Source organism: Triticum aestivum, chromosome 7A (genome assembly GCF_018294505.1).
Source record: "Triticum aestivum cultivar Chinese Spring chromosome 7A, IWGSC CS RefSeq v2.1, whole genome shotgun sequence".
NCBI classification, from domain to species: domain Eukaryota; kingdom Viridiplantae; phylum Streptophyta; class Magnoliopsida; order Poales; family Poaceae; genus Triticum; species Triticum aestivum.
In genome coordinates, this window is record NC_057812.1 from 658,181,749 (window position 1) to 658,305,411 (window position 123,663).

The 123,663-nt window shown below is 48.3% G+C and overlaps 1 pseudogene; it reads right to left on the reverse strand.

The window, feature by feature from the left end:
- Positions 1 to 14,070: 14,070 nt before the first annotated feature.
- LOC123153669 (probable auxin efflux carrier component 9) lies at positions 14,071 to 120,073 on the reverse strand (annotated as a pseudogene).
- Positions 120,074 to 123,663: the final 3,590 nt, after the last annotated feature.

The window sequence follows — 123,663 nt, forward strand, 5'->3', positions numbered from 1 at the left end:
AGTCAATAATCTAGATTACACTGTAATGATTCTAACACCCATGGAGCCTTGGTGCCGATCATGTTTTGCTCGTGGAAGAGGCTTAGTCAATGGGTCTGCAACATTCAGATCCGTATGTATCTTGAAAATCTCTATGTCTCCCACCTGGACTAGATCCCAGATGGAATTGAAGCGTCTCTTGATGTGCTTGGTTCTCTTGTGAAATCTGGATTCCTTTGCCAAGGCAATTGCACCAGTATTGTCACAAAAGATTTTCATTGGACCCGATGCACTAGGTATGACACCTAGATCGGATATGAACTCCTTCATCCAGACTCCTTCATTTGCTGCTTCTGAAGCAGCTATGTACTCCGCTTCACATGTAGATCCCGCTACGACGCTTTGTTTAGAACTGCACCAACTGACAGCTCCACCGTTTAATGTAAACACGTATCCAGTTTGCGATTTAGAATCGTCCGGATCAGTGTCAAAGCTTGCATCAATGTAACCTTTTACGACGAGCTCTTTGTCACCTTCATATACGAGAAGCATATCCTTAGTCCTTTTCAGGTATTTCAGGATGTTCTTGACCGCTGTCCAGTGATCCACTGTTGGATTACTTTGGTACCTCCCTGCTAGACTTATAGCAAGGCACACATCAGGTCTGGTACACAGCATTGCATACATGATAGATCCTATTACTGATGCATAGGGAACATCTTTCATATTCTCTCTATCTTCTGCAGTGGTCGGGCATTGAGTCTTACTCAATTTCACACCTTGTAACACAGGCAAGAATCCTTTCTTTGCTTGATCCATTTCGAACTTCTTCAAAATTTTGTCAAGGTATGTTGTTTGTGAAAGTCCAATTAAGCGTCTTGATCTATCTCTATAGATCTTTATGCCTAATATGTAAGCAGCTTCACCGAGGTCTTTCATTGAAAAACTCTTATTCAAGTATCCCTTTATGCTATCCAGAAATTCTATATTATTTCCAATTAACAATATGTCATCCACATATAATATCAGAAATGCTACAGAGCTCCCACTCACTTTCTTGTAAATACAGGCTTCTCCGAAAGTCTGTATAAAACCAAATGCTTTGATCACACTATCAAAATGTTTATTCCAACTCCGAGAGGCTTGCGCCAGTCCATAAATGGATCGCTGGAGCTTGCACACTTTGTTAGCTCCCTTTGGATCGACAAAACCTTCTGGTTGCATCATATACAACTCTTCTTCCAGAAATCCATTCAGGAATGCAGTTTTGACATCCATCTGCCAAATTTCATAATCATAAAATGCGGCAATTGCTAACATGATTCGGACAGACTTAAGCATCGCTACGGGTGAGAAGGTCTCATCGTAGTCAATCCCTTGAACTTGCCGAAAACCTTTTGCGACAAGTCGAGCTTTGTAGACAGTAACATTACCGTCAGCGTCAGTCTTCTTCTTGAAGATCCATTTATTCTCAATTGCTTGCCGATCATCGGGCAAGTCAACCAAAGTCCATACTTTGTTCTCATACATGGATCCCATCTCAGATTTCATGGCTTCAAGCCACTTTGCGGAATCTGGGCTCACCATCGCTTCTTCATAGTTCGTAGGTTCATCATGATCTAATAACATGACTTCCAGAAAATGATTACCGTACCACTCTGGTGCGGATCTTACTCTGGTTGATCTACGAGGTTCAGTAGTATCTTGTTCTGAAGTTTCATGATCATCATCATTAGCTTCCTCACTGACTGGTGTAGGTGTCGCAGAAACAGTTTTCTGTGATGTACTACTTTCCAATAAGGGAGCAGGTATAGTTACCTCGTCAAGTTCTACTTTCCTCCCACTCACTTATTTCGAGAGAAACTCCTTCTCTAGAAAGTTTCCGAATTTGGCAACAAAAGTCTTGCCTTCGGATCTGTGATAGAAGGTGTATCCAATAGTTTCCTTTGGATATCCTATGAAGACACATTTCTCCGATTTGGGTTCGAGCTTATCAGGTTGAAGTTTTTTCACATAAGCATCGCAGCCCCAAACTTTCAGAAACGACAACTTTGGTTTCTTGCCAAACCACAGTTCATAAGGCGTCGTCTCAACGGATTTTGATGGTGCCCTATTTAACGTGAATGCGGCCGTCTCTAGAGCGTATCCCCAAAATGATAGCGGTAAATCAGTAAGAGACATCATAGATCGCACCATATCTAGTAAAGTACGATTACGACGTTCGGACACACCATTACGCTGTGGTGTTCCGGGTGGCGTGAGTTGCGAAACTATTCCACAATTTTTCAAATGTACACCAAACTCGTAACTCAAATATTCTCCTCCACGATCAAATCGTAGAAACTTTATTTTCTTGTTACGATGATTTTCAACTTCACTCTGAAATTCTTTAAACTTTTCAAATGTTTCAGACTTATGTTTCATTAAGTAGATATACCCATATCTGCTTAAATCATCTGTGAAGGTGAGAAAATAACGATATCCGCCACGAGCCTCAATATTCATCGGACCACATACATCTGTATGTATGATTTCCAACAAATCTGTTGCTCTCTCCATAGTACCGGAGAACGGTGTTTTGGTCATCTTGCCCATGAGGCACGGTTCGCAAGTACCAAGTGATTCATAATCAAGTGGTTCCAAAAGTCCATCAGAATGGAGTTTCTTCATGCGCTTTACACCGATATGACCTAAACGGCAGTGCCACAAATAAGTTGCACTCTCATTATCAACTCTGCATCTTTTGGCTTCAACATTATGAATATGTGTGTTACTACTATCGAGATTCAACAAGAATAGACCACTCTTCAAGGGTGCATGACCATAAAAGATATTACTCATATAAATAGAACAACCATTATTCTCTGATTTAAATGAATAACCGTCTCGCATCAAACAAGATCCAGATATAATGTTCATGCTTAACGCTGGCACCAAATAACAATTATTTAGGTCTAATACTAATCCCGAAGGTAGATGTAGAGGTAGCGTGCCGACTGCGATCACATCGACTTTGGAACCGTTTCCCACGCGCATCGTCACCTCGTCCTTAACCAATCTTCGCTTGATCCGTAGTCCCTGTTTCGAGTTGCAAATATTAGCAACAGAACCAGTATCAAATACCCAGGTGCTACTGCGAGCATTAGTAAGGTACACATCAATAACATGTATATCACATATACCTTTGTTCACCTTGCCATCCTTCTTATCCGCCAAATACTTGGGGCAGTTCCGCTTCCAGTGACCAGTCTGCTTGCAATAGAAGCACTCAGTTTCAGGCTTAGGTCCAGGTTTGGGTTTCTTCTCTTGAGTAGCAACTTGCTTGCTGTTCTTCTTGAAGTTCCCCTTCTTCTTCCCTTTGCCCTTTTTCTTGAAACTAGTGGTCTTGCTGACCATCAACACTTGATGCTCCTTCTTGATTTCTAACTCCGCAGCTTTCAGCATCGCGAAGAGCTCGGGAATAGTCTTCTTCATCCCTTGCATATTATAGTTCATCACGAAGCTCTTGTAGCTTGGTGGCAGTGATTGAAGAATTCTGTCAATGACGCTATCATCTGGAAGATTAACTCCCAATTGAATCAAGTGATTATTATACCCAGACATTTTGAGTATATGCTCACTGACAGAACTGTTCTCCTCCATCTTGCAGCTATAGAACTTATTGGAGACTTCATATCTCTCAATCTGGGCATTTGCTTGAAATATTAACTTCAACTCCTGAAACATCGCATATGCTCCATGACGTTCAAAACGTCATTGAAGTCCCGATTCTAAGCCGTAAAGCATGACACACTGAACTATCGAGTAGTCATCAGCTTTGCTCTGCCAGACGTTCATAACATTTGGCGTTGCTCCTGCAGCAGGCCTGGCACCCAGCGGTGCTTCCAGGACGTAATTCTTCTGTGCAGCAATGAGGATAATCCTCAAGTTACGGACCCAGTCCGTGTAATTGCTACCATCATCTTTCAACTTTGCTTTCTCAAGGAACACATTAAAATTCAACGGAACAACAGCACGAGCCATCTATCTACAATCAAACATAAACAAGCAAGATACTAATCAGGTACTAAGTTTCATGATAAATTTAAGTTCAGTTAATCAAGTTAAAGAACTCCCACTTAGATAGACATCCCTCTAATCCTCTAAGTGATTACGTGATCCAAATCAACTAAACCATAACTGATCATCACGTGAGATGGAGTAGTTTTCAATGGTGAACATCGTTATGTTGATCATATCTACTATATGATTCATGCTCGACCTTTCGGTCTCCGTGTTCCGAGGCCATATCTGTATATGCTTGGCTCGTCAAGTATAACCTGAGTATTCCGCGTGTGCAACTGTTTTGCACCCGTTGTATTTGAACATAGAACCTATCACACCCGATCATGACGTGGTGTCTCAGGACGAAGAACTTTCGCAACGGTGCATACTCAGGGAGAACACTTCTTGATAATTAGTGAGAGATCATCTTATAATGCTACCGTCAATCAAAGCAAGATAAGATGCATAAAAGGATAAACATCACATACAATCAATATAACTGATATGATATGGCCATCATCATCTTGTGCTTGTGATCTCCATCTCCGAAGCACCGTCGTGATCGCCATCGTCACCGGCGTGACACCTTGATCTCCATCATAGCATCATTGTCGTCTCGCCAAGCTTATGCTTCCACGACTATCACTACCGCTTAGTAATAAAGTAAAGCATTACATCGCGATTTCATTGCATACAATAAAACGACAACCATAAGGCTCCTGCCAGTTGCCGATAACTCGGTTACAAAACATGATCATCTCATACAATAAAATTCAGCATCATGTCTTGACCATATCACATCACAACATGCCCTGCAAAAACAAGTTAGACGTCCTCTACTTTGTTGTTGCAAGTTTTACGTGGCTGCTACGGGCTTAAGCAAGAACCAATCTCACCTACACATCAAAACCACAACGATAGTTTGTCAAATAGACTCCGTTTTAACCTTCGCAAGGACCGGGCGTAGCCATACTTGGTTCAACTAAAGTTGGAGAGACAGTCGCCCGCAAGCCACCTATGTGCAAAGCACGTCGGGGGAACCGGTCTCGCGTAAGCGTACGCGTAATGTTGGTCCGGGTCGTCTCGTCCAACAATGCCGCCAAACCAAAGTATGACATGCTGGTAGGCAGTGTGACTTATATCGCCCACAACTCACTTGTTTTCTACTCGTGCATATAACATCAACATAAATAACCTAGGCTCGGATGCCACTGTTTGGTTTCGTAGTAATTTCAAAAAAATTCCTACGCTCACACAAGATCATGTGATGCATAGCAACGAGATGGGAGAGTGTTGTCTACGTACCCACGCAGACCGACTGCGGAAGCGTTGCCGCAATGTAGAGGAAGTAGTCGTACGTCTTCACGATCCAACCGATCAAGTACCGAAACTACGGCACCTCCGAGTTCGAGCACACGTTCAGCTCGATGACGATCCCCGGACTCCGATCCAGCAAAGTGTCGGGGAAGAGTTCCGTCAGCATGACGGCATGGTGACGATCTTGATGCACTACAGCAGCAGGGCTTCGCCTAAACTCCGCTACAGTATTATCGAGGACTATGGTGGCTGGGGGCACCGCACACAGCTAAGGAATAGATTACGTGGATCAACTTGTGTGTTCTAGGGTGCCTCTACCTCAGTATATAAAGGACCAAAGGGGGGAAGGCTGGCCGGCCACAAGGGATGCGCCAGGAGAGTCCTACTCCCTCTGGGAGTAGGATTCCCCCCCCCCCCCAATCCTAGTTGGAATAGGATTCGCGGAGGGAGAAAAGAGAGAGAGGGGGCCGGCCACCTCTCCTAGTCCTAATAGGACTAGGGGAAGGGGGAGGCGTGCAGCCCATGTAGGGCAGCCTCTTCTCTTTTCCACTAAGGCCCATCATGGCCCATTTAGCTCCTGGGGGGTTCCGGTAACCTTCCCGGTACTCCGGTAAAATCCCGATTTCACCCGGAACACTTCCGATATCCAAACATAGGCTTCCAATATATCAATCTTTACGTCTCGACCATTTCGAGACTCCTCGTCATGTCCGTGATCACATCCGGGACTCCGAACAACCTTCGGTACATCAAAATGCATAAACTCATAATGTAACTGTCATCGTAACCTTAAGCGTGCGGACCCTACGGGTTCGAGAACAATGTAGACATGACCGAGACATGTCTCCGGTCAATAACCAATAGCGGGACCTGGATGCCCATATTGGCTCCTACATATTCTACGAAGATCTTTATCGGTCAGACCGCATAACAACATACGTTGTTCCCTTTGTCATCGGTATGTTACTTGCCCGAGATTCGATCGTCGGTATCCAATACCTAGTTCAATCTCGTTACCGGCAAGTCTCTTTACTCGTTCTGTAATACATCATCCCGCAACTAACTCATTAGTTGCAATGCTTGCAAGGCTTATGTGATGTGCATTACCGAGAGGGCCCAGAGATACCTCTCCGACAATCGGAGTGACAAAACCTAATCTCGAAATACGCCAACCCAACATGTACCTTTGGAGACACCTGTAGTACTCCTTTATAATCACCCAGTTACGTTGTGACGTTTGGTAGTACCCAAAGTGTTCCTCCGGTAAACGGGAGTTGCATAATCTCATAGTTATAGGAACATGTATAAGTTATGAAGAAAGCAATAGCAACATACTAAACGATCGGGTGCTAAGCTAATGGAATGGGTCATGTCAATCAGATCATTCAACTAATGATGTGACCTCGTTAATCAAATAACAACTCATTATTCATGGTTAGGAAACATAACCATCTTTGATTAACGAGCTAGTCAAGTAGAGGCATTCTAGTGACACTTTGTTTGTCTATGTATTCACACATGTATTATGTTTCCGGTTAATACAATTCTAGCATGAATAATAAACATTTATCATGATTATAAGGAAATAAATAATAACTTTATTATTGCCTCTAGAGCATATTTCCTTCAAACACCACCATCTGACCCCATCTTATTGTCTTCATAGAAATTCCTCCAACCTCTCCCATACATTGTGCTCTTTGTATGACCCTTCTAACACTTTATGGTGTACGCCCGTTGGTTTGCCACAAATGTCACCTTCTCTCCCGTCATGTTGTTGAAACGGACCCTTTCATTACATGGCACAACCTGTTTTGGTTTGAACACAAAAATAATAATAATAAAGTCAGGAGTGGTGTCATGACAAAAGTTAGGAGTGGAGTCATGACAAAAAACAAAAAAGTTAGGAGTGAGTTACCCCTCCATTTTTGAACTCCTCCCATGCAAACATGCTGAAACCGCTTTCCTTGGTCTCATAGTTGCAATGGTTCAAACAAACTCCACAAACCTTCTGTGCACATAAAAAAAGAAGCAAAAAAAAACTAAAAATTAGAATGTATAAATCGCTAAAAATAACTAAGGAAAGAATAATATAAAAAACATATAGATTTCAGCATGTATTCATGTAGCTTTATGACTGTGTGAAGCCCAAAGACCCTGCTTACCAGATGGTACAAGCACATTTACTTACATATACAAGAAAAGTACTACTGCTGCCCCCTAAAATTAATTTAATATCGCAAATGGTGACAATGTACTAAAGGGCATGTGCCACCAAAATCTCCCTGGTGTCTCAATACTCAACAGAAAACACAAAGCAGCATATCAAAAGGTTGTCTAAAAAAACTAGCAGATGGTATATCCTATAAAAACACTCTTTCTTGTCTCTGTTTAACATGACTTGATTAATTTTTGCTATCATGCTAGCAAAGTGTACTGTTCCCACTAAAGTGTTCAGGAAAAAAGTCATAGCATGAACAAACAAGTGCTGACTAGTACTTTTGCAGAATGCTAAACCAGAAATATTCTCAGCTAAAGAATCCTAAAAAAAACAGAACAACTTCTCTAAAAAGTACCTACAAGCATAAAAATTGGTGGTGCTGCTAGTACTACTTCTAGTAAAATACAAAGGAGGAAACCTTCATGTCACTCTATTATAGCTACTTGGCTTTAGGACTAGTTCTAAGAAAAAAAATTATTAACTCAATATAGCCTCCTAAGAAGAAAGTTATTAAAAACAAAATAAAAAATAAAAAAGTGCCACACTGGTAAATGGGTTGCGATTAAAAATCTGGAAAAAGAATCTGAGAAAGGCAACACCACATACACTGCTAGTAAAAAATGGGTCCAGTGAAAAAGAATACATCATGCTCTACTATCCCAGGTGATGATTTCCAACATTCTACTGGGACACAAAAAAGATTCAGTAACAAAAACTGAAACTCCTAGTGGAAAAAATAGTTTCAGTAACCATACCAACACCTGCACAATAAAAAGCTATAAAAAAACAAAAATGCCTATAGATTACTGTAATCAGACATCTGTCCATGGAAAAAAAACGAATCTACATTATATGGATACATGCAAACCTATATATACCACTAAAATTCAGCATACATCTTGATACACACGAACACAGAAAAATGAAAATCTGATTAAAAAAAGCTAAACACTGGGGGTGATTCTCTGCTTGAAACTACTAAACCAATGTACTTGATACAAAACAAAAAACCTGGAACTCATTTAGATCTACGGTGTGGCGTGCAAACGAAAAAAACAATCCACACAACCCCACTCAGATCTATGGTGTTGCTCGCAAACAAAACAAAAAGGAAGCAAGCTTGTGGATGACTCACTTGGCCAGCAGCATCGGCCATCTTTTCCGTTGGAGAACACCTGCAGGAGCACCGAGCACTTCTTTGAATTTGGGAGAGGGAGAATGAAGAGAGTGGAAAGGATAGAGATGAAATGACTGCAGCTAACTGCCCCTACCCTCCTCTTATCCCTTATTTACCACGGTGGCCTCTTCCCCTTCCCCGTCAGCGGCCCGAGAAAGGAAAAACAAAGATAGAACAAACAAACAAACAAACAAGCCCACCCTGAACAAAGTGCCCCAGCCCACAAAACGCTCACGCGCGGTCACGCATCGACGGAAAAAATTAAACGGGCCGATCCGCGCCTTACAGGGGCCGAAAAGGGAAAAAGCGCCCCAGCGCGAATCTTTACGCGAACGCAGATCGGACGGCTGGCCAGTCGACTGAGATTTCGCGAAGTCTCAATTGACTGATTTTTAGCAAACCCCATTCACATATTCTACATGGTATCAGTTTCCAGATTCTAACCCTAGTTTCCACCGCCGTCGCCGCCACCGCCGCGCGTCTCCTCCGCGCCGCCGCTGCCGCTCGCGCGCCTCCCGCGCCGTCCACCGCTCCTCCTTCTCACTGCGGCGTGCTACCCTAGCCGCCGCGCTCGATCTCCCCGCTCGCTCAAGACCCTCGCGTAGCGTGTGTCTTTCCAAGTGTTCCGTCGGGGACTCGATCTGTATACGAAGCTAGCTAGACACCGAGCAAAATCCATCCAGATGCCTGCCTGCTTGCTTAGCACGTTAGCTTCGTACGTCAAGCGCTTCCATCGTCGCGTCGCTCCACGCCGCAGCCAAGTCGCCGAGCCGCCCGCCCGCCCGCTTGCCGAGTCCACCCGCGTCGCTGCTGCGCCACAGCCAAATCGCCGACCTGCCAGCTCGCTACCTACCCGCTTGCATCGCCTGCCAAGCTGCCGCGCGTATCGCATCGTCGGATCAGCGATGGCGTCAACTGGCCCGTTCGCCGCCGTCTCTGCCGTCCCGCCGCCGGCGCTCTACGGCACGGCCCAGCCAGCCCATCCTGACTTGTCACACATCTCGGCTCCGCTGCCCCCCCCCCCCTGTACGTCGCCGCCCCACCACCGGTGCTCTCCGGTCAGTCCGTTGTCACCCCGCCGCCGGCGCCGACTCTGCCCGTTGACCCCTTGCTGTTGTGCGGGGCGTTCGACGCACCCGTGTACGGGGCTCCCGGGTACTGGTGAGGGTCGTCAGCAGGCCTTCACTTGCCGGCTGGGCAACAGACAGACGGCGCCCAGTACCTGCAGCATCTGTCAGCGGGCTAGCAGTTTTTTCCAGCGGGCCATCCGGTCTACTCGGTACCGCGTCGCAGCCAGGGCTGCTTCTCATACCGTCTGGAGAGTATCCATCGCCGCTGCCGAGCGATGGCTACGGCCTCCCCATGGCGTCTCCGCCCCCCTCGCCGGCCCTGCCGTCGGCGCCCTGGGACGCGGTGCTCTTTCCAGCACTGCATGCCGCTCCTACGCCGAACAACTACACCGGAGGTGATGATTGATACATGGACACCGGGGCTACGGCTCACATGTTTGCTCATCCTGATAATCTTGCCTCCTTCACTCCCGTCACCACCGACTGTCGCATCATTGTCGGCGATGGTTCCACACTCCCTATCACACATGTCGGGCACACTTCCTTTCCTTCTAATTCCATATCTATTACTTTGTCTAACATACTTGTGTCACCTCATCTTATTAAGAACCTTGTTTCCGTTCGTCGTTTAACTCGTGAAAATCCTGTTACTGTTGAATTTGACGGGCTTGAATTTTGTGTCAAGGACGCTCGAACCAGGATGGTACTTCATCGATGTGACAGCCTCGACGAGCTCTATCCGGTGCATTCGCCGTCCACCTCCACCACCGCACCAGTTGCTCTCTCCGCCGGCATCGATCTCTGGCACGCTCGTTTGGGTCATCCCAACCCCGTCACACTTCGTCATATCAGTTTCAGTTGCCATAAGATAAAGGATCACACCTGTCATGCCTGTCGCGTGGCAAACATGTTCGCCTCCTATTTAATAACTCCACCACCATAATTTCTTTTCCTTTTCAGTTGATTCATAGCGATGTGTGGACCTCTCCGCTTCCTAGTAATTCGGGCTATTTATACTATTTGGTTATCCTTAATGATTATTCTCATTATGTGTGGACTTTTTTTTCCGCAGAAAGTCGGATGCACTCTCCACTTTGACGGCCTTTTACTCCTATGTCAACACGCAGTTTGGGCGTCCCATCCTTACTCTTCAGACTGACAATGGAAAAGAGTTTGATAATCTTGCTTTCCGCACTTTTTTATCGCACCACGGCACAGTTTTTCGCCTCACATGCCCGTATACTTCCCAGCAGAATGGTCGAGCCGAACGCGTCCTTCGCACTCTGAACGACTGTGTTCGCACGCTCCTGTTCCATGCTAATGTGCCGCCTCGTTTCTGGCCGGACGTACTCGCTACAGCTTCTCTTCTCCTTAACCTTCGCCCTTGCCACCCACGGTGGAACTATGCACCTCACCATCTTCTTTTCGGCACGCCCCCATCGTATGATGGTTTGCGTATTTTTGGGTGCCTTTGCTATCCTAGCACTGCCGACTCCGCTCCTCACAAACTCGCACCTCGTTCTGTCGCTTGCATCTTTATTGGCTACCCCTCTAACTCAAAGGGATATCGGTGCTACGGTCCCATCTCCCACTGTGTGTTCACTTCCCGGCACGTTTACTTTGATGAGCATGTGTTTCCGTTTCACCAGGTACCCCCGGCTGTTCCTCCCGCCACCGGTGATGCGGGCTCCTCGACGCCTCTCCCAGAGCGCCCGCGCGCCTCTCTTGGCCCGCCCCTGGCTTTGAGGCGCGCCCCCCGCATCCGGTGCCCACTCCAGCCGCGGCGCTGGCACCCCCGGCGCCCCCGACGTTGGCGCCTGCGGCCCCCTCGGCGCCCCCGGCTTCCCCGGTCCCCTCGGCGCCCGTGGCCCCCCCTCCCTCCCGGCGCCCGCGCCTCCCTCGGCGCCCCGGCGCCTGTGGCCGGTCCGGTCACCCGCGCCCGTATGGGCATTTTTCGCCCGAGCTCGCGCTACGCCTCGGATGACTACGTCCATGCGGCGTCCACCTCTGAGCCATCGCCGTTGCCGTCCTCCGTTCGAGCCGCTCTTCGTGACCCGCTCTGGATGGCTGTGATGCGAGAGGAGTTTGACGCCCTGTTGCGCAACCAGACGTGGCAGCTTGTTCCCCGTCCCCGGCACGCCAATGTGATTACCGGGAAGTGGGTCTTTGAACACAAGCTCCGTCCTAATGGTACCCTTGATCTCTACAAAGCGCGCTGGGTCATTCGTGGCTTCCGACAGCGTGCTGGCATCGACTTCACCGACACCTTCGCTCCGGTATTCAAGCCCGACACGATACACACGGTTCTCCACCTTGCGGTCTCCCGTGCTTGGCCGGTGCACCAGATGGACGTCTCCAACGCCTTCCTCCATGGTCACCTCGAGGAGCAGGTCTTCTGCCAGCAGCCCACCGGGTTTGTTGACCCGGCGCTTCCCGACCACGTGTGCCTGCTTTCGCGGTCCTTGTATGGACTCAAGCAGGCTCCGCACGCTTGGTACCAGCGCATCGCAGCGTTTCTCCACCAGCTTGGGTTCCGCTCTACCCGCTCGGACGCCTCGCTCTTTGTCTATCATCAGGGCTCTGACACGGCCTACTTGCTGCTCTATGTCGACGACATCATCCTGACGGCATGTACGACTGGTCTCCTCAGTCAGCTCACGGCTCGTCTTCGCGCTGAGTTCGCCATCAAGGACTTGGGTCCTTTGCACTACTTCCTCGGTGTCGAGGTGGTCCGGATGGTTTCTTCCTTCATCAGCGGAAGTACGCTCACGAGCTCCTGGAGCGCCGACATGCTTAACTGCAAGCCCGCCGCTACGTCTGTTGATACGAAGGCCAAGCTTTCTGCCACAGATGGTTCTCCTGCTTCGGATGCAGCTTTCTATCGGTCTATGGTTGGTGCTCTCCAGTACCCCACTCTGACTCGACCGGAGATCCAGTATGTCGTGCAGCAGGTGTGTCTTCATATGCATGCTCCTCGAGACGTTCACTGGGCTGCCGTCAAGCGGATTCTCCGCTATATCTGTGGCACTATGGATCTTGGCGTCACGCTTCACGCCTCCGCCAACATCGCCCTCACCACCTACTCCGATGCAGACTGGGCGGGTTGCCCTGACACTCGTCGCTCCACTTTGGGCTATTGTGTCTACCTTGGACCCTCACTTATCTCGTGGTCGTCCAAGCAACAGCCTACGATCTCTCGCTCCAGTGCTGAGGCTGAGTATCGTGCGGTGGTCAACGCTGTCGCCGAGTGTTCGTGGCTTCGCCAGCTGCTTCAGGAGCTCTCTTGTCTTGTTGACCGTGCCACGGTGGTCTACTGCGACAATGTCTCGGCGGTCTACCTCTCCGCTAACCCAGTGCATCATCGACGGACCAAGCATATTGAGTTGGATATTCATTTTGTTCGGGAACAGGTGGCCCTTGGCCATATTCGTGTTTTACATGTCCTTACTTCCCAACAATTTGCCGATATTATGACCAAGGGCTTGCCTACGGCGTCATTTGAGGAGTTCCGGTCCAGTCTTTGCGTCAGCCGCCGTGCCGCTTCGACTGCGGGGGGGGGGGGGGGGGGTTGAGTATATGTGTTATGTGCATATTGTGTATTGCGCCCGCCTCCTAGTTCCTTGTATAGTTGAGGTCCGTGGTCCAGCTTTGTACATCATATATACGTGCCTATGCACGAAGAGCAATACATCGTGCAATTCACATATTCTACAGGATGAGTCTAAATTAGTGTTTTTTTTGGACTGTTCTAAATTAGTTTCTCTTGAAAGGTTGTGGCGTCTTATTTTATAGTTTAGCTAGTTATATACGTACCGTCTTATAGAATTGAGAACGATGAACTAGTGTCTCATGTTGAACGAAACAAGGCCCTCGAGCAAGCAATATCGCAGGTTACAGTCCATATTAATAAATTAAAGTTTCATCCAGAGCTTTTGATTTGGGAATTAAGAAATTACATTACTTCTGAAAGTTGTTTTTACTGAATTTCAAAAGTTGCCTTGTTTCATAGTTCGAAATTTCTATATTACCACCCTTTCTAATCAAAAAAGGGACAAACATCACAATCACATTATTTAGTGATAGTAGATTTAGTGACAGTAGACTAATCATATGCGGACAACATCATCATCTATTGTTGCATCCTTCTGGTCCACCATGTCATGCAATTAATCCATTTGATCTCTTCAAATGTGGTGCATGTCATGCCTTCTATGTAGCACATGGAGTTTCATGCTTTGGTTACATCGATCTTGATACCTCGATCACAGCTGCAATAGAATGTAGTACACAATGGTGACAGGAAACAAGATAAATATCCCGAGGATTACCCTAGAAAGCACAAAACCAAATGTAGTTGCTTAGATGAAAATCATATAAACGAGGAAAGGACATCTGGGGTAAAGAAACAAACCCAGTGCTTATGATATCTGCATGGACCTTGTACTGTTTAGCATACACAAATGAAATCACGGTCAAAGGGAGTGCCGCCTGTGTGCACGCGTGTGAGAAACCTTGGTTAGAAAACAGAATTTTCCTATATACATCATGCACAAAAATTAAACAAGGATAAATATTTTGTGTGTACACAACTAATTTCCTTTTCTAGTCCAATACAATCCGTGTTATAACTGTCCAATATCTTGATTGGCTGTCATATTCGCTCCTTCTATCGTGTACTTAGACACTAACAAGTTTCACGAAATATGGGTTCCAACAGACTGCAAAGGTGATCAGACGGAAATATGGGTTCCAACCAATTGCAGTGGTGATCGGACGCTCTCTTAGTAGTCCAAATAGGATGTTTTTTTTACATCTTTCGAGATAGGATGCATAAGAGCATGTCCAGTTGAGGTCCCCAAATCCTCCTCATATGTTCGGGTGGACAACCCAAACGATAAAAGCCTCTTCAACGGAGACCCTGAAACTCCACCCATAAATATTTGGACTATCCGACACACTTCAAACCCAACCCATATGAGCCGTTCGAACACACCCACCATGACAACCCAAATTCTACCTAGCCCACTTAAGCCCCACATCTAGTCACCCTTTCCTCCTCTCCATCTGTCTCTTCTTTCTCTCGTTTCTCTCTTTCCCTATCCCCATTGCGTCCGACTCCACACAGGACTGCCACCGGAGCTCGCGCAAAGCCTCCTGGTATTTAGGCCTTGAGCTGCTTCCACCTAGGAAGGCGGAGGAGAGAGGCCCTGGCAAGAGCACAACACACTCGCTCCTTCTCCCAGACGACACACACCCTTCCCGAGCGAGGCCACTCATGCAACTCAACACGGTGATGTGGCGTGCATGTATCGTGTGAAAGGACGCCCGTGTCGCGCAAGAGGAGTGCCGACCTCATCCGCAATGTCATGCAGGAGGGAGCGTCCGCCGTGGGCGCATCGACCGCCCCACGGTGTCAAGCTAGAGGAGAGTTAGAGCATCTCCAGCCGCGCCCTCAACAGACCCCCAGGCCACTTTTTCGGCGCCGGCGTCGAAAAAACGCCCCAGTCGCGCCCATAGGACGCCGAAATCCGCCGGTTCGGCCCGTTTTTGGGCCCGTCGATCGTAGGCCGAACCCGGTGCACTGGGGGCGCTCGGGGGCTCCGGCGCAAGGGAAAAGCACGGCTGGCCCACACCGTCAGGCGAAAAGTCAAGTTTTTCTTCCCCGACTCGCCTCCCCCCCCCCCCCCCCCCCCCGCGCGCTCGGCCGCCAATAGCTGTATCCTGGCACCGCCCGCCGCCCTTCACCGCTAGATAGCCAATCCCTGCCGGAAAAAGAGCAGAGGTTCGTCGAGGCAGCCCCTCCACCAGCAGCAGGGCGTTTTTCCCGCTGTTTCCGGCCGCGGAGGGGCAGTTTACCGGCGGGTACGCGCCCATCGGGCGCAAGCTGTTCGGCAATTTGCATGCCCCGGCAATGGACTCGGACGACGAGGAAACACTTGCTGCGCTGCTAGAGGAGCAAGCCGAGGCCGATGTCCAGGAAGATGAACATCTCATGGTGCTCGCCGCCCTCGCCCAACTGCTAGCGAGCAATGAAAAGTCGCGGCGAGGTGGCTCGGCGCCGGGGCGGATGAAAGCAAAGAACTGGCATCGTCTCGAAGGCTACTGCATGCTCTACTCTAACTACTTCGCCGATGCTCCACTGCACGGTAACAAAACATTTTGGCGCCATTATCGGATGAGCCGAAAGCTCTTTCTTAGGATTGTGAATTCCATCCGGGAGTTCGACAGCTACTTCAAGTGCAAGATGGATTGCACCGACAAATTTGGATTCACCTCGATTCAGAAGTGCACGACAGCGATGAGGATGCTTGCATACGGAGCTCCCGGTGATTCACTCGACGACTATGGGCGCATGGCCGAGTCCACCACCATTGAGTGTTTCTACAAGTTTTATCAGGCAGTGGTGGCAGTGTTTGGACCGCAGTACTTCCGAACACCCAATGCGGAAGACATTGCTCGGATCCTATCACATAATGCAGCAAGAGGATTTCCTGGGATGCTTGGAAGCATCGGCTGCATGCATTGGAAATGGAAGAACTGGCCATTTGCTTGGCAGGGGATGTACAAAGGCACCAAAGGCGGTTGCAGTGTGGTACTTGAGGCGGTGGCCACACAAGACCTCTGGATTTGGCACTCCTTCTTTGGTATGCCAGGAACTCACAATGACATCAACGTTCTGAAGTGCTCCCCTATCTTTGCCAAGCTTGTTGAAGGTCATTCTCCTCCGCTGAACTTCGAGGTCAATGGGCGGCACTACAACAAGGGGTACTACCTAGCTGATGGCATCTATCCAAGATGGTCTACATTTGTGAAGACTATCTCAAACGCTATGCCAGGAGGCAAGAAAGTCCCACTTTGCCAAGGTGCAGGAGGCTTGCCGGAAGGATGTCGAGCGGGCATTTGGTGTGCTCCAATCTCGATTTGCTGTTGTCCAGTACCCTGCTCAGATCTGGTCGAAAGATCAAATGTGGGAGATCATGACTTGTTGTGTCATCTTGCACAACATGATCATCGAGAGTGAGCAGGAAGAGTCAGTGTTTGACACTGAACCATACTATAGGCAGGATCCTCTAGCCAAAGTTGATCACTAGCTACCGGCAACCTGGACGGCCTACCTCAGTATGCGTCAGGAGATCCGAGACCCACATGTGCATCATCACCTGCAGCAGGATCTGCTGGAGCACCTATGGAGGCTCAAGGGCGACGCTGGGCATGACGTGTGATGAAACATGAGTTTTTTTGTTGAACTATATAATTTATATTGAACTATTTGTTCTTGCACTATTTTATTGAACTATTTGATTTTCTATGATGAACTATGTGATAAAAAATATTTATATTAAGAATTCAACGCCGAACCACGCCGAATATAGGCCGATTCTCGTCCATATGGGGTCTTTATTTGCCGAAAGTGGGCCAATATCGACTCCTGGGGGTGACGGCTGGACGCCCAACCGCCCCCAGCGCCGATTGTACCGCCGGCTCGCCCCCAGGCGACGATTCTTATGCCTCCTGGGGGGCAGGGGGGCCAATGCTCTTAGCCGCGTCCATAGTGTTGCATGCTCTGATCACGTGTTTGTTGCATGTGTGTGCTCTGGTCATGTGTTTGCTGCGTGTTGGCATGCTGTTGGAGGAGCCGCGCGCTTTGTTGCATGTTTCCCTGCTGCAGGAGGAGGCTCCTTCCTAGTCGTGTGCATTCTCTCCTCGGCGTGTGTGTGCCCCTACTTGTGTGCATGCTCTCCCTCGACATGTGTGGGTACGTGGCCGCGCGTGGGTGCATGTGTGTGTGTGCACGCTCTCTGGTGTGTCCTCTCCGTGCTAGGCTGCCGGTGTTCTATGAAATATCTGAAATGGAGGGGGAAGGCAATTTTGGGGAGTGACATCGTGTATTCGGACAAAAGGGGAAGAGGAGCGAACACACACGAAGCTGTCTAGAGTCCGGAAGTATCCACACATAAATGGAAGGCCAAATTTGCACAAGAGATTCTCTAAGCAAGTATATAAGCATTCTTTGTGTTAGGTCTATTTAAGGTTGTGAGGTATGTCGATGGAGGCGGAAGAAGACTTTGGTTCTCTGAATGATTGAAATGTAATGGCCTTAGTCCTTTTCGTTAATATTGGCTTGGCAAGTTGGTACGGTGGTACATGACTTCAAACAGGTTGATGGTGTTGCTTCATGTGAAATTGTATGTTTAGCTTTCTATCTAGCACAGCGGTGTTCACATGATGATCCTTATTGAAGGCACTATCCTAAGATGTAAAAAGTCTAGGTCATATCTTGCACGTTGCATAAAGACAAATAGAAGAAGAAAAATAGCCTGACAGGGTGATGTCCTCACCTGTATAACGGCAATACGTAATAGGATACCGTGCATGCCAATGGCGAACGACGCGAGCAGCATCGCCATCGGGCCTATCAGAAACTTGAGGATCACTGAAACCAAAGCGATCTCATAGCCGCATGGAATAAACCGTGGCTGTCGCGCCATGAACGTCCCTGAAATACGGATTTTTGTTAACAAAGGGTGGCCAGGATGATCAAATACATGGGTCGTTGAAATCCATATCTAAGCAAGGGTTGGACGAACCTGATGAAAACATGCTTAGGCCAACTGTTCTTGTCTGTATGGTGAACAAAGAGTCAACGATGATTTTCGGCATCTTGATTCTACACCTGCAAAAATAAGTAGCCGCAGCCGCATTGCCGCAATTAACAGATGAGGAGAAACTGTATATATTTACATCTATCTATATTTTAAAAGTGAATACATCATAGAAAAGGAGGGAAATGAAAGTTTAAATATCCAAAAACATTTAAATAGTTCTGAAGTTTTATATTGAAAGTGAGTTGATCAATCAGCAAGCCCAACGTTAACGACATTCCTGCAAAAAAATAATTGTGGCTCAGGCACGCCTTTCTCAAAACATAACTTGGCTCAAATAATGACCATGGTATAGTAGTGTTAGTTGATGATATTTTTCGCATACTGACATGCATAGTATTATGTCAGCACCCTGATTGAACGTAATGCAGAGCCATCTATCAAGTTCAGTCAATGAAAAAGGCGGGAATACAGTGATTCAACTCACTTTCATGCTCTGATCGCGTGTTTGTTGCATGTGTGTGCTCTGGTCACGTGTTTGCTGCGTGTTGGCATGCTGTTGGAGGAGGCGCGCGCTTTGTTGCATGTTTCCCTGCTGCAGGAGGAGGCTCCTTCCTAGTCGTGTGCATTCTCTCCTCGGCGTGTGTGTGCCCCTACTTGTGTGCATGCTCTCCCTCGGCATGTGTGGGTACGTGGCCGCGCGTGGGTGCATGTGTGTGTGTGCACGCTCTCTGGTGTGTCCTCTCCGTGCTAGGCTGCCGGTGTTCTATGAAATATCTGAAATGGAGGGGGAAGGCAATTTTGGGGAGTGACATCGTGTATTCGGACAAAAGGGGAAGAGGAGCGAACACACACGAAGCTGTCTAGAGTCCAGAAGTATCCACACATAAATGGAAGGCCAAATTTGCACAAGAGATTCTCTAAGCAAGTATATAAGCATTCTTTGTGTTATGTTTATTTAAGGTTGTGAGGTATGTCGATGGAGGCGGAAGAAGACTTTGGTTCTCTGAATGATTGAAATGTAATGGCCTTAGTCCTTTTCGTTAATATTGGCTTGGCAAGTTGGTACGGTGGTACATGACTTCAAACAGGTTGATGGTGTTGCTTCATGTGAAAATTGTATGTTTAGCTTTCTATCTAGCACAGCGGTGTTCACATGATGATCCTTATTGAAGGCACTATCCTAAGATGTAAAAAGTCTAGGTCATATCTTCCACGTTGCATAAAGACAAATAGAAGAAGAAAAATAGCATGACAGGGTGATGTCCTCACCTGTATAACGGCAATACGTAATAGGATACCGTGCATGCCAATGGCAAACGATGCGAGCAGCATCGCCATCGGGCCTATCAGAAACTTGAGGATAATTGAAACCGAAGCGATCGCATAGCCGCATGGAATAAACCGTGGCTGTCGCACCATGAACATCCCTGAAATACGGATTTTTGTTAACAAAGGGTGGCCAGGATGATCAAATACATGGGTCGTTGAAATCCATATCTAAGCAAGGGTTGGACGAACCTGATGAAAACATGCTTAGGCCAACTGTTCTTGTCTGTATGGTGAACAAAGAGTCAGCGATGATTTTCGGCATCTTGATTCTACACCTGCAAAAATAAGTAGCCGCAGCCGCATTGCGGCAATTAACAGATGAGGAGAAACTGTATATATTTACATCTATCTATATTTTAAAAGTGAATACATCATAGAAAAGGAGGGAAATGAAAGTTTAAATATCCAAAAACATTTAAATAGTTCTGAAGTTTTATATTGAAAGTGAGTTGATCAATCAGCAAGCCCAACGTTAACGACATTCCTGCAAAAAAATAATTGTGGCTCAGGCACGCCTTTCTCAAAACATAACTTGGCTCAAATAATGACCATGGTATAGTAGTGTTAGTTGATGATATTTTTCGTATACTGACATGCATAGTATTATGTCAGCACCCTGATTGAACGTAATGCAGAGCCATCTATCAAGTTCAGTCAATGGAAAAGGCGGGAATACAGTGATTCAACTCGTGGGCCTTCAGGTTGGCCCACTCGCGTACGTAGACTTCCGCAGTGGCTTGCAAGCCCGAACTGTGCTTGGTAAGGGTGTAATGACTTCCTTTCTTGTGTGGGTAGCTGGGCGGATCAGCAAACTTTTTCCCTTTCTCTCTCTCAAATCTTAGATCGAGTTGAATTCGAGAAGTGAGATCCTTGCATATTATTAAGAGCTAGCAATCCAAATTTTGATTTCTATGCTAGCCCGATATCCTGTACAAGCAATCGGTTTTCTCCTGATCATATGACTTAATTTGTGCATAGCAATATAACATGTAGCAGCTCGTGCGTCGTTATATAATAAACATAAACAAAATCGATCAAAAGCAAAAATAAAAATAAAAATGTGGTCGCCTATCTATCAGACACATGTTGTTTTTGTGTGGCAGTCAATTTCTCTTAGCCGTTGGATGTGACCTAAACGGCTGGATGACATTCTTCTTCCTCACACGTCTATTCATCGTGTTCCCAAACCTCCCATGACAAACGGACAGTGGTGCTATCACACGTGCCTCGGCACCGTGTCCTGCCCATGGCCATCTAGCTAAACTCCCGAAGCACCGGATTTTCTATGGCGAGCTCACCCCCTCACTCACCCAATCAGCCCTCGGAACCCCATACAGTTGCAACATCGTTGTCGTGTCGTCGCTCGCTCTGAGTCGCACATTATTGAAGCCTCATTGGCGCTCACCACAGCTCCACCATCTTCAAACTTAGGGCTACACGAGAATCGGTTGAAGGAAAGGAAAGATTTAGTTGCCACTGAAATACTCAAATGTGAGAAAGAATAGGCATCTTCTTTCTCCTCCCCCTCTCTCGGTTGGCCTCTTTGCCTCCCCAAACTTATCTTCTTTGTCACATGTAGCACACACGGTCTCCATCTTGAAATTAAGGGTGAAGACACGGTGACAAGGGGGGGGGGGGGGGGGGGGGGGGGGAGCACACACCGCTCTCAATGAACCCCCGATTCTATTCCGCGCCTTAAGTGATGTTTATAAGCTGTTTCGCCCACTGGGCCACACCCTCTCCGCCTTAGTACAAACCGCAGTAACCAAGTGTGCACCTTAGCTGTTGTGCTTAGTTTACTTCTTTCTTCTCCTTCATATATACCACTAAAAAACACTATGGTTTCCCTGTTTGATTTTTTTTGTTTTGTTGGCTGGTTTCTTCAGCTTTTTTCCTTTTCTCTTTCTCTTTCTTTTGAGATTTTCTTTTCCTTTTAAAATTCACATTTTTTTTTAAATCCAGACCTTTTAAATTCGCTAACTTATTTTCACATTCGTGAGCTTTTTTGGGGAATTCGTGAATTTTTGCAAATCCATGAACTCTTTTCAAATTTTAAGAACATTTTTCAAATCCATGACTATTTTGAAATTTGCGAACTTTTGTTTCCAATTAGATATCTTTTTTCAAAATCCGCATTCTATTAAAAATCAATGAACTTTTTTCAAATTCTATAACATTTTTAATTGATACACCGAACTATTTTGCCTTATATGCTGAACAAATATTTAAATACATATTAAACATATTGGTAATATACACTAAAAATATGTAAATAAACATTGAACATTTTTTGATATACGCTAAACAATTTTAAAATACACAACGAGCCTTTAAAAAATATGTTGAATATTTTCTTAATATAGGGTGAACATTTCCTTAAATATATGATGAAAAATTTTGTATATAAATATGCAATGAACTTTGTTATACACGAAAAGAGAAAGAAAATAAAAATAAAAATGAAGAAAGAAAAATAAAAATAAATAGAAGAAACAGCAGGGTGAGCGTGGGCTAGCCCAAACTAGGGCATCGGGAGGCCAGGCTTCAGCAAAGCCACGATTTAAAAAAAAAATAGTTTGGATTGCTTACCACATGAGTCATGTCGTAGCAAAGCCATGTTGTTTTGACACGTGCAAGCGTTGAATTGGATCTGCGTTCTGTGAATCTGCTTTAATCTGATCTTCAATCGATCTGCTCATTTGCTAGGGTTCTTGTCACCCATAGTTCGGTTGGATTGCTTACCACATGAGTCATGTCGTAGTGAAGCCATGTTGTTTTGACACGCGCGACCGTTGAATTGGACCCGAGTTATGTGAATTTGCTTTAATCCGATCTTCAGTTGATCTGCTCATTTGTTAGGGTTCTTACCACCCCTAGTTCGGTTGGTGCTATGGGCTCCTGTTTGCTAGCCGCCGGGCGCTAAGAGAATACTCATAACACAAGGTGGACCCACGTGTTGACGTATAAATGTATTGTCTGGTCTCTTTCATAAGATTGGTTTTCTGAACAATTAAATTGCAACACACTTTCGGTCCACGTTTAGGCCTAAGAGAGCCGCATGTGAAGGAAATTCTTGACGTATGTTGCCTAGTCTCTTTCATCAGATCGATTTTTTGATTGCATTGGCTAGAGCATACACTTATACACCAGGTTCTTTCCACCGGGGCCGCTCTGTCAGTTTGTCAAGTGTTTTGCGTGTCATCTAAGACCCGGTTTCAAAGGTACAACGATATATACTACCCTTACTGTGCTACTACCTCCGTCTCGGTGAATAAGTCATTCGCGTAGTTCTAGGTCGACGATTTAATTATCTAAATATGTATTATATGTGACAAACAATATATATTTAGAAACCACATCCGTGTAGAAATCCAGTGATATACTTTTCATGACATATAACACATATTTAATTCCTCAAATCGATGACGTAGAACTACGCGAATGACTTATTCACCTAGACAGAGGTAGTAGTACTTTTCTTAGCGGAGTACAACCTAATAGCCTAATTAATCCAGCTTCTAAGATAATAGATTAATTTATAATCTATAATACTTAAATAGTTCATCCTACTATTTTAATTTTCTTGACATGCAAGCTATCCACATCATCATCAGTGCCATGTTAGCTTCAGCATTTAGGCTGGTCATAGTGGGGAGTAACTTAGACTAGTAACATACATATGTTACTAGTCTATGTTACTACCTTCATAGTGGGTAGTGTCATAGGTGTGGTAACATAGTTGCCTTCATTTATTACTTTGTAGACTCATTATGCATTGGAAACCGCTATGTGATGGTAACATATTATGTTACTCTATTTGCCTTTCTCCTCATTAACTACTTGCCACATCATTATTTTTGCTTATGTGACATCTATGTTACTACCTATGTTACTCCCACTATGACCAGCCTTAGTTAGAGGATTACATGTGGAACCAACCACACTAGAAAACAGACATTTTAGCTTCAGTTAATGCGGGTAGGACCGGCGAGAGAGGCTGCCCACGCGTCTATTTCCGTCTGTGGCGATTCCCATCGCATCCTTCCCAACAGAGCGCCTCACCAGTTCCCCACGGCAGCGGATTCCCCTTCCTCTTCGTCTTCTCCAATCTCCATCAAATCCCACTACACAATTACTCTGTCGATTCAGTTGCTCTTACAATCTGGTAGTATTTCTCCCCGGAGCGCTTGCGATTTGTTAAGGTAAGCGATGGTGAGGGCGTGCCCCCTTGCAACGAGATCCACAGGCGGTCGTCCCAGCCCTGCCTCCGGCTCCCCGACGTAGGGGCCCCCGCCCTGGAAGAAGAGGGCCTCGCGGCGGATGCCACTGCACCGACATCGACCCCAACCACTCTCGGCGTTTACCTTGCCGTCGTGTGTCGGGTGCCTCGACAGAAGGCCAGGAAGGCTCCCCGTGGTGCGGCCAACCCTTCTCGGTGCCGCTCAACTTCCCCACCACGCATCCGCTGGGCTCTCGCCTGGATGGACGCTCTTCCGGGCAACTCAACCATGGAGTGTACGTCGCGCCGGGGAGGTCTCCAGCTGGTGGACGTTTTTCTTTTCGGCCTCGAAGGGCTGGGCTAGTGGTGACATCGGGTAGGGCCTCCATTGATAGCCATGACTTGCAGGAGTGCTAGATCGACGTCCTCCCGCAGGTGCCGCCTCGACTGATTCAGAGACGACATTGATTGCAGCAATGGTGGCCCTTCCTGGCAAGTGACATTCTACTGCAGCAATGGTGCCTTTTTTGTTTTGGGGCAAGCTGACCTCATGCATCTGCGCAGGAAGTTTGGCTCCTTTCTAGCGATGGATTTGCAAGGTTCAGTACCTGTTCTTCAGTACGAATTTGGTATTCTGTCTTGAAAAAAAAAATCTTATTCAGAAGAGATCAGACGAACCGTACAGGCGTACACACCCACTGCTTTACGCCTTCTGCCTTCTATATTTAACATCCTACTTTTGAAGAAACAACAACCTCTCTCATCTATAACTTTTGTTGTAGGTATTCAGTAATTGATGTTTGGCGCTCCCTCTCCTAATAATATCCGAGATGGTGCTTCACTTCGTCTTCCCATGATCTCAGGTGGTGTGTGCTAGACGACAACCAAGTAGTCATCTTGGTCGGCCCGATCACTGCATATGCATACTCTGCAGATTTTTGTCTCCTACTGGTATATTCTTCCCAAGTTCCTCTCCATTACTAATTCTGCATTTTTGTTTGCTTCATTCAAATCTGAATTAATATTTCTTTGATTGGATATGTAAACTTGCATTCTATACAAGCACCCTGTGTACTGTGTGTTTGGGGGTACATTTCTAGAGATCGTCATTGTTGTTAGAGATTTCACCAGAATACAATACATTTGGTTGCTGACGGATATCTTTTCAACATCATTGGCCTGCTTAATACGTGATATCTTTAGTGTGAGCTTTACTTATATGAATTTTGTTTTTTCATGAATGGCAAATTCGATAATGAAACATCTCTTTTTCATCAGGTCACCTGTAGAATATTATAACCGTTTCACATGCCCTCTCTTTGCATACTTTGAGGGCATGACCATTTGAATTATCGTGTAGTTTCTTTTCAGCAGTAGTATGTACAATTTCAATAATCTCAGTTTTGCTTAAAATAAGTTCAAAACTATATCCAATAAACCGTGAGAGCATAATGCTGCAGGCTTTGCCCAGTGTTGTCAGTTCCTTTTCGTGTCTACTATTTGTTTCCTTGACTACAAATTCAGAGTTCATTTGAAAATTCTCGTGACTGGTCTTTGTGTAAGAGCTAACATCACCACATCTGTCGCCAACAACACACACCACTTACAGTCTCCTTCAAGCATGGCATCAATGGCATGCCTGCCTGATCCCACAACCGTTGTTTGCTCTCCGATGACTTCTAATTAATCCGAAAATCAGTTTTTGTTCCCTGCTCATGCTACAACTTGGACCATGGCATCTGCTGACATGAATGTACTCCGATTTTGGTTCTCAAGAATTTACTAATTGATGCTTATTCTATACATTTCTATTTTAAAAATTGTTGATTCAAGCTTTATAGGTTTCCTGATGATGTGTGGCAAGAAGTCTGCAATGAACCAAATTTGGAATTCTTGAGAAGGTACATAAGTTTCTCTCCTTATTAATATTTATAATATTTGTCACCTAGCTGTAGCTATTTTTTCTTGCTCTAACCAGTTATACGTCTGCAATGATTTGTCCAAGTTAATTCCCTCTATCTTATTCCGTCAACTAGATCATACAGGGGTTCAAACAGGTTTATGAAATGGCTATTTTTATACTGCTAGTAACTCAAGTTTATTACCTATTGTAGTACAGTTATGTTATAGCAGGTATAAGTAGAAGTTGTTTGATTTCAGGTGACGATTCCCCTTTCCCCAACACTTACTGATAGTATATTGCTTTTTTGTTGTTCCATATCACAGTATTGAGACTGAATTGGAGAGAGAGAACAAACTTGATACACTTGGTAATGTTGGTCATCCGAAGGCTTCAGGAATACTCCCTCAGTTCCATAATTATATATGTATTATTGGACGGAGGGAGTATCATTTAGTGACTGGCAAAATCTATTGATGCGTGTACATACTATCAACAAATGTCACTTACTCATTTTATTGTCATGTAATACTAGGACTTGTGAATGTGCTGTATCTAAATGTGATCTATTTTGCACCAACATCTACATACATCTAAATGGCTGAGAGGATGTAATGTAACTGAAACCTTTAGCCTAACTTGAAGCATGGCCATAAAAGATCAATTTTTATTAGCCACTTTTTTTGCGGGTGAGCCACATTTTTTGGATGAACTGAATTATTCTCAATTTTTGAAACACCATTTGATGCACTGATAATACAACATGGTGCTTCTGCTTTATTACCTTATTTTCTTTCACATGTATATCATGTAGTTGGCATTTATTCCTTACAAATTATTTGTTCAAACTTCCTGCAGCAACGAGCGGGGCACCATCTAGTTTACTAGGTAGATGCATCTTTGAAAATACCAAATAAACTTTGCTAGGTAGATTAAATTTCTTAGTATCATGATCAATCTATCTTCAGGGCACTTTTGAAGATGATGAAAACCATTTCCCGCTGACGCACCGCGCTAAACTACTGCCGAGTGGAGTATGAATGAACTCTGAAAGGAAGGGACTTACTTGAATGCGATTAGAGCCCAAAAGAGGCCAAGGAAGGCAGCATATGTGTTTGGGATCTTGAGAACCTTTTTCCCTGTCACAAAAGCGACATGGCTCATCGATGGAGGTGCCGGCAGCGCCAGATCCTCTGCCTGCGCGACCTCGGCATCTGCACCATGAGTCGGAGTCACCTCTCCCACGACCGCCGTCGACGTTGTCTGGCTGGCCACGGCCATGCCTGGTTGTGCGGCCGCGACCTCCGTGCTCCCAACGTTCTCCGGCGACGCTGGGGCGGGGCCGACCTTGTTGCTGCCATCCATGGCCGCCATGTACTCGTACATGAAGATGATGACGTTGTACCAAACGCAGAGCTGCATCACGACGATCTGTTTCATGAGGTCCTTGGACGTGGGCCCGTACAGGGCGCCGAGGATCGGCACGCCCATGATGATGGTGCTGGGCAGCTGCGTCATGGAGAAGGCGGTCACCACCCACTGCAGCGGCGAGGCCGCAACCTTGCCGTTGCCGGCGGATGTCCCGCGGCGGCGGAGGGATGACCACGCCGCCCACGCCACGAGGCCGAGCAGCATGACCCCTTTCTGTAGCGTGTCGGCGGCCACGAGGCGGGCGTTCATGGCCTAGGGGTCGTTGGTGGAGACCATGTCGAAGATGAGCGCCGGCAGGGCGTAGGTGGCCACGAAGCGGTTGATCCCCGCGCACTGCTCCTCGGAGAAGGCCTTGAGCCACCGCACCGACGCGTAGCCCAGCGCCGCCGCCGTGTACAGCGGCGCCATCGCCTCCACCACTTGGTACACCGCCGAGCCCGTGATCTTGATCGCTCCGCTGCCCTATATATGCTAGCTTGATAGATCGATGACGCTGTGCAACTTGAAGGCTCTGTTGATACGTAGCTTGCTCTTTTGTGCGTTTTGGAGAGTTTGGGGCTTGAAGGCTCGTGTGTAACTCTATATACACAGTCATGTCTGCGCCTGGCAGGGCAGCGTGTGCCGCCGGCCGTCGCACGTCGAGGGTTGACGCGGATGCCGACTCCACGACGTTAGCTTACTCCAGTAAAAGGCTAGTCTGACTATGAGAGTGCATTTTCTACCATACACAATATATACCGTGCATTGATCTGCCGCTTAATTATTTTAATGTCCTTAAAAAATATTTTTTTTACAAATACGTTCGAAGGCGTATCATTTTATTGATAAAAGAGTTGGAGAATACAAAGTTTGGTGTCGTAGAGGCCATGCGCAGAGAGGCGGCATTTGGGAAACCGTCGACCCGGAGAGGGGGTTGCTCAGCTCCAATACATAGGAATCAGGCTATATGAAGGAGCAATCCTATCTAGCCCTAAAGAAATCCAATGTACTAACCTGCTGTACGTCTCACTTTTTTCCACCTTTCTGTCACACGGTCAGTTTGTGTGTGTCAACCTTTTTTAATTGTGTCCTTCGTTTGAGTGGATGGATAGTTACAGGGACAGTGGTATCTCTAGCCTACCAGAATTCAAGTCTTGGTGCTTGCATTATTTTAGGATTTCCGGCAATGTGCTTTCAGTGGGAGAGACGTTCCCGTCGACGACGAGGCGCCTACGGCGACTTCGTAATGTTGACATATAATGTGCTGCCTAGTCTCTTCCATCAAATCGGTCTTTTGGTTGTTGGCTAGAGCATGCACTTCTACATGGTATCGGAGCCAAGAGGTCTCAAGTTTTGGTTGCATTGGCTAGAGCATGCACTTCTACACGTAAATCTCAACCTGATATGCCGACTCAGTCTCTCGAAGGTGTTCATAGGAGTAGGGTGTGCATGTGTGCGTTCATAGGGATGAGTGTATGCACGTATATATGAGCGCTTGCGTTTGTACTGTGTTAAAAAGACTCTAACATATTTTCTCTTTGTGTTTAATGATTTAGATGCTTGATATCTTCTGAAATAAAAGTTTGTGTTATATTCTATTTGGACAAATGCGTTTATATCGATGAGATATTTTAAACAAAACCTATAGAAAACTTGATGAAACTTGGTACTTGCAGTAGTTTATTTTACAGTTTCGTAAGGTCTCTCCACAATTACTTTTTTTGCGGGGAACCACGTTTCATATTTGAACTTTATAATTTGTAAAAATATATTCAAGAGTGATCTTATTTCAATGTTCTCTTCACAATGAACATAAATATACAAATGTATCATAAATCAAACTTCGGTTCAAAATATAAAATAAATTTAAATTTTAGAATCATATGGAAAAAAACGTGAGTGAGTGTAGTATAGTACGTAGTCGTCTCTACTTTTGTGAGTGAGAGGAGATATATTGCAGGTAATAACTACAAGGAAAAGTTGTCAGGAGAAACAGTGACTGATTGATATGGCATAAGGCCCCTTCCAATGCTCCACCTTGTACATGTGGAAAGGCTGCCATGTAGGCAAAAATATGACGTGGCAAGATAATTAAGAGAAAAGAGATGAGTGTGGCAACCTCGGAAAAAAAACAATGCCAAGCGCGTGAACCTAGGCAAAACACTTAAATGAAAGAAGCTCATCAATGCATGAAGATCTTTAATTGCTAAATTATTAAATGAAGGATGCTTAGCTACACTAAATTAAGCGCCTTTGCATTGGGGGATTTAGTTGCTAAACTCTTTAAAATATGCTTAGCACCTCATCTTAACACCAGTGCATTGGAAGGGGTCTAAATTAATAGAACAAAGGGTCATAAATTGAGATTAACTAAGCAACATAACGACCAGATGCATGCATGGGCCCGAATCTCAAAGATAACCTATGGTTGATACATGCACGGTATATACCATGCATAGGATAATGTCTTTTCTCAGTCTACTAGACTACTACTAAATAACTACGATTTTGCTAAAGCACATTTAGATATACCCTAATTAAGTATTGCACATCTAAGTTCTTGTTCGCACACCAACACTTCGTCGTGTACCTTCAAAATTGAGGGTGATGCACCACAGCTCACGCCGAAGAAGCCTCGTCTAAAGCGCGGTACGCAGGACAACCAGCAAGAACTTTTGAGCACCCGAAACCCCACACGCCCGGAAAGGACCTTGTGTGGACGCGTGGTGGCTACGAGCAGCCCTAGGTATGTTCGCCCACCCATAGATCCTTGAGGATCGCTGCGTTGAACATGAAAAACGAACGAACAATGAAAGAGACACAACAATGGAGAGATGCAAAATTAGGATAAAAACTAGATGGGTTTTGCGATTGTGGGTTGTCCAATAGGCCATCACCTCTCATCTATTTATAAGGCGGCTGGACTTCCCGTACAAGAAAAGAACTTCAAATTTAATCGAACTCAGATTTAGGCAAGTTTGAGACAACAGTTTGGTTTTTGGGCCCGATAGGCCATAAACGACCTTGGATGAATATGAGCCAAAACTAAATTAAACTGTTTCGATAAGGCGAACAACTTTCGTGTTGAACGCTTTTCGTTTCGAGGCCATCTTGAGGGCCAAATCGCTCGCGCGACCCATCAGACATCACCCACACGGGTGTCTGATGCACGGGGTCATTTTTACTCATGGCTAGTCCAATGTACATCGGCTCAAACTTTTGCATACATCTCGGATTGAGATGATTTATATATCAAAATTGATTAGCTCGATGAGATGAAGACAATTCATGTAGAACACTCCTTCATCTAAGGTCGTCTTGGAGACGTAATCGGCCAAAAAGTATTCTGAACACAAATTTTGGGCACTTCGAGTAATTTCGGCCCTCGAGATGAGACCAGATAGTGATGACCCATCAAAGTTATTCATTTCAAGCACAAGCTGATTTTTGATATTGGACACTTTATGTCAATTATCCTATGTCATGATTTTACACGAAGATTGATGCAATTTTTTTGTTATATTTGATTGAGTCACCTTCAATTGCAATATTTAAAGCACATCTAGATATGTAGTAGACAGAACAAAATTTATGCAATGTGACATGGTACTACTAGGAACAATTCTACAGTACAGGCATGTTACGGATCCTATCTCCAATACTCTCGTGATTTTCTACTGGATGAACCCTTAAGTCTAGCAAAGCTCGTACTACTATTAATATAGTACTAGTCATCAATCCTGCGGCCGCACGGGCTAGTAATTAATTTTCGAAAGAAAACATAAATTGCTGGAGGTTTTGTGTAGGATTAATACTTTTGTCTGAAAATTCTTTTAGCATTAGAATATTGGGAATTATTGAATTTGTCTGGGACGCTCTATCCATCAGTTGCTTGAAAATTATATTTTCGCCAATCACTTTTTTCGAGCGGATGAAGCACAACTACCAATAAAAGGCCCAATGCCGGTGCAATGCATGTTTTGTTGCTTCTCATGTCACACATGGATGGGTCCCACATGCATGGCCATCAGGGCTGGACTTTTCTCAATAGAGTACTACGAGTACATACATGCAATAACTCAGTAAAGAAAAAAAAGAAAAAAATCTCTAAGAAATAATGAATCAGGGGTCAAGTACGTGCAATTCTGATTCTGTGTAAGTCGATTTTGTGACAAATGAACATGTAGTAGAATCAAAACTGACTAGCTTGCACCAAATTTTATCTCAGTCGATTTTCAGAGGAACACTCAGCCCTTTGCAACCACAAAAAAAAAGCCCACAAGATACTTAGGATGAAACATACATGAAGTGCCCGATACCTGATAAGACAAAAACTAAAAGAAATGAACAAAAATAAAAATAAAGAAAAAAAAATTCTCTAAGAAAGAATGAATTAGTGGCATTAGTAGTACTCATTAAGTAGAAAGAAAATAAATGAACAAATAATGAAAAAATTAAAATAAATTTATAAAGGATTTTGCTTTTTATATTATGAAGAAACAACCATATAATAGTGAAATTAGTGGCATTAGTATTACCCTTAAAGAAGAAGCAAAATAAAATAAAAACTAGACCAATATAAAAAATATATTTTTTCTAAGGAAGAATAAATTAGTGACGTTAGTATTGTCCTTAAAAAGAAAATTTTCACACTGAAATTATATTTTTTGTAATATGCAAAGAATAAGCATATAATAGTGTAATTTTTGCACTCTAGTGTAATTTACACACGTATTATATAGTTACACACGTATTATATAGTGTTTGCATGTATACATGTACACTCACCTAACATCCTAAATATACCTGTAAATAAAAAAAAACTATGAAAGAAAAACGCATAAAGAATAAAAAAACTGATAAAATAACACTATACCCAATGATGCTTTCCCTTTTATTATTATTGTAGTCAATTGAGTCTTGCTCTTGGAAGTTTCTTTATGTTGAATTGAATATTTTGGATTTTGAGAATACATGATGCATCTCTAGTAATTAACTTGTGGATACCAGAGGTGGCATTGGGGGTACTCCATGCATAAAGGTTGAACGATAAGTATCATATGGTGTTGTCGTAGTACAACTTTTGGGACTATCTACAGCACATTGGGACGGTTCAATAGATTAAGAATGGAAAGACGACATTGAGGTGGTTTGCTGTTAAGGGAACCTACATGATTTCATCCTACTTTGTCCGATAAAAATAGGAACTTTGGAGTCATTTTTTGCTGGACTTTTTTAAGGAATATTATTTGGTTTAGTTATGTTAATGATCGTGAGATTTGGTGATAGTGAAAGTACGAACCCTGGACATTGTTTCCAAGCATTGAAACAACATTTTTACTCACTTTTGTTACTTACTATCTTGCTGCTTTTATTTGTTCAGATTGTAAAATGCTATAATCACCATCCATATTACACATATATTATCATCTCCTTACCGAGATAGCGCACATATACAATTAACAATTGTATTGGGTGTGTTGGATACGCAGGAGACCACTTGTATTTGATTGCAGGGTTGTTTGAGAGAAACCACTTTCATCCTACACCTCCACGAAATAATAAACCTTAGGTCATCAGGGAAATTTCTTGTTCTCCTACAAAACACTGCACCTGGAGGCCCAACAAAGTCTACGTGAATAAAGTTGTCCAGTAGACATAAAACTATTTATGGCACCGTTGTCGAGGAGGTGAGTTCTTGAAGGTATCTACTTTAGATCTTGCAACTGAATCTTTTAGTTTCTTGTTTTTATTCACTAGTTTGGTTCACAAAACAAAACAATAACAAAAATGAATACAAGTGCACTTGATTAACTTTATAAAGTTTATCTTGAAAATATTGACTTAGAACATGGTCTTGATGTATTCAAGGAAGAATTCTAAAAGGTGGTTCATGTGAATTCTTTGAATTTTAAGCATGATTGCATTGTTATTAGTATGTATTCTATGAATATGAATTATGCTAATGATATGTAAAACTATAAGCTTGGGATGACGGGTTTTATGAATATGTTCTTTTTAGTCTCCCTATTTTTGAAGATATTTTTACTATGATGAAAACATGCCTCCGATTATGATCATTACAATGAAGAAAGTGGATTTGGAGAGGTCGTGACTTTAGATAGTGATGATTCCACTACTTTGGGGAGTGTTAAATCTTATTTTAGTATTGATCAAAGTGGGTTTGGAGAGGTCATGATGTTAAGTAGTGTTAATTCCACTATTTGGAGGATGTTTCAATTGATCATTATGAGAATAAAGTTGCTATCTGTGATGATTATTGTGATGACACATATGCTATAAATACTAGTGAAAACCATGAAACTTGTCATTATGATTTTAACGTTTAATTGGGTTATGTCAGTCAAGTTTCATATGATACTTATATTGTTGAATTTGCTCCCACTATTATGAATGAGACGGATCTTACCGAGAGTAATAACACTTTTATGAATTTGGACGAGGATAAGAATGATTTAAGCGATATCTATATTGTTGAATTTGTTCATGATGCTACAGAAAATTATTATGAGAGAGGAAGACATGCTTATAGATATTTCAAGAATATTAAGTTTTCTCTCTTTTATGTTGAAGGTTTTGAAGTTGTACTTGTTTTGCCTTCCGATGCTAGTTACTTTGTGCTTCAATAAATTGTTTTCTTGTAAGATTTATATGCATATGAAGTGAGTTTGTGCTTTATATGTTCTTCGATGCTCTCTCATGTGCTCCCTAACATTGGAAAAGAAGTTAAAATAATTTAGCCGACCATACCGATCCTTTCACGGGGTCACCAAAACTCATGGTTGTAGTGACCTATGTTGAGGAAGCATAGAGATCTAAGTCCTGATAAAGAAACATGGGGAGTAGTGGTAGATGGAGGAGACAGAGTAGGGGCATCAGGTGGAAGTGGGAGAAGAAAAGAGGATGGGGGATTAGGGACTGAGTTGGGCCTTAATATGAAATAACCAAACCCTATGTCACAAAGGAAGAGAGGAGGGGATTGGGGGGGGGGTCAGGTTGCATTGTTATTCACATATAAGGTAACATTTTTGGTTGTGTAGAATTTAATACACATATGTTTTTTTTATAATAATGACATAGTTCATGCCAATATCTCTATCAGTCACTAGCAATTTATTTCCATGCTAAAGACGACAACCTCACTAAGAATTGAAAACGAATGAAGTAAAGGGGTGAATCACCGGTAAGAATTAGAGAATGAATGAAGATACTTGAGGGGGTTTAGAAACATGAGACCGAATAGATCCCGAGCTGATTAGGGAAAACTTGAATGATGCACCGGTAAGATTTGGAGAACGAGAGCTCAAAGCTAGAATGAATAAACCCGAAATGATGGCCTTCAAAGAATCTAACTGAAAATACTCCTACATTGCTCTGGATAGGTGGAAAGAATTCTCACAATCGAAAATAATTATGAGAGGATGGCATAAGGCTAGAACCATGAATCCTCGAGAGGACGGATAAGATTTGGAGGAAAAACTCTTCTTCGGTCTTCAAGTGTTGAGAATGACGATGAGAAACACCACCATGAATAGATGAGATACTCCGGGATGAAAATTAGAAAGGTTGAACCAACGATGAAAAGAATTTGAAAGATCTTGGAGAAAGACATATGACTGATGATAATCCATTCTTATGTCAAACTTTGAAAGATTTGAGAATAGCTCCGAGAAAATATAAGAGTCAGGTAGGATCCTAGGAAAAGACCTATGGGTTAGGGCCCACTCAAAAGATACAGTGTTGAACGATTACTTGAAAAGGAGATTGCACCGGTTGAGTTAAATAGCTTGAATGAGATAACAACCTCGAGATATCTTGAACGGATTGATAATGAAGACACAAATCTTGTGAGATATCTTCAGCACTCCGGAACAAATGACTAGAGAGAGGTGAACAATTAAGAGGTGCACCAGCATGAGAAAGCATTTGAAACAATGAAAGGAATATGATCAACACCGAAAGCTTGATTTGAAACCACCAGAGAAGATAAAAGACACAAAGAGTGATGAACTTGAAGCTCCGTTAGTATCTTCCTGAGAATCACCGGATAAGAATATTGACGGAAAAGAATGGAGCTTCACATCAATAAGATGGATACTTGATTAAGAAATCTTAGCCCTCAAAGAAAAAGGGTGGGAGGGCGGGAAAACAAAGGCAACTTGGGACGGATGGAACGAACACTGTTGGGAGAACTTAGAGTTGATCTTGCGGATGTTGAAAATGAACGGATCCACTTGAAGAGAAGCACGCCGGTTGAAAAAGAGTTGACATGACAATCTCGATAAGCAAGAAGGATTAGTATTCACATAGAAATGTGAAAACACCGCTTAGGGAAGGTATGGAATCAACACTTGACTTCGAAGCAACTCGAATACCACCAACCAAAATAGAACAAGGATTGGCTTGCAGAATAAGTCGGAACAAACATATGATAGAGATTTCGTCCGAAGTTTTCATGGTGGGGCCCACACGGGCTCGATCGTACATCACCATCATGTACAAGGTAGTGCACATGACATACGAAGCATCCCCGAGTTAGCATAGCCAAGGACTCTTTAAGACACAACGAGACCACTGTAAAACCAACCGTGGATAGGCGGACCACTAGACGTCGAACCCCAATTTCATATCATACATCTGTCGGAAAGATATCCTAGGAGCTACTTGAATTCCCACTTATAAACTCCCGAAACTTTCTGGTTATGCAATCAGGTGTTGGGGATACAGGGGAAGCATAATATCTCACCCAAAACTAGCAAATCCTACATCCAGCTGTATCCATCCTTCAACACATAACCAAGAAACATTCGGAAATCATTTACCTCAACCTTCCAAAAGCATCCGTTATACGAGTTATGGCAATACTCCCGAACTCCCACCCCAGTACTAGGTGGCGTCGAGGTTATCTCACCAACAACTGCATAAAAGAGATTTTCGATGTCGGCGAACTCAGGTATTCTAGAACTGTAACGATAAAATTGTGACGACAACACCTCGGAGCTCAACTCCCCAGGACACTGCCGCAACCCCTAAATGTCAGGAGGCACCAAGAACAATGTTCTCGTCACAAAACCATCGGAATGATTCCAAGATACCCGCGTGATCCTAAAAAAAATTTCATGAAATTTGAGGAGAGAAGAGTCAAAACTCTACGTCAGGAGGCCTCACCAGAGCGACGAAGGGACTGAGGAGTAAAAAGAATCCTACTCTCCGATATATATAATCCTATAAGACTCAAAAACTTTTTTTTCTAGACTCAACAACGCCAGCGATTCGATCAAGCAGGGGGGCTCCTAAGTATGGGAAGGCTCTGATTACCAACTTATAACACCCACGATGTGGCTATATCTCCCACGTGTCGGAGCACGACTTAGAAGCATAACCGCATTGTAGGCATGTCGCAAGAGGGGTAATCTTTACACATCCCATGTACTGAATAAGAAAGGGATAAAGAGTTGGCTTACAATCGCCACTTCACACAATACATAATATAGCATTACATCATTCAGATTACAATCAAGGTCCGACTACGGAACCAAAATAAAGAAAGACCACCCCTAATGCAAAAGATCCCTGATCGCCCCGACTGGGCTCCACTACTGATCGAAAAGAAACGAAACAACACAACAATCACGATCTTCATCGAGCTCCCACTTGAGCTCGGTTGTGTCATCTGCACTGGTATCATCGGCACCTGCAAACTGTTTGGAAGTATCTGTGGGTCACGGGGACTCAGCAATCTCACACCCTCACGATCAAGACTATTTAAGCTTATGGGTAGGAAAAGGGGTAGTGAGGTGGAGCTGCAGCAAGCACTAGCATAAATGGTGGCTAACTTACACAATGAGCGAGAAGAGAAGCAAAGCACGGTCGTGAACTAGAAGTGATCAAGAAGTGATCCTGAAACTACTTACGTTCAAGCCTAACACAAGAACCGTGTTCACTTCCCGGACTCCGTCGGAAAGAGACCATCACGACTACACACATGGTTGATACATTTTAATTAAGTTAAGTGTCAAGTTCTCTACAACTGGACATTAACAAATTCCCATCTGCCCATAACCGCGGGCACGGCTTTCGAAAGTTCAAAACCCTGCAGGGGTGTCCCAACTTAGCCCATCACAAGCTCTCACGGTCAACGAAGGATATTCCTTCTCTCAAGAAGACCCGATCAGACTCGGAATCCCGGTCACAAGACATCTCGACAATGGTAAAACAAGACCAGCAAGACCACCCGCTGTGCCGACAAATCTCGGTAGGAGCTGCACATATCTTGTTCTTAGGGCACACCGGATAAGCTAAGTGTATATGAGCCGACGTAACCCAAGTTGCCAAGGGATGGCCCTGCACGGTGCTCTATTTTGGACCAACACTCAGAGAAGCACTAGCCCGCGGGTTTAAATAAAGATGACCCTTGAGTCTGCAGAACCCAAGGGAAAAAAAGGCTAAGGTGGCAAATGGTAAAACCAAGGTTGGGCCTTGCTGGAGGAGTTTTATTTAAGGCGAACTGTCAAGGAGTTCCCATTATAACCCAACCGCGTAAGGAACGCAAAATCAAGGAACATAACACCGGTATGACGGAAACTAGGGCGGCAAGAGTGGAACAAAACACCAGGCATAAGGCCGAGCCTTCCACCCTTTACCAAGTATATAGATGCATTAAAGTAAACAATATATGATAATGATATCCCAACAATAATCATGTTCCAACAAGGAACAAACTTCATCTTCACCTGCAACTAGCAACGCTATAAGAGGGGCTGAGCAAAGCAGTAACATAGCCAAACAATGGTTTGCTAGGAAAGGTGGGTTAGAGGCTTGACATGGCAATATGGGAGGCATGATATAGCAAGTGGTAGGTATCGCGGCATAGCAATAGAGCGAGCAACTAGCAAGCAAAGATAGAAGTGATTTCGAGGGTATGGTCATCTTGCCTGAAATCCCGCAAGGAAGAAGAACAAGTCCAAGAAGAAGACAAACGTACGTAGGCGAACGGATCCTCACAAACGCGACGTTATCAGAACTAACCCGACGAAGCATCACCAGAAAGAAGCAAACAACATAGTAAACAACCAAGCATAACATGGCATGATGCACAATCAAGTATGATGCATGTCCGGTTTAATGAGGCATGGTATGGCAAAGTGCACAGACAAAGCTACAAGTTAAATGGAGCTCAATATGCAACGAGTTGCATATTGACGGAACAACACAACAATTATTTAGTTCTCTCTCGTTTATGTACTCAACAATATTAAATTTTGGTTATCATGGCTAGAGGTGAAGCATAACAAAACTACCTATCTAGGCAAGTTTAAATGAGGCCGGAAACAACGAACAACAATTCCAGGAACTCCTCATGTGCATATTAATGGATTTGATACTGTTCTGCCCTAAACTATATTTTAGAGTTATTAAACATGAAAAGTAAAGCCACCATGTTAAACTAGGCATTTTTCTACCCCATTTACATATAAAGTTTGTTAGGCTTGGAGCTACGGTTACTTAGTTATGAATTAAAGCATTTTAACATGGCATAGGAGCAAATTTAAACAAACAACATTTTAAACATTTTAAACATGGATGCAAGTTGCAAATTGTGAAACTAGATGAAATTCTAAGCATATTACATATAAAGTTTAATTAATTCCGATGCATGGTTAATTAATTATGAGCAATGCAAGAAAATGGCATTTTCTGTAATTATGCAATTCAGTGGAAAAAGACAAGGTCACAGAAATGAAAATAAAACGTGGCGGGCCGAAACTGGAGGCTTGCCCAACAGAGCAGAGGGGCTAGAGGGGCTCCTCACCTAGCGGCTAGCTCGGGCTAGGCCGAACGAGGAAGAGAAGGGTCGGCCCAGGGGATGGAGTTGACCGGTCGACGCTGGGACGAGGTCAAACGGGCGAGCGAGGCAGCGGTTGCGGGCGTGTCCTTCTATTCGACATGAAGCAGAAGCAGAAGCAGAGCAGCGACAGGTTTGGAGCAGGGGCTACACAGGGGACTTGCGGGCGGCGCAGGTGGGCTCCGACGAGGCTACCGGTGGCCGGGGACGAGGCCTACTACGTCTTGAGCTTGCGTTGGTTTTCCCTGAAGAGGAAGGGATGATGCAGTAGAGTAGCGTAAGTATTTCCCTTAGTTTTTGAGAACCAAGGTATCAATCCAGTAGGAGGCCACGCTCAAGTCCCTCGTACCTGCACAAAGCGATAGCTACTCGCAACCAACGCGATTAGGTGTTGTGAATCCCTTCACGGTCACTTACGAGAGTGAGATCTGATAGATATAATATTTTTTTGGTATTTTTGGTATAAATATGCAAAGTAAAAAGTAAAAGCAAAGTAAAAAGCAAAGCAAGATTAAAGTGATGGAGATTGATATGATGAGAATAGACCCGGGGGCCATAGGTTTCACTAGTGGCTTCTCTCAAGAGCATAAGTATTCTACGGTGGGTGAACAAATTACCGTTGAGCAATTGACAGAATTGAGCATAGTTATGAGAATATCTAGGCATGATCATGTATATAGGCATCACGTCCGTGACAAGTAGATCGAAACGATTCTGCATCTACTACTATTACTCCACTCATCGACCGCTATCCAGCATGCATCTAGAGTATTAAGTTAAAAACAGAGTAACGCCTTAAGCAAGATGACATGATGTAGAGAGATAAATTCATGCAATATGAAATAAACCCCATCTTGTTATCCTCGATGGCAACGATACAATACGTGCCTTGCTGCCCCTTCTGTCACTGGGTAAGGACACCGCAAGATCGAACCCAAAGCTAAGCACTTCTCCCATGGCAAGAACTACCAATCTAGTTGGCCAAACCAAACGGATAATTCGAAGAGACTTGCAAAGATAACCAATTATACATAAAAGAATTCAGAGAAGATTCAAATATTATTCATAGATAGACTTGATCATAAACCCACAATTCATCGGTCTCAACGAACACACCGCAAAAAGAAGATTACATCGAATAGATCTCCACAAGAGAGGGGGAGAACTTTGTATTGAGATTCAAAGAGAGAGAAGAAGCCATCTAGCTACTAACTATGGACCCGAAGGTCCGAGGTAAACTACTCACACTTCATCAGAGGGGCTAGGATGATGTAGAATCCCTCCGTGATGACGGCCCTCTTCCGGCAGAGCTCCGGAACAGGCCCCAAGATGGGATCTCGTGGATAGAGAAAGTTGCGGCGGTGGAATTAGGTTTGTGGCTCCTGTTCTGATCATTTATGGGTACGTAGGTATATATAGGAGGAAGGAGTACGTCGGTGGAGCACCGAGGGGCCCACGAGGCAGGGGGCGTGCCCTAGGGGGGGCGCCCCCACCCTCGTGACCTCCTCTTTGACTCCCTGGAGTAGGGTCCAAGTCTCCTGGATCACGTTCGGTGAGAAAATCATGTTCCCGAAGATTTTATTCCGTTTGGACTCCGTTTGATATTCTGTTTCTCCGAAACACTGAAATAGGCAAAAACAGCAATTCTGGGCTGGGCCTCCGGTTAATAGGTTAGTCCCAAAAATAATATAAAAGTGGAAAATAAAGCCCAATATAGTCCAAAACAGTAGATAATATAGCATGGAGCAATCAAAAATTATAGATACGTTGGAGCCGTATCAGGCATCCCCAAGCTTAATTCCTGCTCGTCCTCAAGTAGGTAAATGATAAAAAGAGAATTTTTGATGCGGAGTGCTACTTGGCATAATTTCAATGCAAATCTTCTTAATTGTGGTATGAATATTCAGATTAGAAATATTCAAGACAAAAGTTTATAATTACATAAAACTAATAATACTTCAAGCATACTATCAAAGCAATTATGTCTTCTCAAAATAACATGGCCAAATAAAGTTATCCCTACAAAATCATATAGTCTGGCTATGCTCCATCTTCACCACACAAAGTATTTAAATCATGCACAACCCCGATGACAAGCCAATCAATTGTTTCATACTCTAACTTTTTCAAAACTTTTTCAATCTTCACGCAATACATGAGCGTGAGCCATGGATATAGCACTATAGGTGGAATAGAATGGTGGTTGTGGAGAAGACAAAAAGGAGAAGATAGTCTCACATCAACTAGGCGTATCAACGGTCCATGGAGATGCCCATCAATAGATATCAATGTGAGTGAGTAGGGATTGCCATGCAACGGATGCACTAGAGCTATAAATGTATGAAAGCTCAAAAAGAAACTAAGTGGGTGTGCATCCAAGTTGCTTGCTCACGAAGACCTAGGGAAATTTTGAGGAAGCCCATCATTGTAATATACAAGCCAAGTTCTATAATGTAAAATTCCCACTAGTATATGAAAGTGACAACATATGAGACTCTCTATATGAAGAACATGGTGCTACTTTGAAGCACAATATATGAGACTCGCTATATCATGGTGCTACTTTGAAGCACAAGTGTGGAAAAAAAGATAGTAGCATTGCCCCCTTTTATTTATTTTCTTTGTTTGGGCCTTCTTTTTTTTCTTTGGCCTTTCTCTTTTTTTGGGACAGTGCTCTATTGAATGATGATCATCACACTTTTATTTATTTACAACTCAATGATTACAACTCGATTCTAAAACAAAGTATGACTCTATATGGATGCCTCCGGCGGTGTACCGGGCTATGCAATGAATCAAGAGTGACAAGTATGAAGAAATTATGAACGGTGGCTTTGCCACAAATACTATGTCAACTACATGATCATGCTAAGCAATATGACAATGATGAATGTGTCATGATGAACTAGATGGTGGAAAGTTGCATGGCAATATATCTCGGAATGGCTATGGAAATGCCATGATAGGTAGCTATGGTGGTTGTTTTGAGGAAGGTATATGGTAGGTGTATGATACCGGCGAAAGGTGCGCGGTATTAGAGAGGCTAGCAAAGGTGGAAGGGTGAGAGTGCGTATAATCCATGGACTCAACATTAGTCATAAAGAACTCATATACTTATTGCAAAAATCTAGAAGTTATCAAAGCAAAGTATTACGCACATGCTCCTAGGGGGATAGATTGGTAGGAAAAGACCATCGCTCGTCCCCGACCGCCACTCATAAGGAAGACAATCAATAAATAAATCATGCTCCGACTTCATCACATAACGGTTCACCATACGTGCATGCTACGGGAATCACAAACTTTAACACAAGTATTCTTTAAATTCACAACTACTCAACTAGCATGACTTTAATATTATCACTTCCATATCTCAAAAAAATTATCAAGCTTCAATCTTTTCTTAGTATTCAACACACTCAAAAGAAAGTTTCACAAATCTTGAATACCAAGCATATTATTATTAAGCAAATTACCATGCTATTAAGAGACTCTCAAAATAATTTAAGTGAAGCATGAGAGATCAATAGTTTCTTTAAAACAAATCCACCACCGTGCTCTAAAATATCTAAGTGAAGCACATAGAGCAAAATTATAACGCTCAAAAGATATAAGTGAAGCACATAGAGCAAAACTACTTAGCTCAAAAGATATAAGTGAAGCACATAGAGCAAAACTACTTAGCTCAAGAGATATAAGTGAAGCACATAGAGTATTCTATCAAATTTTAATTAATGTATGGCTCTCTCAGAAGGTGTGTACAGCAAGGATGATTGTGGCATAATAATACACAAAGACAAAAATAATACAAGATGCTCCAAGCAGAACACATATCATGTTGGTGAATAAAAATATAGTTCCAAGTAAATTACCGATGGAAGTGGACGAAAGAGGGGATGCCTTCCGGGGCATCCCCAAGCTTTGACATTTTGGTGTCCTTGGATTATCTTGGGGGTGCCATGGGCATCCCCAAGCTTAGGCTCTTTCCACTCCTTGTTCCATGATCCATCAAAAGAATTCACCCAAAACTTGAAAACTTCACAACATAAAACTCAAAATAGAAAACTCGTGAGCTCCGTTAGCGAAAGAAAAAAAAAGACCACTTCAAGGTGCTGTAATGAACTCAGTATTTATTTATATTGGTGTTAAACCTACTGTATTCCAACTTCTCTATGGATTATAAACTATTTTACTAGCCATAGATTCATCAAAATAAGCAAACAACACACGAAAAACAGAATCTGTCAAAAACAGAACAGTCTGTAGTAATCTGTAGCTAGCGCGAGATATGTAACCACAAAAATTATAAAATAAATTTCTGGACGTGAGGAATTTATCTATTAATCATCTTCAAAAAGAATTAACTAAATATCACTCTTCAAATAAAAATGACAGCAGTTCTCGTGAGCGCTAAAGTTTCTGTTTTTTACAGCAAGTTCAACAAGACTTTCCCCAAGTCTTCCCAACGGTTCTACTTGGCACAAACACTAATTAAACACAAAAAACACAACCAAAACAGAGGCTAAATAATTTATTTATTACTAAGCAGGAGCAAAAAGCAAGGAATAAAAATAAAATTGGGTTGCCTCCCAACAAGCGCTATCGTTTAACGCCCCTAGCTAGGCATAAAAGCGAGGATAGATCTAGGTATTGCCATCTTTGGTAGGCAATCCATAAGTGGCTCTCATGATAGTTTCATATGGTAATTTTATTTTCTTTCTTGGAAAGTGTTCCATGCCCTTTTTAATGGAAATTGAAATCTAATATTCCCTTCCTTCATATCAATAATCGCACCAACCGTTCTAAGGAAAGGTCTACCAAGAATAATAGGGCAAGAAGGATTGCAATCTATATCAAGAACAATGAAATCTACGGGCACATAATTCCTATTTGCAACAATAAGAACATCATTAATCCTTCCCATAGGTTTCTTAATAGTGGAATCCGCAAGATGCAAGTTTAGAGAGCAATCATCAAAATTACGGAAATCTAGTAAATCACACAAAGTCTTGGGAATAGTAGAGACACTAGCACCCAAATCACACAAAGCATAAAACTCATGATCTTTAATTTTAATTTTAATAGTTGGTTCCCACTCATCATAGAGTTTTCTAGGGATAGAAACTTTCAACTCAAGTTTTTCTTCATAAGATTGCATCAAGGCATCAACAATATGTTCGGTGAAGGCTTTATTTTGACTATAAGCATGTGGAAAATTTAGCACGGATTGCAACAAGGAAATACAATCAATTAAAGAGCAAATTTCATAATTAAATTCCTTGAAATCCAATATAGTGGGTTTAGCAACATCTAGATTTTTATTTCTTTCAATCCCACTTTCATCAATTTCATCATTAAGATCTAAATACTCCGAAAATTTTTAGAACGCCTTCTAGGTAAAGGAAGATAATATTCAGTTTCATCAAGATTCATATTGAAAAACAAAGATTTAATAGGGGACACATCAATAACTTTTAGATCTTCATCTTGATTTTCATAGGAATTGGAGGAACACGCTTTAGTAAAGGCATCTTTGGAAGCACGCATCCTAGCGGTTCTTTCCTTGCACTCACCAATGGAAATTCTCATGGCTTTGAGAGACTCATTGATATCATGTTTAGGAGGAATAGATCTAAGCTTTATCTCAAGAGAAATTCTATCAACGTTCCTAGCCAAATCATCAACTTTAAGCAATTTCTCTTCAAGCAAAGCATTAAAATTCTTTTGTGAATTCATAAACTCTTTAACACTATTCTCAAATTCAGAGGGCATCTTATTATAACTTCCATAAGAGTTGTTGTAGGAATTCCCATAATTATTAGAAGGATTACTAGGATATGGCCTAGGATTAAAATTCCCTCTATAAGCGTTGTTACCAAAATTATTCCTACCCACAAAATTCACATCCATAGATTCATTGTTATTCTCAATCAAAGTAGACAAAGGCATATCATTAGGATCAGAAGAAACACTCTTAGTAGCAAAGAATTTCATAAGTTCATCCATCTTTCCACTCAACACATTAATTTCTTCTATCGCATGCACCTTTTTATTAGAAGATCTTTCAGTATGCCATTGAGAATAATTAACCATAGTATTATCTAGGAGTTTAGTAGCATCTCCTAAAGTGATTTCCATAAAAGTGCCTCCCGCGGCCGAATCTAAAAGATTTCTAAAAGCAAAATTCAATCTGGCATAAATTTTTTGTATGATCATCCACAAATTCCAACCATGAGTAGGGCAATTACGTATCATTAATTTCATTCTCTCCCAAGCTTGTGCAACATGTTCATGATCAAGTTGTTTAAAGTTCATAATATCATTTCTAAGAGAGATGATCTTAGCGGGAGGAAAATACTTAGAGATAAAAGCATCTTTGCACTTGTTCCATGAATCAATACTATTCTTAGGCAAAGACGAAAACCAAGCTTTAGCACGATCTCTAAGCAAAAAAGGAAATAGCTTCAATTTAACGACATCACTATCGACATCTTTTTTCTTTTGCATATCACATAAATCAAGAAAGCTATTTAGATGAGTAGCGGCATCTTCACTAGGAAGGCCGGCGAATTGATCTTTCATAACAAGATTCAACAAAGCAGTATTAATTTCACAAGATTTAGCATCGGTAAGAGGAGCAATCGGAGTGCTAAGGAAATCATTATTATTGGTATTGGTGAAGTCACACAATTTAGTATTATCTTGAGCCATCGCGACAAACAAGCAAACTAACACACGAGCAAACAAAAAGCAAGCGGGCAAAAAGAGGCAAATAGAGAGGGAGGATAGAGAGAGAGGGCAAATAAAATGGCAAGGGTGAAGTGGGGGGAGAGGAAAACGAGAGGCAAATGGCAAATAATGTAATGCGAGAGATAGGGATTGCGATGGGTACTTGGTATGTTGACTTTTTGCGTAGACTCCCCGACAACGGTGCCAGAAATCCTTCTTGCTACGTCTTGAGCTTGTGTTGGTTTTCCCCGAAGAGGAAGGGATGATGCAACAAAGTAGCGTAAGTATTTCCCTCAGTTTTTGAGAACCAAGGTATCAATCCAGTAGGAGGCCACGCTCAAGTCCCTCGTACCTGCACAAAGCGATAGCTACTCGCAACCAACGCGATTAGGGGTTGTGAATCCCTTCACGGTCACTTACGAGAGTGAGATCTGAAAGATATAATATTTTTTGGTATTTTTGGTACAAAGATGCAAAGTAAAAAGTAAAAGCAAAGTAAAAAGCAAAGCAAGATTAAAGTGATGGACATTGATATGATGAGAGTAGACCCGGGGGCCATAGGTTTCACTAGTGGCTTCTCTCAAGAGCATAAGTATTCTACGGTGGGTGAACAAATTACTGTTGAGCAATTAAAAGAATTGAGCATAGTGATGAGAATATCTTGGCATGATCATGTATATAGGCATCACGTCCGTGACAAGTAGATCGAAACGATTCTGCATCTACTACTATTACTCCACTCATCGACCGCTATCCAGCATGCATCTAGAGTATTAAGTTAAAAACAGAGTAATGCCTTAAGCAAGATGACATGATGTATGTCACACCCTAGCTAGTCATGCATTAGAGTGTTGCATCATGTTTACTCTTTCATCAGAAACTTGAAATGGGGATCTGTGAAACCCTCAGAATCATTTTGAAAATGACCCAAATAAAAATTTCTCCAAAAGGGTCCAAGAAAATGCTCATGTTGCTCTCTGAAAATATTGGACAGAGATAAAAATCAAACCAATATTTTTAGTGGCTCATGGACATTTATTTTGGGCATTTGGAATTAATGCATAAGTATTTGCATTGGAAATATATTAATTATATATATTAATATATGCCCAAATATTATGCCATTTATAAAAGAGCTCTGGAATAATATATATAGCTCCTGCAAAAATTGGCATAAGTTAAATAAATGATTTAATATATTTTTTTAAATCAAAACAAATGTCAGAAATTAGAAAACAGAAAAATATATAAAGGGAGAAGCTTACCTGGGCTCCTCCCTGTGCGGCCCAGCCAGCTGGCTGGCCCAGCCAGCAGCCGGCCCAGCCCACCTCCCTCCTCTGTCGTCTTCGTCCCGACAGAGGGAGGGGAGTGTGGCCGGCGCGCGCGCGCGCCACCGCGCCACGCCACCTCTCTCCCTGCCTGCCTGCCCTCCTCTCCTCGCTTCGATGCCCTGGACGACGCCACGCCTCCCCCCCTGCTCTCTCTCACTCTCCCCCGGCTCTCCCCTCCTCTTCCTCGCTCTCTCTCTCACACGGCCGAACACCACCGTCGCCGCCGTTCGCCACAGCAGCCGTCTCCGGCCACCCCTCGCTCCCCCGACTAGCTCAGAAGCTCCGCCACGACCCCCTCTTCCTCCCCACCGCTCCACGGTCCTCCAGAAGCCCTGCATCGCCGCCACGTCGCCGTTCCCCTCTTCGGGCTCCGACCATCGTCGCCGTCGAATTCGTCGTCTCCAGCGCGTCCCCGAGCCCGCTTCGACGCCCACTGCAACCGCGGTGAGCTACGCCACCGCTTCCCCCTCTCCTCCCCCTCGTTCCCCCACCGTAGCCTCCTCCCCACCACGGCCGAACCTCCGCCGTCGCCGAGCTCGCCGTCGACGCAGCTCCGGTGACCATTTGGTCACCCCGGCGAGTCCAACGAGTTCGCAAGACCCCGTAGAGCATCCCTAGCGCCTCGCTTCGCTCGACTTCGAGCTCCAACCCTGTTCCCGTGCACGACCGAACCCCGGCGGCCGCAGCCGAGCTCGCCGCCGTCAACTCCGGCCACCCCGACCCCAACGGGCTCCGCCAAGAGCTGCGGGTTGTCCTCAGCTCCACTCCGGTGGTCTCCGCGGTCCATTTGGTGGCCGAAATGGCCAAAACCACTCCCGCCGCCGCGTCGGGCTCGCCGGCGGCTAAACGCCGGCAGCCGACTTTGACTTTGACCACGGGTGGGCCCTGGTTGACTCCCCTGAGTCAATGACAGGTGGGGCCCAGCCCTGCTAATTATACAGGATTAGTTTTAATTAAATCTTAATTAAAATAATCACCCTGACATGCGGGACCCACTGTCAGGTTTGACCCAGACCTGTTCAGTTGACCACTGACGTCACACTGACGTCAGGCTGACGCAGTAATTGATTTTCTGGATTTAAATTAAATCAGGAAATTCCAGAATATTATTTAAACTTCAAAAATTCATAACTTTTATTCTGTAACTCCAAATTGGACAAATTATATATGAAAAATGATCAGAAAAATCCAATCTACCCATCTGTACTATTTTCATGCATGATCAAACAAGTTAAATTGATGTTTTAAGCAGAACAAGGAAAAGCACTTTAAAAGGCCATGTTTGAGTTTGAAATTTGAATCTTTGATTCAAATTTGTTCAAACCCTTCTGGTTTTAGTTGCATTAGCCCAACACACTCATATTGCCATGTTTCATGCATGCATCATATTGTTGCACATTGTTTGGTGATGCTTGTGTATCGATGTCCTTTGCGACAGGTTCTGCCCCCGAGGAGTACCGTGATTACCCTAACGAAGAACCGTATCCGTGCATCGAACCATCAGGCAAGCAACCAACCATTTGATCATATCGATACAATCCCATGTTCTCGCTCCTGCTCTCTTTTACTGCATTAAGACAACGCGATTCAAACTGCTGTGTGCTACGGTAGTTGAACCCATTTCCTCTGCATGACCTGTCATTGCCACAGTAACTAGATGAAACCCACTAGCATGTGTAGGAGTTGATTGAGCCATATGTATGTGTTGTTCCTACCTTGCTATGCCTGCTATGCTTAGAGTCGTGTCAGGTCTGGTTCATCTGGGTGATGGGCTAGAGTGAAATGATTATGTCGGTAATGAGAGTGGTGTGGTGAACACGATTTGGTAAAGGTATCGATGAGAGGCCATGTAGGAGTACATGGTGGGTTGTTTCATTGAAGCCGACCTTAAGCACTGAGATCTGTATGTGTGATTTAAGATACAGCTACTACCATGCATTGGGCCCTGAAATATGACCCCGCTCGACTTCTTATTCACCCTAGCTCTCTGTCCAGGAGTTGCAAGTAGTTTCTGGTGTTTGTAGCCTACTGGAGGCCGTGGACAGCGCTGACCGTAGGGGTGGGCTGTGATGCGGTAGGTACGTGGCCGGGTGTACCGAATACCCGTTAGGTATCTCGGGAACCCTGTTCACATCGTTCGGGGCCGTATGGGAAACCTCGGCCGGACTCCCTGCGGATGGAACCTGAATAGGCGATAAACCTGGACTAGAGGCTTAAGTGTTTAGGTAGGTCGTGGTCTACACCCACGTCGGCTTTCGCTTGAAGTCTGCCGAGCACATGTCGTGTGCAGACGCTAAGTGGTGGAAACATGTATGAAGAAGTACACCCCTGCAGGGTTAACATGATCTATTCGAATAGCCGCGTCCGCGGTAAAGGACTACTTGGTTGCCTATACAGTTCATAGACAAGTAAATGGAAACTACTAAAAGCCTCAAGATAAGTGTGAGTGCCGAGGATGGCTCTTCCGTAGGAAGACGGAGGTGGATCCTCGGTAGTGTATTGAAGTGGTGAGTAGTGGACTCGTGTGCGCAAAACCATTTCAAGTTGGAGTATCGTAGGATAGCCTAGCCAAGAGTCAAAGCTGGCTTGCTGCAATAACTCCACCAACCCTTCTTGATACTATGCATGTATGTAGGATCTGATGTAAGTCTTGCTGAGTACCTTTGTACTCATGTTGCTATAATCTACATTTTTACAGAAGACGCTGCAACCCCTTCTGATGGGTTCTATGTAGACGTTGACATCAACGAGTAGGCTAAAGACCCAGGTGGTGACCCTGAGCTTGTGATGGACCACGTAGTATAGCTAGGCTTTCCAAGCCTCTTTTATTTTACTAGTTGTCTGTACTCAGACAAGTTACTTCCGCTGCTGGTTTGTATGACTGTATGACTTGTATGTTGGGTCGTGAGACCCGTACCTTTGTGTATGTTATGTATGGCTCCCTGAGCCTTAAATAAAGTACTTGTGTCATAGAGTCATGTTGTGATGCTTCGTTGTATTTGCACATATCGAGCATATTGTGTGTATGATTGAAATGCTTGGTATGTGTGGGATCTGACTATCTAGTTGTTTATCTTTAGTAGCCTCTCTTACCGGGAAATGTCTCCTAGTGTTACCGCTGAGCCATGGTAGCTTGCTACTGCTCTGGAACACTTAGGCTGGCCGGCATGTGTCCTTCTTCGTTCCTGTGTCTGTCCCTTCGGGGAAATGTCACGCTTTGAGTACCGGAGTCCTGTTAGCCCGCTACAGCCCGGTTTACCGGAGTCCTGCTAGCCCAGTGCTACAGCCCGGACCCACTTGCTGATGACCGACACGTTCGAAGCTGGGTCATGGATGCCTGTCCCTGTAAGTCTGTGCCACTTTGGGTTTACGACTAGTCATGTCAGCCCGGGCTCTTTATCATATGGATGCTAGCGACACTATCATATACGTGAGCCAAAAGGCGCAAACGGTCCCGGGCAAAGGTAAGACGACACCCGTGGGGATACCGTGCGTGAGGCCGCAAAGTGATATGAGGTGTTACCAGCTAGATCGATGTGACATCGAGTCGGGGTCCTGACAGCGTTGGCATCAGAGCCGGACTGCCTGTAGGTTCTCCAAGCCAAACTGGTCGATGTTGAGTCTAGAAATTCTTTAGTTATATGTAGGGGAATTGTTTGTGGGTTGGAACGTAAGGCTCTTTTTACTCCTTATACCTTATGACTTTCTGATCTGAGTCAGTCCATTCTTCCACCGGGGGTTAAGGAATTAGGATCTGTTCTCTCTATCAGGATCACGTGTTACTAATCAGTAGTACCTTATAAGTTTGATGGTTACAAGCCTAGTTCAGTTCTACTACCACATTATGTTGCTAGAATGGTTTCAGAACTTTGATATGATGATGTTGAGTATGTACGAAATCCTTTGTCAAATGTCTCAAAATCCTTTTTGAGCATTTACAGCTGTTATGCTGCCGAAATTTTGCTAGAAATTCTAATGCCTTTGCATTATGATTGTGCTTTCAGATGGCCACTCGCGACCTCAATCAAGTGGTTCGCCTGACTCGATGCCTAGATGTACCCGGCCATACTGCTAAGTTGGTCAGGGTAATGACTGAGGCTGGATACCGCTGGTATCCTGAGTACACGGTCGAAGAGCAATTCCGAGACTTTCAATCAAAGCCAGTATCTCTGCACTGTCAGGATATTTCCATCTTATCCTGGATCCACCGAGCCTCTTCACTGCTCCTATGGACTCGGGGTTACTATTGAGATGGCTGTGCAGGACGCCGCCTACTCTATGATGACCATTATGCGAGTCAGATCTGGTTTATTTCGGGACTCTGATTTCCGGTATATGCCAGGATCACTTCCGGGAGCACAAGGGTATCTCCAGGCTATCTATGCTGACTCCACTCAGGAGGATTCACGGACTCGCACCACTGCTGAGATGCTCGAGGATAAGGACCGTGAAAATCGGGCCTTAAGGTTAGAGCTCTTCAATACCCGTGCTGACCACTGGGCCACTTTGACTCGGTTCGCACCGGCGGTGCAAGCTGGATATTCAGATATGCGCGATCTCTATCCTGTGAGATCTGCTCTGCCGGACGTGATGGTTTGGCGTGATGTAGGAGGCATCACCCCACCTCGCGGTCCCCGCAGGCCACCGTTTGTTGGTCCAAGGCCTCATCCTAGCCCCTATGGTCCACAAGCTCCGCGAGACCGTCTGTTTCCGGATGATCATGTTGAACTTCCAGGCTATGGAGGTGACTTCTACGAGGACTACTACGGATCGGTCTGAGTTAGTGGTAGTATCACTAGTTCGCACTAGCTGTGTCGTCTATCGTCCCGCGTGACTCGTGGGATATGACCTAGTTTGTACTCTTTCCGGAGGTGTAGAAAAATAATGTATAGGAGCTTGGAATGCCTCCGATGAGATGTAATCCTCTTTTCACCGTAATAGTACTTTGTTTGGTCTTGTACTAAACCCTGTATGGTGTGTATGACGATGGAATAAAAGAAGCAGTTTCTGTATCTACCATGTCATACGGATGATCATCTTGCATTCCGAGTTATTCCTTACATTATGTATCCTATGTCGGAATTTTACCATCCTGACTAAATCATTGTCTTGTTTACCTAGGATGGTCAACACGCGCGCTAACCCTGCTTCCCAAGAGCAGGCCGAAGGCAGTGAAGCCAGGGATGCAAATCTGCCTCATCCTCCTTCACTAGCCGAGGTTATGATGGAAGCTGAGAGAAACAAGCGGGAGACCAACCGTTTGTTGGAGCGTATTGAACAGAATACAGCACACCATCAGAGGGCTAACGTGGTGTCACTCAGTGATTTTATCAAATTGCATCCACCCACGTTCCACCACTCCGTCGAGCCTCTCGACGCTGATGACTGGCTTCGCAGTATCTCTCACAAACTGCGTTCCGCGCTGGTAGCGGAGGCTGACAAGGTCACCTTTGCTGCATATCATCTTGAAGGCCCCGCCAGTCTATGGTGGGAGAATTATGGAGCTATGCGCCCAGCGGGCCATGTCACTACTTGGGCTGAGTTCAGCGAGGCTTTCCGTGAACATCACATTCCGGAGGGTCTCATGGACCGTAAACGTGAAGAATTTTGCAGTTTCACCCAAGGCCGACTTTCTGTGGATGTCTATAGCAGGGAGTTTGGTAATCTCGCCCGATATGCAACTGAGGAAGTGTCTACTGACGCCAAGAAGCAAGCAAGGTTCCGTAAGGGCCTTAGTCCTGAGCTTCGCCGCGACCTCCGTCTGCATGAGTGCACATCTTTTTCGAAACTTGTCAACAAAGCCATCAGTGCTGAAACTGGTCAGACTGACTATGACGCAACACGCAAGCATGGCCGTGACATGGGTTCCTCATCCGGTGCTGGTCCTCAGAAGCGCCGCGTGTGGGTGCCCAACACCGCCCTGCCACCCAGGTTCACACCGAGGCCATCTTTCCAGGCGCCTCGCCCCGTTCAACAGTCTGCACCGGCCAAGCCCTATGGGGGTCCAACCAACAATGCTCCTCCACGTACCAGTTCTGTGACCTGTTTCAAGTGTGGGGAATCTGGTCACTATATGCGTGAGTGCCCCCAGACCAACCCCAATCAATCTGCTAAAGCTGTTGGCCGTGGCAAGCCGACAGGGAAAATATTCCACGCCAAGCCGGTCACCGCTTCACGTGGCCATGTCAACTGTATCTCTGCCGAAGAAGCTCAAGAGGATCCCAACGTCGTTCTCGGTATGCTCCTTGTTAATTGCCACCCGGCATCTGTTCTTTTCGATACAGGAGCCTCTCATTCCTTTATATCTGAAAATTATGCTCGCTTGCATAACGTTGCATTCTGTGACTTGCCATCCACTATGGAAATTTCTACTCCCAGGTCTAGATGGCAGACCTCTAGGGTAAGTTATGGAAATGAAATCCAAGTCGACAGACTTGTTTTCCTTGCGTCTTTGATAGCCCTTAAATCTTCAGATATTAATATCATTCTGGGTATGGACTGGATGTCAGCTCATCATGCCCAAATTGATTGCTTCTCTAGGACTGTTCAACTCACCCATCCTTCGGGGAAGATAGTCAATGTCTTGACCCGAATAGCCAAGCGACAATTATATTCTCTTAACGCCAGCCCTTTGCCAGACCTTGAGGACGTTCCGGTAGTCCGTGACTTCCCGGATGTCTTTCCAGAGGAATTGCCAGGTGTTCCACCTGACAGGGATGTTGAGTTCGTAATAGACCTCATTCCCAGGAACCGTTCCGATTGCTAGAAGACCTTATAAGATGGCACCACTAGAACTAGCCGAGCTTAAGAAACAACTCGATGAATCCTTGAAAAAGGGTTTCATCCGCCCTAGTTCATCTCCGTGGGCTTGCCCCGTCCTATTCGTCAAGAAGAAGGATGGTACGGACCGGATGGTTGTAGATTACCGACCTGTCAATTTGGTCACAATCAAGAACAAATATCCACTTCCCAGGATCAACGACCTGTATGATCAGCTCGCTGGATCCTCAGTCTTCTCCAAGATGGATTTGAGGTTGGGCTACCATCAAATCAAAATCAGAAACGGGGACATTCCTAAAACGGCCTTTGTTACTCGTTATGGCCAATACGAGTACACCGTCATGTCCTTCGGTTTAACCAACGCTCCAGCCACCTTTTCTCGGTTAATGAACTCAATCTTCATGGAGTATTTGGATAAATTCGTCGTAGTTTATCTCGATGATATACTCATCTACTCCAAGAACGAGGAAGAACATGCCGAACATTTAAGGCTAGTGTTGAAGAAACTTCGAGAGCATCGCCTTTATGCCAAATTTTCTAAATGTGAATTCTGGTTGTCAGAAGTGACCTATCTGGGTCATGTAATATCTGGTAAAGGTATTGCTGTTAACCCTGAGCGAGTTCAAGCCGTCCTTAATTGGACTCCACCTGAATCGGTCAAGCAAGTTCGGAGTTTTCTAGGCTTAGCGAGCTATTGCCGTCGCTTTGTCGAGAACTTCTCCAAAGTTGCTAAACCTCTAACCGAACTCCTCAAGAAAGATAAGAAGTTCGAATGGACTCCACAATGTGAGCACAGCTTTCAGGAACTGAAAAGACGCCTGACCTCTGCTCCCGTACTGGTACCGCCAGACTTCTCCAAGGACTTTGTTATCTACTGCGACGCCTCGCGACAAGGACTAGGTTGCATTCTTATGCAAGATCGACACGTAATTGCTTACGCTTCACGGCAATTGCACCCACATGAGGAGAATTATCCTACTCATGATCTAGAGCTTGCAGCCGTAGTCTATGCACTTAAGACCTGGCGACATTACCTCCTCGGTAATCGTTGCGAAATATTCACTGATCACCAAAGTCTGAAGTACATTTTCACCCAACCGGATTTGAATCTCAGGCAGAGACGTTGGGTTGAATTGATCACAGACTTCGACTTAGGAATAACCTACACCCCAGGGAAAGCCAACGTCATGGCTGATGCGCTAAGTCGTAAATCTTATTGTAACAACCTGATGTTACAACAAAGTCAACCGCTTCTCCATGAGGAATTTCGGAAGCTTAACCTTCACATTGTACCTCAAGGTTTTCTTTCCACCTTGGTAGCAAAACCTACTCTTACGGATCAAATCATCGCTGCCCAAAAGCGAGATAAGGGAATATCTAAAATCAAAGAGAACATTGCTAGCGGAGGTGCTAGTTGTTTCTCCACAAATGATCATGGTGTTGTGTACTTTGAGAACCGTCTAGTGGTTCCCAAGAACCAGCATCTACGGCAGTTGATCCTTAAGGAGGCTCATGAATCTCCTCTCACCATTCATCCCGGTAGTACTAAAATGTATCAGGACCTACGCCAGAGGTTCTGGTGGACTAGGATGAAGAGAGAAATTGCTCAGTATATTGCAAATTGCGACGTCTGTCGTCGTGTAAAAGCAGAGCATCAACGGCCTGCTGGCACCCTTCAACCCTTAGCTATTCCTGAATGGAAATGGGATAAAATTGGTATGGATTTCATTACCGGTTTTCCCAGGACCAAGAGAGGGAATAATGCTATTTTCGTCGTGGTCGATCGTCTTTCCAAAGTAGCCCATTTCTTACCTGTTCGTGAGAGTATAACCGCTAGTCAGCTGGCAGATTTGTACATCTCCCGAATAGTGTCTCTCCATGGTGTTCCTTTGGAAATTAACTCGGATCGAGGAAGTCTTTTCACCTCTCGATTTTGGGAAAGTTTCCAAAATGCTATGGGAACTCGTCTCTCCTTTAGCACCGCTTTCCACCCTCAGTCGAGTGGTCAAGTGGAACGCGTCAACCAAATTCTAGAAGACATGCTTCGAGCCTCTGTTATCTCTTTCGGAATGGACTGGGAGAAGTGCCTTCCATTTGCCGAATTCGCTTACAACAACAGCTATCAATCTAGCTTGGGTAAAGCCCCTTTTGAAGTTCTCTATGGACGACGATGTCGAACACCCCTTAACTGGTCAGAGACCGGGGAAAGACAATTCTTTGGCCCGGATATGATTCAGGAAGCAGAAGAACAAGTTCGTATCGTTCGTGAAAAGTTGAAAACAGCCCAATCTCGTCAAAAGAGTCAATATGACCGAAAACATAAGGCTATGACTTTCGAGGTTGACGAGAAGGCTTATCTTCGGGTCACCCCTCTGAAGGGAACCCATCGTTTCGGTATCAAAGGCAAATTGGCTCCTCGTTACATTGGACCTTTTCGCATTCTCGCCAAACGAGGAGAAGTTGCCTACCAGTTGGAACTACCTCCGCACCTCTCCAGAGTTCACGATGTCTTCCACGTTTCTCAACTCAGGCGTTGCTTCTCGGATCCTATCCGTGAAGTGGACCACGAAACGCTTGATCTCCAAGATAATCTTACATATCGAGAGTACCCCATTCGTATCCTCGATCAAGCCGAACGTACCACGCGACGTCATAATATCAAGTTTCTCAAGGTTCAATGGTCGCACCATTCTGAGGATGAAGCAACTTGGGAAAGGGAGGATCGTCTTCGACTCGAGTATCCCGCCTTCTTCCCGGAGGAACCCAAATCTCGGGACGAGATTCTTTTGAGTGGGGGTGAGTTGTCACACCCTAGCTAGTCATGCATTAGAGTGTTGCATCATGTTTACTCTTTCATCAGAAACTTGAAATGGGGATCTGTGAAACCCTCAGAATCATTTTGAAAATGACCCAAATAAAAATTTCTCCAAAAGGGTCCAAGAAAATGCTCATGTTGCTCTCTGAAAATATTGGACAGAGATAAAAATCAAACCAATATTTTTAGTGGCTCATGGACATTTATTTTGGGCATTTGGAATTAATGCATAAATATTTGCATTGGAAATATATTAATTATATATATTAATATATGCCCAAATATTATGCCAATTATAAAAGAGCTCTGGAATAATATATATAGCTCCTGCAAAAATTGGCATAAGTTAAATAAATGATTTAATATATTATTTAAATCAAAACAAATGTCAGAAATTAAAAAACAGAAAATATATAACAGGAGGAGCTTACCTGGGCTCCTCCACTGTGCGGCCCAGCCAGCTGGCTGGCCCAGCCAGCAGCCGGCCCAGCCCACCTCCCTCCTCTGTCGTCTTCGTCCCGACAGAGGGAGGGGAGTGTGGCCGGCGCGCGCGCGCGCCACCGCGCCACGCCACCTGCTCGCCTGCTTGCCTGCCCTCCCCTCCTCGCTCGATGCCCTGGACGACGCCACGCCTCCCCCCTGCTCTCTCTCACTCTCCCCCGGCTCTCCTCTCCTCTCCCTCGCTCTCTCTCTCACACGGCCGAACACCACCGTCGCCGCCGTTCGCCACAGCAGCCGTCTCCGGCCACCCCTCGCTCCCCCGACTAGCTCAGAAGCTCCGCCACGACCCCCTCTTCCTCCCCACCGCTCCACAGCTCCCCGGAAGCCCTGCATCGCCGCCACGTCGCCGTTCCCCTCTTCGGGCTCCGACCATCGTCGCCGTCGAATTCGTCGTCTCCAGCGCGTCCCCGAGCCCGCTTCGACGCCCACTGCAACCGCGGTGAGCTACGCCACCGTTTCCCCCTCTCCTCCCCCTCGTTCCCCCACCGTAGCCTCCTCCCCACCACGGCCGAACCTCCGCCGTCGCCGAGCTCGCCGTCGACGCAGCTCCGGTGACCATTTGGTCACCCCGGCGAGTCCAACGAGTTCGCAAGACCCCGTAGAGCATCCCTAGCGCCTCGCTTCGCTCGACTTCGAGCTCCAACCCCGTTCCCGTGCACGACCGAACCCCGGCGGCCGCAGCCGAGCTCGCCGCCGTCGACTCCGGCCACCCCGACCCCAACGGACTCCGCCAAGAGCTGCGGGTTGTCCTCAGCTCCACTCCGGTGGTCTCCGCGGTCCATTTGGTGGCCGAAATGGCCAAAACCACTTCCGCCGCCGCGTCGGGCTCGCCGGCGGCTAAACGCCGGCAGCCGACTTTGACTTTGACCACGGGTGGGCCCTGGTTGACTCCCCTGAGTCAATGACAGGTGGGGCCCAGCCCTGTTAATTATACAGGATTAGTTTTAATTAAATTTAATTAAAATAATCACCCTGACATGCGGGACCCACTGTCAGGTTTGACCCAGACCTGTTCCGTTGACCTGCTGACGTCACACTGACGTCAGGCTGACGCAGTAATTGATTTTCTGGATTTAAATTAAATCAGGAAATTCCAGAATATTATTTAAACTTCAAAAATTCATAACTTTTATTCTGTAACTCCAAATTGGACAAATTATATATGAAAAATGATCAGAAAAATCCAATCTATCCATCTGTACTATTTTCATGCATGATCAAACAAGTTAAATTGATGTTTTAAGCAGAACAAGGAAAAGCACTTTAAAAGGCCATGTTTGAGTTTGAAATTTGAATCTTTGATTCAAATTTGTTCAAACCCTTCTGGTTTTAGTTGCATTAGCCCAACACACTCATATTGCCATGTTTCATGCATGCATCATATTGTTGCACATTGTTTGGTGATGCTTGTGTATCGATGTCCTTTGCGACAGGTTCTGCCCCGAGGAGTACCGTGATTACCCTAACGAAGAACCGTATCCGTGCATCGAACCATCAGGCAAGCAACCAACCATTTGATCATATCGATACAATCCCATGTTCTCGCTCCTGCTCTCTTTTACTGCATTAAGACAACGCGTTTCAAACTGCTGTGTGCTACGGTAGTTGAACCCATTTCCTCTGCATGACCTGTCATTGCCACAGTAACTAGATGAAACCCACTAGCATGTGTAGGAGTTGATTGAGCCATATGTATGTGTTGTTCCTACCTTGCTATGCCTGCTATGCTTAGAGTCGTGTCAGGTCTGGTTCATCTGGGTGATGGGCTAGAGTGAAATGATTATGTCGGTAATGAGAGTGGTGTGGTGAACACGATTTGGTAAAGGTATCGATGAGAGGCCATGTAGGAGTACATGGTGGGTTGTTTCATTGAAGCCGACCTTAAGCACTGAGATCTGTATGTGTGATTTAAGATACAGCTACTACCATGCATTGGGCCCTGAAATATGACCCCGCTCGACTTCTTATTCACCCTAGCTCTCTGTCCAGGAGTTGCAAGTAGTTTCTGGTGTTTGTAGCCTACTGGAGGCCGTGGACAGCGCTGACCGTAGGGGTGGGCTGTGATGCGGTAGGTACGTGGCCGGGTGTACCGAATACCCGTTAGGTATCTCGGGAACCCTGTTCACATCGTTCGGGGCCGTATGGGAAACCTCGGCCGGACTCCCTGCGGATGGAACCTGAATAGGCGATAAACCTGGACTAGAGGCTTAAGTGTTTAGGTAGGTCGTGGTCTACACCCACGTCGGCTTTCGCTTGAAGTCTGCCGAGCACATGTCGTGTGCAGACGCTAAGTGGTGGAAACATGTATGAAGAAGTACACCCCTGCAGGGTTAACATGATCTATTCGAATAGCCGCGTCCGCGGTAAAGGACTACTTGGTTGCCTATACAGTTCATAGACAAGTAAATGGAAACTACTAAAAGCCTCAAGATAAGTGTGAGTGCCGAGGATGGCTCTTCCGTAGGAAGACGGAGGTGGATCCTCGGTAGTGTATTGAAGTGGTGAGTAGTGGACTCGTGTGCGCAAAACCATTTCAAGTTGGAGTATCGTAGGATAGCCTAGCCAAGAGTCAAAGCTGGCTTGCTGCAATAACTCCACCAACCCTTCTTGATACTATGCATGTATGTAGGATCTGATGTAAGTCTTGCTGAGTACCTTTGTACTCATGTTGCTATAATCTACATTTTTACAGAAGACGCTGCAACCCCTTCTGATGGGTTCTATGTAGACGTTGACATCAACGAGTAGGCTAAAGACCCAGGTGGTGACCCTGAGCTTGTGATGGACCACGTAGTATAGCTAGGCTTTCCAAGCCTCTTTTATTTTACTAGTTGTCTGTACTCAGACAAGTTACTTCCGCTGCTGGCTTGTATGACTGTATGACTTGTATGTTGGGTCGTGAGACCCGTACCTTTGTGTATGTTATGTATGGCTCCCTGAGCCTTAAATAAAGTACTTGTGTCATAGAGTCATGTTGTGATGCTTCGTTGTATTTGCACATATCGAGCATATTGTGTGTATGATTGAAATGCTTGGTATGTGTGGGATCTGACTATCTAGTTGTTTATCTTTAGTAGCCTCTCTTACCGGGAAATGTCTCCTAGTGTTACCGCTGAGCCATGGTAGCTTGCTACTGCTCTGGAACACTTAGGCTGGCCGGCATGTGTCCTTCTTCGTTCCTGTGTCTGTCCCTTCGGGGAAATGTCACGCTTTGAGTACCGGAGTCCTGTTAGCCCGCTACAGCCCGGTTTACCGGAGTCCTGCTAGCCCAGTGCTACAGCCCGGACCCACTTGCTGATGACCGACACGTTCGAAGCTGGGTCATGGATGCCTGTCCCTGTAAGTCTGTGCCACTTTGGGTTTACGACTAGTCATGTCAGCCCGGGCTCCTTATCATATGGATGCTAGCGACACTATCATATACGTGAGCCAAAAGGCGCAAACGGTCCCGGGAAAAGGTAAGACGACACCCGTGGGAATACCGTGCGTGAGGCCGCAAAGTGATATGAGGTGTTACCAGCTAGATCGATGTGACATCGAGTCGGGGTCCTGACAACAAGCAAATATGATATAAAACCCCATCTTCTTATCCTCGATGGCAACGATACAATATGTGCCTTATTGCCCCTGCTGTCACTGGGAAAGGACACTGCAAGATCGAACCCAAAGCTAAGCACTTCTCCCATGGCAAGAACTACCAATCTAGTTGGCCAAACCAAACGGATAATTCGAAGAGACTTGCAAAGATAACCAATCATACATAAAAGAATTCAGAGAAGACTCAAATATTATTCATAGATAGACTTGATCATAAACCCACAATTCATCGGTCTAAACAAACACACCGCAAAAAGAAGATTACATCAAATAGATCTCCACAAGAGAGGGGGAGAACTTTGTATTGAGATTCAAAGAGAGAGAAGAAGCCATCTAGCTACTAACTATGGACCCGAAGGGCTGAGGTAAACTACTCACACTTCATCGGAGGGGCTAGGATGATGTAGAAGCCCTTCGTGATGACGTCCCTCTTCTGGCGGAGCTCCGGAACAGGCCCCAAGATGGGATCTCGTGGATACAGAAAGTTGCGGCGGTGGAATTAGGTTTTTGGCTCCTGTTCTGATCGTTTGGGGGTACGTAGGTATATATAGGAGGAAGGAGTACGTCGGTGGAGCACCGAGGGGCCCACGAGGCAGGGTGCGCGCCCTAGGGGGGGCACCCTCGTGACCTCCTCTTTGACTCCTTGGAGTAGGGTCCAAGTCTCCTGGATCACGTTCGGCGAGAAAATCACGTTCTTGAAGATATTATTCCGTTTGGACTCCGTTTGATATTCCATTTCTCCGAAACACTAAAATAGGCAAAAAAAACAACAATTCTGGGCTGGGCCTCCGGTTAATAGGTTAGTCCCAAAAATAATATAAAAGTGGAAAATAAAGCCCAATATAGTCCAAAACAGTAGATAATATAGCATGGAGCAATCAAAAATTATAAATACGTTGGAGATGTATCAAGGCCCAGCCGGCGGGATCCGGCCAGGAATGCAAGTTCGCGGAGGAAACCGGCGGATTGGCGTCCATGGAGGCTCCGGATGAAGCAGAGGCGACGGCGAGGGACTTGGTGCAGGGTCGTGGGGCTCCGGCAGCAGGGAGGCGCATCCATGGCGAGGCAGGGGCGCGGACGACGCGGAGACGACCAGATCCGGGTGGCGTCGCTCCCGGCAAGGAACTTGGCGGCGGCGGGGTCTAGACGACGGGAACGACGCAAAGAAGGTCGCTAGCGGTGGGGCTCCTCCTGTTGAAGACCCAAGACAGAGGGAGTGATATGAGAGTGAGCGAGAGAGAGAGAGAGAGAGGAAAACGCGGGGAAGGAGGACAAGAAGGGCGACTGAGCTCCGGCCTAGTAGCAGCGGTGGTCGACGGGCGCGCTGAAGCGGTGGATCAAGCCTTGCTCGGGCGGACATGGTCTCAGGTGGTCGCGGTGGTCTCCAAGGTCGATGGCTCGCCGGCGAGTCGAGGCGGGGTTGAGGGCGACGAGGAGAAGCACGAGGTGCTCGGGCGGCCAGAGTGGCACCGGGGCTGGTCCTGGTGGTGCTCGACGATGCAAGGGCCCCGGTGGTGCTGCTTCTTGCCGTGGCGCGTGAGCAAGCAGAGGAGCTTGTGCGCGAGGCTGCAGGCCCGGGGTCCTGGTGAAGCGGTCGCCGGCGACGGGAGGAGGCGCTGACTTGCTGGAAGAGCAAGGTAAGGAGTAGGAGGCGCCAGGGAAGGAGAGGAGGCCGAAGGGATCGGTCCAGTGGCTGGTGGCAACGACGATTGGTTGGGCACAAAGAGCAAGGAGAAGGATTTGTTGGATCAGGGGTTTTTGGCTGCTGGTAGGTGGGGATGGATCCCGAGGGGAAATGGCCGGCGGCGGCTCGATGGGACAAACTAGCGACTAGGGTTTGGACTGTTATATATATAGTAGGTGGATAGAGTTAGGGGCGATCTCGTCCCTCCGATCAAAATCGGACGGTCAGGAAAAAATAGACTATGGAGTCCAAATAAGAAAACGATGATGTTTTGTAGATGTTTGGGGATGCTCCGGACCCAACGGTGACGACTGTCTAGGTCGGGTTCGGGACAGCTTTTGGACGCGCACGTGAGGGGGTCGGTGCACTATGCAAGGAGGGGTTTCGGGGCTTGGCGGTTGATAGCGGACTGTGCAGAAAGCTTTGGGCTGAGAGAAGAGAAGAGAAGAGAGAGACCCGGCGACTGTTTCTGGAGACCGAAAACGTTCGATGATAGACCGGCTATACTGCCGCTACAGTTATCCGTTGGGGCGTCAAACGGACTCCGCATGCGATGAAACTTGACAGGCGGCCTACCTACACTATAACAACACCGCATGCCAACTTTCAACCCACTCCGAGAACATTTTCCAACCACTTATACAATACTTTTTCGGACATGCCGCGGGCGCGTGCGAGTGTGTCTGGGCTCAGAACGGACAATGGACGGAACTGGGGGAATCCGGACGAATGCAAGTTTTGAAAACATGATGATGCAATGCACAAGATGACATGACAAGATGCAACATGCAAGCGAATGACAAGCAACAAAAACGAATAACTAGAAGACACCTGGCGCATCGGTCTCGGGGCATCACAGGAGAGGTCGTGGGCGCGAGCTCCGGGCGCGGGGCCTCGTAGCAGCCATGGGCGCAAGCTCCAGGCACGGGGCCTCGGAGTAGCCGTGGGCACGAGCTCCGGCCTTAGACCGGCCGTGGGCGCGAGCTCCGGCCTCGGGCCAGCTATAGTCCCAATGGTCCTAGCTTCGGCGGCTTTCTTGCCGACGTGGGCATGATGGCACCGTTGCGGCCGCGGTCTTCTCACCAAATCACTCCAAGTGGACTGTGTGTGCATGCGGGCTGCCCGGGCGTGACCAGACCCCCTCGTACCCCCCCAGATTTTGAGATGGGTTTGAGAGGTGCCGGTCAGTCCAGACGTTTAGGGACAAAATGGAGCGTCCCGTTAGGTCCCACTTTTTTGACCGGACACTGACTGGGCGGACGTTTTGTGTGTTTAGGATGAAAGTAGTGTGTCCGGTTGTAGATGCTCTAACCCTGGTGGTACCAAAGTAGAAAGAGCACTGTGATAGGAAATCAAGATATCGAACATTGAAATTAGGGGATAGGTACTGAAAAAGGACTGGGAGGTAGTAGTAACTGCCAACCACTGTAGCACAGGTCAGTTCAGCTTGTAATCCCGTTGTACTCTGAACTTGATTCATGTCTTCCTCCTTCTTTATAATGAACAACGCACAAAACTCTTCTGTGCTGTGGAAACAAAAATATGGTCCCAGAGAGGCCGAACCTCCTTCCCGCTGACCGTACTTCAGACAGAAACCAAGCTTGGACTCTGTCCGAATCTCAGCTTATTTTCTACTGAACCGAGTCGGACTCTCCTCTCTATTGTATCGTGCAGATTTCGCTACCCGAGTAGGACCCGGGGCCGGATTCCGAGTGCACTACCACGTAGCTCCACTTCGCCCTACAAATTTAGCGAGATCCCGTCCGCTTTGCTCCACCCAGACCCAGGATCACAACCTTGCCTTTGCGTATGTACGCGTGCGTTTTGCTCGGCGGATTCGATCGTCCTCCAAGAACACGCAAGCCGGTGTCTCCGACAGACTCGCGCCAGTTCCTCCAAAATGGCAGGCGAGGGGTGGCCAGCCAGACCGTTAGCGTCGGTGGAGCCACAGTCACAACAGCACTACGATGATGTCGACGTCGACGAGCAGCAGCTCGATGACCGGCAGTTCGACGAGCTGTGTCAGAGATATCGCCCTCGCATCATTCTGACCGCCTGGCCGCCGCACCAGTCGTTGCTCCGAAGACGATTGAGGGAGTCCTGGATTAGGGGGTGTTCGGATAGCCGAACTATACCTTCTGCCGGACTCCTGGACTATGAAGATACAATATTGAAGACTCTGTCCCGTGTCCGGAAGGGACTTTCCTTGGCGTGGAAGGCAAGCTTGGCGATACGGATGTTCAGATCTCCTACCATTGTAACCGACTTTATGTAACCCTAACCCTCTCCGGTGTCTATATAAACCGGAGGGTTTTAGTCCGTAGGACAACATACACATCAACAATCATACCATAGGCTAACTTCTAGGGTTTAGCCTCTCTGATCTCGTGGTAGATCAACTCTTTTACTACCCATATCATCAATATTAATCAACCAGGACGTCGGGTTTTACCTCCATCGAGAGGGCCCGAACCTGGGTAAAACTTTGTGTCCCCTGCCTCCTGTTACCATCCGGCCTAGACGCACAGTTCGGGACCCCCTACCCGAGATCCGCCGGTTTTGACACTGACATTGGTGCTTTCATTGAGAGTTCCTCTGTGTCGTCGCCGTCAGGCCCGATGGCTCCTACGATCATCAATGGCGACGCAGTCCAGGGTGAGACCTTCCTCCTCGGACAGATCATCGTCTTTAGCGGCTTCGCACTGCGGGCCGATTCACTTGGCCATCTAGAGCAGATCGAAAGCTACGCCCCTGGCCGTCAGGTCAGATTCGGAAGTTTAAACTACACGGCCAACATCCGCGGGGACTTGATCTTCGATGGATTCGAACCACTGCTGAGCAAGCCGCACTGTCACGACAAGCATGATCTAGCTCTGCCGCCGAACAGTGCCCTGGAGGCCGCATCGGCTCCGACCCCTAGTTCGGAGCCGACCGCGCCGATCGAGGATGGGCGGTTGGACGCCACCTCGGGGGCTGCGATCCCAACGGCGATTGAGCCGAACACCAGCCCCGTACTCTGCAAGACTCGTGACTCCATGGAGCCGGATTCTTCTCCGGACTCCAAACTCTCCGCGCCCCTTCCAAGCGAATCCGATTGGGCGCCGATTATGGAGTTCACGGCCACGGACGTCTTTCAGCACTGGCCTTTTGGCGATATCCTGAAGTCACTGAAGTCTCTCTCTTTATCAGGAGAGCCCTGGCCGGACTACGGTCAGCAAGATTGGGATTCGGACGATGAAGAAATTCAAAGCCCACCCACCACCCACTTTGTAGCCACTATCGACAACTTAACCGACATGCTCGACTTCGACTCCGAAGACATCGACGGTATGGACACCGATGAAGGAGATGATGAAGAACCAGCGCCTATTAGGCCCTGGAAAGCCACCTCGTCATATGACATATACATGGTGGACACCCCAAAAGAGGGAGAGGGCAATGGAACAGCGGAGGATGACCCCTCCAAGAAACAGCAAAAGCGCCGGCGTCAGCGGCGCCGCTCAAAATCCCGCCAACACAAAAACGGCGATTCCAGAACTGGAGATAATAATACCCCGGAAAGCCCCGAAGAACATCCCCCCCGAGCAAGATTTAGCACACGAGGATGAAGAAACCAGCCCTCATGAGAGAGCGGCCGACAGAGAGGTCGAGGACGATAATTGTATGCCTCCCTCCGAAGACGAGGCAAGCCTCGACGACGACGAATTCGCCGTGCCGGAGGATCCCGTCGAACAAGAGCATTTTCAACGCAGGCTTATGGCCACGACAAGAAGCCTCAAGAAAAAACAGCAACAGCTTAAAGCTGATCAAGATTGGCTAGTCGATAGATGGACTGAAGTCCTTGCGGCCAAAGAGCATAAACCCGAACGCCCCTCCAAGTGCTACCCGAAGCGCAGGCTGCTACCCCGATTAGAGGAGGAAGCACTCGACGCGGTCGATAGGCCACCTCGTGGCCGCAACAGAGAGGCCTCATGGCCCTCCACCCAAGCCGCACCCCGTACCAAGGCACGGGAATATGCGCCGGACTTACGAGACATGTTGGAGGACAAGGCAAGGCAAACAAGATCGATCTACGGATCGCATAGGCGCCCCATGGCTCGAGACGATAACCGTCATGCCGGCCACAAATTCGGCAGGGCCGAACACAGTAGACAAAGCTCATTGGAGCTACGTCATGATATCGCCCAGTACAGAGGCGCCGCACATCCATTGTGCTTCACAGACGAAATAATGGATCATCAAATCCCCGAGGGTTTCAAACCCGTAAACATCGAATCATATGATGGCTCAACAGATCCCGCGGTATGGATCGAGGATTATCTCCTTCATATCCACATGGCCCGCGGCGATGATTTCCACGCCATCAAATACCCCCCACTCAAGCTTAAAGGACCAGCCCGGCAGTGGCTCAACAGCCTGCCAATAGGGTCAATCAGCTGTTGGGAGGACCTGGAAGCCGCATTCCTCGACAATTTCCAGGGCACTTATGTGCGACCCCCAGACGCTGACGACCTAAGCCACGTAATTCAACAGCCAGACGAATCAGCCAGGCAATTCTGGACACGGTTCCTAACAAAGAAAAATCAAATACTCGACTGTCCGGACGCAGAGGCCTTAGCAGCCTTCAAGCATAATATCCGTGACGAGTGGCTTGCCCGGCACCTAGGACAGGAGAAGCCGAAATCTATGGCAGCACTCATGGCACTCATGACCCGCTTTTGTGCGGGAGAAGACAGCTGGCTTGCTCTTAGCAACAATATGACCAAGAACCCTGGTCATTAGGACACCAGGGACATTAGTGGCAGGTCGCGTCACAACCAGCAGAAGCGCCGCATCAACGGCGACAATGCTAAGGATACGACAGTTAATGCCAGATTCAGAGGCTCTAAATCCGGTCAGTGGAAAAAGTCATTCAAAAGGAATCCTAGGGGTCCGTCCAACTTGGACCGAATACTCGACCGCTTGTGCCAAATACATGGCACCCCCGAAAAGCCGGCCAATCACACCAACAGGGACTGTTGGGTGTTCAAGCAGCCAGGCAGATTAAGCACCGACAGTGAAGACAAGGGGTTGCATAGCGATGACGACGAGGAGCCCCGACCGCCGAACAACAATGGACAGAAGGGTTTTCCCCCACAAGTGCAGACGGTGAACATGATATACGCCACCCACGTCCCCAAAAGGGAGCGGAAGCGCGTTAAGGGACGTATACGCGGTAGAGCCAGTCGCCCCAAAGTTCAACCCATGGTCCTCCTGCCCGATCACCTTTGATCGAAGAGACCATCCCACTAGCATCCGTCATGGCGGATTCGCCGCATTGGTTCTCGACCCAATTATTGACGGATTTCATCTCACTAGAGTCCTTATGGACGGCGGCAGTAGCCTGAACCTGCTTTACCAGGATACAGTGCAGAAAATGGGCATAGATCCCTCGAGGATTAAGCCCACCAAAACGACCTTCAAAGGCGTAATACCAAGTGTAGAGGCCAGCTGCACAGGCTCAGTCACACTTGAAGTGGTCTTCGGATCTCCGGATAATTTCTGAAGCGAGGAGTTAATCTTTGACATAGTCCCGTTCGGCAGCGGTTACCATGCACTGCTCGGGCGAACCGCATTCGCCAAGTTCAATGCGGTCCCGCACTATGCATACCTTAAGCTCAAGATGCCAGGCCCTCGAGGAGTAATTACGGTCAATGGAAACACCGAACGCTCCCTCCGAACAGAGGAGCACACGGCAGCCCTAGCAGCGGAAGTACAAAGCAGCCTCTCCAGGAAGTTCTCCAGTCCGGCCATTAAACATCCGGACACCGTCAAGCGCGCCCGGAGTAACCTACAACAAGACCGCCTGGCACGTTCCGAGCAGGCGTAGCAATGCGGCCCCAACCCCAACCCCCGCAAAAAGGCGATGCCAGTACTTCGCGTACATAACTACGCTCTAGAAATACCATGGGCATAGGGGGAGGGGCACCATCACGACACGCCCAAAACACGGCTTAAACCGTACCAGGGGCTGCCGATTTTTTTACTTTTCTCTTACTTTCAGGACTCTACTCTTCGGAAGGCCTGTTTGGCAGTTCAACTGCCGCACAGAACGATGCAAGAACCAGAGAAACCGACAAGCCATGCCGCATTACGGAAATCCCAGGTGGTCTCTATCACGAGCAGTATACCTGTTCCGCATACTATTCCGTAGCTTGCCCCTGGAACAGACATGTTAAATAGTCCAACTTTTCGTTTATCGCATTACTTGTATCGTTCTGCTTTGATCGCGGCTATTTTAATGAACAATGCATAACTTTTGTCCATTTTTTGCATTACCTTTATATATATATATATATATATATATATATATATATATATATATATATATGTTCCTTAATGACATGTTGCACCCGTACACTTGGGTATGGCCAAAATACGCCAGGGGCTTCAGTACCCCTCAACATGGTGTGAGAAGTCCGAACACTTTCACAAGTGCGGCACCCCGAACTTATAGCATTATATGCATCGGCTCCGAATCATGTCTTGGGTCAATAGTTGGGTTTGCCCGGCTCCTATGTTTTGGTGCCTTACGTTCCGCTATATCGGCTAAGGTAGCACTAGGAAAACCACTGCGATTGTGCCCCAGTTGAGCTGGGCCGAGCACCTCAATGGAGAAAGCTAAAACTGACCGTCATGATGAGGCGAGAGCTGGTCGCTGTTCGAGAGGTCTTTTCGAGTCCTTAAAGACTTATGCCGCTTAGGGCGAGGAGTCGGCTCTGTCCGGCCAAGGCGTGGATAGCGCCCCGAACTCGGTCTTTCGAATACTAGGGGCTTCGCCGAAATTTAAAATTATAGAATTCTATAGCTAAGTGAGAGTGTTCACGCATTATAGTCCAATTGCCTCGTTCGTTTGGCTGAGCGCCTCCCTCGAAGGACCCAAATATGGGAAAAAGAGCGCCCAGGTTTATCCCCGAACACCCCAGCACTAGCGGCAACGGGGCAGAAGCCGACGACTCGCCATCTCTCAGCATTGATAAACAGCCGCACATAAGGTAATATTTTAAATTCAAGCAGCATTGCTTAGCGCATATGAACAAGTTTTCAGCGGACAGGATAACACGAGTGGGTTTTACTCAAAAAATACATCCTTGGTACATTCATCCGCAACAAGGCAGGCACCCTTTAGAACATCCTTATAATAATTCTCGGGCTTGCGATGCTCTTTCCCCGGTGGTGGCCCGTCCTTCACAAGCTTCTCCGCATCCAGCTTGCCCCAGTGCACCTTAGCACGGGCAAGGGCCCTACGGGCACCTTCAATGCAGACGGAGCGCTTGATGTCTTCAAGCCTCGGACATGCCTCCACCAGCTGCCGCACCAGCCCGAAATAGCTCCTAGGAAGAGCCTCTCTAGGCCACAGCCGAACTAGGAGGCCCTTCATGGCCTGTTCGGCCGCCTTGTGGAGCTCGACCAGCTGCTTCAGCTGGTCGCTCAGGGGCACGGGGTGTCCGGCCTCAGCATACTGAGACCAGAACATGTTCTCCGTCGAGCTGCCCTCCTCGGCTCAATAGAATGCGGCGACATCAGATACACTCCGGGGAAGATCTGCAAATGCCCCTGGAGAGCTCCGGATTCGGGTAAGTATCAGGTAACTCACGTTTATATGTTTACTTTGCATAAAGAATGCCTTACCCGCCGCTATTCTCTTCACCTCATCCAACTCCTGGAGGGTCTTCTGGGATTCGGCCTTGGCAGACTTGGCATTTTCAATAGCCGCCGCGAGCTCGGACGCTCGCGTCTTCGAGTCAAGCTCCAAACTCTCATGTTTCTTCATGAGAACCTGGAGCTCTTGCCGCACCTTGCCAACCTCGGCCTCATACCTCTCCCGCTTGGTGCGCTCCATGGCCGCACTCTTCTCGGCCTCGAGCAGCGCCTGCTTAAGGGTCGCCACCTCAGATGTGGCCCCTACAAATAGCCATGTTAATCCTGTCATCTCTTGCAATTGCACCTTTTTATATACACATTCAACCAAGGTATTTCTTACCTTCCTTCTCCTCAAGCTGCTTCTTGGCATGCCCAAGCTCTTGCTCGGACTTCTCGAGGCTCTGCTTCATCACGTCCACTTCCGCAGTTAGTGCGGCGGACGCTAGCACAGAAGCCTGCATACGCATATTGACTCCTTTTGTTAGACTCCTACGAATTCTTTGATCCTCTATTCGGTTTTTCTTCCCGAATTCCCAACAGAGCATCAGGGGCTACTGTCTATGCGATAATATTATTTGAACATTCTTTACTTACCTCAAAGCCTGTTAAAAGGCTTGTACAAGCTTCAGTCAGTCCGCTTTTGGCAGACTGAACCTTCTAGATCACCGCACTCATAATAGTGCGGTGCCCCTCGTCGATGGAGGCACCTTGGAGCGCCTCCAACATATTGTCCGGCGCCTCCGGTTGAACGGAGGTCACCGACACGGTGGGCTTGCTCCTCTTGGAAGGAGGTCGCCCGCCGGACTCTAGAACCTTTGAAGGTTCCGGCGCAGCGTCCGGCCTTGAGCCGGACTTGGAGCCCTGGGGGGTTTCATCCTCTTTACTCCTGGAGTCTGGGAGGTCGCCTTGCGGCGCCTCCAGGACCGCCTCCTCCCGGCTTGGAACCTGTTGGGACAACACTTCAGTGTCGTCTGCAGGGCGGGGGATGAAGCCGTCGGAAGCGAGTTCACATCCGACGGGTCCAGTGAGCCGCTCGACGATGCGTCGAGCCGGTCTTTGGGTGGGCTGCATAAACATATTTGACATAAGGGAAAGCTGTGCAAAAAACGAATACTATGAATTACTCCGGTATCCGGACACTTATGATTTCGCTAGGGGCTTGGCCCTAGGCTGCCACTCCTCTTTGTCGTCGTCGACGCCGGTGGAGCAGTCCGGAGGAAGGGTTTTCCCCTTCTTGGACCCTCCGGCCTCCTCAGAGAGGGCGGCCTTCCTCTTCTTCTCTCCTCCCGCAGGAGGGGGAGAGGTCTCTTCTTCTTCCTCCTCGTCTTCATGAGAGGAAGGCGCTTCGGGACCGTCGGATGACGAATCCGACACCTCCTGGCGCCGGGCACTCTTTCGAGTCCCCGTGGCCCTTTTCGAGGCCTTCTTCTCCGGCACCACATAGGGCGCCGGGACCAGCAGCTTCGCCAAGCGAGCGTCCGCTGGGCCTTCGGGCAGAGGAGCCGGATAGTTGATCTGTCCGGACGTCACCATCCAATCCTATCAAAGATAAGGGAACTCAGATTCCGCATAGAGTCAAACTATGAAAAACTGATACCCTGTAAAAGGACAAAAACAGCTTACCGCATGAGCGTGATGCTGAGTACTGAATCTGCGATCCTCAGCAGCGGATGCGGGAGCCTCGGCGCCCTTGAAAAGCATCCTCCAGGCATCTTCGTACGTCGTGTCGAAGAGCCTGTTAAGAGTTTGATGCTGCGCCGGGTCGAACTCCCAAAGGTTGAAGGCCCGTCGTTGACACGGGAGGATCAGGTGGACGAGCATAACCTGGACTACGTTGACAAGCTTGAGCTTCTTGTCCACCAGGGTTTGGATGCATGTTTGGAGTCTGGTCAGTTCTCCTTTTTTACCCCAAGATAGGCTTGTCTCCTTCCAGGAGGTGAGCCGCGTAGGGGGGGCGGATCAGAACTCAGGGGGTGCGACCCATTCGGCGTCGCGTGGCTCGGTGATGTAAAACCACCCTGATTGCCACCCCTTCAGGGTCTCCACAAAGGAGCCCTCGAGCCACAGGACGTTGGCCATCTTGCCAACCATGGCGCTGCCGCACTCCACCTGGCTGCCGCGCACCACCTTCGGCTTGACGTTGAAGGTCTTTAGCCATAAGCCGAAATGGGGGCGGATGCGGAGGAAAGCCTCGCACACGATGATAAACGCCGAGATATTGAGGACGAAGTTCGGAGCCAGATCGTGGAAATCCAGGCCGTAGTAGAACATGAGCCCCCGGACAAATGGATGCAGAGGGAATCCCAGTCCGCGGAGGAAATGGGGGAGAAATACCACCCTCTCATGGGGCCTAGGAGTGGGGATGAGCTGCCCCTTTTCGGGGAGTCGGTGCGCGATGTTGCTGGCCAGATATCCGGCCCTCCTCAGCTTTTTTATGTGTCCCTCCGTGACGGAGGAGACCATCCACTTGCCTCCCGCTCCGGACATGACTGGAGAAGGTCGAGGTGGTAGTATAGACTTGGGCGCTGGAGCTCGAGTGCGCAAGAATGGATAGGCAGAGGAGGAAGAAGGCGTGGGTGAAAAGGTGGATCCTTATCCCCTTATATGGGTGGATGCGGTTATGTGTCCCCACCAGCCTGATAAAACTTGCTTATCTCCAAGCGCCGTAATCAAAGGCGCGGTCAGGTTACCCACACCCGTATTGATGAGGATCCTGGAATAAAGGGACACGATCTCTGCTTTGACAAGATGTGCCAAGAAAACCGCCTCGCGTAACACGCTGAGGTGGGATAATGAAACGATTTGTATAAAGGCTTGGCCGTGGCGTGTCGCACCGCGGAATACGTCAGCAGATTAGATTTGTGTTAATATTATTATCCTCTCTATGGCAATATGTGGAAACTTATTTTGCAGAGCCGGACACTATCTTTGTGTTCTAGATCTTCTATGAAGTATTTGGAGGAGGAACCCGCCTTGCAATGCCGAAGACAATCTGCGCGCCGGACTCGTCGTCATTGAAGCCTGGTTCAGGGGCTACTGAGGGAGTCCTAGATTAGGGGGTGTTCGGATAGCCGAACTATATCTTCCGCCGGACTCCTGGACTATGAAGATACAAGATTGAAGACTCCGTCCCGTGTCCGGAAGGGACTTTCCTTGGCGTGGAAGGCAACCTTGGCGATACGGATGTTCAGATCTCCTACCATTGTAACCGACTTTATGTAACCCTAACCCTCTCCGATGTCTATATAAACCGGAGGGTTTTAGTCCATAGGACAACATACACATCAACAATCATACCATAGGCTAGCTTCTAGGGTTTAGCCTCTCTGATCTCGTGGTAGATCAACTCTTGTACTACCCATATCATCAATATTAATCAAGCAGGACGTAGGGTTTTACCTCCATCGAGAGGGCCCGAACCTGGGTAAAACTTCGTGTCCCCTGCCTCGTGTTACCATCCGGCCTAGACGCATAGTTCGGGACCCCCTACCCGAGATCCGCCGGTTTTGACACCGACAATGATCCTCGAGATCCGTTTTGACAAGGGCTACCCGGAGTTCTCTGACGGCACCAGCTACAATGGCGTCGGGGTGACTAACGCGACAGACGCCGCAAGTGGCGCAGAGACGAAGATGAGTCGTCGGATGAGGAAGAAGCTGGCCCCTAACGTCTAAATTAGTTTCTACTATTGTACTGGACAGAAAGTTAGCACATCAGCAATGCCAGTGTTCATCATCCCATAAAAACAGTAGCTCAGAGCATCTCCAGCCGCGTCCCCAACAGACCATCCCCAGGCGTTTTTGCCGCGCCGGCGCCTATAAATGGTCCAGTCGCGCCCCCAGAAGCCCATTTTTCGTAGGCTCGGGCCGAAACTAGTGCCGGCGGACCCTGGCCGAACCCAGCGCCCCAACAGGCCCTCCCAGGTGTTTTTTCCGCGCCGGCGCTGAAAAAACGGCCCAGTCGCGCCCCAGGCGCCGGCATAAGCGAAAAGGGCGCGTGGGTCCGCCCTGTCGGCGAGTCGAGCGCCTCTTCCCGCCGTTTCTTCCCGCTTGTTCCCTACTTCCCTCCCATACTCTTCCTTCCTCCCGCCAATGTCCCTCCCGCTCGCCTCCCAGCCGGCCGCCATGCCACCGAAGAAGTACGTCGCCCCCCGCGCGACGGCAAGCACGACCGCCTCCGTCGCCTAGCCGAAGCAGAGGAAGCCGAGGGCGCCACTGACCAAGCCACTGGGCATGTCAAACTCCGACTGGAGGACGGAAGTTCAGTGACGGGAGGCTGTCACCGCCGACCAGCAGAACAGGGCCATCGCCAAGAAGGCCCGCGACAACGAGGCGCGCGCGGCTGCGGCTGCCTCATCGGCGGACCAAGCCGAGGCCGAGGCGACTCGTGCGGGAATGATGAATCCACCCGGAAGCCACGCCTAGTACGCGCCCTAGGGCCAGCAAGGCGTCGGCTCTCCGCAGCCATGGGAATCGCCCTCACCGGGCTAAGCCAACAGGGACGCGCACGGTGGGTTCAACCCAAACGTCACCTTCCCCCATGGATACCCGGCCCAGCGCACGCCCTCTCCCGCCTTTGCCGGCGTGCAGTACCCTCCATACAACTACTCGCTGCCCGCCTTCACTTCCTCCCCGACGCCCCCACTCCGCCGTGGCCCGCTGCCCTTCTCGCACCTCGGCGATACCGACAAGACCGAGGCCGACATGGACGACATCATCGCGGCAGGTTCGGCTGCGGCCGCCGCGTCTCCCGGGTTTGTCACCTAGGACGAGACGGTGGATCTTGGCGGCGGCATGGATGGCGAGCTCGACTACGTCTACGGCGAGGATGAGCAGGAGGAGCAGGAGCAGGAGGAGGAGGACGAGGAGGAGGAGGAGGAGCCGGCGCCTGTTCCGGCGAAGGGGCGCAAGAAGAATAAGCGGGCGGCCAGGTCAGGCGAGCCGCACATCAAGTGGGCGTCCACGGAGGAGGTATGCCTCGCCGAAGCATGGAAAGTCGTCTACCTCGACCCGACCACCGGCACAAACCAGAGCATCGAGACGTCCTTCATGAAGAGAAGACCGATGCACGGTGGTCAGCGTTGATGTCGAGCAGCACCGTCAAGCTCGACCTACACCGGACCAACGTCGCTGTGAAGAAGAGAAAGACCGACCTGGCTTTCCTGTTTGGCGGGGCGGACATGCTCCAGAGCACCGACGAGGCGGTCAAGGCATGGTACTTGGCGGAGCACGGCCTCATCCTGAACCAGCTTCCCTCGACAGCGCCGCCGCCGCTGACGCCCACGCCGATGCCGCCGCCAAGCCCGCGTGATGACGCCTCCCCGATGCCCAGCACCACCGAAGCCGCGCCGACACCGCCTAGCGCAGAAGCAGCTCCGACACTGCCAAGCCCGTGCATGCCAACTCCGCTGACGCCTGGGGCAGAGCCCGCCGAGTGATGTGTTGCGCACGCGAACTTCTGCCGCTCTATTTTTTGTATGCCGAACCGTGACTTGCGATCGCCGGACTTGTGGCGTATTTTGTGAGCGGGAACGGCCAAGTTCGAATTTTCCGTGTCCTGGGGGCGGCGCCTGGGGGCGTGACTGGGAGCTAGGTCACCCTCAGGGGCCGAACTTGCGTCGGTTCGCCCCCAGACCGCTCTTTTTTAGCGCCCTGGGGGCCGAACGGCTGGAGATGCTCTCAGTAGGCTGATAGTTACTTGTGGAGTAGGAGTTGCAACAAGTTATCTTCATCTATTGATTATACCGATTTGTTATCCTCATCTATTGATCTCACTCTTCTTAAGAATAAACTGTTTGTTATGTTTAGCCATAGTATTGCAGTTTTTTTGGTGGGTGAATTAATATGAGCAGTTCTTCTTTTTGGTTATTGCGGACGAAATAATATGAGTTGTTCTTATAAAGTGGATGAAACATTGATTTCCTAAAATATTTTAGCGGTGTAACCCTGGAAGTACCAAAGTAGAAGCAGTGTGATAGGAAATCAAGATGTTTTCACTAACATTGTGAGATGAGAACTTTGTTTTGTTTTGATGAAGTGTTGCTGTGACATGCTTCGTTTTGCCTTAAGCCTTTTGTTTTTCTCATGGAACCCTAAAGAGACAGCCACCCTCACATTTTTTTCTGAAGTGCTGATGTGGCTAGCTCCAATTTTTTAAGCTTTATTTTTCTCAAGGAAGTAATTAGCATACCCGCAGCTCATTGCTAAAAGGGAAAGAAACAACCTCTCTCTTTTTATTATCTTTGAAGTGTTGCTGTCATGACAACATCATTTTTAAGAGTTAACAACAATTTATTTTCATGCTAAAGGCGCAAACCTCACTAAGAGCATTAATATTTCACTAGTGATTTGTCCATCATACATTGCATATTCATGCGACATTTTTGTCCCCTTCTAGTGGCACCGCTAGTTGATCAACTGAAGTCTTAGCATCGCAGCTAATGCAGTAGCAAAGAATTTCAACAAGATTGCCAGTAAAACCGCATGTCCCATCTTGGTACTTCTGTTTTATGCAAAAATTCAAACATTTTATACCATCACAACGACCAGGAAGTTTGTAGCGGTGTTGATTACACTTAGCTTCTGTACCTGTGGTAATAAAATTCCATGAGGACATAAAATATTTGAACTAAAGCTTTTCTACTATGTTCTTTACTTACTGTAACAGAAGATGACGACTAATATGAACATACATACAACAACCACTGCTGCCTTGTGTGCCATGGTTATACTTGGATTGGCGACTTGAGATATAGAAAGGTCAGTGTTGGATCGATAGCTTGATATGTATGAGGCCAGATTCGGTAGACATGTCTATTTATATTGTTAGCTTTGTATATGAAAAACTAGAATTGGTAATTTTTTTTGTTATGTTGGCAACCATTAAGTAATAATTAATGAGTTGATAAGGTGGACATAATCCCTATTTAATTGACATTTATGAGATTCCCTTGAATAGGAACACTTCCATTCCCCAAATAAGAATTGTGGGTTTATCTTAAACAAATGCTTCACATAGAAGCAACAAACTTTCATGAGTAAATAATAACTCTTAATGTATTGCTATAATTAGTGCATATAATGGTATAATGACTCCTAGAAGAGCATAGGGCTGGTTAGCTGCTTTTGAAGTAAGAGTATCAATCCCATGAAGAACTGAGGAAATGGTGTTTGCTTTATAGAGGTTTACCGCAATATTTATGCAAGTTATCTTTGATAACAAGCAAGAGCGTTGTGATGCTGAAAGTTCAAAAATGTTTGTGAGAAAGAACTGGAGTGCAAATGATTGTAACAAAGAGCAAGAGAGCAGACACACTACAACGCCGCCATGGTGGAGGTGCGGCCTGCTCCGACGCCTTTGTCGGTGTTCCAGCAGGTGCAGGAGGAACAACCTGTTCCTTTTGGAGTAGCAGCGGCTAGCGGAGGACCAGATCTACAGCGAGTGAGGAGGTCGTGGCGGCCATGACCGCGGCGAACCCCAACTTCGTCGCCGAGCAACAGACCATCTACGATGCCCTCCACGCTCAAGCCGCCACTTTGCCAGAAAGTGGCAGTCGTAGAGGCCAGCTACAGGCGATCGCAGAGGAGAACCACGCCTCGTACGCGCCGCGGATGAACCATCAGGTGGCCCGGTGTGACAACGATAGCGTCGGCGCCACCATTTTCATTGTGGGTGAGGGAGTCCTGGATTAGGGGGTCTCTGGACAGCCGGACTATCTCCATTGGCCGGACTATTAGACTATGAAGATACAAGATTGAAGACTTCGTCTCGTGTCCGGGTGGGACTCTACTTGGCGTGGAAGGCAAGCTAGGCAATACGGATATGGATATCTCCTCCTTCGTAACCGACCTTGTGTAACCCTAACCCTATCCAGTGTCTATATAAACCGAAGGGTTTTAGTCCATAGGACAACAACCATAACATACAATCATACCATAGGCTAGCTTCTAGGGTTTAGCCTCTCTGATCTCGTGGTAGATCTACTCTTGTACTACCCATGTCATCAATATTAATCAAGCATGACGTAGGGTTTTACCTCCATCAAGAGGGCCCGAACCTGGGTAAAACATCGTGTCCCCTGCCTCCTGTTACCATCCGGCCTAGACGCACAGTTCGGGACCCCCTAGCCGAGATCTGCCGGTTTTGACACCGACATTGGTGCTTTCATTGAGAGTTCCTCTGTATCGTCGCCGTTAGGCTTGATGGCTCCTACCACCATCGATAGCGATGCGGTCCAGGGTGAGACTTTTCTCCTCGGACAGATCGTCGTATTCGGCGGCTTTGCACTGCGGGCTAATTCGCTTGGCCATCTGGAGCAGATTGAAAGCTACGCCCCTGGCCATCATGTCAGATTTGGAAGTTTGAACTACACGGCCGACATCCGTGGAGACTTGATCTTCGACGGATTCGAGCCACAGCCGGGCGCGCCGCACTGGCGCGATGGGTATGACCTAGCTCTGCCGCCGAACAGTACCCTAGAGGCTGCGCCTGCATCAGCTCCGACCCTTAGTTAGGAGCCAACTCCGCTAGTCGAGGACGGTTGGTTAGACACCGCCTCAGGGGCTGCAGTCTCAACGGCAATCGAGCCGAACACCAGCCTAAACCTCTGCGCAGCCCATGACTCTAAGGTGTCGGACCCTTTTCCGGACTCCAAACCATCCGCGCCCCTGCCAATCGAATCTGATTGGGCGCCGATCATGGAATTCACCGCCGCGGATATCTTTTAGCACTCGCCCTTCGGCGACATTCTGAATTCACTAAGGACTCTCTCTTTGTCAGGAGAGCCCTGGCCGGATTATGGCCAACAGGATTGGGATGCGGACGACGAAGAAATTCGACGCCCACCCACCACCCACTTTGTAGCCACTGTCGATGATTTAACCAACATGCTCGATTTCGACTCCGAAGACATCGACGGTATGGACGACGATATCGGAGACGAACATGAACCAGCACCTATAGGGCACTGGAAAGCCACCTCGTCATATGACATATACATGGTGGATACATCCAAAGAAGGCAATGGCGACGGGATAGCGGAGGATGACCCCTCCAATAAGCAACCCAAACGCCGACGTCAGCGGCGCCGCTCTAAGTCCCGCCAAAGCAAAAGTGGTGATATCGGCACAGGAGATAATAACACTCCGGATATTGCCGAAGAAAACAACAAACCCCTCCAGCAAGATTTAGAGCAGGAGGAAGGAGGAGCCAGCTCTCCTGAGAGAGCGGCAGACGGAGAGGAGGAGGATGACAATTACACCCCCTCCGAAGACGAGGCAAGCCTCGGTGATGATGAATTCGCCGTCCCAGAGGATCCCGTCGAACAAGAGCGCTTCAAGCGCCGGTTTATGGCCACGAAAAATAGCCTGAAGCAAAAGCAGCAGTAGCTTTGAGCTGATCAAGATCTGCTAGCTGACAAATGGACTGAAATCCTCACGGCCGAGGAATATAAACTCGAGTGCCCCTCCAAGAGTTACCCAAGGCGCAGGTTACTACCCCGACTGGAGGAGGAAGCGTATGATACGGCTGATCGGCCACCTCGTGGCCGCGATAGAGAGGCATTCCAGCCAAAAGCTCAGCCTCCACCCCAACGCCATTCAAATAAAAAGGCATGGGGAGATACGCCAGACCTGCGAGACATATTGGAGGACAAGGCAAAGCATTCAAGATCGATCTACGGATCACGAGGGCGCACCACTCTGCGAGACAACAAACATCACGCCGGATACAGTAAAAACAAATCCGGCCGGGCCGAACACAGCGGGCAAGACCCATACGAGCTGTGTCGCGATATAGCCCAATACAGAGGCACCGCACACCCCTTATGCTTCACAGACGAAGTAATGGAACATCAATTCCAAGAAGGTTTCAAACCTGTAAATATTGAATCATACGACGGCACAACAGATCCCGCAGTATGGATTGAGGACTTCCTCCTCTACATCCACATGGCCCGCGGCGATGACTTACACGCCATCAAATACCTCCCACTAAAGCTCAAAGGACCAGCGCGGCATTGGCTTAACAGCTTGCCAGCGGACTCCATTAGCTGTTGGGAAGATCTGGAAGCCGCATTCCTCGACAACTTTCAGGGCACTTATGTGCGACCACCAGACGCCGATGATTTGAGCCACATAATTCAGCAGCCAGAAGAGTCGGCCAGGCAATTCTGGACTCGGTTCCTTACAAAGAAAAATCAAATCGTCGACTATCCGGATGCGAAGGCCTTAGCGGCTTTCAAGCACAACATCCGAAACGAGTGGCTAGCCCGGCACCTTGGTCAGGAAAAGCCGAAATATATAGCAGCTCTCACGACGCTCATGACCCGCTTTTGTGCGGGAGAAGACAGCTGGCTGGCTCGCAGTAATAACATATCAAAGAACCATGGTACCTCAGATACCAAGGACGGCAATAGCAGGTCACGTCGCAACAAGCATAAGCGCCACATTAACAGTGAAAATACTGAGGATACGGCAGTCAATGCCGGATTCAAAGGCTCTAAACCCGGTCAGCGGAAAAAGCCATTGAAACAAAGTACGCCGGGTCCGTCCAGCTTGGACCGTCTACTCGATCGCTCGTGTCAAATACATGGCACCCCAAACAAGCCAGCCAATCACACCAACAGGGATTGTTGGGTGTTCAAGCAGGCCGGCAAGTTAATTGCCGAAAATAAGGACAAGGGGCCGCATAGCGATGACGAGGAGGAACCCCGGCAGCCGCACACTGGAGGACAGAAGAGGTTTCCCCCGCAAGTCTGGACGGTGAACATGATATACGCAACCCACATCCCCAAGAGGGAGCGGAAGCGTGCGCTCAGGGACGTATATGCGTTGGAGCCAATCGCCCCAAAGTTCAACCCTTGGTCCTCCTGTCCGATCACCTTCGATCGCAGGGACCACCCAACTAGTATCTGTTGGAAATATGCCCTAGAGGCAATAATAAATTAGTTATTATTATTATATTTCATTGTTCATGATAATCGTTTATTATCCATGCTAGAATTGTATTGATAGGAAACTCAGATACATGTATGGATACATAGACAACACCATGTCCCTAGTAAGCCTCTAGTTGACTAGCTCGTTGATCAATAGATGGTTACGGTGTCGGGGGAAGCTGATCCACCAACACCTATGGGGACCGGGCCCCTTTCGGTTCGGTGGGGGGCGGAGAGCGCGCAAAGAGCGGATCGAGGCAGTACACGTGAGCAGTTTTACCCAGCTTCGGGCCGCACGGATGCGTAAAACCCTACTGCTGCTTGTTTGTGTGTATTGAATTCTTGCTCAGGAGCGATGGAAGCTACCAGACCGAGCGTGAGAGTATTCCTGATGTTTCAAATGAGTCGAACCCCTTCTACGTTGCACTTGGGCCTCCTTTTATACTTTCAAGGGGTCACCGACAGGTGGCAACGTAGACTAGAAGGGTAAAAATGGAAAAGGATGCGGTAGGTGCAGCTACCGCTACTGTGGACACAGTGCACCCTACCTAACTCTGACGGCAGGGGACAAGGTCATTGAATGCCCGTCTGAGTTGCCTAAACAGTGCGAAAAGTGACCGTTAGGAGCGCCACCGTTTGCCACGATGGCCTTCTCTTCATCTCCGCTTGCCACCGCGTACCCCTGGCTGCACAGCCTCCTGCCACGTGTGCTTGGGAGAGTCCTAGAGCGACACGTTAGCAGGTGTGCTGGAGCATGGGCACGAAGTGGGGGTTTCCCGCGGCAAGCTCCTTGCCGCGGTCATCGTCTTGTCGTGTTCGGGAGCTTGTCGCTCATCGGGCCTTGCCGGGACGCACGGCGCGTCGTGGCAAGCTTTCTTGGTATGCCTTGAGTGGCCTTCCCGGCAAGCTCCTCTTGCCGGGGTCTTGTCTTCTTCCCGGCCAGCTCCTCTTGCCGGGGCCTGGGTTGACCTTCCTGGCAAGCTCCTCTTGCCGGGGCTTTGTCTTCTTCCCGGCCAGCTTCTCTTGCCGGGGCCTGGGTTGGCCTTCCCGGCAAGCTCCTCTTGCCGGGGCCTTGGTTTGAGTACTTTGTTCTTGAATGGTCTTCAAGGGAACCACAGAGGGTCTTGGCGGTCACTGCGGCAAGCCTTGCCGCGGGATGCTGCGACCGCCCGTGCACAAGTTCGGGGTACTAGGGTACCCCTACTCAAGTACACCGACAGGAGCCCCCGGGCCTGGGCCAGACACGGTGCCGACCGCTGTTGGGCCAGGCCCAAAACAGTGCACGGGCACGCGCGGCCTAGGTCACGCCGTATATCTCCCTGCTCCCACTGCGCACACCCAGAACGGCACGCGTCAAACACGGTGTCGTGGGTGACGCGGGCGGCGTGCGCGGGGCTAAGCCCCTCGAGCATGCGTCAGGCCATGATGATGGGGACGGTTCACGCCCTCCTCCCTAAACGGAGGTAGGCGTGGGGGCGTGGTGCATTTACTGGACGGGGCCGGTGCGTGATTTTCGGGACGTCCACTCCCCGCGATCACGAGGCGGAGCGAGGCCTCCTCATCCGTCGCCTTGGTTCTGCCTCCCCGCCACGCGGCTCCCATGCGCTTGGGGTCGTGGGCGGTGGAAGTGGGAAACTGGGCCGTCACGAGCAGAGGCAGCGGGTTGGCCCTGACTCCCTGCTCTTCCCGTGCCTTGATTCGCTGAGCGGGGCGGCCGAGCCCCCACCTTGCTCCTTTATAAAGAGCGGGAGGGGAGCACAGAAAACCGCACTCTCTCATCTCCTTCTTTCTTCAGCTTCTTCTCCCCTTTCTCTCATTCGCCATGGAGAAAGGGAACCCAGGCCCTTCATCGGTGGCGGCGAGGGTCGCCGCCAGACAGCGCACCTCTCCCTCTCCTGCGCCCGTGGTGGCAGAGCCAGCCATGAGGGGAAGAGGGAGGGGGCGAGGTCGCGGACGAGGTCGAGGACGAGGTCGAGGCGCTCGGGGAAGAGGCGGGCGGGGCGGCGCGCCAGCTTCGCCTCCGTCGGCGGTTCCTCCCCCCACGGCGGTCCATATAAGGGACGACCCTTGCGAGTTCTTCGTTAAGCTGCGCCGGGCGCCTCGTCGTCGCCTCCGGCTTCCAGCTCCGTTTGCGAGCGCGATGGAGTTGGACCCGCCCGAGACACTGAGACTGCACATGAGGGGCTGTGGGATCAGCGGCACGCGAGTCCGCGTTGTATTCCCAGCCCCTAATGTGATGTATCTTGATCAAGGATGGAAGACGTTCGCCTGTATCCACAGCCTGATGGAGGGGTTTACCCTCCATTTTAAGTTGATGGAGGGCGATCTCCTCTCCGTCAAGGTCTTCGGGTGCTTCGGCACTTGGGCGAAGTGCTGCGTGGACAGCTCCTCCGATAGCGAAGGCTCCTCCTCGAGCGAGAGTGACGAGGAGGAGAGTGACAGCGACGATGAGGGTAGCGGGCGGCGGGATGGCGGATCTGACTAGGCGTCGGGCGCCGCTTCGCGCGGCACCGGCGACCCCATCATCCGTGTCGCCGGCTCCTTGAACTCCCCGGGGTCGTCTCCTTGGGCGGCTGGCGTAGGGAGGCTGCGGAAGGGGAAGAGGGCTGGCGACAAGGCCGTTAGGTCAGAGTACGAGGGCATGGTGCCCTCGACAGCGTGCTGACGTCCTGCCGCCCCGTCTTCGAGCCCCGCTTCCAGCGCCGCCATCGCCGTCCAGCCTTCGAACGGCCCCCGGGATGTTCTTTTGGTGTCTTCTAGCACCCGTAGCTCGCCTAGGCGCTCCTTTTGTCCTTTTCGCCTCCTTGACCTGCCTCCTGAAGAGAGGGACAGGAAAGGGATTACGGGCATCTTATCTTTTTAATTTGTAAGCCTTCGGGCCTTAGTTGCATCTAAAACTTGTAATCCTCTCTTTCATGTTTTTCATCCTCTATGGACTGTACCTGAGTGGGATGTTTTTTAGTGAAAACGGGATGCTTGCCGGGTTATTTGTCTCGCGGGTTGAACCCACGCCAAGGAGCAAATCCTTGGTATCCCTCAGACAGACATTTCATCTCCCAGCAACAGGCCCTGCCGCCTTCCCACGTCGCTCGACCTTTCTCACGCCTTTGACGGAGGCAGGAACGAGGTGGGTGCGGTCTCCTCGTTTCATCCCTTTGCTACCGCGGCTACGACCAAACTTGGCTCTGGGAACGAGCCCCGGGGCCTAGAGTTGAGGGAGCACGGCAGTTTTCGGGAAGAAACGCGGTTTTGCATTCCCCAGTCCATAAGAGGATGCATGATGAGGGATGAAAGACTTATCTGATATTGCAGCCCCCGACAACTCTGGTTTGCCGTGGACGAATCTTGGCACTCGCAGCCCCCAGCAATACTGGCTTGCCGGGGCCCAGGTGCCGGCGGACGCTGATCTTGACGCATTTAAGGCCCTCGTCGCACCCATTGTGGACAGGGTGAACGAGGTCAAAAGGGTTGACGGCGGCCGCGTAGATTAGGCCGTCCGTTTTCTTCTTTTCTTGTCGCTGCCAGTCATGTCATGGGAACACTTTATTAATGGCGCGATGAGTTATTTTTTTAATATAACTCTATCTTAGGCAAAAAATTGTTGTGCTACTTCCTTTACTCGACTCTTGGCTTTGTATGGTCCTGCCCTACGCTTTCTAGGGAAACTTGCCAGTGCAGGCACCCTTGCCGCGAGCGCCGAGTGCGGAACTTCAGCAGCCTGCTGGCGGTGTCGCTACCGACAAGCAACCTTGTCGCAACTAGTTGCAGCTCACTTAAGTTGTTGAGCAGACTCGAAACAAAGTAAGGGCGCAGCTAGCTGCGAGTTGGTTCCTCCGCGCATAGGTTTTCCATACAAAGCACGGTCGTTCAAGGAAAATAACTCAAAAACTTAAGAAACTGATTGCTCAAACTTTAGCAACTTAGCTTTTCTGTCGTCTGCTTCCCGGCAAGGAGAAACTTTCTTGAACGGCCTGGTCCACACCATTATCTTCTCCTCCCCCCCCCCCCCGGTAAACCTTGTGGGCGAGGGAACCTTCCTTCTTTTGAGAAAGAAACAGAGAAATAAAGTAATGATATGGAGCCTTGGGCTCGTTATCGCTTACCGGGGTCTGGTGCTGCACAAAGTGTCAGATAACATATGCGAAAAAGGATTATAGCATAAAAAAGAACTGACAAGATGTGCGGGGCACATGAACTTTACTGGTGCACGGGGTCTGCGCCCGGCTTTGCACAAAGGATTACATGCAACAGCGGCAAGACTTGTACAAAAGGTGGTTGCCGGAAAAGCTTCCGGCAACCGCACCCTATGGGTAAAACTTACGAAGATGTTCAATGTTCCAGGAGTTGCTCACCGGAATGCCATCTTCGGTCTCAAGGCGGACAGCGCCGGGCCTAGTGACTCGTTTCGCCCGATAAGGGCCTTCCCACTTCGGCGTCAACTTGTTGGAATTCTTGGCGGACTGAACACGCCGAAGAACAAGGTCGCCTTCCTCGAAGCTTCTGGCTCTAACTTTGCGGCTATGGTAGTGACGCAAAGCTTGCTGGTAGCGAGCGGCTCGCACAGCAGCCTGAAGACGGTCTTCCTCAAGGAGCAGCGGTCATCTTGGCGCAACTGCTCTTGCTCGAGCTCATCATAAGCGAGCACTCGAGGTGACCCGTAAACGAGTTCCGTGGGGAGAACTGCCTCTGCTCCGTAGACTAGAGCGAAGGGTGTCTGGCCAGTGGCTCGATTTGGCGTCGTCCTGATCGACCAAAGAACCACCGGCAGCTCCTCGATCCAGTTTCTTCCGCACTTGTGCAGCCTGTCGAAAGTTCTGGTCTTGAGGCCTCGCAGCACTTCAGCATTTGCACTCTCCGCTTGACCGTTTCTTCTCGGGTGAGAAACAGAAGCGAAGCAGACCTTACGGCCAAGATCTTGGACGTACTGCATGAAGGTGCGGCTCGTAAATTGCGTGCCGTTGTCGGTGATGATCCTGTTAGGGATCCCGAAACGACAAACAATTGACCTGAAGAACTTGACTGCTGACTGTGCTGTCACCTTCCTCACTGGTTCCACTTCCGGCCACTTTGTGAACTTGTCGATGGCGACGTACAAGAACTCAAAGCCCCCGACAGCTCGGGGAAAGGGGCCGAGGATGTCGAGCCCCCAGACTGAAAATGGCCAGGATAAAGGGATCGTCTGGAGAGCTTGAGCTGGCTGGTGTATCTGTTTGGAATTGAACTGGCACGCTTCACACTTGGTTACTTGTGCAGTTGCATCCTGGAGGGCTGTCGGCCAGAAGAAACCTTGTCGGAATGCTTTGCCGGCAAGTGCTCTTGCGCCAATGTGGTGACCACATATGCCTCCATGTATCTCTGCCAACAGCTGTTGTCCATCTTCCCGGCGAATGCACTTCAATTTCACACCGTTGAGTCTTATTCTGTACAGTGTGTTTTCGACAAACTTGTACATACTTGACTGCCGGGCTACTCTTTCCGCTTCTTCTTGCTCTTCGGGAAGCTCTCTTGTCTGAAGGAAACAGACGATCTGCTGCGCCCATGCTGGAGCTTGCGGCTCGACAACAAGGGCTAAAGGCATATCTGTTGCTGTGGGAACATCCGCTTCTACGGCAAGAACCTGCGGTTCGGCCGGAGCGTGATATTCCCCGGCAAGCTTGTCGGAGCAAAACTTGTCGGGAGCGTCTGCTTCAACGGAACAAACCAAGAGGTTCGCCGGAGCAGAGTGCTCCTCAGCACTCTTGGTGTCGATCTTGGGGACCTTCTTGGCGGTGGCTTCGGGAAGCTCTGCCGGAAAGTAGTCACCAGAAACCAACTTCCTCTTCTTTCTCTGTCCAGTCGACGGTGTTACGGATGGTTGAGTCAGCTTGAGCACAAAAATCCCTGGTTCCACAGGTAACTTTAGTGCTGCGCACTTTGACAGGCCGTCAGCAATATCGTTCTGAGCTCGCGGAACATGCTCCATTTGCAGGCCGTCAAAGTGTTCTTCTAGCTTTCTCACTTCATCAACATAAGCTTCCATCAATGGACTCTGGTAGTTCTTGTTCACTTGGCGGACGACAAGCTGCGAGTCACCCCTTACAATGAGTTTCTTGATCCCAAGGTCGGCTGCGATTCTGAGGCCGGCAAGCAAACCCTCATACTCTACAGTATTGTTCGTTGCTTGCTCCTTGGGAAAGTGCATCTGGACTACGTACTTGAGGTGCTCTCCGGTGGGTGCGATAAGCAGCACGCCGGCACCGGCGCCTTGCAGCGAGAAGGCACCATCAAAGTACATCAGCCACTCTTTGCTTGTCTCCTTGACGGGGATGCTCGTCTCTGGAATTTCTTCGTCTGGGGTTGGCGTCCACTCTACTATGAACTCTGCCAATGCCCTGCTTTGGATCGTTGCAGTGCTCTCAAACTTGAGGCCAAAGCTTGACAGTTCCAAAGCCCACTCGACAATCCTGCCTGTTGCTTCTGGATTCTGCAGTATCCTCTTCAGCGGAAAGCGAGTAACAACTGTGATCTCGTGTGCCTGCAAGTAATGGCGCAGATTTCTCGAGGCCATGAGAAGGCCGAAAAGCAATTTTTGCACACCAGAGTACCTCGACCTAGCCCCCTGGAGAAGGGAGCTGACAAAGTAAACTGGGCGCTGCACCATCTTCTTCTGCACCCCCTTGCATGTCAGCGTAGATTCAACCTTGTCGGGGCCAGAGCTTGTCGGAGAAGCCCCCTGCTTGTCGCTGGATTCACTTGCCGTGGTTGCTGGCTCATCGTCCGCCTCCCTCTCCGCTACTAACGCAACACTAACCACTTGATTGGTTGCTGCCAGATATAGCAGCAACTTCTCTTGTGGCTTAGGTGCGACAAGTATTGGAGTGGAGGACAGGTATCTCTTCAAGTCCTGCAGCGCGGCCTCCGCTTCCGGAGTCCATTTCATTGGACCTGCCTTTTTCAATATTTTGAAAAACGGCAGGGCGCGCTCAGCAGACTTAAAGATAAACCTGCTGAGAGCGGCCACGCAACCGGCAAGCCTTCGCACATCCTTGACGCGCTTCGGTGCTTCAATCTGCTCGATAGCCTTGATCTAGTCGGGGTTGGCTTCAATTCCCCGCTGAGACACAAAGAACCCGAGAAGCTTGCCGGAAGGGACTCCAAACACGCACTTCTCGGGGTTGAGCTTGAGGTTGATCTTGCGCAGATTTGCAAAAGTTTCATCTAGATCTTGAATCAGAGTAGCCTTGCTTTTGCTCTTGACCACTATATCATCCATGTAGGCTTCCACATTTCTGTGTATCTGTGGCTCAAAAGCGACATGGACTACCCTTGCAAATGTTGAACCAGCATTCTTCAACCTAAAGGGCATCTGTACAAAACAGTATGTGCCACAAGGGGTGATAAATGTGGTTTTTTCCTCATCCTCTTCTGCCATGAAGATCTGATGGTATCCTGAGTATGCATCAAGAAATGAAAGCAAATCACATCCGGCTGTGGAGTCAACAATCTGGTCAATACGCGGCAAGGGAAATGGGTCTTTGGGACAAGCTTTATTAACATCAGTGAAGTCAATACAAAGTCTCCATTTTCCGTTAGCCTTGCGCATAACAACAGGATTGGCCAACCACGTGGGATGGAGCACTCCTCTGACAAGGCCTGCTGCTTCCAACTTCTTGATTTCTTCTGCGATGAATTCTTCGCGCTCCACTGACTGCTTCCTGACTCTCTGCTTGACGGGCCGCGCATGAGGACAGACGGCAAGGTGGTGCTCGATTACTTTCCTGGGAACACCGGGGATATCAGACGGTTGCCATGCAAACACGTCGACATTCGCCCGCAGGAAAGCAACGAGCGCGCTTTCCTATTTGGGGTCAAGCGTGGCACTGATGGTGAAGGTACCACCAGTGCCGTCCTCCTTGGCGGACATCTTCTTGGTCTCGGGTGGAGCTGCCATCGTCTTCTTGCACTTGCCGGTGGAGCTCGGTGGTGCGTCCTCGACGGTAGCGCAGCACTCCGAAGAGGTGCGCTTGCCGGAGTGGGCATCAGAGTTCTTGTCGGACTTTGTCTTCTTCTTCCCCCCGGGAGCTTCAGCGGCAAGTGTGTTGCGATCAGCTGCGGCTGCTGCTTCCCGGTAGATCTTGTCGGCGCAGATAAGGGCGTCCTTCTTGTCGCCGGGGACAGAGATGACACTTACCGGGCCTGGCATCTTGAGCATGTTGTATGCATAGTGAGAGGCTGCCATAAACTTGGCGAGCGCTGGACGGCCAAGGATCCCATTGTAGGGAAATGGAAAATCGGCAACGTCAAATGTGACCCTCTCAGTTCTGAAATTCAGCTCGCTGCCAAATGCGACCGGCAGCGTGATCTTCCCCTTCGGCTTGCTCCTTCCCGGGTTGATTCCTTGGAATGTGCCGGTCTCTTCGAGCTCGCTGTCAGGGATCTGGAGTTTCTGAAGGATCGCGGAGGAGATCAGATTCAAGCCGGCCCCGCCGTCAACTAGCATCTTCGTGACCTTGAGGTTGCGGATAGTTGGTGAAACCAACATCGGCAAGCACCCGACCGCAGTTACGCGATCAGGGTGATCCTCAACGTCGAAGATGATAGGTGTGCTGGACCATTTTAGAGGCTTGCGTGACTCTATGGATGGCTCTGCTGCATTCACTTCCCGCATCCACTGCTTGAGTTGGCGGTGCGAAGTATGCAGAGAGGCGCCACCGTCAACGCACAGGACCTCTGTGGCTTTCTGAAATTCCTGCTCGTCGGCCTCATCATCATCCATGTCTTCGTCGTCGTCGTCATCTTCATCCTTGTCGCGGCCGCGGGGAGGTCTGTCTCCTTGTCGTTGCTTGGCCTTGCCGCGGCGTCCTCCTCGGCCGGGACGTTTCTTGCCGGATCCACCAGTTCCTTCCTGGGCCTTCTCCTTGTCGCGCCGCTCGTACTCAGCTTTCTGTTGCTCAACAAGCTGTTCGACTTTCTTGCAGTTCTGGAGATCGTGACCCTTGGTGCGGTGAATCTTACAATACTGCTTGCCGGAGCTGTCCTGCTTGTCGGAGGCCGCCACAGGCTGGGCCTCCTTGTCGGAGCCACCAGCTTTAGCTTCCTTGGCGCCACCTCCGTTGCCGGTCTGCTCGACAACTAGCACTTCCTTGCCCTTTTTTCCTTCTGTTGTTCCGCCGCCGGCCTTTCCTTGTCGGGACGGCATCCTCACTATCGGATCCTCCTGCTCCTGTACTCTCTCCGGGGAGCCTCCTCCCCTCTTCAGCGCGTGCACACTTGTCGGCCAGGGCGTAAAGCTCGCTAACGTCCCTGATCTTACACATCGCCATCTCCTCCCTTATCCTTCGGTTTCGCACGTTCTGATGGAACGCGCTGATGATCGTGGCGGGGTGGACGTCTGGGATGTTGTGTTGAACACGGCTGAATCTCTGAATGTACTTGCGCAGCGGCTCTCCTTCCTTCTGGGCGAGCAGATGAAGATCGCTCTCTTGGCCATGTGGCTTGTGACCGCCTGTAAAGGCGCCGACAAACTGATGGCATAAATCTGCCCAAGAGGAAATGGAATTGTCCGGCAAGTGCATGAGCCAGGACCTGACGTTGGGCTTGAGTACCAGCGGGAAGTAGTTGGCAAGGATCTTGTCGTCCCGTCCCCCGGAAGCCTGCACCGCGATGGTGTAGATGCTGAGAAACTCCGACGGATGCGTCTTGCCATCATACTTCTCTGGTACGTCTGGTTTGAAATTCTTTGTGCTGGGCCACTGGACTTGCCGCAGCTCACGGGTGAACGCAGGACAACCTACCGCGTACGGCAGATCGCCTGGTTCCCCTAGCGCATGCATGTCGACAGAGGGCCCAGCGCGCTTGTCGGATTGACGTCGCGCTTCTCTTCGGCGCTCGATGCGGGTTCGAGCGTCTTCTTGTTGTCATTCATGGAGAACTTGGCGCTGGTCGCGACGACCTCGTGGGTCCGACGACGCGGTGGAGCCGCTGTCGGGGTGGACCCGGCGAGTCGGCGATTTTGGCCTTCGTAGTGGAGAGTGCATGGAAGTCGCACCTCCCCCGGTCTTGTTGCCATCGGCTCGCGTCCGGCTGTCCTGCCGCGGCAGCGAGGTGCTTGGTTGCCGCGCAGTGTCACCGTTGGCGAAGCCGATGAGGCTCTGGATAGTGGCCCTCCATTCGTCGGTCTTGTCCGCCGTCGGAGGATAGTCTAGGAGCAGTTGAGCTCGCGCCAAGGCTTCTGCTGGAGTGGTGGGCGGCGGAGGTGAACGGTGCGAGGAGTGGGGCGTGCTCGGACTCCTAACCACGTTAGAAGGAGCAGTGCCCCGTCCAGGCGACCGTACTTCGCTCGAGCCAGCATGTTGACGTGCATGTTGGTCTTGAGTGCCACGAGAACCACCAGCTTGATCTTGGCCCAGTGGACGTATGGCGCTGCGAACGCCATGACGCTGCTGGTCCCGCGCCTCCTGAGAGGGGCGCGGTGCGCGCATGGACGCCGAGGTCTGTGCCGCCTTGTCCTTGGACTTGGCCGCACTGAGGGCTCCCTCGTCGACGCCCATTCTTCCGCCGGCATCCACTCCACCACCCGCTTTCTCCGGAGGCGGTGAAAGCGACGCAGACGGAACAGCCGCCTCCGAATCCTTCTTCTTCGGTGGCATGTCAATGAAGACGATGAAGATTTAGCTCGCGTGCACACCGGATCGGGTTCGCACAATCTCGACGCCCCCTACCTGGCGCGCCAAAGATGTTGGGGGAAGCTGATCCACCAACACCTATGGGGACCGGGCCCCTTTCGGTTCGGTGGGGGGCGGAGAGCGCACAAAGAGCGGATCGAGGCAGTACACGCGAGCAGTTTTACCCAGCTTCGGGCCGCACAGATGCGTAAAACCCTACTGCTGCTTGTTTGTGTGTATTGAATTCTTGCTCAGGAGCGATGGACGCTGCCAGACCGAGCGTGAGAGTATTCCTGATGTTTCGAATGAGTCGAACCCCTTCTACGTTGCACTTGGGCCTCCTTTTATACTTTCAAGGGGTCACCGACAGGTGGCAACATAGACTAGAAGGGTAAAAATGGAAAAGGATGCGGTAGGTGCAGCTACCGCTACTATGGACACAGTGCACCCTACCTAACTCTGACGGCAGGGGACAAGGTCATTGAATGCCCGTCTGAGTTGCCTAAACAGTGCGAAAAGTGACCGTTAGGAGGGCCACCGTTTGCCACGATGGCCTTCTCTTCATCTCCGCTTGCCACCGCGTACCCCTGGCTGCACAGCCTCCTGCCACATGTGCTTGGGAGAGTCCTAGAGCGACACGTTAGCAGGTGTGCTGGAGCGCGGGCACGAAGTGGGGGTTTCCCGCGGCAAGCTCCTTGCCGCGGTCGTTCTCTTGTCGTGTTCGGGAGCTTGTCGCTCACCGGGCCTTGCCGGGACGCGCGGCGCGTCGCGGCAAGCTTTCTTGGTATGCCTTGAGTGGCCTTCCTGGCAAGCTCCTCTTGCCGGGGTCTTGTCTTCTTCCCGGCCAGCTCCTCTTGCCGGGGCCTGGGTTGACCTTCCCGGCAAGCTCCTCTTGCCGGGGCTTTGTCTTCTTCCCGGCCAGCTTCTCTTGTCGGGGCCTGGGTTGGCCTTCCCGGCAAGCTCCTCTTGCCGGGGCCTTGGTTTGAGTACTTTGTTCTTGAATGGTCTTCAAGGGAACCACAGAGGGTCTTGGCAGTCACCGCGGCAAGCCTTGCCGCGGGATGCTGCGACCGCCCGTGCACAAGTTCGGGGTACTAGGGTACCCCTACTCTAGTACTCCGACATACGGTTTCCTGACCATGGACATTGGATGGCGTTGATAATAGGATCACATCATTAGGAGAATGATGTGATGGACAAGACCCAATCCTAAGCCTAGCACAAAGATCGTGTAGTTCGTTTGCTAAAGCTTTTCTAATGTCAAGTATCATTTCCTTAGACCATGAGATTGCGCAACTCCCGGATACCATAGGAGTGCTTTGGGTGTTCCAAACGTCACAACGTAACTGGGTGGCTATAAAGGTTCACTACAGGTATCTCCGAAAGTATCTGTTTGGTTGGCACGAATCGAGACTGGGATTTGTCACTCCGTGTAAACAGAGAGGTATCTCTGGGCCCACTCGGTAGGACATCATCATAATGTGCACAATGTGACCAAGGAGTTGATCATGGGATGATGTGTTATGGAATGAGTAAAGAGACTTGCCGGTAACGATATTGAACAAGGTATCGGGATACCGACGATCGAATCTCGGGCAAGTATCATACCGATGGACAAAGGGAATTGTATACGGGATTGATTAAGTCCTTGACATCATGGTTCATCCGATGAAATCATCGTGGAACATGTGGGAGCCAACATGGGTATCCATATCCCTCTATTGGTTATTGACCGGAGAGTTGTCTCGGCCATGTCTGCATGACTCCCGAACCCGTAGGGTCTACACACTTAAGGTTCAATGACGCTAGGGTTATAGGGAATAGATATACGTGGTTACCGAATGTTGTTCAGAGTCCCGGATGAGATCCCGGATGTCACAAGGAGTTCCGGAATGGTTCGGAGGTAAATATTTATATATGGGAAGTCCTGTTTTGGTCACCGGAAAAGTTTCCGGTGCTATCGGTAACGTATCGGGACCACCGGGAGGGTCCCGGGGGTCCACCAGGTGGGGCTACCTGCCCCAGAGGGTTGCGTGGGCCAAGTGTGAGAGGGTACCAGCCCCAGGTGGGCTGGTGCGCCCCCCCACCAGGGCCCAAGGCAAAGAGAGAAGGGAAAAAGGGGAAACCCTAGGCTCAGATGGGCCTAAGGCCCACCTAGTGGTGCACCCCCCTCTCTCCCCCCTTGGCCGCCCCCTAGATGGGATCTAGGGCTGGCCGCCACCCCTAGGGGTGAAAACCTAGGTGGGGGCGCAGCCCCTCCCCTCCCCCTATATATACTTGAGGTTTTGGGCTGCCATACACACGAAAACATCTCCTTCTTGGTGCAGCCCTACCCCTCTCCCTCCTCGTCTCTCGTAGTGCTTGGCGAAGCCCTTCTGGAGTCCCGCGCTCCTCCACCACCACCACGCCATCGTGCTGCTACTGGATGGAGTCTTCCCCAACCTCTCCTTCTCCCCTTGCTAGATCAAAGCGTAGGAGACGTCACCGGGCTGTACGTGTGTTGAACGCGGAGGTGCCGTCAGTTCGGCACTAGGATCATCGGTGATTTGGATCACGATGAGTACGACTCCATCAACCCCATTCACTTGAACGCTTCCGCTTAGCGATCTACAAGGGTATGTAGATGCACTCTCCTTCCCCTCATTGCTAGATTACTCCATAGATTGATCTTGGTGATGCGTAGAAAATTTTGAATTTCTGCTACGTTCCCCAACAGTGGCATCATGAGCCAGGTTTATGCGTAGTTTCTATGCACGAGTAGAACACAAAGCAGTTGTGGACATCGATTTTGTCAATTTACTTGCCGTTACTAGTCTTACCTTGATTCGACGTCATCGTGGGATGAAGCGGCCCGGACCGACCTTACACGTACTCTTACGTGAGACTGGTTCCACCGACTGACATGCACTAGTTGCATAAGGTGGCTAGCGGGTGTCTGTCTCTCCCACTTTAGTCGGATCGGATTCGATGAAAAGGGTCCTTATGAAGGGTAAATAGAAATTGGCATATCACGTTGTGGTTTTCGCGTAGGTAAGAAACGTTCTTGCTAGAAACCTATAGCAGCCATGTAAAAACTTGCAACAACAATTAGAGGATGTCTAACTTGTTTTTGCAGCATATGCCTTGTGATGTGATATGGCCAAAAGGATGTGATGAATGATATATGTGATGTATGAGATTGATCATGTTCTTGTAATAGGAACCACGACTTGCATGTCGATGAGTATGACAACCGGCAGGAGCCATAGGAGTTGTCTTAATTTATTTATGACCTGCGTGTCAACATAAACGTCATGTAATTACTTTACTTTATTGCTAAAGCGTTAGCCATAGTAGTAGAAGTAATAGATGAAGAGACAACTTCAAGAAGACACGATGATGGAGATCATGATGATGGAGATCATGGTATCATGCCGGTGACAACGATGATCATGGAGCCCCGAAGATGGAGATCAAAAGGAGCAAAATGATATTGGCCATATCATGTCACTATTTGATTGCATGTGATGTTTATTATGTTTTACATCTTATTTGCTTAGAACGGCGGTAGCTTAAATAAGATGATCCCTCACTAAAATTTCAAGAAAAATGTTCCCCCTAACTGTGCATCGTTGCGAAGGTTCGTCGTTTCGAAGCACCACGTGATGATCGGGTGTGATAGATTCTAACGTTCGAATACAACGGGTGTAAGCCAGATTTACACAACAAAAACACTTAGGTTGACTTGACAAGCCTAGCATGTACAGACATGGCCTCGGACCACTGAAGACCGAAAGGTCGAGCATGAGTCGTATAGAAGATACGATCAACATGAAGATGTTCACCGATGTTGACTAGTCCGTCTCACGTGATGATCAGACACGGCCTAGTTGACTTGGATCATGTTTCACTTAGATGACTAGAGGGATGTCTATCTGAGTGGGAGTTCATTAGATGAACTCAATTATCATGAACATAGTCTAAATTGTATTTGCAAATATGTTGTAGATAAATAGCTCACGTTGTAGCTCCCTGTTTCAATACGTTCCTAGAGAAAGATTAAGTTGAAAGATATTGTAAGCAATGATGCGGACTGGGTCCGTAGTCCGAGGAGTGTCCTCACTGCTACACAGAAGGCTTACGTCTTTGATGCACCGCTCAATGTGCAAACCCCTACAACATCGTCTGTGGATGTTGTGAACACCTGACAGACACATCCTGATGACTACTTGATAGTTTAGTGCACCATACTTTATGGCTTAGAATCGGGATTCCAATGACGCTTTGAACGCCATAAGACATATGGGATGTTCCAAGAGCTGAAATTGGGATTTCAGGCTCATGCCCGTGTTGAGAGGTGTGAGACCTCTGACAAGTTCTTTTGCCAACAAGATGGAGGAGAATAGCTCAGCTAGTGAGCATGTGCTCAGAATGTCTGGGTGCTACAATCAGTTAAATCAAGTGGGAGTTAAACTTCCAGATAAGATAGTGATTGATAGAGTTCTCTAGCCACTATCACTAAGCTACTAGATCTTCGTGATGAACTATGACATGCAAGGGATGGAGTTGATCCCGGAGCTGTTTGCGGTGCTTAAGATCGCAATAGGTAGAAATCAAGAAGGAGCATCAAGTGTTGATGGTTTAACAAGATCACTGGTTTCAAGAAGGGCAAGGGCTAGAAGGGAAACTTCATGGATGGCAAACCAGTTGCCGCTCCAGTGAAGGAACCCAAGGTTGAACCCAAACCCGAGACTAAGTGCTTCTATTGTAAGGGGAACGATCACTGGTAGCGGAATTACCCCAAATGCATGGTAGATAAGAAGGCTGGCAACTTCAACAAAGTATATACATGCTATTAATGTGTACCTCGCTAGTACTCCTGGTAGCAGCTGGGTATTGGATACCGGTTTAGTTGCTATTACTGGTGACTTGAAGCAAAAGCTACGGACTAAACGGAGACTGGCTAAGGGCGAGGTGACGATGTGTGTTGGAAGTGTTTCCAAAGTTGATGAGATCACCATCGCACGCTCCATCTGCCTTCGGGATTAGTATTGAACCTAGATAAATGTTATTAGGTGTCTACGTTGAGCATGAATATGATTAGATCATGTTCATTGCAATACGGTCATTCATTTAAGTTAGAGAATAATGGTTATTCTGTTTACATGAATGATACCTTTCATGGTCATGCACCCTATGTGAATGGTTCATTGAATCTCGGTCGTGGTAATACACATGTTCACACCAAAAAGATGTAGAGTTAATAATGATGGTACCACTTTCTCGTGGCACTGCCGCTTAGGTCATATTGGCGTAAGATGCATGAAGAAACTCCATGTCAATGGATGTTTGGAGTCACTTGATTTTGAATCACTTGACACATGCGAGCCATGCCTCATGGGCAGGATGACTAAGACCCCGTTTTCAGGTACAATGAAACAGGCAAGTGACTTGTTGGAAATCATGCATGCTGATGCGTGTGATCCAATGAGAATTGAAGCATGCGGTGGATATCGCTATTTTCTCATCTTCACTGACGATTTGGGTAGATATAGGTATATCTACCTAATGAAGCACAAGTCTGAAACGTTTGAAAAGTTCAAGCGATTTCAGAGTGAAGTTAAGAATCATCATAACAAAGAAGATCATGTTCCTACGATCTGATCAAAAGGGGATTTTCTGAGTTATCAGTTTGGCAAATCACTTAAGACATTTGGAATTGTTTCACAGTTGAAGCCACCTGGAACACCACAGTTGTAATGGTGTGTCCGGATGTCGTAATCGAACCCTATGAGATATGGTGCGATCTATGATGTCTCTTACCAATCTACCATTTTCATTTTGAGGTTATGCGTTAGAGACAGGTGCATTCACTTTAGATAGGACACCATCTAAGTCCGTTGAGACGATGTCGTATGAGCATTGGTTTGGCAAGAAACCAAAGTTGTCATTTCTTAATGTTTGGGGCTGCGATGCTTAAGGCTTTAGCCGGAGAAGCTCGAACCCAAACCGGACAAACACATCTTCATAGGATACCCAAAGGTGACAGTTGGGTATACCTTCTATCTCAGATCCGAGGGCAAATTGTTTGTCGCTAAGAACGGGTCCTTTCTCGAGAAGGAGTTTCTCTCGAAAGAATTGAGTGGGAGGAAGATAGAACTTGATGAGGTTGTCGAACCTTTATTTCAACCAGAGAATGATGCAACACAGAAAGATGTTTTCTGTGGCACCTACGTCTGTTGAATAGGAAGTTAATGATAGTGATCATGAAGCTTTGGATCAAGTTGCTATCGAACCTCGTAGGTCGACAAGGATATGTACTACTCCTAAGTGGTACGGTAATCCTGTCTTAGACATCATGTTGTTAGACAACAATGAACCTACGATCTATGGAGAAGCGATGGTGGGCCCGTATTCCGACAAATGGTTAGAAGCCATGAAATCTGAGATAGGATTCATATATCAGAACAAAGTATGGACTTTGGTGGACTTGCCCGATGATCGGCAAGCCATTGAGATAAATGGATCTTTAAGAAGAAGACGGACGTGGGCGGTAATGTTACCGTCTATGAAGCTCGACTTGTGGGAAAGAGTCTTTTCACAAGTTCAAGGAGTTGACTATGGTGAGAATTTCTCACCCATAACGATGCTTGAGTCTGTCGGAATTATTATAGCATTAGCTGTATTTTTCGATTATGAAATCTTACAGATGGATGTCAAAACAAGTTTTCTTACCAGTTTTTCGTAAGAAAAGTTGTATGTGATACAATAAAGGGTTTTGTCGATCCAAAGGATGCTAAAAGGTATGCTAGCTCCAGCGATCCTTCTATGGACTAGAGCAAGCATCTCGGAATCGGAATATATGCTTTGATGGAGTGATCAAAGCTTTTAGGTTTATAAAATGTTTGCTAGAAACTTGTATTTACAAGAAAGTGAGTGGGAGCACTACAACATTTCTGATAAGTATATGTGGATGACATATTGTTGATTCGAAATGATGTAGAATTTCTGAAAAGCATAAACCATTGTTTGAAGAGTGATTTTCAAAGGAAGACCTAGATAAAGCTGCTTACATATTGGGCATCAAGATCTATAGAGATAGATCAAAACACCTGATGATACTTTCAAAGAACGCACACCTTGACATGTTTTTGAAGGAGTTCAAAATAGATCAGTCAAAGAAGGGGTTCTTACCTGAGTTGTAAGGTGTGAAGTTGAGTAAGACTCAAAGCTTGACCACGGCAGAAGAAAGAGGAAGGACGAAGGTCGTCCCCTATGCTCTTGTCATAGGCTCTATACGGTATGCCATGCTGAGTACCGCACTTGATGTGTGGCTTGCCACATGTCTGGCAAGAGGGTACAAAGGTGATCTAGGAGTAGATCACCAGATAGCGGTCAAAAATTATCCTTAGAGGAATAAGGAAATGTTTCTCGGTTATGGAGATGATAAAGAGTTCGACGTACAGAGTTATGTCGATGCAAGCTTAACACCTATCCGGATAGCTCTGAGTAGAGATACCGGATACGTATAATGGAGCAACAATTTGGAATAGCTCCAAGTGGAACGTGGTAGCAGCATCTACGATATGACATAAAGTTTTGCGAAATACATAGGGATCTGAATATGGCAAGACCCGTTGACTACAACCTCTCTCACAAGCATAACCTGATCAAACCCAGAACTCTTTGAGTGTTTATCACATAGTGATGTGAACTAGATCATTGAGTCTAGTAGACTCTTGGATGTTGGTTACATGGCTATGTGACCTGTGAGTGTTAATCACATGGCGATGTTTACTAGATTATTGACTCTAGTGCAAGTGGGAGACTGTTGGAAATATGCCCTAGAGGCAATAATAAATTAGTTATTATTATTATATTTCATTGTTCATGATAATCCTTTATTATCCATGCTAGAATTGTATTGATAGGAAACTCAGATACATGTGTGGATACATAGACAACACCATGTCTCTAGTAAGCCTCTAGTTGACTAGCTCGTTGATCAATAGATGGTTACGGTTTCCTGACCATGGACATTGGACGTCGTTGATAACGGGATCACATCATTAGGAGAATGATGTGATGGACAAGACCCGATCCTAAGCCTAGCACAAAGATCATGTAGTTCGTTTGCTAAAGCTTTTCTAATGTTAAGTATCATTTCCTTATACCATGAGATTGTGCAACTCACGGATACCGCAGGAGTGCTTTGGGTGTGCCAAACGTCACAACGTAACTGGGTGGCTATAAAGGTTCACTACATGTATCTCCAAAAGTATCTGTTGGGTTGGCACGAATCGAGACTGGGATTTGTCACTCCGTGTAAACGGAGAGGTATCTCTGGGCCCACTCGGTAGGACATCATCATAATATGCACAATGTGACCAAGGAGTTGATCACGGGATGATGTGTTACGCAACGAGTAAAGAGACTTGCCGGTAACGAGATTGAACAAGGTATCGGGATACCGACGATCGAATCTCGGGCAAGTATCATACCGATGGACAAAGGAAATTGTATACGGGATTGATTAAGTCCTTGACATCGTGGTTCATCCGACGAAATCATCATGGAACATGTGGGAGCCAACATGGGTATCCAGATCCCGCTGTTGGTTATTGACCGGAGAGTTGTCTCGGCCATGTCTGCATGACTCCCGAACCCATAGGGTCTACACACTTAAGGTTCGATGACGCTAGGGTTATAGGGAATAGATATATGTGGTTACCGAATGTTGCTCGGAGTGCCAGATGAGATCCTGGACGTCACGAGGAGTTCCGGAATGGTTCGGAGGTAAAGATTTATATATGGGAAGTCCTGTTTTGGTCACCGGAAAAGTTTCGGGTGCTATCGGTAACGTACCGGGACCACCGGGAGGGTCCCGGGGGTCCACCAGGTGGGGCTACCTGCCCCAGAGGGTTGCGTGGGCCAAGTGTGAGAGGGGACCAGCCCCAGGTGGGCTGGTGCGCCCCCCCACCAGGGCCCAAGGAGAACAGAGAAGGGAAAAAGGGGAAACCCTAGGCTCATATGGGCCTAAGGCCCACCTAGTGGTGCGCCCCCCTCTCTCCCCCCTTGGCCGCCCCCTAGATGGGATCTAGGGCTGGCCGCCAACCCTAGGGGTGGAAACCTAGGTGGGGGCGCAGCCCCTCCCCTCCCCCTCTATATACTTGAGGTTTTCGGCTGCCATACACATGAAAACATCTCCTTCTTGGTGCAGCCCTACCCCTCTCCCTCCTCGTCTCTCGTAGTGCTTGGCGAAGCCCTGCTGGAGTCCCGCACTCCTCCACCACCACCATGCCGTCGTGCTGCTGCTGGATGGAGTCTTCCCCAACCTCTCCTTCTCCCCTTGATGGATCAAGGCATAGGAGACGTCACCGGGATGTACGTGTGTTGAACGCGGAGGTGCCGTCCGTTCGGCACTAGGATCATCGGTGATTTGGATCACGACGAGTACGACTCCATCAACCCCGTTCACTTGAACGCTTCTGCTTAGCGATCTACAAGGGTATGTAGATGCACTCTCCTTCCCCTCGTTGCTAGATTACTCCATAGATTGATCTTGGTGATGCATAGCAAATTTTGAATTTCTGCTACGTTCCCTAAAAGTATCCGTCATGGTGGTTTCGATGCACTGGTCCTAGACCCCATCATCAATGGATTTCACCTCACTTGAGTCCTTATGGACGGCGGCAGCAGACTGAACCTGCTTTATCAGGACACAGTGCGCAAGATGGGTATAGACCCCTCAAGGATCAAACCCACAAAAACGACCTTTAAGGGCGTCATTCCAGGTGTAGAGGCCCATTGCACAGGCTCAATTACACTGGAAGTGGTCTTCGGATCCTCGGATAACTTCCGAAGCGAAGAGCTAATCTTCGATATAGTCCCGTTCCGCAGTGGTTATCACGCGCTGCTCGGGCGAACCGCATTTGCTAGATTCAATGCGGTGCCGCATTATGCATACCTCAAGCTCAAGATGCCAGGACCTCGCGGAGTTATTACAGTGAATGGAAACACATAGCGCTCTCTCCGAACAGAGGAGCACACCGCGGCCCTCACAGTAGAAACGCAAAGCAGCCTCACAAGGCAATCAACCAGTTCGGCACTTCACAGCCCGGACACCTTCAAGCGCGCTCGAGGCAATCGGCAAATAGACCGCCTGGTGCGATCTGAGCTCGCGTAGCAATACGACGGCCACCCCAATCCCAGCCCAGTGGCGAAACTCGTGCCGCGCATACATAATTACGCATTAAAAATACCATGGGCACAGGTGGGGAGGGGGCACAACTGCGGCACGCCCCAAGACGCGGCCTAAACCGCACTAGGGGCTTCCCGTTTGGTTATTTTTCCTTTTTTTTTTCTTTCAGGACCTTAATCTCTGGAAAAACTGTCCGGCAGCACTATTGCCGAACGCATGATGCAGCAACCAAGGAGGCAGACAGCTACGTTATATCACGGAATCCCCAGGTTGATTACAGTAAACGAGTGAAATATTCAATTTAATATCATTCCTCAGCTTGCCCTTGGAAGAGACATAGTCCTACTCTTTGCTTATCGCACTATCTGTATCACTCTGCTTTAACGCATTTTTTAATAAATAATGCATGACATTACGACTATTATTGCATTCTTGTTATATATATCTATGTGTTCATTAACGACGCCTTGCAACCGTACACTATGGTACGGCCAATACACCAGGGGCTTACGTACCCCACAATACGGTGTGAAAAGTCCGGACACTTTCACAAGTGCGGCACCCCGAACTTATAGCATTATATGCATCAGCTCCGAATCATGTCTTTGGTCAAATGTTGGGTTTGCCCAGCTCCTATGTTGTGGTACCTTACGTTCCGCTCTATCGGCTAAGGTGGCGCTAGGAGAACTACTGCGATTGTGCCCCGGTTCTGCCGGGCTTAGCACCTCAGTAGAGAAAGCTAAAACTGACTGTCATGATAAGGCGAGAGACTGGTCGCTTTTCGGCGAGGTTTTTCGAGTCCCTAAAGACTTATGCCGCTTAGGGCGAGGGGTCGGCCCTGTCCGACTTACAGGCGTGTATCGCGCCCCGTATTCGGCCTTCCGAATACCAGGGGCATCGCCAAAATTTAAAATTATAGAATTCTATGGCTAAGTGAGAGTGATAAAGCATTATTAGTCCGATTGCCTTGTTCGTTGTGCCGAGCACCTCCCTCGAAGGACCCAAATATGGGAACAAGAGTTCTCAGGTTTATCCCGAACACCCCAGCACTCGTGGCATGGGGGCAGAAGCCGAGGACTAGCCATCTCTCAGATTGGATAAATAGCCAAATAGAAGGTAATATTTTAAATTCAAACAAGCGTTGCATAGCGCATATGAAACAAGTTTTCATAAATACAGGATAAAACGAGCAAGTTTACTCAAATATTACATCTTTCGAACACTTGTCCGCGATGAGACGGACGCCCGGCAGAACACCCTCATAGTACATCTTGGGGTGGCGGTGCTCCTTGCCCTCTGGCGGACCCTCCTTGATCAGCTTCACGGCGTCTAGCTTGACCCACTGCAATTTCACACGGGTGAAAGCCCGGCGTGCACCTTCAATGCAGACAGATTGCTTGACGACCTGCAGCCGCGGGCAGGCATCCACAAGCCGCCTCACCAGGCCAAAGAAGTTGTTCGGAAGGGCGTCGCTAGGCCACAGCCGGACAATAAATCTCTTCATGGCCTCATCGGCTACCTTATGTAGCTCGACCATATGCTTCAGCTGGTCGGTCATTGGCACCGGATGTTTGGCCTCAGCATACTGAGACCAGAACAACTTCTCCGTCGAGTTTCCGTCCTCGGCCTGGTAAAATTGTGCGGTATCGGACACACTGCGGGGCAAATCTGCGAATGCTCCTGAAGAGCTCCGGATCCGGGTAAGTAATCGGTAATTTACTTTTACATGCTTGCTTTGCATATAGAAAGCCTTACCCGCCGCTATCTTCTTCATCGCTTCAATCTCTTGGAGGGCCTTCTGGGCCTCGGCCTTGGCACTCTTTGCGCTCTCAAGGGCCGCAGCAAGCTCAGACTCTCGGTCTTCGAGTCAAGCTCCAATGCCTCGTGCTTCGTCATGAGAGCCTGGAGCTCTTGCTGCACCTCGCCCACCCGAGCCTCGTGCTTCTCTCGCTCGGTGCGCTCCTTGGCCGCTTCATCTTCGTCCTTGGCGAGCGCTTGCTTCAGGGTCGCCACCTCGGTCGTGGCCCCTGGCAAACATACGATGATCCTGTCATTTTGCAATCGCGTCCTCTTTTATATATATACATAAGACAGGGTATTACTTACCCTTGTTTTCGTCGAGCTGCCTCTTGGCAAGGCCGAGCTCTTTCCTGGACCCCTCGAGGCCCTGCTTCACTACGGCGACCTCCACAGTCAGTGCAGCGGACGCCAGCAGCGAAGCCTGCATACGCATATTGACATGCTTATATTAGACTCCTGCAATATTATTTGATCCTCTGTTCGGCTTTTCTTTGTGAACACCAAACAAAGCATCAGGGGCTACTGTCTATGTGGTAATATTTCTACTACATTTTAAAACACTTACCTCGAAGCGTGTTAGAAGGCTGGCACAGGCTTCAGTCAATCCGCTCTTGGCGGACTGAACCTTCTGGATCACCGCACTCATGATAGTGCGGTGCTCCTTGTCGATGGAAGCGCTGTGAAGCGCTTCCAGCAGACTGTCCGGCGCCTCTGGATGGACAGAGGTCACCGACACAGGCGTCTTGCTCCTCTTAGAAGGAAGCCGCCTGCCCGAGCCCGAAACCGCTGGAGGGTCCGGCATGGTGTCCGGCTGAGGGCCGAACTCGGAGTTCTCAGGGGCCCCGTCCCCTCGGCTCCCGGAGTCCGGAAGGTCGCTTTGAGGCGCCTCTGGGGCTGTCTCCCCTCGATCTGGTGCCCCTTGACATAACACCTCGGCGTCATCGGCAGGATGAGGGGAGGTGGCGGGCGGGACTGGATCGCTATCCATGCCCGACAAGCCGAAGGATCCGTCCGATGATACTTCGATGCTGGCTCGTGGCAGCCTGCATAATTGCGTTCGACATTAGAGAAAGCAGTGCAACAAAGGAATCCTATGAGTTACTCTGGTATCCGAATACTTACGATCTCCCCGGGGGCCTGGCCCGGGGCAACCACTCGTCCTCGCCCTCGTCAGTGGCGGTGGAACTGTCCGAAGGAGAGTCCTCCCCTTCTTGGACCCTTCGACCTCCCTTGTTGGGGCGGCCTTCCTTTTCTTGTCTTCCCCAGTCGGTGGGGGAGCATCTTCTTCTTCTTCTTCCTCGTCTTCGGGGGAAGAGTGTGCCGCAGAGTCATCGTACGGTGAGTCCGATGACGCCTGGCATCGGGAACTCTTTCGAGTTCCCTTGGCCTTCTTGGTCTTCTCCGGCACCGTATAAGGGGCCGGAGTCAACATCTTCGCCAGAAGAGCGCCTGTGGGGCCTTCGGGCAAAGGAGCCGGACAGTCGATCTGTCCGGCCATCTTCTGCCAGTCCTGTCAAAGGTACGGGAGTTTAGATCCCGCATAGAGTCAATCTATATAAAAAATAAGTATCCTGTGAAAGGTAAAGAAGCTTACTGCACTGGCTTGGCGCTTCGCGCTGAATCCGCGATCCTCAGTAATTGGGGTGGGGGACCTTGGCGCTTTTGAACAGCACCCTCCAGGCATCTTCATGAGTCATGTCGAAGAGCCTGTTCAGAGTTCGGTGCTGCGCCGGATTGAACTCACACAAGTTGAACTCCTGTTGTTGGCACGGGAGTACCCGGCGGATGAGCATAACTTGGACTATGTTGACAAGCTTGAGCTTCTTGTCCAGCATGTTTTGAATACATGTTTGAAGTCTGGTTAGCTCTTTCGAATTACCCCAGGACAGGCCCTTCTCTTTCCAGGAGGTGAGCCACGTGGGGATGCTAGATCGGAACTCGGGGGCCGCTTCCCATGTAGGGTCACGCGGCTCGGTGATATAGAACCACCCCGATTGCCACCCCTTTATGGTTTCCACAAAGGAGCCCTCGAGCCATGTTACGTTGGGCATCTTGCCCACCATGGCGCCTCCGCACTCCGCCTGGCGGCCGCCCACCACCTTCGGCTTGACATTGAAGGTCTTCAGCCATAAGCCAAAGTGGGGCTTGATGCGGAGGAAGGCCTCGCACACGACGATAATCACCGAGATGTTGAGGATGAAGTTCGGGGCCAGATCATGGAAATCCAGGCCGTAATAAAACATGAGCCCCCGATGAAGGGATGGAGAGGGAATCCCAGTCCGCGGAGGAAATGGGTGAGGAATACTACCCTCTCATGGGGCCTGGAGGTGGGGATGAGCTGCCCCTCATCTGGGAGACGGTGCGCGATGTCGTCGGGCAGGAATCCGGCTCTCCTCAGTTTCTTGATGTCTCCCTCCGTGACGGAGGAGACCATCCACTTGCCTCCCGCTCCGGACATGATTGGAGAAGGTCGAGGTGGGAAGTGCGGACTTGGGCGCTAGAGCTCGAGTGTGCGAAAACGGATGGGCAAGGGAGGAAGAAGGCGTGGATCGAAAGGTGAATCCTTATCCCTTTATATGGGCGGACGAAGCTAAGTGTCCCCACTTGCCTGGTAAAACTCGCTTATCCCCCTAGCGCCGCAATTGGTGGCGCGGTTGGGTTACCCACGCCCGTATTGATGAGAATCCCGTAATAAGGGGACACGATCTCTGCTTTGACAAGACGTGTCGAAGAACTGCCTCGCGTTATGTGCGGGGCTGGTTAAAAGAAATGGTTCAAATAATCACGTCATGCTGCCAAAACAAGCCAGCAAATTAGATCTGCGAAAATATTATTCTCTCTACGGTGGAATGTGGAACTTATTTTGCAGGGTCGGACACTATCCTCGTGTTCAAATTCTTCTGTGGTGTATTCGGAGAGGGAAACCACCTTGCAATGTCGAAGACAACACTGCGCGCCGGACTCATCGTCATTGAAGCCTGGTTCAGGGGCTACTAAGGGAGTCCTGGATTAGGGGGTCTCCGGACAGCCGAACTATCTCCATTGGCCGGACTGTTAGACTACGAAGATACAAGATTGAAGACTTCGTCTCGTGTCCGGGTGGGACTCTACTTGGCGTGGAAGGCAAGCTAGGCAATACGGATATGGATATCTCCTCCTTTGTAACCGACCTTGTGTAACCCTAACCCTCTCCGGTGTCTATATAAACCAAAGGATTTTAGTCCATAGGACAACAACCATAACATACAATCATACCGTAGGCTAGCTTTTAGGGTTTAGCCTATCTGATCTCGTGGTAGATCTACTCTTGTACTACCCATATCATCAATATTAATCAAGCAAGACATAGGGTTTTACCTCCATCAAGAGGGCCCGAACCTGGGTAAAACATCGTGTCCCCTGCCTCCTGTTACCATCCGGCCTAGACGCACAGTTCGAGACCCCCTATCCGAGATCCGCCGGTTTTGACACCGACAGTGGGCCTCACGTCCACCGGCGACGGACAGGTCACGGACTCCTTCGAGGATGAGTAGGACACTGGAGGCGGCAGGACCTTGTGTCCCATGTGAGCCAGTCCGTCTCCCGTGTTCTACTCTTCCTCATCGGAGACCGCACATTCGCTTCCCGGGTCTTATTGTCGGTGCTCATGGAGACAACATATAAAGGAAGACACGGGCTTGGACACCGGCCGCCACCACCGTAGGATAGGTTTAGGGTCGGTTCTTTCTTTTTGTTCCAAATCAAAATGTAATGAAAATACACCGTGTTTATATAAAATTCGACCGTGTTTTCACGAATTTTATCCAGTTTGTTAAAAAAGAGTTTGAAATGTATACAACTACAATTGAATGGTGGCCTCCTGCATTCGTGTTCGTAGACTAATCCGATGCTGGAGGAAATTTGCGGGTTGCTATTGGAGATGCCCTAACTAGCCTTCGATGTTTTATGTATAGAACACTTTAGTTACCTGGCTTGCCTCCTGCGCGGCAGAGTATCCCTCTCCGGCCCAGGAGTGGCGGACCTCCTCCGTCCGGATGCGCGACCGACCTCCTTCCCGCTGACCATACTTGGGAAAGAAAGCAAAACTTGTACTCTCCCCGTATATCTGCTTGTTTTCTCCTGGTCCTGAACCGAGGCGGGCTATGCCATGAATCATCCAGATTTCATCATTTCAAAGCCCGAGAAGGACCGGAGCCGGATTACGGGTCCTCTACTACGTACATCGACTTCCCCCTACAAATTCAGCAACAACCCCTCTGCTTCGTTCCACCCCGGATCACAACCTTTACACCTTTTGCCTACATATACGTACGTGTGTGTGCTCTACTCGGCGAATCCGATCGTCCTCCACGAACACGCAAGCGGGCGGCTACGACAGAGTCGCACCAGATCCTCCAAGATAGCGGGCGAAGGGCAGCCAGCCAGCCCGTTAGCGCCGGCGGAGCTACAGTCACAGCAGTAGTAGGACGGCGTCGAGGAGCAGCAGCTCGACGACCGGCAGTTCGACGAGCTGTGCCAGCGATATGGGCCCTCTCATCTTTCTGGCAGCCGCCAGCGGGTGCCTGCTGCGCTGGCTCAGAAGACGGTCCTCGAGATCTATTTCGACAAGGGCTACCCGGAGTTCTCGGACGGCACCAGCTACAACGGGCATGAGGGTGAACAACGCGACAGACGTCACAAGTGGCGCCGAGACGAGGATGAGTCGTCGGATGAGGAAGAAGCGGCCTCTTGCTACTGTCTAAATTAGTTTCTACTTCTACTACTATTACTATACTGTATTTCTTTTCAAAGATTGTGGTGTCTTATTTTATAATTCAGCTAGTTACGTACAGTCTTACAGAATTGAGATCCGATCCAGATCAATGAACTAGTGTGTCTCGTTGGTCAAAATTAGGCCGTCGAGCAAGCAGCATTGGATATTACAGTTCGTGGGAATTAAAGTTTCATTCAGAGTTTCTGATTTGTGGAATTATAGAACTTAGAAATCATTTCTAAAAGTCGTCTTTGCACTCAATTTCAAAATTCAGCTTGTTTCATTAGCTGAAAATTGTCCATGTCATCCTTTTTTTTAATCGAAGGTGTAAGTTGTATCATGCATTGCTGATCTGCATGGAGATTCACAAATCATTTTGAGGAGGCCTTTCATCAGGGGGCTTTAAAGAGACTTAGGGCTACCCTAGTCTCTACATTTGGTGGGGGGGGGGGCGGGGGGTGTCGGTGTCAAAACCGGCGGATCTCTGGTAGGGGGTCCCGAACTGTGCGTCTAGGCCGGATGGTAACAGAAGGCCGGGGACACGATGTTTTTACCCAGGTTCGGGCCCTCTTGATGGAGGTAAAATCCTATGTCCTGCTTGATTAATATTGATGATATGAGTAGTACAAGAGTAGATCTACCACGAGATCAGAGAGGCTAAACCCTAGAAGCTAGCCTACGGTATGATTGTATATTATGGTTGTCCTACGGACTAAAACCCTTCGGTTTATATAGACACCGGAGAGGGTTAGGGTTACACAAGGTCGGTTACAAAGGAGGAGATATGCATATCTGTATTGCCTAGCTTGCCTTCCACGCCAAGTAGAGTTCCACCCGGACACGAGACGAAGTCTTCAATCTTGTATCTTCATAGTCTAACAATCCGACCAATGGAGATAGTCTGGTTGTCCGGAGACCCCCTAATCCAGGACTCCCTTAGTAGCCCCTCAATCGGGCTTCAATGACGATGAGTCCGGCGCGCAGTATTGTCTTCGGCATTGCAAGGCGGGTTCCCTCTCCGAATACACCACAGAAGAATTTGAACACGAGGATAGTGTCCAACCCTGCAAAATAAGTTCCACATTGCACCATAGAGAAAATAATATTTTCGCAGATCTAATTTGCTGGCTTGTTTTGGCAGCATGACGTTATGCCATGGCCCGGTGATTATTCGAACCGTTTCTTTTAACCAGCCCCGCACATAACGCGAGGCAATTCTTCGACACGTCTTGTCAAAGCAGAGATCGTGTCCCCTTATTACGGGATTCTCATCAATACGGGCGTGGGTAACCCAACCGCGCCACCAATTACGACGCTTGGGGGATAAGCGAGTTTTACCAGGCAAGTGGGGACGCTTAGGTTCGTCCGCCCATATAATGGGATAAGGATTCACCTTTCTATCCATGCCTTCTTCCTCCCTTGCCCATCCGTTTTCGCACACTCGAGCTCTAGCACCCAAGTCCGCACTTCCCACCTCGACCTTCTCCAATCATGTCCGGAGCGGGAGGCAAGTGGATGATCTCCTCCGTCACGGAGGGAGACATCAAGAAACTGAGGAGAGCCGGATTCCTGCCCGACGACATCGCGCACCGTCTCCCAGATGAGGGGCCGCTCATCCCCACCCCCAGGCCCCATGAGAGGGTAGTATTCCTCACCCATTTCCTCCGCGGACTGGGATTCCCTCTCCATCCCTTCGTCCGGGGGCTCATGTTTTATTACGGCCTGGATTTCCATGATCTGGCCCCGAACTTCATCCTCAACATCTCGGCGATTATCATCGTGTGCGAGGCCTTCCTCCGCATCAAGCCCCACTTCGGCTTATGGCTGAAGACCTTCAATGTCAAGCCGAAGGTGGTGGGCGGCCGCCAGGCGGAGTGCGGAGGCGCCATGGTGGGCAAGATGCCCAACGTAACATGGCTCAAGGGCTCCTTTGTGGAAACCATAAAGGGGTGGCAATCGGGGTGGTTCTATATCACCGAGCCGCGTGACCCTACATGGGCAGCGGCCCCCGAGTTCCGATCTGGCATCCCCACGTGGCTCACCTCCTGGAAAGAGAAGGGCCTGTCCTGGGGTAATTCGAAAGAGCTGACCGGACTCCAAACATGTATTCAAAACATGCTGGACAAGAAGCTCAAGCTTGTCAACATAGTCCAAGTTATGCTCATCCGTCGGATACTCCTGTGCCAACAACGGGAGTTCAACTTGTGGGAGTTCAATCCGGCGCATCACCGAACTCTGAACAGGCTCTTCGACACGACTCATGGAGACGCCTGGAGGGTGCTGTTCAAAAGCGCCAAGGTCCCCCCCTATTACTGAGGATCGCGGATTCAGCGCGAAGCGCCAAGACAGTGTGGTAAGCTGCTTAACCTTTCACAGGATACTTATTTTCTTATATAGATCGACTGTCCGGCTCCTTTGCCCGAAGGACCCGCAGACGCTCTTCTGGCGAAGATGTTGACTCCAGCCCCTTATACGGTGCTGGAGAAGACCAAGAAGGCCAAGGGAACTCGAAAGAGTTCCCGATGCCAGGCGTCGTCGGACTCGCCGTCCGATGACTCTGCGGCGCACTCTTCCCCCGAAGACGAGGAAGAAGAAGAAGATGCTCCCCCACCGACTGGGGGAGACAGGAAAAGGAGGGCTGCCCCAACTGGGGAGGCCTAAGGGTCCAAGAAGTGGAGGACGACGACGCCGAGGTGTTATCTCAAGGGGCACCGGATCAAGGGGAGACAGCCCCGGAGGTGCCTCAAGGCGACCTTCCGGACTCCGGGAGCCGAGGGGACAGGGCCCCTGAGAGCTCCGAGTTCGGCCCTCAGCCGGACACCATGCCGGACCCTCCAGCGGTTCCGGGCTCGGGCAGGCGGCCTCCTTCTAAGAGGAGCAAGACGCATGTGCCGGTGACCTCTGTCCATCCAGAGGCGCCGGACAATCTGCTGGAAGCGCTTCGCAGCGCTTCCATCGACGAGGAGCACCGCACTATCATGAGTGCGGTGATCCAGAAGGTTCAGTCCGCCAAGAGAGGATTGACTGAAGCCTGTGCCAGCCTTCTAACAGGCTTCGAGGTAAGTGTTTTAAAATTTAGTAGAAATATTACCGCATAGACAGTAGCCCCTGATGCTTTGTTCGGTGTTCACAAAGAAAAGCCGAATAGAGGATCAAATAATATCACAGGATTCTCATATAACTACGTCAATATGCGTATGCAGGCTTCGCTGCTGGCATCCGCCGCACTTTATGCGGAGGTCGCCGTACTGAAGCAGGGCCTCAAGGGGTCCAGGAAAGAGTTCGACCTTGCCAAGAGGTAGCTCAAGGAAAACAAGGGTAAGTAATACCCTATCTTATGTATATATATAAAAGAGGACGCGATTACAAAATGACAGGATCATCGTATGTTTGCCAGGGGCCACAACCGAGGTGGCGACCCTGAAGCAAGCGCTCGCCAAGGCCGAAGATGAAGCGGCCAAGGAGCGCACTAAGCAAGAGAAGCACGAGGCTCGGGTGGGCGAGGTGCAGCAAGAGATCCAAGCTCTTGTGACGAAGCACGAGGCGTTGGATCTTGACTCGAAGACGCGAGAGTCTGAGCTTGCCGCGGCCCTTGAGAGCGCAAAGAGTGCCAAGGCCGAGGCCCAGAAGGCCCTCCAAGAGATCGACGCGATGAAGAAGATAGCGACGGGTAAGGCTTTCTATATGCAAAGCAAGCATGTAAAAGTAAATTACCGATTACTTACCCGGATCCAGAGCTCTTCAGGAGCATTCGCAGATTTGCCCCGCAGTGTGTCCGATCCGTACAATTTTATCAGGCCGAGGACGGAAGCTTGACGGAGAAGCTGTTCTGGTCTCAGTATGCTGAGGCCGAACATCCGGTGCCAATGAGCGACCAGCTGAAGCAGATGGTCGAGCTACATAAGGCGGCCGATCAGGCCATGAAGAGCTTTATTGTCCGGCTGTGGCCTGGCGACGCCCTTCCGAACAGCTTCTTCAGCCTGGTGAGGCGGCCTGTGGATGCCTGCCCGCGGCTGGAGGTCGTCAAGCGATCTGTCTGCATTGAAGGTGCACGCCGGGCTTTCGCCTGTGTGAAATTGAAGTGGGTCAAGCTAGATGCCGTGAAGCTGATCAAGGAGGGGCCGCCAAAGGGCAAGGAGCATCGCCACCCAGAGATGTAGTACGAGGGTGTTCTGTCGGGCACCCGTCTCATCGCGGACGAGTGTTCGAAAGATATAATATTTGAGTAAACTTGCTCGTTTTATCCTGTATTTATGAAAACTTGTTTCATATGCGCTATGCAAGACTTGTTTGAATTTAAAATATTACCTTCTATTTGGCTATTTATCCAATCTGAGAGATGGCTAGTCGTCGGCTTCTGCCCCCATGCCACGAGTGCTGGGGTGTTCGGGGTAAACCTGAGCACTCTTGTTCCCATATTTGGGTCCTTCGAGGGAGGTGCTCAGCACAACGAATAAGGCAATCGGACTAATAATGCTTTATCACTCTCACTTAGTCATAGAATTCTATAATTTTAAATTTCGGTGAAGCCCCTGGTATTCGGAAGGCCGAATACAGGGCGCGATACACGCCTATAAGCCGGACAGGGCCGGCCCCTCGCCCTAAGCGGCATAAGTCTTTAGGGACTCGAAAAACCTCACCGAACAGCGACCAGTCTCTCGCCTTATCATGACAGTCAGTTTTAGCTTTCTCTACTGAGGTGCTAAGCCCGGCAGAACCGGGGCACAATCGCAGTAGTTCTCCTAGCGCTACCTTAGCCGATAGAGCGGAACGTAAGGTACCAAAACATAGGAGCCGGGCAAACCCAACATTTGACCAAAGACATGATTCGGAGCTGATGCATATAATGCTATAAGTTCGGGGTGCCGCACTTGTGAAAGTGTTCAGACTTTTCACACCGCATTGTGGGGTACGTAAGCCCCTGGTGTATTGGCCGTACCATAGTGTATGGTTGCAAGGCGTCGTTAATGAACACACACACACACACACACACACACACACACACACACACACACACATATATATATATATATATAACAAGTATATTTATAACAAGAATGCAATAATAGTCGTAATGTCATGCATTATTTATTAAAAAAATTGCGTTAAAGCAGAGTGATACAGATAGTGCGATAAGCAAAGAGTAGGACTATGTCCCTTCCAAGGGCAAGCTCAGGAATGATATTAAATTGAATATTTCACTCGTTTACTGTAATCAACCTGGGGATTCCGTGATATAACGTAGTTGTCTGCCTCCTTGGTTGCTGCATCATGTGTTCGGTAATAGTGCTGCCGGACAGTATTTCTAGAGATTAAGGTCCTAAAAGAAAAAAAAGAAAAAATAACCAAACGGGAAGCCCCTAGTGCGGTTTAGGCCGCGTCTTGGGGCGTGCCGCAGTTGTGCCCCCCTTCCCACCTGTGCCCATGGTATTTTTAATGCGTAATTATGTACGCGCGGCATGAGTTTCGCCGCTGGGCTGGGATTGGGGTGGCCGTCGTTTGCTACGCGAGCTCAGATCGCACTAGGCGGTCTATTTGCCGATTGCCTCGAGCGTGCTTGAAGGTGTCCGGGCTGTGAAGCGCCGAACTGGTTGATTGCCTTGAGAGGTTGCTTTGCGTTTCTGCTGCGAGGGCTGCGGTGTGCTCCTCTATTCGGAGAGAGTGCTCTGTGTTTCCATTAACTGTAATAACTCCGTGAGGTCCTGGCATCTTGAGCTTGAGGTATGCATAATGCGGTACTGCGTTGAATCTAGCAAATGCGGTTCGCCCGAGCAGCGCGTGATAACCACTGCGGAACGGGACTATATCGAAGATTAGCTCTTCGCTTCGGAAGTTATCCGGGGATCCGAAGACCACTTCCAGTGTAATTGAGCATGTGCAATGGGCCTCTACACCTGGAATGACGCCCTTAAAGGTCGTTTTTGTGGGTTTGATCCTTGAGGGGTCTATACCCGTCTTGCGCACTTTGTCCTGATAAAGCAGGTTCAGGCTGCTGCCGCCGTCCATAAGGATTCGAGTGAGTTGAAGTCCGTCGATGATGGGGTCTAGGACCAGTGCGGTGAATCCGCCATGACGGATACTAGTTGGGTGGTCCCTGCGATCGAAGGTGATCGGACAGGAGGACCAAGGGTTGAACTTTGGGGCGACTGGCTCCAAGGCATATACGTCCCTGAGCGCACGCTTCCGCTCCCTCATGGGGATGTGGGTTGCGTATATCATGTTCACCGTCCGCACTTGCGGGGGAAACCTCTTCTGTCCTCCAGTGTGCGGCTGTCGGGGTTCCTCCTCGTCATCGCTATGCGGCCCCTTGTCCTTATTTTCGGCAATTAACTTGTCGGCCTGCTTGAACACCCAACAATCCCTGTTGGTGTGATTGGCTGGCTTGTCTGGGATGCGTGTATTTGACACGAGTGAACGAGTATACGGTCCAAGCTGGACGGACCCGGCGTACTTTGTTTGAATGGATTTTTCCGCTGACCGGGTTTAGAGCCTTTGAATCTGGCATTGACTGTCGTATCCTCAGTATTTTCGCTGTTAATGCGGCGCTTATGCTTGTTGCGATGTGACCTGCTATTGCCGTCCTTGGTATCTGAGGTACCATGGTTCTTTGATATGTTATTACTGCGAGCCAGCCAGCTGTCTTCTCCCGCACAAAAGCGAGTCATGAGCGTCATGAGAGCTGCCCTAGATTTCGGCCTTTCCTGACCAAGGTGACGGGCTAGCCACTCGTCTCGGATGTTGTGCTTGAAAGCCGCTAAGGCCTCCGCATCCGAACAGTCGACGATTTGATTTTTCTTTGTAAGGAACCGAGTCCAGAATTGCCTGGCCGACTCTTCTGGCTGCTGAATTATGTGGCTCAAATCATCGGCGTCTAGTGGTCGCACATAAGTGCCCTGAAAGTTGTCGAGGAATGCAGCTTCCAGATCTTCCCAACAGCTAATGGAGTTACCTGGCAAGCTGTTAAGCCAATGCCGCGCTGGTCCTTTGAGCTTTAGTGGGAGGTATTTGATGGCGTGTAAGTCATCTCCGTGGGCCATGTGGATGTGGAGGAGGAAGTCCTCAATCCATACTGCGGGATCTGTTGTGTCGTTGTATGATTCAATATTTACAGGTTTGAAACCTTCTGGGAATAGATGTTCCATTACTTCGTCTTTGAAGCATAAGGGGTGTGCGGCGCCTCTGTATTGGGCTATATCATGACGCAGCTCGAATGGGTATTGCCCGCTGTGTTCGGCCCGGCCGGATTTGCTTTTACTGTATCCGGCGTGACGTTTGTCGTCTCGTAGAGTGGTGCACCCTCGTGATCCGTAGATTGATCTTGAATGCTTTGCCTTGTCCTCCAATATGTCTCGCAGGTCTGGCGTATCTCCCCATGCCTTTTTATTTGAATGGCGTTGGAGTGGAGGCTGAGCTTTTGGCTGGAATGCCTCTCTATCGCAGCCACGAGGTGGCCGATCAGCCGTATCATACGCTTCCTCCTCCAGTCGGGGTAGTAACCTGCGCCTTGGGTAACTCTTGGAGGGGTGCTCGAGTTTATATTCCTCGGCCGCGAGGACTTCAATCCATTTGTCAGCTAGCAGATCTTGATCAGCTCGAAGTTGCTGCTGCTTTTGCTTCAGGCTATTTGTTGTGGCCATAAGCGGCGCTTGAAGTGCTCTTGTTCGACGGGATCCTCTAGGACGGCGAATTCATCGTCACCAAGGCTTGCCTCGTCTTCGGAGGGGGGGATGTAATTGTCATCCTCCTCCTCTCCGTCTGCCGCTCTCTCAGAAGAGCTGGCTCCTCCATCCTCCTACTCTAAATCTTGCTGGAGGGATTTGTTGTTTTCTTCGGCAATATCCGGAGTGTTATTATCTCCTGTGCCGGTATCATCACTTTTGCTTTGGCGGGACTTAGAGCGGCGCCGCTGACGTCGGTGTTTGGGTTGCTTCTTGGAGGGGTCATCCTCCGCTATCCCGTTGCCATTGCCTTCTTTGGGTGTATCCACCATGTATATGTCATATGACGAGGTGGCTTTCCAGTGCCCTATAGGTGCTGGTTCATGTTCGTCTCCGACATCGTAGTCCATACCGTCGATGTCTTCGGAGTCGAAGTCGAGCATGTCGGTTAAATCATCGACATTGGCTACAAAGTGGGTGGTGGGTGGGCGTCGAATTTCTTCGTCGTCCGCATCCCAATACTGTTGGCCATAATCCGGCCAGGGCTCTCCTGACAAAGAGAGAGACCTTAGTGAATTCAGAATGTCGCCGAAGGGCGAGTGCTGAAAGATATCCGCAGCGGTGAATTCCATGATCGGCGCCCAATCGAATTCGATTGGCAGGGGCGCGGATGGTTCGGAGTCCGGAAAAGGGTCCGGCACCTTGGAGTCACGGGCTGCGCAGAGGTTTAGGCTGGTGTTCGGCTCGATCGCCGTTGAGACTGCAGCCCCTGAGGCGGTGTCTAACCACCCGTCCTCGACTGGCGCAGTTGGCTCCGAACTAAGGGTCGGAGCTGATGCGGGCGCAGCCTCTGGGGTACTGTTCGGCGGCAGAGCTAGGTCATACCCATCGCGACAGTGTGGCGCGTCTGGCTGTGGCTCGAATCCGTCGAAGATCAAGTCTCCGCGGATGTCGGCCGTGTAGTTCAAACTTCCAAATCTGACATGATGGCCAGGGGCGTAGCTTTCAATCTGCTCCAGATGGCCAAGCGAATTAGCCCGCAGTGCAAAGCCGCCAAATACGAAGATCTGTCCGGGGAGAAAAATCTCACCCTGGACCGCATCGCTATCGATGATAGTAGGAGCCATCAAGCCTAACGGCGACGACATAGAGGAACTCTCAATGAAAGCACCAATGTCGGTGTCAAAACCGGCATATCTCGGGTAGGGGGTCCCGAACTGTGCGTCTAGGCCGGATGGTAACAGGAGGCAGGGGACACGATGTTTTACCCAGGTTCGGGCCCTCTTGATGGAGGTAAAACCCTACGTCCTGCTTGATTAACATTGATGATATGAGTAGTACAAGAGTAGATCTACCACGAGATCAGACAGGCTAAACCCTAGAAGCTAGCCTACGGTATGATTGTATGTTATGGTTGTTGTCCTACGGACTAAAACTCTTCGGTTTATATAGACACCGGAGAGGGTTAGGGTTACACAAGGTCGGTTACAAAGGAGGAGATATCCATATTCGTATTGCCTAGCTTGCCTTCCATGCCAAGTAGAGTCCCACACGGACACGAGACGAAGTCTTCAATCTTGTATCTTCATAGTCTAACAGTCTGGCCAATGGAGATAGTCCGGCTGTCCGGAGACCCCCTAATCCAGGACTCCCTCAGGGGGGTTGACTGGCTTTTAGGCTTGGACAATGACATCCACGATGTTGGTCCAAATGTATGAGCAAGAGGTGATCTAAGAGGCAATAGAACCTTATGTAGTACTCCATATGTAAAGAAATATAGTAGTATCATTTAGATAGTGATCTAAACGATTTTATATTTCTATACAAAGGGAATATGAATTTTGCTACAAAACCATCTTACGCAACACACTAATATTGTGCCGCGGTTATTAAGTAGTGGTGTTGTGCAACGACAACAAGCACATTTGTTGTTCAAATTTGTGATGGAGTCACTCCATCCCCGTAGATTTATTCATTTACCTTGCACAAATACTTATGCTCATTAGAGGATCGGTACACAATGGTCGGTTTGAACTTCGACTTTGTATGTATACTACCTTTTTACGCTATGAAGATTTAACAAACATCACAATCGCATTATTTAGTGATAGTGAACTTTCTTAGGACTAATCTCTATGAGGTCAACATCATAATCAATTGTTGCATCCTTTTGGTTTATCGTGTCATGCAATTAATCTATTTGACCCCTTCAGTTGTGGTGTATGTTATGCCTTTTATTTAGCACATGGAGTTTCATGCTTTGGTTACATCGATCTTGATATCTCAATCACACCTCCAATAGAATGCAGTACACAATGGTGATAGGAAACGAGACAAATATCCCAAGAATTACCCTAGAAAGCACAAAACCGAAATACAATTGCTCAGATGAAAATCATAGTAACGAGGAAAGGATATCTGGGTAAAGAAACACACTGTGTGCTCATGATATCTGCATGGAACCTTGTAGTCTTAATCATAAACAAATGAAATCATGGCCAAGGGGAGTGCCGCCTATGTGCACGGATGTGAACAAAGCATGTTTAGAAGACTGGATTTTCCTATAATAATAAATCTTCGACATGTACATAACTAATCCCTTTTTCTAGTCCAATGCAACCCGCGTTAATCTTGTGTTTGCTCTCTGTTTTAACCATTTGATATCTTGATTAGTTATTGTAGTAGCTCCTTCTACAATGGTATTTCCACGATTAACAAGTTTAGAAATATGGGTTCTAGCACATTGTAGAGGTGATTTCCACCGATGATTGTGCAATCGGACTCTCTAGGTAGTCCATGTTAAGACACATAAGCAGGCGTATGAGCAGATCGACTTGCGATATTTTAAGCAGATCACCGTGTCACAAAGTGAGCAATTAGAGAAGAGTGTTTTCACCAAAGGTGAGGTGAGATATTTTTTGTTCATCTTGGTTGTATTTAAAATAAGATTCAGCTACAGATAATCATTAATCAACTAATGTAATTTATTTGCCAAGCGTGTAGTTAGAGTTAATGTGTCAATGGTAAATAATGCGTCACATAGTTTTTTTTGTCGACAATCATTATTTTGATGTATAAGCACTACCAAATCAGATTACCAGACTAATAAATCCACCGCTCGCTCCAGTTTAGCTGTGGTTCTGGATCAGGCTTTTAATCTAAAACTACTTGAGGTAGTTCTGGATCAGACTGCTTAATTTATTTCGGAACCATCATGGTCCTGTGATTTTTCATTGTAGTAGCTATAAATGTCTAGCTTTCAGCTCAGATTAATTCTGAAATGCATAGTTAGTATTAAAATTACATGGCTGAAAGGTTCTCACCCAATTACATGGCCGAGCATTTTCCTAACATGAACAGTTACTATGAACATAAATCAGTATCAATGAACCATGAACAGGAACTATGAGCAATGAACAGTAAACCCTAGAACATGAACAGAACATGAACAGTTAACCCTAGAACAGATGAACTATACTACACACAGGAGAGGTTTCACTTTGCAACTAATTTGCTAACTTACTTCTAGGGCACAAGCAATGAACCTCCTCCCAGTGCTTATCCCCTCGAATGCAACACATTTCTTCCCTGGCTTGCCATGCTCGCACATCACCCTCAAATCGTCAGCAGCACCAGTGAACAACGGGTCATCCATTGTTGGTGGGATCTGGGCAACACAAATGTACTTGTTTAAATCAAGCTCAAACCCTAAATCCAAAATGCCCAAATCCAAACCCTAAATGCAGTCCTGGTGGAACCAACTGACCCTTAATAGGGGAGTCGTACGAAGAAATGATCTGCACGTCAGAGTCCTCACTGCTCGAGCCGTCGCTCCAAGACACCATGGCGGCCGGCGGCGAGTGGAAAGACGAGAGGAGGTAGAGCAAGGTTGAGAGCGCGAGGGAGAGCAGAGGAGAGAGTGAGGGAGAAGTGGAGTGGGGGCGGCACGGTCGGCCCGACCGACGCAAGCCGACCAAGTCGTCTCGACCAGACGGCGCCGTTTGCGGTCCGTTATGCCACGTAGGGGGAAACCGGACCCTAGCTGTCGGAAACGCACTCAAACGAAGCAAATCGGTCGATCAGTGCACACTAGACCTGGCCATACCTCGGGCCGGGCCAGGCTTCGGGCCGGGCCTAGCCGGGCCCGACGCAAAAAACCCAGGCCCGAGCCCGGCCCGGCCCGACCAACGGGCCTGTTTTTTGGGCCCGAGCCCGGCCCGAACACCTAAAAGCCCGTCGGGCTTCGGGCCGGCCCGGCCCGACCTTCAGGAAAGCACAAAAACGATGGGCCCGGGCCCGGCCCGGCCCGGCCTTCGGGCTCAAAATCTAGGCCCGAGCCCGGCCCAAGGGCAGCGTCGGGCCGGGCCGGGTCGGGCTTTTTCGGGCCGGGCCGGCCGGGCCGGGCTTCCCATGACCAGGTATAGTGCACACTGTAAAAAGTTTACTCAATGTGCGGTGTTTTTTGCAAATGATTAGCGACCTCGTGGTTTTCCGCAATCGATGCCCCAAATATGATGGCTTTTTGCAATTCACTCTACCAAAGTAGAAGGAGCACTGTGATAGGAAATCAAGATATTGAACATTGAAATTAGGGGATAGGTACTGAAAAAGTACTGGGAGGTAGTAGTAACTGCCAACCACCGTAGCACAGGTCAGTTCAGCTTGTAATACTGTTGTACTCTGAACCTGGTTCGTGTCTTCCTCCTTCTTTATAATGAACAACGCACAAAACTCTTCTGTGCTGTGGAAACAAAAATATGGTCCCAGAGAGGCCGACCCTCCTTCCCACTGACCATACTTCAGAGAGAAACCAAGCTTGGACTCTGTCCGGATCTCGGCTTATTTTCTACTGAACCGAGGCGGACTCTGCTCTCTACTGTATCGTGCATATTTCGCTGCCCGAGCAGGACCCGGAGCCGGATTCCGAGTCCACTACCACGTAGCTCCACTTCGCCCTACAAATTTAGCGAGAACCCGTCCGCTTCGCTCCACCCAGACCCAGGATCACAACCTTGCCTTTGCGTAGGTACGCGTGCGTTTTGCTCGGCGGATTCGATCGTCCTCCAAGAACACGCAAGCCGGCGGCTCCGACAGACTCGCGCCAGTTCCTCCAAGATGGCAGGCGAGGGGCGGCCAGCTAGACCGTTAGCGCCGGCGGAGCCACAGTCACAGCAGCACTACGACGACGTCGACGTCGACGAGCAGCAGCTCGACGAACGGCAGTTCGACGAGCTGTGTCAGCGATATGGGCCCTCCCATCTTTCTGACCGCCTGGCCGCCGCGCCGGCCGTTGCTCAGGAGACGATCGTCGAGATCCGTTTCGACAAGGGCTACCCAGAGTTCTCCGACGGCACCAGCTACAACGGCGTCGGGGTGACCAACGCGACAGACGCCGCAAGTGGCGCAGAGACGAAGATGAGTCGTCAGATGAGGAACAAGCTGCCCCCTGCCGTCTAAATTAGTTTCTACTATTGTACTGGACAGAAAGTTAGCACATCAGCAACGGCAGTTCATCATCCCAGAAAAACAGTAGCTCAGCAGGCTCTGATAGTTACCCGTGGAGTGGGAGTTGCTACATGTTATCTTCATCTATTGACTGTACCGATTTGTTTGGTTTGGTGGCACAATGACTGATCTCACTCTTCTTAAGAATAAACTGTTTGTTATGTTTAGCCATAGTGAAGTTTCTTTTGTGTGGGCGAAGTAATCCGAGTAGTTCTTCTTTTTGGTTATTGCGGACGAAATAACATGAGTTGTTCTTATAAAGTGGACGAAATATTGTTTTCACTAACATCGTGAGATGAGAACTTTGTTTTGTTTTGATGAAGTGTTGCTTTGACATGCTTCGTTTTGCCTTAAGCCTTTTGTTTTTCTCATGGAACCCTAAAGAAACAGCCACTCTCACATTTTTTCTGAAGTGCTGATGTGGCCAGCTCCATTTTTTAAGCTTTATTTTTCTCAAGGAAGTAATTAGCATACCGGCAGCTCATTACTAAAAGGGAAAGAAACAACCTCTCTCTTTTTATTATCTTTGAAGTGATGCTGTCACAACAACATCATTTTTTAGAGTCAACAACAATTTATTTTCATGCTAAAGGCGTCAACCTCACTAAGAGCACTAATGTTTCACTAGTGATTTGTCCATCATACATGCATATTCATGCGCCATTTTTGTCCCCTTCTAGTGGCACCGCTAGTTGATCAACTGAAGTCTTATCATCGCAGCTAATGCAGTAGCAAAGAATTTCACCAAGATTGCCAGTAAAACCGCATGTCCCATCTTGGTACTTTTATTTTATGCAAAAATTCAAACATTTTATACCATCACAACGACCAGGAAGTTTGTAGCGGTGTTGATTACACCTAGCTTTAGTACCTGTACTAACAAAATTCCATGAGAAGATAAAATATTTGAAGCGCGTTTCTACTATGTTATGTACTTACTATAACAGAAGATGACAGCTAATATGAACATATATACAACAACTAATGCCATCTTGCGTGCCATGGGTATACTTGGATTGGCGACTTGAGATGTAGAAGGTCAGCGTTGGATTGATAACTTGATATATATGAGGCCGGATTCGGTAGACATGTCTATTTATATAGTTAGCTTTGTATATGAAAAACCAGAATTGGTAATTTTGTTTTGTCATGTTGGCAACCATTAAGTAATAATTAATGAGTTGATAAGGTGGACATAATCCTTATCTAATTGACATTTATGAGATTCCTTTGAATAGGAACACTTCTATTCCCCAAATAAGAATTGTGGGTTTATCTTAAATAATTGCTTCACATAGAAGTAACAAACTTTCAGGATAAAATAATAACTTTTAAGGTATTGCTATAATTAGTGCATATAATGCTGACTCCTACAAGTGCATGGGGCTGGTTAGCGGCTTTTGAAGTAAGAGTATCAATCCCATGAAGAGCTGAGGAAATGGTGTTTGCTTTACAGAGGTTCACCGCAATGTTTATGCAAGTTATCTTTGATAACAAGGAAGAGTGTTGTGATGGTGAAAGTTAAAAATTGTTTGTGAGAAAGAATTGGAGTGCAAGTGATTGTAACAAAGAGCAAGAGAGTAATGGAAATGATGAAAACTGCATTAGTGTTAAAGACATTCTCGAGGGATCGTCCCACAAGGGGTGAGGCCCACTCCACCGACCACATTTAATAATCAACCAAGGTTAAAAATGTTACATGTACTGCACGCGGATGCATTGGAGCTTAAATAGACTGGAGATAATGTAGCCCATTCTGCACGCGCTATTTTTTTTTTGTTATTTTCTATTTTCTCAAGGTATTTGTAAAATGTAATTAATGAAGTTATGTTCTAAAAGTCTTATACATAAAAACAAGCATTAGTAAAAACATTCAAATATAAATCTGTGTATTATATAAAAATATTTAGTTAATACCAACACTAAAAAT